This window comes from Vigna umbellata, chromosome 5 (genome assembly GCF_029865625.1).
Source record: "Vigna umbellata cultivar VRB3 chromosome 5, Vumbellata_1.0, whole genome shotgun sequence".
Taxonomy (NCBI): domain Eukaryota; kingdom Viridiplantae; phylum Streptophyta; class Magnoliopsida; order Fabales; family Fabaceae; genus Vigna; species Vigna umbellata.
The window spans coordinates 24,208,376-24,352,554 of record NC_142169.1 but is presented as its reverse complement, the minus strand read 5'-3'; the positions used below and the strand labels follow the sequence as shown (position 1 = coordinate 24,352,554).

The 144,179-nt window shown below is 32.6% G+C and overlaps 13 protein-coding genes and 1 pseudogene across 15 annotated transcripts in view; 7 read left to right on the top strand and 7 right to left on the bottom strand.

The window, feature by feature from the left end:
• Positions 1–379: 379 nt before the first annotated feature.
• LOC148197982 (small polypeptide DEVIL 14 pseudogene) lies at positions 380–936 on the bottom strand (annotated as a pseudogene).
• A 10,868-nt stretch (positions 937–11,804) lies between these two features.
• GPX5 (glutathione peroxidase 5) lies at positions 11,805–16,291 on the bottom strand. Its single transcript, XM_047300109.2, has 6 exons — positions 16,064–16,291; positions 15,878–15,954; positions 15,684–15,745; positions 15,405–15,523; positions 12,222–12,389; positions 11,805–12,074 (listed from the first exon to the last, which is right to left on the bottom strand). Exons 1-6 carry the CDS (start codon positions 16,115–16,117, stop codon positions 12,042–12,044), a joined length of 513 nt encoding a protein of 170 aa, XP_047156065.1. The 5' UTR covers positions 16,118–16,291; the 3' UTR covers positions 11,805–12,041.
• A 7,670-nt stretch (positions 16,292–23,961) lies between these two features.
• On the bottom strand, positions 23,962–36,625 carry LOC124827117 (protein HUA2-LIKE 3-like). Its single transcript, XM_047300108.2, has 11 exons — positions 36,154–36,625; positions 35,398–35,474; positions 29,728–31,704; positions 28,365–28,818; positions 26,500–26,608; positions 26,240–26,352; positions 25,937–26,121; positions 25,364–25,862; positions 24,815–25,250; positions 24,523–24,690; positions 23,962–24,392 (listed from the first exon to the last, which is right to left on the bottom strand). The coding sequence occupies exons 1-11, from the start codon at positions 36,274–36,276 to the stop codon at positions 24,367–24,369; spliced, it is 4,167 nt and encodes a 1,388-aa protein (XP_047156064.2). The 5' UTR covers positions 36,277–36,625; the 3' UTR covers positions 23,962–24,366.
• Positions 36,626–45,908: 9,283 nt separating this feature from the next.
• LOC124827109 (hyperosmolality-gated Ca2+ permeable channel 1.7-like) lies at positions 45,909–55,624 on the top strand. Its single transcript, XM_047300098.2, has 12 exons — positions 45,909–46,105; positions 46,599–46,930; positions 47,090–47,245; positions 47,551–47,686; positions 48,663–48,764; positions 49,705–49,824; positions 49,980–50,060; positions 51,559–51,899; positions 53,630–53,875; positions 53,946–54,270; positions 54,458–54,691; positions 55,105–55,624. The coding sequence occupies exons 2-12, from the start codon at positions 46,620–46,622 to the stop codon at positions 55,315–55,317; spliced, it is 2,265 nt and encodes a 754-aa protein (XP_047156054.1). The 5' UTR covers positions 45,909–46,105; positions 46,599–46,619; the 3' UTR covers positions 55,318–55,624.
• Positions 55,625–56,361: 737 nt separating this feature from the next.
• On the top strand, positions 56,362–59,298 carry DBE1 (debranching enzyme 1). Of its 2 annotated transcripts, XM_088115960.1 has the most exons (2): positions 56,362–56,821; positions 56,909–59,298. In XM_088115960.1, exons 1-2 carry the CDS (start codon positions 56,412–56,414, stop codon positions 59,097–59,099), a joined length of 2,601 nt encoding a protein of 866 aa, XP_087972086.1. In that variant the 5' UTR covers positions 56,362–56,411; the 3' UTR covers positions 59,100–59,298. The 2 variants fall into 2 exon arrangements, with proteins under 2 accessions (XP_087972086.1, XP_047156063.1); XM_047300107.2 differs by having other exon boundaries at positions 56,362–59,298.
• A 152-nt stretch (positions 59,299–59,450) lies between these two features.
• Positions 59,451–72,324, bottom strand: LOC124827115 (mediator of RNA polymerase II transcription subunit 33B-like). The gene is made up of 13 exons (XM_088115961.1): positions 71,935–72,324; positions 71,408–71,518; positions 69,940–70,287; positions 69,507–69,826; positions 68,513–68,628; positions 67,898–68,255; positions 67,276–67,486; positions 66,347–66,461; positions 66,067–66,228; positions 65,186–65,834; positions 63,319–63,519; positions 60,996–62,117; positions 59,451–60,609 (listed from the first exon to the last, which is right to left on the bottom strand). The coding sequence occupies exons 1-12, from the start codon at positions 72,216–72,218 to the stop codon at positions 61,000–61,002; spliced, it is 3,993 nt and encodes a 1,330-aa protein (XP_087972087.1). The 5' UTR covers positions 72,219–72,324; the 3' UTR covers positions 59,451–60,609; positions 60,996–60,999.
• A 4,956-nt stretch (positions 72,325–77,280) lies between these two features.
• LSM2 (Small nuclear ribonucleoprotein family protein) lies at positions 77,281–79,575 on the bottom strand. The gene is made up of 3 exons (XM_047300104.2): positions 79,441–79,575; positions 79,198–79,356; positions 77,281–77,598 (listed from the first exon to the last, which is right to left on the bottom strand). The coding sequence occupies exons 1-3, from the start codon at positions 79,441–79,443 to the stop codon at positions 77,479–77,481; spliced, it is 282 nt and encodes a 93-aa protein (XP_047156060.1). The 5' UTR covers positions 79,444–79,575; the 3' UTR covers positions 77,281–77,478.
• A 3,282-nt stretch (positions 79,576–82,857) lies between these two features.
• Positions 82,858–87,842, bottom strand: LOC124827113 (BTB/POZ and MATH domain-containing protein 2-like). The gene is made up of 4 exons (XM_047300103.2): positions 87,125–87,842; positions 85,396–85,744; positions 83,967–84,243; positions 82,858–83,359 (listed from the first exon to the last, which is right to left on the bottom strand). The coding sequence occupies exons 1-4, from the start codon at positions 87,553–87,555 to the stop codon at positions 83,181–83,183; spliced, it is 1,236 nt and encodes a 411-aa protein (XP_047156059.1). The 5' UTR covers positions 87,556–87,842; the 3' UTR covers positions 82,858–83,180.
• Positions 87,843–91,344: 3,502 nt separating this feature from the next.
• On the top strand, positions 91,345–97,239 carry LOC124827112 (uncharacterized). Of its 2 annotated transcripts, none has more exons than XM_088116741.1 (6): positions 91,345–91,455; positions 91,581–91,782; positions 92,348–92,528; positions 93,233–93,647; positions 95,079–95,156; positions 96,467–97,239. In XM_088116741.1, the coding sequence occupies exons 2-6, from the start codon at positions 91,690–91,692 to the stop codon at positions 96,957–96,959; spliced, it is 1,260 nt and encodes a 419-aa protein (XP_087972867.1). In that variant the 5' UTR covers positions 91,345–91,455; positions 91,581–91,689; the 3' UTR covers positions 96,960–97,239. The 2 variants fall into 2 exon arrangements, with proteins under 2 accessions (XP_087972867.1, XP_047156058.1); XM_047300102.2 differs by having other exon boundaries at positions 91,349–91,455; positions 91,562–91,782.
• Positions 97,240–98,698: 1,459 nt separating this feature from the next.
• LOC124827111 (elongation factor Tu, mitochondrial) lies at positions 98,699–103,171 on the bottom strand. The gene is made up of 12 exons (XM_047300100.2): positions 102,847–103,171; positions 102,658–102,733; positions 102,489–102,581; positions 102,329–102,403; positions 101,786–101,890; positions 101,592–101,682; positions 101,267–101,472; positions 100,105–100,188; positions 99,810–99,875; positions 99,658–99,720; positions 99,253–99,493; positions 98,699–99,113 (listed from the first exon to the last, which is right to left on the bottom strand). The coding sequence occupies exons 1-12, from the start codon at positions 103,026–103,028 to the stop codon at positions 99,043–99,045; spliced, it is 1,353 nt and encodes a 450-aa protein (XP_047156056.1). The 5' UTR covers positions 103,029–103,171; the 3' UTR covers positions 98,699–99,042.
• Positions 103,172–116,308: 13,137 nt separating this feature from the next.
• LOC124832624 (uncharacterized) lies at positions 116,309–119,263 on the top strand. Its single transcript, XM_047306877.2, has 7 exons — positions 116,309–116,653; positions 116,992–117,088; positions 117,163–117,278; positions 117,746–117,787; positions 118,142–118,167; positions 118,353–118,488; positions 118,841–119,263. Exons 1-7 carry the CDS (start codon positions 116,338–116,340, stop codon positions 118,960–118,962), a joined length of 855 nt encoding a protein of 284 aa, XP_047162833.2. The 5' UTR covers positions 116,309–116,337; the 3' UTR covers positions 118,963–119,263.
• A 5,783-nt stretch (positions 119,264–125,046) lies between these two features.
• LOC148197981 (uncharacterized) lies at positions 125,047–125,922 on the top strand. Its single transcript, XM_088114806.1, has one exon. The coding sequence runs from the start codon at positions 125,266–125,268 to the stop codon at positions 125,692–125,694; it is 429 nt and encodes a 142-aa protein (XP_087970932.1). The 5' UTR covers positions 125,047–125,265; the 3' UTR covers positions 125,695–125,922.
• Positions 125,923–128,867: 2,945 nt separating this feature from the next.
• On the top strand, positions 128,868–129,966 carry LOC124832621 (uncharacterized). Its single transcript, XM_047306873.2, has one exon. It carries the CDS (start codon positions 129,174–129,176, stop codon positions 129,783–129,785), a length of 612 nt encoding a protein of 203 aa, XP_047162829.1. The 5' UTR covers positions 128,868–129,173; the 3' UTR covers positions 129,786–129,966.
• A 12,258-nt stretch (positions 129,967–142,224) lies between these two features.
• LOC124832623 (RNA demethylase ALKBH10B-like) overlaps positions 142,225–144,179 on the top strand; it is a 6,404-nt gene continuing 4,449 nt past the window's right edge. Inside the window, exon 1 of the mRNA XM_047306876.2 lies at positions 142,225–142,821. Within this exon, the coding sequence (XP_047162832.1) occupies positions 142,371–142,821 (451 nt within the window). The 5' untranslated portion in view covers positions 142,225–142,370. The remainder of the gene's footprint in view (positions 142,822–144,179) is intronic.

The following is a 144,179-nucleotide window of genomic DNA, read 5'->3' as shown; positions in this document are numbered from 1 at the left end:
TCGTTGCATTATAGCTTCTCGAAGTATAACCACATTAAATAAAATAAAATAAAAATCTTAACACGATGAGAGAAAAATTTAAAACGATTAAAATATAGAATAAATTTTGAAATAATAAAGTAACTAGTAAACAATGCTTATTAATCCTACTACCCTTTGTATTCTAAAATCTGAAACTGCCCAAAAGAAGCTAGATGATTCCCTTGTATACAATAAATTATTCAGATAGATAACTTTATATAAAGGAAGCCATGTCCAACACTCTGTTTTCCAGAAGCATTCCAGAAACATCAGTGGATCATAAATTCATAACGTTATAGCGTCGAAATTGAACCCCTGACCTTAATAAAACCAAAATGCTACTACAGACAAGTTAAAATGCGAGTGTCATGTCAAAACTATAATCAATGAAACTGGGGCCAGAGGCCGATTTTACAATCACTTCACCTTAGAATCATTGACTCCTTTTTCTTCGTACATATTCTAATTTACACATTAATCACTAGGTACCCTGCTTCATTCATCTACTTTCACCACACACAAACCAAAAACACGGTGAATTGATCAGCAAAATTTGGAACCCCAAACCGAAGCATGCAGTGGCACCAAGCAGCGACATCATAGTCTGTAACAAAACGAAATTACTCATGCCAGCACAAGAGTAACACAGTGCATCTCCAAATGATGTAAAGCCTGGTCCTCTGTTGCCGAATGTACTTAGAACACCGCCCCCAAGGTCGAAGCTTTGAAGCCCTCAGCGATGAGAACATGGCAGAAGTTGCTGTCATTGAAACTTGGCAAGGTGGGTGTCGAAGTTGAAGATGAGGTTGTGGTCCCAATGGCGAGAATTTAAGCATGTATATATATATATATATAGGGAAAGAGGTTGAAAGGTGGAAGATATGAGTGAAGGAAACTTGTGGTGGATTGAATATTGTGGCCCGTGGGTGTGGAAATAGGACATGTCCCACTGTCCACCTAAGATATCTAAGTGACACCTATGACCTTGTCTCCTTATCGCCAAACCCATTTGAGAAGGACTTCTCATCCACTTCTGCTAAGTAAGACTCTTCCTTGTCCCCCTCCATAATCGCTTTCCCTTAACTTTTCTACCGTGCTTCTATTCACCCACTGTACTCTTCCTACCACACTGTTTCTATATTTATCTTCTTCCTTCTTTTCTTATTTTTCCTTCCATTAATTCAGATGTCCTCACACACTTATCATTTCTCTTTTTTCTGTGTTACAACTGTTCATCAACTTTCTTATTCATAATTCCAGCTTCTCATCATTGATGGAATATCTCTTTCTCAATATGTTTTCCATTTGTGGTATCAAAATCTAAGACCGTATTCGAAAAATCTTGCTCTAGTTTAACTGAAAAACAACCAGAAATTGGTTAGGCCATACAGTTGTCAACAGGTAATCAACATATATATATATATATATTTATTCTTGCTGAGTGTAAAGGATTCAGATATGTTAAGTTTGTGATATCTTGGTTCAATCATGCATGCAGATGAAAATTACGTATATTATTGAGAGGGTTTGATGAGATTAATTAATAGCAGAGTGAGTTTTGAGAAACTGTTTGTTCGTCTGTCACATGATTCAATGTGTGGAGAGGGGACAGAGGGGATAAAGATTATCTAAAGACTTCAATTATGGTGTGAGAGAAATAAGCATTCAAACTTTATGTAAGAAGAATATGATTTTTTTATGTTTTGGAATGAAAGTCTGAAAAATATAGAGCTGGTATAGATGGGTTAATATCTCTTGATCCAAGTTTTTTCAGTTTATATATTTTTATTACAAATAATCTCTTAAAGAAGCTTTCACTTTCTCATTTTTCATGTGTTTTTCTAAGCCAATTCTACAAACCATTTGGTTCTTTAAAGCAAACTATTTATCACGTTAAATGTCATTAAAAACTTGAAATATGTTTTTGAGAAAATATTATATGGAGGAATAGTTAGATGGTAGTTTAAAAATTGAGTACAAAATTAAGATTGTTTTCTTGAAAGGATCAAATATAAGTTTTTGGGATGGTTGCAATTAGCAGGAAATTTGATGTTTAAGAGTTATTGGTAGGTTAAAAAAATGGTTATATAAATCATTCTTCATATATATATATATATATATATATATATATATATATATATATATATATATATATATATATATATATATATGTGTGTGTGTGTGTGTGGGTGTAAAGATTATATTGTAACTTATTATGATTCATTTACTCACATTAAAAACATTGTACATATCCTCTATTAAAAAAAATATTTTATATTACTTTCATAAAATACTAAATATTTTATAATTTAATTTAAAAATAAAACATTTTTTATAATAATTTAAAGATTAAAAATATATTTAACTCATTAAAAATACATATAAACAACAATTACCGGAAGATAATATCTTCTAATTTGTATATCTCAGTTTTAGCTTATTTAAAAATAAAATAGTGAAGTAGCTTAGAAATATATGGTGGCCATGAGTCGTGAGCTAAAGAGATCTTTAGGTAAATAATTAAGAGTCTTTTGTAATGTTACGAAAAAAAAAACAAAAAATGTTTAGCAATTATATAATATTATGAAACGACAATAGAACTTTTTTTTAGTATTCAAGATATTTACACCGGCAATTGTTGCATGTACATCAGTACCTTTAAATTTCAACTTTTTAATATTTCAAAAACAACAAAAGATTATTGCAAAACTTTATCTTATAATTATTGTTGAAAAGAAAAATTGAAAAGAATGGAGGAGCTTCATCAATTATTCGAAAGCATAAACTACTAAAGAAAACTATAAGTATGTATAAAACAGATAAAATTGATTAAGTTAAAAGATCTCCGTGATATTTAATTTTTCTTCCTGTATTCTTTTATTTATGGTATTTATCTCTCACTTTACATTTTTGTAACCTTTTAAATTTTGCTTTATTTTACCTTTAATCGCTTTTATCATATGGTATTTAGATGTAGATTTATATTTATGTTCGTTTGCTTTTGAGACAATTTTTACTGCTTTGAAATTACTCTGATGCTAGTTATAATTTCGCAAATTACTTCATGAAATTCGTTACATTACGATTACATATATTTCCTTACAATTATTGTTCTTCAAACCAAGTTATTTCAATTAGTATTTATCATTTTGTACTTTTTTTTCAATTAATTTTTTTCTTTAATTCCTGAAAGATTTTTGTAAAAAAAATTATAAATCGACAAATATAGTTAATTTTTATTTATACCTTTTTAATCAAGATGATGAAATTCTAATTATAAGTTCTAATTCTTATAAAATTAATTGAATACTAAAGTGTTGATTATGTTATTTTTAATCTATAAAAGTGGGACTTACAAAAATCGTTTTGGTGAGTAGTTATTTTCACCCAAAACAAATTAATAAGTTTTCTGGGACTGTTATAACACATGGTAAAGAAAAAGGTAATTTTAACTTAAAAAATTATATTTAGTATGATTATTTTGGAGAGGTTATAAAAACTCTCCACAAATTAATATGATTCAAGATGATATCATGGATTGTCTAAAATAATATTAATATTGAGATTTTTAATTTTTTTTGAAAAAGTTTATAACCTACCTAAATTATAATACATTTATCTTTATTTTTTTTCTTTGTTTCACATGTTCCTTAAACCTTCACCATTTCTCCCTTTTCGATGGAACTCTCTTGAAGAATTTTGATAAGGAGTTCTAGAGTAGCTCTACGAAAGACATAAATTGATGAAGGAAGTACTTGATGAAGAGTGACTTGTGATAGTTTCTTGAAGAAAGTTCGGTCAATCTTACAAGAGAGCTAGATTTTAGAGAAAGTGAGACATCAATTTAGTAAAGTTTCACTATATTCAATTCCAAGATGAATTTATAATGGAAGGAGTTCTCCTTTTATAGGAGAAGGGGAACTCTCTAGAAAAGAAAAGAGTTCATGTATCTATAAAGATGCTTTGAACTTTAAAAAAAGTTCTAGAAACTTCCTTTGTCCAAGGGGAGTGAATGAGAGCATTTCTCTTCACCAACCATCCAAGGGGATGCATGAGAGTCCTTCCCTTAAATGATCGGTCAAGGAGGGTGTTCCTCCACTCTTCCAAGTCCAAATGATTCTTCAAGGCCTAAGACAAGCCCAAATGAGGCGTTAATCAAATTCCAAGACCTAAATGTGGTGTTAATCCCTCTGACTTGAGATAATATACTCAATCAACACTAAACAAGGTTCTTGGCCCAAATACAAGGCATAAAAGAAAGATATGTACAAGTTTTGCAAACGATGTTACGAGAAATGAAGAGATTAATAAATAATCCACCACAGAAGTAGAGTTCTTTGAGGTCCATCTTCCTCTTTCATTCTCTTTGCCATTGATTTAGCATATGTTCAATGTGTCCTCTAGATGGTCCTCCATCATCTTTTGTGTTTCTCTCACATATTTGTTTAATATATTTTTGTCCTAACTCGCAAAATCATCGGTTGTAGCTCGTCAACTATGGGAGAAGACTAAGTAGGTACGTTTCATTTTTAATCTTGCCTTTTCAAATGGTCTACCGACGTAATGTGATTCTAACTATTCACTTTTTTATTTTTTTTCATTTTTTAATGGAGCGATTATGGGTTTTCACTATCTATCTTCTTTTTCAATTTTAATTTTGCAAAGTTTTTGTTGGTGATTTTTCACATATCGAATAAATTTCAGAAGGAGAAACTTAAGGCCAACTATAGTAAATAATCCAAATCCATCTTGTTGCCTACCATGACAGGTATATGTCATTTATTTGTTCTTAGGTTGTTTGATTCTATGTTTCTCAATTAATGGGGAAGGATTTTAAAATTGGGTGAGTGTCATATTTTTTTATCTAAAACTTCAACAATTAGATATCTAGATGAAATAGAAGTTTTCAAGATAATTTAAATTCATTTGGAAACAAGTATTCTATTTTTTTAATTCAATTGTTGTTTTTTATATATATTCCACGATTTTTTTTTTGTTTTTGATGACTTCTTAGTATTGAGTTGGCATGGCTAATTTGAGTATTGTAGCTATAATTTATTATTAGTATAGTTTTGGTTGAAACCATCACATGATCTTCATATTTGTATGTATAAGAATCTTAATTCAGTCCTCTAGTTTTAAGTTGTCTCAATTGGGTCCTTAGTTTTGAAAATATGTAACAAATAAGTATTTTCTATTAAGTGGTAAGAAACAACATTAAGACGTGTTGAGCTGTAATATTTAGTGAAGGACGTGTCATTGTTGATTAATTTCATAGACTAATGTGTTTTTTCATCCCCTTTTACACATGCAGTGTTTGCCTTAACATTATTATGCTTGTCCTAACATTTAAAGAGGTTGTTTTAGCTGGAATGTCTTGTTCTTATTTGTCTTGTGAAAGAAGTGGTTGTCGAAGGTGGAACTCGAATATTGTTTAGCTGAGGAATGTCTTGTTCTTCTTCGTATTGCACATGAAATGGTTGGCGGATACAACATAATAGTAGCGCCGCAAGGAGGTTGGGTGTAAAACCCATTTGCCCATTTGCCAGAACCAAAATGTAAAACCCATTTCCTATCCCCAAAATCAAAACGCAACACACAACCAACCACTAATTCAAACTTACCTCAATTGTCGTCAAACTTCGTTCCCTAGCTGTTTTGAAATTCCTAGTTGATTGTCTTTATCTTTTATCCTATTTATCTTTAAATTTCTTCCACATTGTGTTTGTCTTCTATTTGCAAATCCCTCTTTCGAAATCCCTAAATCCCTTTTCGATATCCCTCTTTCAAAATCCCTAAATTCCTTTTCGATATCCCTCTTTCAAAATCCCTAAATCCTTTTTCAATATTCCTCTTTCGAAATTCCAAATCTGTAGTTTCAAAATTCGTAATATGTATTGCACCAAATCCCTAACTTTTTTTCCTAACCACATTCACCAATTAAATAATTTAACATCAAAAATTAAACCTCAATTTCACATCATAATTTAAACCCTTATCCCACGTAATAAAATCATTCACATCAACGTGTCTATTGTGCACCACATTAGCAAGTCTTGACGTCGTTTCTTACAACTTAACGGAAAAGACTTATTTGTTACACATTTTCCAAATTGAGGACCCAATTGAGACAACTTAAAATGAGAATATTGAATTGAGATTCTTGTACAAATATGAAGATCATCAAAGGGTTTTAACCTATAATATTTCTTTTCATGTATTAGTGTATTTTATAAAATATCATTGTTATTTTATTTAAGTATCTTTTTGAATGGATAAATATTGGATTGCTAAGCCTCAAAATACAGTTGAATTCTTAATTGATTTTTAAAAAAATCTTAGATTTTTCTTTTGAGAATGAGTTAATGGGGATACAATTTGATGTCCATGTCCCAAATGTGGGTTTATGAAATGGAAAACTAGAGGCATTGTTCAGGAGCACTTGATTTTAACATTATTTCCTAAAAGTTATGTTATATGGAATCTTCATGGTGAGAAACAATTGTGAATATTTCTGAAAGTGAAGATGATATACAGGAGACATTTCATTTTGAAAATCCAATGGAAACAATGATAAATTAAGCATTTAGGGATTGTAGGCAAGAACGTATTAATATAGGTAGATCACAACCTTAAGTATAGATGTTGTTTCGAATGAAAGGCTATCATAATGACTTTAATAAATTTCTCAACGATGGAAATCAAACATTGTGTGATGGAAGCAAGTACATAAAATTAGAGTTTATCTACTTATAATTTTGATGCAGAACCTTGTTTCCTTCCTCAGTAAGAAGTGGTGTTTTATGAGACATCAACATTTTTTAAATAAAAACCATAAATTTAAATATATTTATGTTCATTTTAATGGACCACTTAATAACATAATCTGTCACTAAAATTTATCAGGATTAAAGTGTAAGAGGGGTTAAATAACATGTCATTAATTATATAAATTAGATTTCAACCATCTATAAATAAATAATAGTATATGTTAGAATTAGTATTTTTTAGAAAACATATTACAGAAGCATGTATAATTCTAAAGGCATACTATAATTACTAATGAAAAAACACTTGATGTCTTTTTTTTATTTACCTATTTATCTCTCACTATACATTAGTTTCTCGATCATTTAAAATTATTCACTTTATTTCATTTTATACCTATTATTCCATCACATTTATTTATATTTGGTTATTCAAAAGTACATGTTATGCATCAATGTATTCTTTATATTTTTATTCATTTGTTTTCAAACTATTTTAATGTTTTCAATCTACTCTATCCAAGATCTTTCGTTTGTTATATTACTTTAAATTTACATTTATTTCATTATAATCAGTATCATCAAGTCATTTCAATTAATCTTTATCATTTTGTATTATTGTTTTATTTTTTCAATTAAATTTTCTTTAATTTTTTAAACTATCATAAAAACAACAACAAAAATTAAATTTTATTTTTATCTTGTTAATAAAGACGATAGAATTCTTATAATCATACATATAAATTTTAAGTCTGATGATGGTAATAAATTAAGTACACAAATTAATTATTCTGAAGATGCCAATTCTGTAGGAAAAATTATCAAATTAATTATTCTGAAGATGCCTTCTGTAGGAAAAATTATCATGTAAGTTAAAAAATTATAGATAGTTAATTAACCGATAATAAAAACTTTATAACCATATTTAATTCACATTACCGAAAACACTTCTATAATATACAAGATTTACCGCATTTAGTAAACTATCTAATATGAAAGCACAAAGAGTCATTAGAAAGAAGGATCCTACTATACTTTAAAGTAGACTTTAATAGAATGCCTTGTTTGTATATATCAGTGGCATGGTACTAGTTATTTATAAAGTCATATGTGAAAATGATATATAATAATCAGATTTATAGCTTACATACTTCTTCTTTCAACACAAGAATATGACTTGATATTGTTAATAATTAAGAAATTTATAATTTTTTAGTAATGTTCACATGTAAAGTAAAAATGGTACAATAAACATGCAAAAAGAAAGAGAAACTCAACTAAGTTATCTTAAAATGTGTACAAAACAAACTCTAATAATTTTATACAGAAATTATATATTAAAATATTTTTTTAAAATTATTGATTAAGATCCACTAATATTTATGCTAATATGTAATCTAATGCACTATTATGAAAAAAGAAAGTTAATACCTAGTATGTATGCTTCAAAATGAAAATTTGTTCCTTTTGTAAAATTAGGTAGCACTAGGTTACCTTCCTTAAAAAAAATTGTGTAATGTTATTGTTCTAAAGTTTGGACATTTTATTTAGGATATTTATTGAAAAACTCTATTAAATAAGATTGATGACACTTGTTAAAATTAAATGTCAGAAAGTTCTTTTTTATAGATTATGTGTACAAACTAAAGATCTTAGGAGATTTATGCAATTTCCTTGGCTTATAAACATGCATTTTGAATGGAATAAACCATAAATAAGATCCTACACTCTTCTAAAATTATTAAAAGATAAATATTATAAATAAATAAATTAAATTATTATACACTCTCTTCTTTTGTCAAATACTTTAAAAACCGTTGACTTTGTTTATAATTTTTTAACAAAGGGTTTTGATATGATAGTATGAAGCATTTGATTACCGTAATGCAATAGCTTAAACGAATATATAATATAAAAATAAAACCGAAGCATTTATCCGACAAACCAACAATTATTGTGTTTGAAGAATTCTTTTTGTCCCCTTCAATATTCTAGAACCTCTGCCTTTAGACTTACATCAAAACATATCATAATTTGTTTGTAAGAATTTTTCAAATATTTTTACTTTACATTTGTTGATTTCAATTTCTAAAATGTTTTATTCAATTTTCTTTTCTTATTTCTCAATGCCCTAAAAACCTTACATTGTATAGAAAATCTTTCTAAACATAATCGCCTTATACTATATCCCTACTTTTGTACTAAGATATAGTATACTTAAGAGATTGAAAACTTTGACAAGTTCCAATTTCATTACCATTTTACTAAAATTCTTTTTTTTTCTTTACTTCTTTTTAATAAACATTATTACTTCTCATTTACCTTGCCTCGCTTGTTTTTATCTAATTTCAACAATTATGTTTATCACTTATTTATTCTTCATGTCATTCAACCATAGTGTCTTGATTATGTCGGAGGATTAATAGAGAATATATAAATAAATTCAAAAAGAAAAACAAGTAAATATTTGTAATTGCTACATTACATCAATAGGTAAGAAAAACAAGGACTTTTTTAAAAGTTTCATAACATGATTGATTGGACAAGATAAGAATAAAATTAAACAAGAAACTAATACAAGTAAACCCCACAAATTTTCAAAACCATTCTTTTCTGTTTTCTCTTCACATATTACACATCATATTAATCTATATTAATTTATTAATTTATTTTCCTCGTCGTTCGAGTCAAACAAAGGAAGCCACAAATAAAATTTGATTAATTCTTTTTGTTGAATTTTTATGATTTTTTTTTGTTAAATATAATTTTAATTTTAAAATTTTAATTCAAAATTCAAATTCTTTTATATTTTAATTTTTATATTTTAATTTTTAATTTTTAATATAATTTAAACATCAAATTTTAAAAATAAATAAGTATAATCCTTTTAATTTAAAAATACTAAATTTTTTTTATCACAATATTTTAGAACTGTATTTAAGTTTAATCAAACAGGATAAAGAGTTCTAGTATTAGTCTAAAACATTATTTGATATATCAAATTAACACAATTAAACAGAATAATTTTATTTATTTATTTTTAAAGCTTGAAAATAAAATTATATCAAAAATTTGAAACAGAAGTTAATTTTAATTTCACATCAAAATTAAAAACTACAAATATATTTAATTTTTCTTTTAACTTACATCCCAAATATAAAATATACATAAATGGAGACAGTGTAAGTTAAAGACAGTAGATGTGAGTTTTTTGAGAAATAAAGATGAACATAGTAGAAAGTTGAAAGGAAGAAACTTATAGACTTAAGTAGTGGTAAGTGAGAAAATAAAATCTTGAGAAGACATGAATGTGTGGAGGGAAGAAGAGAATCTTGGACAGAGAGAAACCAATGATAATGCAACAAATATCGACCGATCGCATGATGCTCATGTTATTGTTGAATGTGACTGTGAGAAGACACATGCATTCTGATTTCCACACGAGGCCAGAATATAAGTAAGAATCATCATTCTAAGTCATTCATGAAATCTACTTATGCATATGCATGCCCACAGTCACGTGTACTGTGTCGCTGCATGTCACAGCCAAAACCTTGTCACTGTCAAAACAGCTTGCTGGCAGCCATGACATCACCACCAAGCTTTCATTTCAACCCTTCTTTTCATCTCTCCAGTTCAAGCTTCAAATTGTAAACTGGGTTCTCACCTCTGTTTTATTGCAGGTCCCACATCGATTTGTGCCACACTAGTATGGTATACGCTTTTACTCCCTGCACCCCCATAATTTCTTTCTGCATCCTTCAAACTTTTGAAATAATCATTTTGTTATCTGAAAAAGCTATTTTTAGATTACATATTTTGAAAGCTTTTTGAAACAAAATTACCAAAACAGAATTCCTGAAACAAAATTCTCATAACATAATTTTCAGAGCGTATGAATTATATTCCGGAATATATTTTTCAGAACTGGAATGTTGAAAAAAATAATTCCGGAACTCATTAAATACCTTTCAAAATGATTTTTTCAGAATACCCATACATGAAATGTGGTTGAAAAGTATTTTTGAAACACATGAAATACGTTCTGGAAAAACTTTTTAAAATGAATTTTTTTCTGCTTTTCCTATTTTCTTCTTTATGCTGTTCTTCCTCTCTTCTTTTTCTGTAGCAGCGGTGCGATGGTGGCGGTGGTAGAAGCAGTGACAGTGGTGAAGTTAGTAATTGTTGTGGTGCTGGAAACAATAACCTATGATTTATAGGGTTCAGTCCAGTACAATGTAAGGTGGGCTTTTTTCGTGGGGCGGCCGAGCCCATGTTCTGACTATGCCTTTCTTCATCTCATACTTCATAGGTGCACTTATTATTATAATTCAAGAAAGCAAATGATGATATCCTTACACTTTCTGGAAAATATGTATTTTCGATGATATCCGAAATATGATTTCTAAGAATATCTCCAGAAACATGTGTTTCAGAAATTTTTTTAATATATCCTAAAAAGTGTAAATGTTTGAAATTATATTGTAAAATTGACTACAAAACCTTGCTAGAGTAAGTTAAAGAAATAGTTATTTTGATGAATATAGCCGAAACTGTTAAAATAGAATATATAGATATAATATCTTGATTCTCATTAACAAGGTATGAAATGATTGAGTGATTGTCATAATGGTCACATGGTTCAGGTGTAGTCATTGTAATATATATCTTAATCAATGAGATGGTTCACTCACTATCATAATTGCTTTATTCTTTTTAACTTAGCTTAACCTTTTGGAAATTATTTAGGGAGGTTTATCTGAATGGGATTTTATCATAGAAGATAAGATGCTAGGGTCCCATTTTTCATTTCATATTTACTTCTCTTTTTACTATCCAATGAAATCCATGTAAGATTCATTCATTATTAGTGTTCAATATATGGCTCAGATGAAATGCACCAAATAATAGTGTTCATTATTAACATCTCTCTTTCAATACTTACCTTCCCATAATGGAGTCAACACCAGAAAGAAAATTATAATGGATGGAAATTTCTGTCAAATAACACCAGAGTCCAAGTCAAAGAGAGATCATTTTTAGGTCACAATCATCAAAACAAACAACTCAAACTAATGTTCATTAATCAGTTTAAGTAACGATTTACATCATAAAACCAAAACAGAATTCTAAAGCCCTAGACATGAAATATATAAGAAATCAACACTAGAAGAAACATCTACAAATATACATTCCTTGTGTTTCAATCATCTTCAACAAGAGAGCACCAATTTGAAGTGATTGTAGAGTCTTTCAAGCCTCCCCCAATGCCCTCTTGATGTCCTTCTGTAAAGACAAACGAGAATAATTTCAAGTTTCAAGAGCCACACATATCAACATTTTTCACACAAAATATCATTGTATATTCTTAGAGTGCCCTGTGAGATTGCATAATCTTATATAAGAGAGAGAGAGAGAGAGAGAGAGTAATACTTCAATGGACAGCGGTGAGGTGGTTGGACCATAACGCTTTAGGACTTTCCCTTCCTTGTCAACCAGAAACTTGGTGAAATTCCACTTTATCCTAGAACCCAAAAATCCTGATTTATTTGCTTTAAGGAATTTGTAGACAGGTGCTGTGTTAGGTCCATTGACACGTACCTGCAAATAAAAAGGAATTTAATATATGTAGTTAACAACATGATGCTAAATAATGGAATTTACAGCCATATGTAGTAATTAATATAGCAATAGCAAATATGCATAACTCACCAAGAAACAAGTCAACAATAATTAGCTAAATCTAGACTGTAAGAGTATTACTAAATTGTCATTTGTAAACATAACCACACTGCCAACATGCTTTTCATTTGGCATCTATCATTGCTTTCAAAAACTAAATGCCAAGTCTCAACACAAGAACAGATTTTCCTATCTCTTTTCCTTCACCAATACATTTTATGAGGCTCATTTGACAGTACTTAGTATTAACCTTTTTCTAATATAAACAAAGAGTTTAAGAGAAAGACACAAAATTGGAGGATAAGAAATCCTCAGGGGAAAAATTGATAACTGAGAAGGGTCAAAGGAGAAAAAGGAGAAAAAGGCCAAAAATGAAAATATCACAAACCATGCAACAAAACATGTTAATCTCTCAAGATCCAAGGTAGACAATCCCCTGAAAAGATCTTTAGCAGAACACCACAAGGAAGCTAAACAATATACTCTCAATCCCTAATAAGCTCAAAAAACCCTCCACTGAAAATTCTAGCATCTATTTCCAACCATGTACACCAATGGACTGCAAACAGTGCAGTGCCAAAGCTTTTTGGCGCAGCCTTGCCTTTATTTAATAGAAGAAACTGTACTCTAGACCTGTCCCTCATGGTTCTAGACCAACGCTTTAATGTTAAATGACATGATTTCCAAATAACAGTACAATTCAAATAAGTAAAAAACATAGCACATTGTATCGATGCTCATTTGGATTTTATTTCAAGACAAGTCTTACCTAACATAAGGTATATGGCACTTACAACATCCCTATTTTAAGGAGACAGCCCTTTTTTTTTCTCGAGTTTAATCTCCAAAAAAACAGGGTATTTCTGGCACAAATAACACCTTGATAACAGCAAACCCAAAACTCTACCAAGTCAATTTGCTGCACTTATTCCTTTGATACAACGATGATGTGAGATTTTTAACCTATGACCTCTTGCAAAGTATTAGTTGGAAGTCTCATATTGATTAGAAATAAGACCAATTTATAGTACATAAGTGGGTGCAAACCTCAAGCTAATTTTGTAAGGTTGAGTTAAACTTAAAGATCTACTTCTTAACATGTTATCAGTATCATACTTAACACACATTAAACGAGGCTCTATATTTTACAGTAAAAATAGACTAATGCCTAGTCATCTAAACCAGTTACAAGTTCAACAAAGGCACACTCACAATATTGAGCGACAGGAAAACAATAATTGGGGCTTGACTTTCCGAGACCCTGTCAAATCCTACCTATTATTAGAAGCGCAGTGTATTTCTACTTTGGCACAACCTGACTCCACAAACATGATTAATATCCCATCAAAGTAGCATTGCCCAAACCATTAGATATATGATGTTTACCTAGCCAACATTTAGATCCTGCTCTACCTAAATTTTGTTGGTTTATTCCAACATTTCCCACTTGTCCATCTGTTGCCGAACAGTTTTTGGATATCAAATGAACCTTCCCAGAGGCTAATTTTAATGTGACTGATTTCCCCTCTTTTATTATTAGTTTTGCTACAACACCAGTTGCTCTAGCTAATTGTCCACCCTTTTCAAGCATATTATTGATACTTTTATTTTTAACTTCTTTGGTTCTTTATCATTTTCTTTACATCTTCCTAGTGTTCGTGTGAATTAATGCAGACCATGTCTAAGACAAACATATAACAGGCATGGCGACTAATTAGTAATTCTAAGTCCAGGAAGATTGCAAATTGTAGATTTATTTCTAATCCAGATACCTTTTTATTATTTTCCTTTTAATCCTTAATCCTGGTCATATATTTAGCTTCAGAGTAGTAACCCTTCAAACTTCCATCGGAAAGCATACCAAGGAAATCCTGTCATCGCTTCAATCTGCACTACTCATGGCACTGCATTAAGCAAAGTATTGCAACAATACCTCCCACTGCCAAAAGTGCCAAAAGTTTACTAATGTAGTCCGTGTTGCCAACTTGTCATAGTAGCATTTGCATGCTCAAATCCCAATCATGTCTCTCAGCCTACAGCGAAATATTTATCTCATTGTTTTGTTACTTAGCTAATACCATTAAGCAATCCTTTACATGAAACTCCACAGCAGCAGCTCACGTCTCAAGAACTCAGAATTATTTAGAGTTGCCTACCTCTATCACACACCTTTTCACTCCATTAACCAAATTATTCGTCTGTTCTCCAGGCCTAATAAATAATAAAAATAACACAGAACTAGATGTCTAGATCACAGTTTTAACTTTTAAAGGATCTTGTAAGAAAAATAGTGCTGAGTCGGCTACTAATGCAAATGCTGAAAGGGATGCCCACATGGAAGGTCTAGTGCACAATGAGACAAATTCAAAGTTAGTTACATGGAGGGGACGGGTGGCAACCAATCCTGGAATCATGGAACCAAGAAAAAGCAGCAGGAGGAGAGTCTCAAATACTCGCTATGTCACTTTGTCTGGAAGAAAAATTGTGTTGTCAAGCAAATGGAGTGCAACGGTGGCTGCAACCTCGTTATTGTCACAGCTTAATTCTTATTTTAGAAAAGTATAATTGTTTGGTGAAGCCATTTACGTTCTGCTACTTTTCCCGGTTTACTGTTACAATTGTTTTGAACCTTATTTCACTATCAATACCATCAACGGGTGCAGACCGTTCTCTAGTATTAGGAATTAACAACTAACAGATCCTAAGTTGTATTTAGTGGACTCAAGCAATAGGGCTTGTTATTCCTTCCCATTTGAAAAATACTAATGACTACCAACTTAAAGCTACTGCACCAATCGGCATTTGATTACAAAATAAAATTAGAACAGCAAACCAAAAAATCAATGTATCGTTTTTCTATTCAAACATCTAGGGCACAAAATCAAGCATTAGAGCAGCCAAATGCCTTACACAGACAACCAGTATCATACATACCTTTCCAAAAATGGGATACTCGGCCTTGTACCTTGTACAGGCAAATTGCTCTGCCTCCAGGCTATTCCCCGGCTGTTGCTTCAAAAACTGATTGCATGGAAATGCCAGTATCTCAAGACCTGAGATCAACCAACAAAACACTCTCAAGTATGATCAGTTAAAGAGATTCCTTTTCAAGCCCTTCAATCTAACCAAGTTCAAAAGTAATTGGTCACTGAAAATACACAAATTTAGGATCCACGAACATGCAAGCCCAACAACTAAACCAAAAAACAGTACCTTTGGCTTTGTATCTGCCGTAAAGCTCAGTTAACTGGGTGTAATTAGAATTCGTAAATCCACTGCAATTCACACCCACAGAGTTAATCAGTTAACCCAGGAGCAATAAAAGGAAAAGGAGAAAGAAAGGTTGAATTTTTATACCAAACACAAAGAAAATCGAGTTAGAATAAAGAGGGTGCGTAAAAAAATACCATTTTGAAGCAACGTTAACTACAAGCAGAACCTTCCCCTTGTAGGTGGTGAGGTTCACGTCTCTTCCCTTGGGATCCTGTGCCAACCATGAACCATATGGTAAGAGATTTCTATAATTGTTTCCAAAATCAAATAATAAAAAAATAAGGGTTTTCTGATGTTGAGATTCTGAGTATCTCCTCTACCTTGACCGAGAATTCATGGATGGAATTTTCCGAGACTGATTCCGCAGCACCCATTTCTGAAAAGTTCACAACTTTCTCTATCTCTTTGCTTTCTTAATTTAGACGGTGTACACTCTGTATATGCTAATATTTGGGTTTACCAATTTGTACTCTCTTTAACTCTTTCACTTTAGATTTCATTCATTAGGTTAACTGTCCTCCAACCATGGCAGGTGGACCACTTTTGCGTTTTTCCCATGATTAAAGTTCACTTGACAACCTTTTCCCATATTCAACGGTTTCTAATTGATTGGTAACTCCACAGTTATCAATATTTTCCTTTTTTCTTTTTCTTTTTTTCTAACTGTCATCTTCTTACTTTAGAAACTATAAAAATCATAATAATGAAATAGTTATATTTTATTAAATTTTATAATGTGTAATTCTTCCTAATAAAATTAATTACTTTTATAAAAATAAACATAGTAAAAGTAGTTGTGTTGACAGAAAGAGAAAAAGAAATGTATATAGCAAAGATCAGTTATATGTATTGTAGTGTGTACAATTAATTTTAATATTTGAATATTTTTAATTCTAAAATATAATTAAAAGTAATATAGAAATATAATTTGTATAAACTAAATGAGAGAATCTTCTTTATATATCTTTATAGATTACACTTTCCTTTATTTTTCTTTTACACAAATTTGTAATGTATATTTTCTTACAATATTTTTCTTTCATATTATAAATTAAAATGTAAAATATAAAAAAGTAATAATCCAGGTACTTTATTTAAATAAATTTATTAAATCTACCGCAAATGAGAATTAAAAATGGTGATGAAAATTTCAGCCTCTTTAGTTTTATGTTTCATTAAATAATATATAAGTTAATTAAAAATGGATAAAAAGAAAAGGAGTACAATTATTATTACTTGAAATTAATATTTAAAATTTTTCAATTTCTCTTTATCATCTCAGATTATACAATATTCATTTAAGGTTTAAACTCTCATTTCGTCCTCGGATTTGTGTGCAAATCTCAAGTGGGTCGTCGTTCTTTTTTTGGTCTCAATCGAGTCCATAAACTTGTTAAAATGAGTCAATTAAGCTCTCTCCATTAATTTATCGTTTGCCTATGTTGAGTTGTAATTTGTTTTAGTTGACGAGGCATTGTTTATTAAATTTGATTGGTGTTGTGTGAATAGATTGTCATGTGTAATGTTGTTAGCCCTAAAACTTAATATTTAAAGCAACCCTAATTTCCAAAGTGTTTAACATCTCTGTTTTCATTAGGAAGAGTTCTGGAAGCACTATTGAAGTGACGAAATATCTGGTTCTTCTTCTTCTTGCAAATGCACGAGTTGGGGCTTTTAACATAGTTCTGCCAATGGGAGCAGGTTGGGTGTAAAACCCAGTTGCTTTTGTGGTCGGCATGCAGTCTTCCGCGTTGCCAGAACCCCTAAAAACAAGGGTAAAAGATTTTGGGGTTGCCCTAACTAGTAAACAGCATATGCAATGGGCAGAATTTGTTCATTTCGGCCATCTCTTCAGATTGTTGTTAGTAACTCCCCTCCATACTTGCCTTTCAAAAAACAGTCATCCAATCCAATGATGGGTCTACAACTAATGAAGTTATCTTTGCATGCTTTCAAGCATACATAAATTCTATTGAATATACACTCATCATTACTATTTTCAACCTTTATTTTGACTGTTGAACCTGGATTTGCTCTGAGAAGTTCATCACCATAATCATAGATTCTTCTATATTGTTCCTTGAATGACCCCTCAAAATCTTTTGCCCTTATTTTTAGGGGTTCTGACCACAAAAGCAACTGGGTTTTACACCCAACCTGCTCCCACTAGCAGAACTATGTTGAAAGCCCCAACCCGTCCATTTGCAAGAAGAAGAAGAACCAGACATTTCGTCACTTCAACAGTGCTTCCAGAACTCTTCCTAACAAAAACGGAGATGTTAAACACTTTTGAAATCAGGGTTACTCTAAATATTAAGTTTTAGGGCTAACAACATCACACGTGGCAATCTATTCACACAACACAACACCAATCAAACTTAATAAACAATGTCTCGTCAACTAAAACAAATTACAACTCAGCACATGCAAACGACGTTACTGATAAATTAACGGAGAAGACTTAATTGGCTCATTTTAACAAATTTAAGGATCTGATTGAGACCGAAAAAAAAACAATGATCCACTTGAGATTAACACACAAATACAAAGACCAAATCAAGGTTTAAACCTTCCTTTAAAAAGAGAACTTACTTAAAAACCGTTCATTTATAGAAGTAAAGTAACATACCACTTTATTCATCATTGTCACTTTTCACAAAATAAACCTCAAACTCAAACCTGTAAAGTGATCTTACATATTGAATTATAACACGACCTTCTAATTCTAGGTGAAGAAGAGGATGAGAGAAATGGAAGGAATAATTTCCATACTCACTTTTATCTGGTAAATGGTTAGTCATAATTACTCTTCTTTAAAGTGTTGTTCAATTCTTAATTTTGAGATGACGTTTAGAAGATAAAGAAACAAAAAAACAAATTTGGATCGTTTGCACTAACAAAGAAAGTACAGACAAATTCTACTGAAAAAGTTACATCCAAGCTCTTTTACTACAGTTAAATCATTCCAATGAATTTTAAAATATGATTTTAATAATCTAATCATTAAAATTAATATCTAAGCGTTTATATGGTTGAAAAGACAAATATATATAAAAAGAAAATGTTTTGTTTGTCACTATCGTAAAAAATATGGTCATGTCTGATTGTTTTCTCTTTGTTCGTTTCTCGTACATAACTTGTACTATTATCATATTCTCTTTTTGGATAAAACTTCTTCGTAAGAGATTGTAATAAGCTTTCTTTTTTTTTACAATACAAGGCTTCCATGGCTTAAATGTTCGCTTTTAGTTCTATCTCAAATATCCGACATATTATTATCTTAAATCTTAAATGGTTCACGAGTCAGAAACTTTTTTATATACAAAATCTTCTACAAAGACGAGTGTAGAGCAAACTTGTATTTATGTAGAGAAGAGATAATATAAGTTATATATCTCCAACTTTTACAGAAAAGAGAAAATTTAGAAAAAGGATATAGAAAATATATAACAATCAAACTTTTATTCAAGAATCGATGATGATACAAATGGAAAATGTTCCCTTTTATAAAAGAACCCCTACATGTGGACTTCAAACTTCAGACTTAATTATGAACTTTAAACTCCATTAACCCAGACACCAAAACACATTTTATACAATTTGGAATTCAAATAAAATAAAAAGAACACCATCATGCCAAAATAAAAAACAAACATGACTAAAAGAAAAACAAAATATGTGAAAGTGATATATTTTAGTAAGACAGTGAGTCTACCAGTAATTAGATTCTTTCACTTATTCAAACATTATTTTAGTCAGAGCGAGTGGAGACTGAACATTGCGCTCCCCTGCGAGTCATAATCCCAACTAGTGGGTTATATATCTGCTTGTGAATCATTACTTTCATCCATTAGTTCTTCATTGCAATTATCAATCAAGCCTTCAATCTTTTGGAAGGTTTATGTGACAGACTTGAAATCCCTTATCTGCTAAGTGTTATCTTTTTTTGGGACAATTATATCTAGGGGATAAAAGTTGAGTGGTCTTTGAGAGGAACTGACAAGATTTGGATCAAGGGTTTAGGGTGATAATTATTTACTTAACATAAATGTTGGGCTAGTTGAATCTTGTAACTCTCATTTAATGGATAAGTTTCAAAAGATCCACACATGTATGCTTCATTTTTAGACCATAACAACCCAGCTGGATCCTTGAAATATGGACTGTGGATGATGAATACAGAAACTAAAGAATTAAGAGAAACTTGGGACAATCTTCTCAGTACTTCAAATTCTGTAGTTATTTTTAATTATTTTCGCCACCATGATAAAGAAGAAAATCATTCTAACAAGGTCCAGAAATAATAATCATCTTTGTCAGGATCAGTGAAAATGTTGTAAGCCATTTTGGTCTAGAGATAGAATGAGGATAGAATATTGGATGATATTGCATCAAATTAACCAAAGAGTTGGTTCACAAATATCCCATCCGGTGCCATAGAATAATTCAAAGATTCGTCTAAATCATGTTTCTGGAATAAAAATGTTTGTAGGAGAATCTTTGTATTTCATGGTTTCATGGAGGAAAGAAAAAATCATTGTTTTGGCATATTTAAGGATTTCAGCAGGGGAAATTGGTGATAACCTCGGAGGATAGACCATTCCATTTTTGGCTTTTGAAGGTAAATGTTTTACCATGAATATGAGAGGGAAAACACGAGAGACTTAAATATATTGGATAGATTTCCTTGGTCTGGAGAGGAAATCAAGGATTAGGTTGCAGTTTCCCTTAATATGTTTGACTGAGAAATCATATCACAAAAACCAATCCTTTAATATGTATTTGAGGATCTGAAGGCATTTTGTTTTTGAACTCGGGAACCTTGGAAATGAGTTGTCCATTTGAACTTCAAAGTGATGCCCTCTCAAATGAAAATCAAACTTCTTTATGCCATTTTTTACTGCCAATGCTTCTTTGAAGATGGTGTGATAATGTGTTTCTACTTCTTTGAATTGACCACTAGCATGCCCACAATAGTATTTCTTATTTTTCTCTTCTTCAATGAATATTGTTCCCCAATAATGGTCACTAGAATCTGTTTGAAGAATACTTTTCCCATTTCCATCAATTTTTAAGGCTGGTGGAGCTTGGGCAATCTTTTTCAGTTCTTGAATGACTTGGGTTTGAGCAAGTTCCCAAGGAAGAGGATCCTTTTTTTTTAACATTACAAGAGACTCGTGTATCTTGCAGCACGAGGGATAAAGCCTTTGATAGATAAAACCTCCTTGTAGGAGATCAAGGTAAGCTTTTTCGTTTGTCACCAGCCATGACTTTACACTGTTAATATCTCTATAAAGCATATATAATGTTACTTTCTATTTAAGCCTACAAAAGTCCCCACTTACTGAGCAACTGGCATAAGTGACAGCCAGTCACCTCTTCGTAGGTAACGGATCTCATCTTGTGCAATTCTTAATCTCATCATTCATGCAACATCTCAAATATCAAAATTTAAAGGAATGACAGAGATATAATGCGAGCTTTTTTTAAAACTGCAGAGGATCTTTATTTACTCAATTTTAAAAGCAAATACATATTTCTTCACTTCTAAGAAAGCATTTCCAATGTTTAAGAGGGTAAAAGAGCCCTCCATGAGACGGTACACTTGCGTTTTTGCGTAGTTGAAAATAGGCTTAACAGCTTATTTTTTTCCCAGTGAGTTGTGTCAATTAATTTCCTTTTTTTAAAAAAGTGTCAATTGTATCTCCATTTGATAAAATTTGTCTCATTCAAGTCCCTTCTGTTAAATACTTACAAACTGTGTTAAATTTTTTTTCTCTATCTTCTGCTTTTCTGTGCAAAGCTGTTTGTCAGTATTTTTTCCTCTACACATCTGAATAAAGTGATACAAAATATCATATATTATATATAGGTTGGTGAATTATTTCATTACTTCACCCTTTGGAAAGTATCAATTCATTTATGTAAAAAAGTTACTTTTTCTTCATCATTTAGATCTGAATATTGAAAAAAAAAATAATCATTAGTAAATGATTGCTCTATAGCCAAGGTCTTTGGTGCTTTTTTTTAATTATATTTTTTTATCTATTTCACTCTATTATATTACTTATTTGGGTTAAATATGTTTTTAGTTCCTAAACTATTGACCGTTTCTGGTTTTCGTCCCTCTTCCAAAGTAAGGTACAATTTAGTCCTCAATCTTTAAAAAACGTTCGTTTTAGTCGAAAAAACGAACGTTTTGAGGACTAAAACGAGGACTAAAAACAAAATTTTGAGGACTAAAACGAACGTTTTTCTAAAGAATGAGGACCAAATTGAACCTTACTTTGGAAGAGGGACGAAAACCAGAAACAGCCAATAGTTTAGGGACTAAAAACATATTTAACCCTACTTATTTTATTGTATATTTTTTATTTTTATCTTTCTTGTATATGAAAGAAAGTGTTTAATTGATTTTTAATCTCAGAAATTTCGAATGAATTTGATTTTGATTCTCTACTTAAAAAATATTTTAGTTTCTTTAACGCTAATATTTTTAATCCGTATGCATTAAATTTTGTAAATAAAATGTTTTTAAACCCATTTTATTATGTTATTTTGAAAACATAAGACGTTCTTCGCAAATCCATCCCCTCCCACCCCTTCCTCTGCTTCCACACCTTTCAATTTCCCTCCCAAGAAGTCGGTCTCCCCGACGACATCGAAAATATCTCCTACGTCACTGACGCTGACCAACTCGTTAAGGTCTTGAACGCCACCATCATGCTCCATCCTTGATAACTACCGAGAGACGGAGCTCGGAAGCTACGACCTAATCGTGAACAACGTCGCGGAGCTCGACGAAGAAGAATACATCCGCTACTACGAGAAAACGACCGGGCACAAGGCTTAGCATCTGGGGTGCCTCTCTCATATGCTTTGGGAGCCTTTGTCATTTCCCGGATAAACAGCTTTACGAGATTGCATGCGGGATGGAAGCGTCGGGTCATGGGTTCATATGGGTGGTGCCGGAAAAGAAAGGGAAGGTGGAGAGTGAGGAAGAGAAAGAGAAGTGGATGTCCGAGGGGTTTGAAGAGAGGAATGCAGAGAAGTGGATGGTTATCAGGAGGCAAGAATATTACGTGAATTTGGAGCATGCTTTTCGAGCTCTTTGGGAGTAGACCAGTTCTTTATGATCTCGGTAACTTTAATTATAAGTCCCTTAATTTTTAAGTAGTTGTTGTTTTATCTGCTTTCTTTGTTTATTGGCAGATAATGATATCTTGTTGCTCAAGTTCTCTTCAAAAAGTTTTGCAGATAATGAATGATAGGGTAAACTTTTGAATTTCTCCCAATTGGCCATACAGTGTTGAAATCTACTGGTATGGACCAATAAGTGTAACGAACAAAAAAAAAGGTTTGATAGAGTTTAAAAAATTTTCACCCTAGGGTTTAAAATGTGAAAGATAAAATGTGATTCTCCATGAAAAGAAAAGGAAAAGGGAGTCCAAAGAAAAAAAAACAAGATTAGATTTTTAAATTTAAAATATGTTTAAAAAATAGAAAAAGTTATAGTGTTTAGAAAAATTCAGAAGAGCATAGAAGAGAAAAAGAAAAACTAACGCAGTTTGTGTGATTTAACGAAAAAAACAATATTGACACAATTTATTTAGTAAGGATCAATTCCACACTCTTTTAAAACAAAGGACTTAATTGACATTATTCAACAAAATTGAAGACAAAATAGATTATTAAACCTTGAAAATAAAACTTATTTTATTATTCTCAAAAAATGAAAAATACATTCTCGTATCCTTTATTTGTAATAATTTAATTCTCCTAAAAAAAGAAATAAAAAAACTAAAAAAATAAAATAAAATAAAAGATTATATATCTATATCTTCTAATTAGAAAGATTCTAAAGATATTTTCTTTAATTACAACACATGCCCTCCATGAGACGGTACACTTGCGTAGTTGCACATACCAACATCCTTAATTAATTCTAACAAGGTGTGAAGAGGGTAGAAATGGCCCCACACATTTGAATGTAAGGCCAAGGTTTTATCATTAGACATCAAATTACAGGCTGCAGAGTATTCACTGAGGGCATGACAAAAAGAAATTTCTGAGAAATAAATAAATAAAGCCAATACTCAAGTAGAATACAGCTAACTCATCTTAGTTACCGAAGGGGAGTTTTTTCTATATTATGAAAATAATTTCAGGAAACAGCCCTTAAACAAATTTTGTATTTTTGATCACCAACATTAAGAGCTTCCTTGAAATAAATTATATAATCTGCAACAAAAAGAATTTGATAAATTGACAGCCTAGAGATAAGCTACAGTTCTCCAACGACTGTACAGAGACTCTTCTTCCTGCTCTGCATTCTGCAGAAGAGGCTGCAATATATATGTTTATATACAAATCTAGCAAATTGTGACCATATTCTGTGCAGTTTCTGCGGAACTCTATAAAGATTTTTTCTTCCATGTACAGAAAGATGGAATAAAGACCACCTCTTCTAAACAAAGGCAGGACCCACGCCAAAATGTGGGTAGTATCTGAACATTCAATGAGTGAATTATAGGTAACAATGGTTACTAATTAGTGAAGGATAACCAAACAAGCCTGCGAATAGACAGAAGCATGCCGACCTCCATTTATTGGTAATTTCTCTTCACCTGGGCTGCCAAATGCTTGGGCCTGAAACATAATTATCTTAAACCTCAATTCAATATTTTCACATAATATTTAAGAATTCCAATAACATATGTACATCAGATAATAAAGATGTTTTAGAGATGGATGAAAATCTGTCAGATGGGGTATATACCTCGGTTTGCTACTGGAATTGCATCTTCATAGTGAGGTCTAAAAGGCAAGGAGTCCCTGTAATTCAGTGCTGGGGGAGGAAATCTCCATCCATGACCTGGAAAACTGGCTGGTTCATTTGGATGACAACCATAAGGGGCAGTCACACCTCTATCATGATACCACGGACCTGAAAGCAGAAATCCCAAGAAAGATAATTACTAATACATACACAACCAAATAAAACCACGGCATGCCTGCCACCTTCACCTCAAAATTGACAATCCAAAAGCATCATCAGTGATCAGTCTTACCATAAGAAGGAGGAACATTCCATATCTCTTGGTAATCACATGAAGGAGGTTTTAATCTCTCATGATTTTCGTAACCAAATTCTCTCTTCATACTCGGCACAAAGTGGTAATCATTGGAATAGGGAAGGGGTGGCAGAACCTCCCTTTGAGACTTCATACGATGTTCCCCATGAACAAAAGAAAACTGATTAGATAGCACATGGTGAGGTGGTGGTATCGAGTAACATTTATTATGCATAGTACCACCATCAGCGTTCCTGGAAATGTCGGTTGATTGTATAGGGAGAGTGTTGAAAGAGCAAGTAGATGCCTGCATCTGCATTTGCTTGTCTCTACATTCATGGACAGTGTACTGCATTGCCTCATTGGCAGGTTGACCGTTTCTTGGTTCAGCAAAGGACTGAGCCATAGGATGCAGTGCATTGGCTTTCACGGTCTGCAAAAAGAACCGAAGTCCATGTATAAAGGAAACGGTTATGACATCAGTTGTCACATGCTGCAACTTGTTACACTGAGTTTAGAAAAAACAAGTAAAAGTGTAAACCATACCAGTGAATCTTCAAAACCTTTTGAATCAACTGCAACATGAAATTGATCAGAGGTAGCTGATGTGAGCTGTGCAGTAGATGGGGTTGCAGGTAGAGGAACAGGAGGAGGAGGAGGAGGAGGAGGAGAAGGAGGTGGTGGTGGTGGTGGTGGTGGTGGAGATGAAGGTGGTGGTGGGGAAGACGGTGGAACGTCTTGTGGCAAAGGAGGAGCAAATGACATAAGATTCTTCTCAAACTCTGGGACATTTACTCTATCAACATTACAAATTGAATTTAATTCAATATCAACAGAGGGAGCCACATCTTCCATTTCAAGCTCACCATCAACATCTTCCAACACATGCCTGCGTTTTTCAATTGCATGAGCCATTTCTTGCACTTCATGTGTTTCAGAATCATGCTCAGGAGTAACAGCCTCAAACTCCCCTCCATCAGAATCACTTCCTCCATCTTCAAGCATTCGGGGCATGCAAAATCCAGGTAGCTGAAAACTTGAGTTGCTGCAAGACCAAATGCAACTTGAGTTAACACGCTTAAGAAGTAGGAGAAAAGCAGAGTCAATAATGCATCACACCTTCCATATTCATCAAGCATGCCCTCCATGTCTCTGACAGGGTCATCAAAAGGCCTGTCTCTTCTTGATGAACGGCGTGAGAAGACACCTGCATACGCTGAAGTGCTGTATGAGTCTATTTCCCGCATATGATGCCGAATAATGGATTCAGGAAGGATTTTTCTCTCCAACCACAGCCTTAATACCTACATAATTGAGAGGAAAAATTAACAAGGATAATGACCCAAAAAAAATATTTCAAAGGGAAGACTTGAGAATATCTCTGATTAACTTCAGTAAACAGGAAAAAACTCATTAACTTGCCTTAAGACACTGACGACGATTTTCTTTTGCAGCATTTCCAGGAGGTGCAACTGCAGACAATAGACGTGGCAGCACTGCTTTCATGACGGATGGATACACTCCACCAATGTCTCCTGGAAAATAAATATATTTTCAACATTCACAGATACTAAAACCATAAGTTCTGTTATGATTAGAACATCAACAGATACATGTGCACATATTCTATTGGTCGTGCTTGCAAGATTCAAGAAGAAACAACAATTGAAAAAGAAAAATACCTTTCAACCCTCGAGAACATTGAGCAATAGAATCAACAAGAAAAAACAGATCCACCCTCCGATGCAGGCTCGTCTCATTTTCCAGATTACGAACAAGAATTTCAACCACCTAGAATACATCCCCAAAGCCCAGTCCCCCAAAAAATGCATATATCATTAAGACAAGGTTTTAATTCCCATCATGGTAAGATTTAAATCCAAACATATTGGTTCAAGAGATTAATGATGCCCAAGAGAAAAAAATGATCAAATAGTTTAGAAGACTGTCCAAAAGAAGAGAGCATTAATCTAAAACCATCAAGCAATTTATTCTTCAATAATTTAGGCAAAGAAACAGGTTTTACAGGCACAAGACCATATTCAAGATCCAAGCATGCCCAATGAAACTGACTCCAATTTTTTGGTTATCACAAAACCAAATGTTTCCTCCTAAAGAAATCCAAATTCCACCAGGAGATTTGTATCCAAAATGTCATAATTATAATCCACGAACAAGAATAAGTTCAATTCAGCCTTCTATTCATCCCTGCTCATAATCACAGCTGAGCAGAATAGGTAGACTTGCCATGGGGAATTGTAAAATTGGAGGAATCAGAGAGCTTTCCAAGCTTGCATGGATCACGTTTCATGTGCCAACTTTCACTGGTGAGTCAACTTCTTTTTTTTTCATTTTGGGCTTTTTGTAATCCCAACCCATAAAACCTAATCCCCAAAACAACTTTTCTGTAACCCCAACACTAACAACATAGGGAAACACCAATTTATAGGAACCCAGAATTGAAAAGAGACAAAAGAGTAATATTCTTTATTGTATAGACTGTATAGAACACAAAGAATAGGAGAGCACTCTCTCCTCCAAGGGTTTCCCCTTCACAAAGAGCCAAAGCTCAATCTACAAGATTATCAAAAAGTGCCTTGACACAAGAGCTCCCTGCCTTCTTATAAAGGCCCTCCAACCAACTAACCAAAACTCACAACTAATTCCTAAACTGTTTCCTTTTATTCTGCACACATTGCCCATTATAACCTATTACATTATATCCTATCACCTTCACTGACCTGCAATCCCTGCATCTTGTTCAACCCCTAGCACAAAATCTGGTTCCCTCTCACCCAAGCCCCAAAATTGTTGCATGCACCCCTGCAACCAGAGCTCTTCTCTGGCATCCTTGAGGTTGTCCAAAGAAATAAAGATCTCTTGAGTGATTATGATTGGATGATCTTTTTTAGAGGTCTATTCTAGGTTTTCTAGTGTAGCGTTTTGCACTAGTAGTCACTTGGTTGGTACTACAACAGTATTTTAAGCAGCTCTGTTTGACGTTTATGACTTGTGAGTTTTGTATGCTGTTTAGTCATTGACTTTCATATGCTTATTAATCTGGGATAATAAATTTAAGTTTAATTAAATATTTGATACATGAATTTTTTTCTTTTATTGTTATGTCATATGCATATATATGAAGATTATACATTGCAGAATATTACACTTCATGCTACAACTCATCGATTTGTGTTTTTGTATCCCCTTTTCCAGTCTATATTGAGTTTAACCACCGTGTTTTTATACATCCTGAACCTCTAAAAAAACATAAACAGAGCAAAGAAAACCAAACTCACATTAGAGAACAAGAAAGCAAAGGCCTTGAAAGGCACACAGACTATGAATAGTTTTCTTTTGTGTATACAACGGCAGCACCACGGCATCAAGATTTAAACCTATGCCCCTATACAAACTATCCCAACCCTCAACTATTAAGCCCAACTCATTGGGTTCCTTTGACTCAAGTAAAACTAATATAATTAAAAAAGCATATCTCCTATTGACATGGAAGAAAATAAAAATCTACAAAGCACCATCACATTACCTTAGTTGCAATGCCAAACTTTGCACAGTCAATAGCAATGCGTGTTGCTCGACCAATACTTTCCTTTGTCCTTGTCAATGTCCCAAGCATTGCTTCAAAGTACAACAAAGCAGCACCTCCTGCTTCAGTTGACTTGCCCACAGATCTTGATCGTTCATTTGCCACAATCCCATCTTTCCATCCATCAGTAGGACCCGATAAAGTGTTTTTTTGGTGTACATCAGGGCTACAACTTCCATTTTGAAGGATATTACTACTGTCTGATGTAGAAATATTGCAGACTGGTGTTGTGTTTGGAGGTGAACCTGGTGGAAGGCAGACTCTGCCATCAGTCAAAGATGGGCTTGACACAATCCCTAAATTACCCTTTTCACCTGAATAATCATTTGATATTGAAACAGAATTCATATCCTCTTCTTGTCCTTTAAATTTCACTTCTTTAACAATCTCATGCCTGAAAAGAAATAATAGCACAAGATTTATTGAATTGGAAGAAATGCACCATACAAAACTTTCATCACACAATTGTTCTCTTTTCATTTACTGGCATCACCTTTAACAGATTGATTAAAATATGTTTATCATATGACCCCCCAGTGATTGAATTTCATTGACCCCAATCAAAAGGATGTACAACAGAAGGGTGACAAATTTACCCAATAGCGCTGTTTGTGAAAATGGATAGAAGAACAAGGTGGGGAAGGTGGCAACGAACTAATGGAAAGGGTAAGGTGGAAGATTCACTACACAACACGTGGAAAGTGATGAGGAAAGGGCAAGCATATAGGGAGACATTATGCATGAAAATCAAATGGATTATACTAGATACATGAGAGCTTAAAATTCTTTCATTGAGAGCGGTATTCTCTTTTCTGTTTTTCCTGAGTAAGGAAAATAATTCAACTCATGTTCTTAGTTTCAGTGCTTTGCTATAGGTAGGCGCTTACTTTCTCTTCTTAATCAGAAGTTGTACCAACTAAAAATTTAGGCTGGAGAACAACTATTTGCACAAGTATGATCAAAACAAGGAATGCAAAGTTTCATCCTGTCAAATTTCATAATGATCAATAATAGCATAACAGAGAAAGGAAAGCATGAAGTTTGTGAATGTTATAACTTCTTCAACATTTGGTTGAGCAATATTTGAAATTCAATGCTTCAGTGTAGGCTGAAAACAGCTTGTTTAGAGCTTTACTCAGGCTAAAATTCTAGCCTCTCCAAAAAACCATTTTTCTTTAAAGAAATAAAAAAGCAAATCTGCATAAATAATTAAAGTAAAATGTTTTTAACATAATATTTTCTTTTTTTCTCCCCAAGGATGTGTGATCAGAATCTAGTAATTGTACAAGCTAAAATAACTTACGTGTCATTAATTTTTTTGCTGTCACCAACTACTTGCTTCACATCCTCACAAACAACCACCACATTTTGGGGCACGTTAATTCTGTTTTGAGGTAATAATTTATCACTTTCACTGTCCCCGAACACAGGATCAAGACTTATTCCGCCATGCTCTAATGTATCCGATGCATCTGAATGGTTCAAAGGCCTGATGTTGCCATCACAATTTGGTAACAAGGATGGACCTGGTGAATCTTGATTGCTTCCAACTTGACAACATTTCATATCAGGATTACGAGAAATTTTGCCATGTAAGTGAATTTGAGAAACTATTTTGGAAGGAAAACAAACAACAGAATCACTAAGATCTTCACCAACTTGCTGTCTATCACCAGGGATGGCATCCTTCCCAATTTCATTTTCGTGCTTGGCCAACTGCTCATCCACTTCTATAGATGACTCATTCTCTATGGAAATAATTGTATTTGAACGAGCTGAGAAACTACATACACTAACATGAGAAGAATCAATGCCACAAGAATCCAACCTTTGAAGTTCTAAATCGTTACCTCCTTCATTATTATCAGGCATACAAGGACATTTCTTGATAGTAGATATACAGCACCTACCAGTTGATGCCACTATAGAGGATGATGATTCCATGCAAGCTTGACCATCTTCAGCAGCATTGGCAGACATTGCTTCCAAAGCACGATGGATCCGTTTAGATGGAGGCAGAGCAGCTTCATCATTCACAGAAAAGCCAATCATTTGGTCTTTCTTAATTTTACAAATATGAGAACCATTTTCTGAACATGGAGCTTTTAAGTTAGAAGGAGAAACATTAACCAAAGCTTCTTTCAAGACTAACGAGCCTACTTCAGTACGGCTACCATTTTCACAATTTGAGGATGTGGTTAGTTGATGTGGTGAGTCAGTAATATCTTCGTCACCACTCTTCACCTGGACTTCTATAGTGCTATTGAGTTCTGCCTCTGCTGATGATTTATTCATTCTAACTCTGGCTCGTTTCACCAAGGGCAAGTGTTCATCTCCATCTTGGTCAGGGCATCTCTCTTTTGAATTTTCACTCATATTCAGCAAAATTTGACTGGCATTCAGAGCACCAGCATCATTAGTTTCTTTCTTCCTATTTGGTCTTCTTTTCTTCTTGCTGATTATAGTCTTTATTTCTAGATCAAGACCTCTGTTAAAATCATCTTCACCTTCAAGCCACTCAAAAGGCTCAGACTGTTCAAGTTTTAAATTACAATCTATTGTACTTCCGTCATGTAAAGTAAAGGCATCAGAATTTACAGTAATAATTTCAGAACCATTATCCTCCATGCTAAGATTTGAGGCAAATGCAAGTGAATCAGTATCATCGCAACCTAAGATATTAGGAGATTTCCTGGTATGTTTACACCTTCGTATACCCATACTCTGAATTGCATCAGCTAATACATAGTCATCACTATTACAATCACCGATATTTTCACCATCACTACAAGGTACAACAAAGGCTTGGACCTGTAATGTGCTTCTAATCCTTCGAGCTGGTTCATTTCTCAGGGTAATTGGAAAAGGTGATTTTACAGTTGCAGTCACAGTAGCATTATCAATAGGTTCATCCAATGATGCCTCTACATTATACGACTCATTCCTCAATGCAACATCATCCTCAGCTGCACAAACTACCTCAGGTCTGCCAATCACACAATTTGAAGATTCCTTTTGTGAATTAATTTCCAAAGAAGCCTCGATCTCATCCTTTGACCATAGGTTTGCAGATGGATCAAGTGGATTTGATAAATTTGCAATGGCAACTTCCCCATCAGAACTAGTGTCATCATCTAGATTATCACTCTTCAATTTTTCATAACTTTCAATAATCTCCTTTACCGCACGTGCGAAATCAGCACCCCTTCCTGGACGTTTGGCAAGAGATTGTTTCTTATCTTCAGTAAATGCTTCTACATCGGTAGGATTACAGAATGCTCTGAAAAACCAATTCACATTCCAAACTAAGACAACTTTCAAGCTGTATAAATATAAGCCTTGTGCAAGGGGAAATAATTAAAGGTTGAGAGAGATTCCACAAAACAACACAGTTATGAAGTCTTACAGTTAGCTTAAAAATAAATTATATTCAAAACAATCCACATTCAGTCAATGGAATCATCAACTAAGAAATAGAAATTAAAATTTCAACACCTAATTTATTATTCTTCCCTTTCAAGTTGGTGTGGATGTAGAATGATTTAATCAATATTAACTCACATCATACCTTATTTAATCATAAGGAATCTAGTTCGTATATTTCCTCAGATCTAATCACTACATAGAAACTTGTCATCTATCAACAAGTATGCAGAAATTCAAACCTTATTTCTAGTTATCAATTATCTTTAAGTATAGGAGAGTGCCTATACTCGAATATGGAAAAATTATTACAGCACATTTTATCAGAGCTTTTACAGGGACTCAAGGCACTCAGGTGCAACCGTCCTTCCTTTTTTTCCTTAGCCCAATGCCCCCCATCAGTGCAACAGCCTATTCTCTAGAACCCTTTAAAACAAATAGTCCAATTACAGCCTCGTAAATTTGAGGACAGCTGGACAACTGGATGGCAAAAATTATATAACATTGGACAAGATTGGTGCTAACTTTAAATGGGAAGCAGAGGCTTTGCATCTCTGTGACAATCCACCTTAGAGTAACAATGAGAACGTAGAGGATACATTCATCACAACCAGTAGCTGCATTCAGTGCAGATTGGGTTATCTCGGAATTTTATGCAACTTGAGACATCAAAATATGAGACATGTCTAAAAACTTATTTGAAAGCTCAGAATGTGGCTATAATCTGAGTTAAGGCAAGACTTGTTCATACCAAACTAAGTAACCTTTCTGCCACATCCAATTTCATGTAAGAATGGTTTGTGGCAGGAGACAAAGCTGGAATCAGACTTTTAAGTGGGAAGAAGAGCTTGAGTTTTGAATTCATATCACTGGTCTAAGCATACAAATATACTGGATCGAATACCTCTGCCTCTCAATCCAACACTGATTCAGCTCCCACTAATGCAGAGAGAAAACAATAAACATGGTATAGACCAAAACCAAGCAAAATCCCTGAACCAAGACAATTTATGGTATAGTTATACCAACAGAACATCAGGGAAATTAAACTGGTTAAAACAGAGACAGAGTAAAGCTAACTCGACAGCAGTCAAGAAAAGGAAGTAACACCTTCAACTTCCTACTTTCAACAGAAAGAAAAGCTACAAAACTGTCTTTAAATTTTAACAGCCGCTTAAGCTCTGTTGTTCATTCTGTTAAGTGTATAATTCAAATAATTTACTAGGTTCTCTCAACAAACCTTCTCACATACTGAATTCTCTGCCTCACATGCCACGACCCACAATCACTCTAAAGAAAGTATTGTGCTAATAAAGCAAAAGTGACTAGTCATGTAACTTAATACATTTCCAGTAACTATTTAAAGATTAATAATCCAATTCCAATGACATAACACATATATTCAGCTGTAAATAGCGATGGGAATCGACTCACTCCTCACAAATTTTCAAAATCTACAAGCCCAGTTTTAATAATTACTCCATCTTTGCTGCTGACAAAAAGTCCAATACGGTTAAGGGGGAGATAATAATGAACTCTTGTCAACACTTACATTGAAAAATGTCATTCTGATCCAAAAACTATGATTCTAGTGAATTTCAGGAAACATCACCAGATAGGGACAACGACTGGATACATTAATCAACTACATTATCTTGAGAGGGCAAGTCTTTACCGTCACATAGATTGTGTCGAGAGTTCTCAGTTATCCATTATTTTTCCTGTCTATAAAATCTCATATATTAGTGTCAATGAAGTGTGGGTAAAGCATTTTTAGTTCAGTCCAGTTTGAAGAAATCTATGCTTCCTGCTTTGCCTGAGAGTTTGGACTTTTAACACATTGCATTGCGAATCTTGCAAGTATGGAAAAGCATCAGAGTGCATTTTTCCTGTTTTCAAAAAAATTTCAAGAACCCTCTTTTCTCTTTTATGCATACAAATGTGTGAAACAATCCTTTTTTGTCTTGGTTTTTTGGTTTCTACTAGAGCTATGGTACACTCATTTTTTGGGTTCCAACAATTACTTCAAAAAAACTTAATGGTAAAAATTATTTATCTTAATGTGCTTGTATTGAACTTTGATTTCTTCGCTAAGGTTTTGATGATCAACAGGAAAAAAGACAGCAGTGAAATATCATCAAGTGTTGAACAGTGGAAGAAGTTTGACTAGCAATTTTGTGCTTTGTTGTAGCAATCTATTGAACCTAATATATTATGGACCCTCAAAACATGTAAATCCTTTTGGAAGAAGGCTTAGAACATCTTCTCAAATGACATTCAGAGACTTCATGATTTTGTACATAAACTGCCATCTCTCAAACAGACAAATCATAAGATGGCATCTTTCATTGTTGAATGTCAATCTACTTTGAGGAGTTAAAGATGTTCTTAAACAGAAGTTGGACAAGTTACATATGGCCATGATTCTCCGTGCCGTGAATCCAAATTTTGATCGTATTCAAGATCAAATCTTAACCGGTCAAGAAGTCCCACCAGTGGAAAAACTAACAACACAACCATGTTGTTTTCCAACTCTTAAAGGTAGAAATCTTAATGATCCTACTGACGTTTTTGCCATGGAATCTACTCAAGGAAGGGGGGAACATGGCAATAGAGGAGGTCAAGCATGTCCTCAATGATTTAATTGTAAGAGAATGGGTCATACTTAAGAAAATTGTTACTCTTTCCATGGCTTTCCTAACAAGACAAAAACTATCTTCACATCCAAAACAATTGAACCAAAGTTTCCTAATGAAGAATAGCAAGAATATTTGACGTTAAAATCCAGCAGTCAAGCACAATCTTCCAGACATCCCAATTTCTCAAAAATCTCTATCTCACAATCCATAGAAAGTCAAAATCTAAGGATAATTGACTCACACACTTTTGATCATATTTATGCTAATACCTCCTTGTTGTCTTCTAATTCTTCTCCTAAATGTATTCATCTCATAACCTTAGCCAACAAATCCAAAGTTTTTTCTCAAGAAGTTGGTCAAGTTTCCTTTTCTCATTTAAATAATAATTTGTTCTATTTATTCTTGCATCCCCTTTAGCCTTATCCCTTTAAGTCAATTAACTAAGTCATAATTTGTTGTCACATTTGAAATCAATTCATTTGCTTAAACAGGAGCATGTATGGATTGACTGATTGGAAAAGGACATGTGTGTAGAGGATTGTCCTATTTTGGGTCCAGATCAATTGTGTCTTGTGTTGCCTGACCTTCTCCTAAATTTTTGCATGCTTGTTTAGGTCATCCACACTTCTCAAAATTAAAACGAAATGGCTTCTAAACATAGTAAACTTAAAGTCTTAAATCAACACAGAAAACATGTCAGATCTTTTTTCCCAAGCAATAAATCAATATGTAAATATGTTTTTCTCTAGTCCTTCACTCTGACATTAGTGACCAATATTGTGTTATCTTATACCATTGAAAACAACTTGGTTTGAAATTTCATCATTTATATTCATTCCCTTATCAAACATGAACACCATATGCATACCAATAGCAATTCAATCATGTGAGACATGGATTTGAATACACACATTTGTTGGGTTCCAAAGAAGTAAACAAATACTTTCTTCCGATCAGCAGAGTAACCCCACTTCTGCGGCTCATCCACCTGCCCCAAAAATAAAAGACAACTTAATCAGCAAATAAAATTCTCATAAAATACAAACCAAACTAGGAGGAAAAGTGCCCAACTGTCCATAACAAACGTATAAGCTATACACGAGAACAGAAAATGCAAAAGCAAAGCTCTGAATTGTTTAACAACGGCCCCTGGTCTCTTACCCTCTTCATATTTGTTCCTAACCAAATTCCGGGAGCCTCTACGCCCAACTAAGTCATTCATTAAATATTTCCATAAGATAATTATTTGATTAAGCCAGTATCCATGTACTATCAAAATTAGACAAAACAACTAGAAACTTAAGCTAAAGGCATACTACATACATGGGCAGACCCAAAAACTTTTAATAAAATACATAATATACATAAATAAAAACATCCGAATTAATTGAAACAAAAACAGGCAACCACTTACACAAAACTTAAGCTAAGGCAAACTAGATAATCAAGGTCAGACCCCAAAAACTTCAATAAAATTCAATATACACGTTAAAACAAAACACCACCCAAATTAATCGATTCGCACACTTTCCACTGCACCATAGTTCACCAAAGGAGAACCAACAAAATACGCAATCCAAGGGGGAGTGCTGTGTTATTCTGGACAGAAAAGCACAATCAATCCAAAAACTCAAGCATTTACTTAACAATTAGCAGGAAGCACTCACCGTCGCAGGCCAAACAGGGAATCCCTTAACCTTAGCAAGCACGAGATCGCCGACCTTAAACTGACTGCAAGCGGCGGCAGCCGCCGCCGCCTTTTTTCCGCTCTTTCTCCGACTAGGCGGCATGGCAAGAAGCAGCTCCCGATTTGCTCAGAATCGGAGCGTAAAAGAAAACGGCGAAGGAACTTAGGTGAAGGATCGAAGGAGCTGGCAGAGTTGGGAATTGACAGAGAGAATTAGCAGGCATTGGGAATGGAGAAAACCCTAATCAGGAAGAGATTTTGAAAGAGAGTGAAAACATGAAATAAGAAAAGAGAAAAGTGTTTGCTTTGGTAAGACTCGGCGAAGAATAGAAGAAGGTGCTGCTTGTACTGGTGCGGTGGTGGCTTGGTTTAGGGTGCGCAAGGTTCTGGGTATATGCATTCACACACTCCGTGAAGTGCGCTAATGTGCACCCGGTGCGCTCACTGTAAAATGAAGTAAATAAACCCTCTTTTCTTTCCTCTGCCACGTCACCGCTCCCTCAAATAAACCTTAATTTAATCTCAGTACTAAAAAAATCCTAATCTCCTTTTTTGTGAAATCAGCGCGACTAATGTAGTATAGACAACTAATCTTGAGTCTAGCACTGTATACTATCGTTAATAAAATTACCTATTTTTTAATTTGTTTAAAAAAATCACTTTTATTTTCAAAACTGTATTACTGCTATGAGAAATAAAAGCATTGTTTGTAATAATTTATTACTTAGTATGATAAAAAAAAGCTTAGGATACCGTAGCTACTATTCAAATACACATTGCTAATGAATCAACTTTGCTAGTCTTTTTTTAATACATCACGTTTATTTTTAAATTTTGTTCCACTCAAATAGAATTATTACGAAATTTTTTTTTTCCTGCAAAAGAAGTTGTTATTATTTAATATAATAAAAAAAATTATGATGTATATAAGAAATTATTTAAAAAAAATTCCTTAATTTATGATTCTATTGATCATTAAGAATTTATTTGAAAATTTTATTTGTTAAAGTGATTTCGACAAACTTTTTTAAAACATATTACGTGAAGTTGATTTTTTAATATTTTTTCTAAAATAAAAAAGAATCACATAAGTGAAAATATACTTCAAATTCAACCTTTATTTTTTACCATATTTTAGTTTAAACAAAATATTCTTCATTCATTAAAAAATAAAATTGTATCTGTGACGTCCCAAAATATATACAAAAGCATATATAATAAAGACGTCATCATGCATAATATAGGGAAGCAATCAAGAGTAATTAAGGATTACAGTCATCCTCAAAAGTAACTTTAGAAATTAAACTTCAACTCCAAAAAGATCTAAACTGTAAACTTAAAGGGAAACAGTATTTCAAACTACAGACAATAATTCGATAACATTGTCCTCAACTTCCAAAGTTGTCTCCAAAGGAACCTCCTCGCCATCTGCTCCCATCCAAATGGATGATCATCGCAAGAAGAAACATACACAAGCAATACAAACAAGCAACGGTGAGCTAGATATAAAAATCATGTTATTCAATCACACACGACATGCAAAAGTCACTCAAACATAGTACATTGACATCACAAGACTCGTTGCTTTATAGACCGACTCGTCCGGACCAGAATGATTATCGAGCTATGGCGGGTTATGCACTCGTGGTGGCCTCTACTACTTTTCAAAGTCGTTGCCAATGGGTTCCACCTTACCATACTCACGAGGTTAGTCCGTTCCGCGCCCTGGAGCATACTGGAAGCCTCCAAGACTAGGACCTCCTGCTACTTCTCACCACATGGATCAATCCTCTCTACTTGAGAACGAAAGACCATTGGAGCGTCAGGAAAACCCCCAAGACTAAGCTACCATGCAATCATTCTACACACTAAGGATCTCACCAAGAGATCCTACACAGATGGAACTTGATTTACAACTTGGATCATACTTTCATCACTTTGTAATCATATACTTTCTGCCACAATCAACATATACACAAACCAAACAACTCCAACTAACCCATAACAGCTCATAAAATGCATCAATTTATACATACCTACAAGTAATATGATTATTGATTAACACTCACGTTTCAATATAAGAAACAACTATCCTTACTTTATTATATATATATATATATATATATATATATATATATATATATATATATATATATATATATATATATATATGATACGTACAATATCTTGTAAATATACATATTTATTAGAAGCATATCAAACTCTCTTTTCAGGCACATGTTTTGCTGCAATCAAGGCTACTCTGGATTCTAAAGGCTACTCTGGATTCTAAATTAATCATAACTAATTGTCCACCCTGTAAATCATAAATTGCAAAATGGATATTGGAGTTATTATTTGAAAATACCAACGAACCATTAAACTAATATATATATATATATATATATATATATATATATATATATATATATATATATATTTATATATTTATATATGGATCCTTACTTTAAATTTCAAACACAGAGTGATTGATTTCCTAAAATTATAATTGACTAGAAATTAACACATGATAACTTTATGCATCTACAATCAACTTATTTTATTTTATTTTCATCCTAGTAGAGATCTTTTTTTACCCCAATTGGTCACCGGAGAGGACCCACTCACCTTCGACGCCAGCACATATGACTAGTCACAACTGACTGGACCAGGGCAGGGCTGCTCTATGATCAGGGATGTGCCAACTCAAGTTTTTAAGATTCCTCTATCCTACCAACAAAGAAAGGCTCTCAACAATTAACAATTAATTTATTTTAATTATATACCCTGTTCTCTTATGCTATAAATCTGAAATGCCTAATTTTAATATTTTCACTTCCTCTCACAACAACTTCAAAGAGTACATGTACATCTATTTAATACCCATATACATGCTATTACAGAACCCTTACTCCAGACCTTCCAACAAGATTAATTTCAGCCAACAAACTCATTCAAAACAAATTAAACTCATTACATCACAACATGCACAATTTCACACTTTCAGTTATAACACCCAATACAATAAAAGTCATAAAACAGTTTCACAAGAGCACACCAGTTCAACATTCATATGCATATATTTTTATAAAATAAATTCATACAAAAATAATTAGCTCCCCTTACCTGGAAAGCTTAACAGTACCACTCCTAGGAACGCTCTAGCAGTACCTCCTTACAGAGGCGAGTTTGACAGTACCTATAAGCCACCAAAAATTGGTGCAGAACACATTTCTTAGAGTTGGAAGGGACAGAGAAACTAAAGGAAAAGCTACCAATAATAGGCAACCAGCAAGTTGCATGGCTTAGGTTCAAGAACGGTTGAAGAAAAGCGAAAAAACACTTACCGATCGATCGGAATGGAAAAACGTTCGGTTCAAACTGAAGCCCTTGGTGCAGCGAGCGCGGAAACACCTTCAAATCAAAATTTGATCGGTTCAGTGAAGAGAAAATCTAGAGAGAAGGCAGAGAGAATTTTAGGGCAAGGATTTTAGAGAGAGAAAGAAAGCTGGCAAAATGAAGGAATTCTGATTTTTAGAAAACCCCTTCCTAAGGTCATGGGTCCTTAGCTTATGGGCTGACTGCCTCAACATAAGGCCCAATAGCCTTATTATTTTCAGGCTTTTACAGTATCTCAATTATTGTTTTCGGCTAAATTTTCGCTAAAACAAATAAGATTTTACTTAATGGACTAAAAAATATATTTTTTAACTCTTTAATAGATTGATTGTGAATATGCATGTAAGTATAATATTAATTTCTATATTTAACTCAAACTGTTTTGTTTAAATAAATTATGTTATATGAAAAAGGATATTGAAAATATAAAGTTAGGATCATAAATTTGAAATAATATGTAAATCATTATTTGAGTTGTGTATTAAGTAATGATATGTGTTATAATGGTATCTCTTCCGTAAAACACATAGATTAATATATTGGGTGGTGAGAAACTAATGTTGTGTTCGTTTGTGGATGTGATATTGTTCACAGCGAATGACAAATAAAGATTTACGAGTGAGAGTGACGTGTTAAGTCAGATGTGGGAGTAAAACTTGTAAAACATAATGCATGAAATGAAAGATATGCAAAGACCTGTTCAACGAAATGAAGAAAAATTATCCAATTTGACTCTAGATATAAACTCACATACGACATAAGTGAATTTCAATGTCAACTTAATTCTTTATAAATTAGAAAATTAACCGGACTCTACTTGAACAATTGTATCATCATACTCTTTGCTTCATTTTAGTAACTTTAATTCTATTTTATTAAATATTACTTCTTAATGCTTTCTTAATGTGGATTCTAGAATAAATGATCACTAGATAAAGCAATTGTTTAAAGAAAACGAATGTATGCTATTGTTGACCGACAACTTATAGCTATTAACATCAAAATGCTACTACTTTCTCTTCACATTCATCCCATACAAGACTTATAATGGGATGTCGACACAATATTATTGGAATAGATTACTTACTTTAGTTAATGAAGATGGTTCATTTTGATTTATCATAAATCATATTGTAACTTCTCATCAATGTACTTGTAATATCTTATGTCATATTTCAAGTTGACTTTTATTAATTATGTGATCATGAAAATATAATATAAATGAACCAATCAATAATCATTAGTAATCTTCTATAACAATAATAATAATAAATGAAATTCAAAACTACCATAAAAACAAAAACTAATATTCTGTGTGATTAAATTATGCAATAAAAAACTTATTATCTAAACATATAATTTTTAGTGTTACCAAAATGTTATATTATTTATTTATTATAACCTTTTTAATTTTATTATTTCAAATCAATTTTACAAAATAATTGTAACTCATAAATATTATTTTATATCACTTTAAGACAATTTGATAATCTTGATTTTTTATATATTAAAATATTTTTTTAATTTATCATGTCAATCAAATTATTCACAAATTCTATTTCTAAATTCACTCACTCTTCTCAAATCTATTTTCAAAGGTGAACACATCCATAAAATAAGTTTTTTATACCATAACATGTATATAATGACATGTGTATACGTGCAATCTCAATTTTGTAATGAGTTAACAATGATTCATTACTATTAAATTTGCTTATTGATATAAGTTTTGATTTTGGTCAAATGTTAATTTTTATACGACATACTTAAAGTATTAGGAAAGGCTTAAATTAATATTTTATTTTTTAATATGCTTTTTTATATAAATGTGTGATTTATATGATTTTTATGTGCTGTGTAATTGAATTGTTTGACTATTGTTAATTAAAATGTTTTTATGTTATTCTTTTTCATTAACTTATCCTTATATGTATAAAATAAAATCAAAATTTATTTTAGACCATCTTTCTTATAAAAGTTTATATTTATATATATTTTTTATATATTTAAATTGCATTTTGAAATATTAAATGGCTTGTACAAGTCCTTTATTAAATATATATTACAGTAAAGATGATAATTTTGTGAAAGTGTTGTAAAAGCAATAACATGTGAAATTAAGAAGTGCATCAAAAAATTTATTTTAAAAAACTTGAAAACAAAATTACGAAGATATATGAGAGTCCATATTGTAATTCAAAATTTAAAAGAAAACAAAGTGATATATAAATAAGTACACAAGAAAATACTAGGGATGAATAGTATTTTTAAAATATTTTCATAATGCAACGTTTAATGACTTGTGATTAAAGTAAAATGTGATGTAATGTGTATAGATGTTGAGTTAGTAAATAAACATTCTTTTAGATGATGACATACAGGACAACTAACTATTATTTTAAGGGTTAAATATGTTTTTAGTCCCTAAACTATTGGCCGTTTTTGGTTTTCGTCCCTCTTTCAAAGTAAGGTACAATTTGGTCCTCATTCTTTAGAAAAACGTTCGTTTTAGTCTTCAAAATTTTGTTTTTAGTCCTCGTTTTAGTCCTCAAAACGTTCGTTTTTTCGACTAAAACGAACGTTTTTTAAAGATTGAGGACTAAATTGTACCTTACTTTGGAAGAGGGACGAAAACCAGAAACGGTCAATAGTTTAGGGACTAAAAACATATTTAACCCTTATTTTAAAAGAAAGAAACAATAAGACACGATGTTTATACTGATTTACTCAAACTTGAGCTATTTCCAATTATTTCTTAAGATCTCTTAATAGGTTCTATTAATTTTATAAAAATTAAATGAATTTAATTCATTATTAATTAAATGTTCTTACATTGCTCATGGTCTCCTAATCAACATAATCAGTACAAACATATTGCTCGTGTGATTATTAATTATATTATAAAAACTGTATATTATATATAGAAAACTTACATGACATCTACTTTTTTTTTATGCTCGAGATGAATTAAAAGATGTTTTAAAATATTGTGTTATATAGAAATTTAACTCAAGTTCTGAGTGATATAATATAGATACTTTTTTCAGGGAAAACAAACGAGATAAGAAATTTGTGTTGATCAGAATCTGGCATTGCAGTTGTTATTGATGTGATTTGCTTTAATTTAAAAAAAACATCAAAATAAAATATAAAAAGTGTATGCACTGCGGTTTGAATGCAAACTAATATTCTAACTAAACCTAATCAATTATTTTCCTGATTTAAATAATTTTTGGTGGTTTATAATTTTTGTAATTTTTCATTGAAAATTCCTTTGGTATTTTCAAAAAAATTATTATAAAAACATTACATAAATAACAATATTCGATTTGTTGCTTTGGTCTTCTAATATTATAAATTTACTTGTTGATATAATAAACAAGTACGCAACATAAGTGCACAAAGATAAAAAAAATATCAAAATTTGCATCAAATAATGCATTTTTTTATGTATTTTTTTTACTTTTTAAAAAGGAATACATTTGGTTTTGACTTCAAACCAAAACCTCAATACATAAAGTTTTCAAAACAATATAACATTCAACTATTTCAATAAAAAAACAGTATAATTTAACTATAAACAATATAATAACTTAAAGTACTTTATATATGATAGATGAGGAATGTTTTCATTATTTTCTTAGTTTAATGATGTCATGTTGTGATATTGAAGTTTGATCATCGAAGACACTTTAAACATTTAATTTGAAAATATAAGATTGACTTTTAAAGAAAATGTGAGACAGGTTGTAAGTTGAATTCTTCCACCAACACTTTAGAGATATAAGGTTGATTTGATGTCTTTAGAAGGGAAGGTGAGAGAAATAATTGATTTAACTTTCTCCAGTATCAAATACTAACAATTAACACTACCCATAGAAAAAACTTTAAACATTTTATTTATACAAGTATATGTGAAATATATTATTAAATGAATTGAGCCAAAGTTTTATGTATTAGAGATATTCATTATCTTGAATTAAAGTGTTTTACAATAATTATTAAAGATAAAAACGAGTGTTTTATACGATTAAAAATCAAATAGCTGAGTTGAATAAGGTTTTATGAATTTAAACAAGTGTTTTAAACCCCTTCACGTGGTGGAATAGAAGAACAGAAGAATTCGCTAGGATAGGCTTTAACCATGACTCTGATACCGTATTGAAAGTGAGTTTAAGTCTAACTCAACCCCACAAAATCGGCTTGTAAGGTGAGGTTTGTACCTCACTTATATATTATAATTTGACCTTATCTCTAGTCGATGTGGAACTTCCAACACACCCCCTTCAAGCCGAGGTATAAACATCTCGTGATATGGTATCAGAGTCATAGTTGGAGTCTATCCTAGCGAGTTCTAAGTGGGCATTCTATTCTTCTATTCCACTCGCTATCGGGCCGTTATCGGACCATCCAATTTATACTATCACGCACGAGATGTCTATACCTTGGCGTGAAGGGGGTGTGTTGGCAGTTCCACATCGACTAGAGATAAGGCCAAATTATAATATATAATTGACGTGCCAACCTCACCTTACAAGCCGGTTTTGTGGGGTTGAGTTAGGCTTAAACCCACTTTCTAATATGATATCACAACCATGGTTAGAGCCTATCATAGCGAGTTCTAAGTGGACATTCTATTCTTCTATTCCACCCGCTATCGGACCGTTATCGGACCATCCAATTTCTACTATCACGCACGAGATGTCTATACCTTGGCGTTGAGTTAGACTTAAACCCACTTTCAATATATAAAGTGAGACATAAAAAAAAGATAATTGTTTCATTATAACTTGTTCCTAATCCCAAAATGGAGAAAATAAAAGTTGTCTACAATCTACAACTATATATCACAATCCACCTATTGGTACAATCAAAACTCACGTTTTTGTCACCATTTTATTTTTAAAAAATATATCAAAAAATTGAAGGAAAAACAAATTTTTAAAATATTTTTAATTTCGATTCAGAAATAATATGAGATAATATGTACATCAAAACATTTTTCAATAATAAAATATTGATGAAATATTACAAATATTAAAAATAAAAATATTTTATAATATAAATGAATTTATCCTAAATAAAATTATGACGTCAAAATAGTATGTTGGACTTAACTAGTTTTTAGATGATATGAGTTAATGAAATAAAAACCAGCCGATTGAAAACAAAGTTAAAAAATAAGATATAAAAAAGATGATGACGTGAATGAAGAAAAAATTAAAAGATAGAAGAAGAAAAAACAATAAGCCTTAATATAGAGTATCATACGTATTATTTATATATGATCTATATTTTATTTTCTTCCACTTTACAGTCTCTACCCTCGTTTTTACTAAATTGCTTCTCTATTATAAATATATATCTTAAACTTCAATTTTATTATAATCATCCTTAAACTTTATTTCACTGTATAATGCCAATACTCATAGTTGTTTTCTTATTATTTTGTTACAGTTAAATTTTCACATATTAATAATATGAACATAAATATAAAATAGAAAGTGATTTTTTTAATGTTTGCAAAATTATTTTGAATAAAAACTAATAAGTTTTTGAGATTTAAAATAATTGTTGAGATATCCTGAGTTTAACCCAAATTATCGTGCGGCTATACACAAAATGTAATTTTTAAAAATTGATTGAAATAAAGTTGAAATTAAGATATTTATGTAACAACAAGTTTAAGTATCAAAAGGTAAAACTTTAAATTTTAGGATATTTCTTTGTAAATATAGCAAAATTTAAAGATCAACGCTAATAATTTTATATGTATCTATTTACAGAACAGGGTAAAATTTAAGGGATTTATTTAATAGAGTTTAAGGTTAAATGCTCATTTCTCCAAAAAATTAACGAAAATTCTTATCTTATCATCCAATAGTTTTGTATATTATATATCAGGCTTCTCCTTTTTTTTTTTCAAATTTGATAAAGAAACCACTCATAATATTTTCAAACTTAAAATTTCAAGAAAGTAAGTGAGATATTTTTTAGATAATTAAAATTTATAAATTAAAAAAATTCCTTAACTATCACCAATTTCAATTACGAATTCATAAAATATTTTAAAAAGTCTGCAATTAGAAAGGCATGGATAATACTTTTAAATGATTAAAATAAATAAATAAACTAATCTTAAATATATTTTTTTCTAATTTTTCTACGTGGATGGTAAGTAGCGGCAGTAGTAAGCGGTGAGTCCAGATGATAAAGAAAACGGTAAAAAAGGACGGTAACTATTTGACATGCCTCCGAACGTTTTGGCGCCAACACAATCCCTTTCTCTCTCTGCCCGCGAAGAGCGTAATTCATTCTCTGCAAACCAAAATTCACTTCGCATTTTTCTCTCCGCTGTTTGGACACCGCCAACAAGACAAATTCTGCTCTCTCTCTCTCTCTCTCTCTCTCTCTCTCGTTTTAAAAATCAGGGATACCACCGCGTCGCCACCGCTTTTATTTCCTATCAACCAAACATGCATTCGCATTCAGGATTCTTCGCCGGATAGAGGCTTTCATTGTTAAATTGTCCAGTAAATTTCCGTTCCAATTCTCAATGTTCTTGTGTCAGGTTTTGACGATTGCTTGTTTTGAAACGTTCTGGAAATTGCAATGGCGCTAATCCTTGCTCTTGCGTGCATGCTAGCTTAGACAATAGTATAAGCAAATGAAATTGATGGTTATCTTTGTTTCTCTGGTTCTCTTATCTGATTATTTTGCTGCTTCACGGAGAACAGTTGAATGCCTGAATACATAGCTATGGCTCGACTTAAGATTGATGCGTGTAACTTGTTGATCGTTGTGCCGCGGAAAGTGGAAGCTAGTTAGAGAATAATAGTTTTTAAATAATAGTTTTAGAATGCAGGATAAAATGCAGTTAATGACCATTTATGTGGTTGAGATTGAGATAATATTTATAATAAATTATGAAGTTATTGATTCAAATGTGGATAAATACATAAGTTATAGTATTTCTTCATAGTTGGAAAATGGAAAGCCAATATGCGATGTTTGTATATGATACAGGAAAAACCTTGAGAAAAGATAATGGCGAGTATTGCGGATATTAGTCTTTCGGCAGCCATCAATCTGTTGTCTGCATTGGCATTCCTGTTAGCCTTTGCAGTATTGCGACTTCAGCCCTTTAATGACCGGGTCTACTTCCCAAAATGGTATCTGAAGGGGATAAGAGGCAGCCCAACAGGTTCCTCAGCGGTAAAGAAATTTGTTAACTTGGACTTTAAGACCTACATCAGGTTTCTGAACTGGATGCCTGCAGCGTTGCATATGCCAGAACCTGAACTCATTGATCATGCAGGCCTTGACTCAGCAGTGTTTATTCGGATATATCTTCTTGGGTGAGTTGTGCACCAAGTATCTCATTGGAATTTACATACGTACACATGGACTGAGTTTAAGAGAGATAGCAATATCTGATATACTTTCTTGTATTTAAATGTTTGACCCTTTTTCTTTTGTGATATATTCTTTTATCTGATTGGAATACTTGTGTACAGGTTAAAAATATTTGCCCCAATTACCCTGCTTGCTTTTATCGTTTTGGTTCCTGTTAACTGGACAGGGAACACATTAGAAAAACAGGAAGCTAAGAATTTGACATATAGCGATATTGACAAGATTTCAATATCAAACATCCCATTTGGATCAGATAGGTGAGATTTACGACTGTTGTCCCTGCTCTGAGTTTCTTTCTCTTGCTCTCATAATGTGGATTTTTAACAAATGGAAGAAGTGGTTGTGTTGGGAACGTGATTGCAACCTTGATCTTTGCCTTTTTATTAAGAAAATCAGAATAACTCTAAAATTTTCACTATTAAATGACTTAACTTCCTCTTCCTCTTCCTCTTCGTTTATTATAATAGGTTACAGACTCTAATTTCGCGTCTTGAATCAAACGTTACGTAAATCTGCTTGCTTTGCACTTGATGTTTCGAGATTTCACTTCGTTTTCTTCCAGGTTTTGGGCGCATATTGCAATGTCATATGTCTTCTCATCTTGGACATGCTATAGTCTATACAAGGAGTACAAGAATGTCGCAGCAATGAGATTGCGATTTTTGGCAGCTGAAAGTCGTCGTCCGGACCAATTTACTGTAAGTTGGTCTCATTTTCATTAAGCTTCCTTTGCTGCTTCACTGCCCTTCATAACAAATAAACACCATGGAAAATCGGTACCCGTATTTCTGCACTTACGGTGTTCTAGCTCCTAAAAATCCATTTTCTATACGATGAAAGTGACTACTCATATTTACGGAAGTTGATCTTATCTTAACATCATGTAATTCTGTGTTATTTTGTGGCCGAGTTACCATTGTATTTGTTTGACATGTTATATTCTCGATCAAATGATCCTGGATCAGCGGATCCAACATTTGACTTTAATATTTTTTATAGTAATTCAAAGGGAGGAATTTTGTTAAAACATCAGGTTCTTTTTGCATCCCTGTAAAATTATTAAAAAAACTCGGAACCTAGTGTTAATATTTTATTTCAATGACTGAGTGTGCTCGCATGCCGGCGTATACTGGCGGCCCTGTGCATGCATGGGGATTTATACTCTCCCTATTTTCATGCCCTGCATTTTGCAATTAAACATGATAGTTGTCTTTAAGCTTGAATTTGTTTTATAGGACATTAATGATCAGAATGTTAGTATCCGTATTTTACTAATTTTAGCAGACTTGCTAGCAAACTATCTTTTCAGATGCTGGCTCGTTATCTTCTATGTTGAATATTTAATGCAATGAATAGTCTTCTAGCTTGTAATTTGACTGGACATTGATGATCTGAAAGTTAGTATCCGCATTTAGTATTTTTAGGAGACTTCCTAGCAAACTATCCTTTTCAGATGCTTGTCTGTTGTATTCTACGTTGAGTACCATATGTTTATTCTTGGGTCACTTTCCGAAAGAGTTCTAAGTTGCGGCGTTCGTTTATCATTTATATATATGCATGTTTTGCTTTTGTTTCCCATTATTGGAAGGATTGAACTAATAATTGCAGCCCATTTCCACCTGTCCTTTAGCAAGCTGAATATTGTTTTTGTAATAACCACTCTTTTTTTTACAGGTCCTGGTGAGGAATGTTCCCCCAGATACCGATGAATCAGTCACTGAGCACATCGAGCATTTTTTTTGCGTCAACCATCCTGATCACTATCTAATGCATCAGGTATGTTGCTTAACTGCAAATAGAAATTATCTGTAAAAAATGTAATTTTTTTAGTTGTTTTTGTTTGGGAATTACCACTTCCTCTTTGTGAGCTTACATAAACCCTCACAGAAAGGGTGACCCGAACCTAGGATAAAAAGATGTATATATGCAAAAACGCATCATAAACACATAGTAATATAAAAAATACCGCAAACACATCAAGCTTAAACTTTAAAGTGATTCAACATGTCCATATCCTTGAATAACTACTCACCCACCACTATTACAACTTTTTATAAGTTGCAAATCCTCATGCACATTGCTATTACAATTATATCGACAAAGCTATAGACCTTATGTCCATGCAAACTTCTACGGACGAGGTTGCAAACCTTCCTCCAACATTACTCACAATATGCTCTCTCTTGTTCTCACAATCCTACCAATCAATACTAGTATATATTTTACAGTTGTTGAGAATCCAAAGAAGCGAAACATGGAGAGATTTTCTTCAATGAGCTACGAGTCTAATCAGATGAATTTAATACTACACTCAATTCAAAACTAAAAAACATTAAATTTGTAGTTTTTTTTTACTTATGTGTTACTCAACAAATCTTTGTTATAAAAGTACATGATTGCACTTAAACACTTGCACTCTCACGGTAACTTACAATAATTTATTTGATAGATAAACAAAAAGTCTGTATCATGATGCGAACTGTATATCTCACTTATCTTGATATATAGTTACAGTTAAGTGGGAAAAATGACCTAAGAATTTGGGCCAAACCTAACATTTTAATACACTGACCTTCCTCTTAGGAATTATGATTTGTAATTTACTGAAATTTACTTCAACTTAATTAGGATCTTCTATTATGAATCTTAAATTTGTATTACTTGTGCGATTTTCTCTCGTGTAACAAAAAAATATTTTATTATGAATTATTGATAGGTTGTTTATAATGCGAACAAGCTTGCAGCAATAGTTGCACAGAAGAAGGCATTACAGAACTGGTATATTTATTACCAAAACAAATATGAAAGAAATCCTTCCTGCAGGCCAACTACTCGGGTAGCTTTCTTTTCACGATTTACTATTAAATTACTTTTTCTAATTTCAGCAGAAGAGACCTCCTTTTTTGCATTTCCTTTTTCAAGAGAATAGTCATAATTAAAGTGGCATCCACTAATAACCTCTTGTTTCACGATTTGATTTCTTATCTATAGACAGGTTTCATGGGTCTCTTGGGGACTAAAGTCGATGCTATTGATCATTATACTGAATCAATTGAAACACTGAGCAAAGAAGTAAGTACTGATCAAATTATACAATGGATACGTCCATGTCATCCTTCTTATCCCTTTTTGCAATTATAGTTTTTTTTTCACAGATATTTTTATCAGGTCATCTTGCCAACTCTTTTCACTTTTATAATAATTTGAAGAAAATTATGGTAATTGGATCATGCTATAATCAGTGGAGATGATGAGCTACTGTGCTTTTAGAAAATGGATATTGTTCTAGCCAACAACAAAGTAGATCTATTGACCAAAACACGATTGATATTGTTCGTCCCTTTTCCCTTCTCTAGTTCTCCCTTTATATTCTTTACTCAGACCTCTTTGTCTTCTCCTTTTCCCAAGGTTCTTTCTCCTTTAAATCCTGGTTAAAGTTATTTAACTCTCTTTTCATAATATTGCTCTTTTGTCTTCCTCACCTTTTACTAGACCCTTAACATGACTTATTTAACTATCAGAGAACTTCCTATCATACTCCGAGGTATTAGGCCTAAGCCAAAATTAATTGTACTAATCGATAATGAACCTATCACCACATAGTCACTTAACTTCTAGTACCTTGTACTAAAAAGTTACAAACCAATCATAATCATCGGTAATGGACCTATCACCAAATAGTCCCTTTGCTTTTAGTATCTTGTACTAAAAAGCTACAAACCAATCATACTCATCCTTGGGCCTATTACCACATAACTCCTTAGTTTTTAGTATCTTGTATTAGAAAGTTATAAACCAATCACAACCATCGGTAATGAACCTATCACCACATGGTTCCCTTGACTTTTAAAAGTTACAAACTAATCATAACCATCGGTAATGAGTCTTTAACACAAGATATGATTGTTATATTCAAGGAATTGAAAACATCCTGGACATTTCATTTCATTCCCTGCTCTTGTTTCACTTGCTAATTTGGTTGTTCTCGCTTTTGATTATTATCCTCATGTTTATGTCGGCAAATTTCAAGTGGTACATGCACAGGTTGTAAATGGCATGCATGATTTCAGTTTTTCCTTGCAGTTACTCATACACTAAAATATGGCTTGTCCATAATTAGATTATTTTAAAATTAAATTTCAGGAATGACTGCTACTTGAACTTGTAGTTTCCATGCATGATGTAAATTTAATTGAAAAGATTCATCTTGCGCCCGAATGTGTAAGGGGAGGGGAAAAAAGGGAATAAGAAAAAAATGGAAATTTAGTCATTAGACACGTTTGGAAGATTTTTATTACAAATATTTTTAGAAAGGACAATGAAATTAATATTTTTATTAATCAGTTTATGCATAAGCTAAAAGTAAAAATTTAAGGAAATTAAATAACAAATTTTATCACATGAGCTAATTCTAACTTACTAATAAATTAATTTATTTTTCTTATAAATATTTACGGTTAAATTAGTCAAAGGTGAATGTCAAGTGATACCAGGCTAGATGCAACTTTTACTGCTAACTCACTCAGTTGACATGGGTATTAATTTCTTGGTGTTATATAATTTCAAACAGGAAGCGGAAGAAAGAGAAACCGTTATAAACAATCCGGATGCTATTATGCCTGCAGCTTTTGTTTCATTCAAAACACGATGGGGAGCTGTTGTGTGCGCTCAAACTCAGCAAACCAGTGATCCAACTATTTGGCTCACAGATTGGGCTCCAGAGCCACGGGATGTCTTTTGGGAAAATCTAGCAATTCCATATTTTGAGCTGAACATGAGGAGATTGGTCATGACCGTCGCTTTATTTTTCCTCACATTTTGCTTTATGATTCCAATAGCATTTGTCCAATCGTTGGCCAACATTGAGTCAATTATGAAGGTCTTACCTTTCTTGAAGCCAATAATCCAAGAGTAAGTCTTCTCAATCTCATACCAGTTACTAATTTTATTATGCTAAATTGCTAATAAATTCCTACTTGATTTTTCTTTTTCTTTTCACAAAAATGAAGTTTAAACATAAGATCGTGTAAACTACTCACATCCCATGTAACCAGGGAACATATACATCTTTTAAAATTCTCAACACATTAAATGTTTTTATTATTCTGTAATCATTTAAGGCTTTTGTTATTGCATTACACTTTTAAATATATTTTCACTTGTAATTAAACTTTTGGTTGGAATTTTCGATCATTTCTCCCGAGTTTGTTAAATTTAAAAGTAACGTGTTTTTGAAAAATAAAATTAAAGGAAAAGGGATTGTTACAAAAGCAATACAAATGTTTTATTACAGTTATACACACACACACACACATATATATATATATATATATATATATATATATATATATATATATATATAAATTTTTCTATTAAATGTTGCCCTATTTGCTTTTGAAAGCCTAGTTTATTTTGATTTTGATAAACCATTCTAAATAAGTTGTTTTTAATTTATTCTTGGCTTATGTATTTTTAAATATTAAACAAAAAATTTAAAAATGTCATAAATATTTTTTGTTAAAAAATATTTTTCTTTAAAAAAAAAACTCAAACAAAGTCACCTTAAATCTTTTCCTATGTAATCAACTACAATAAATTTAAAGATATAATTGGAGAAAATTACGTTTCTTTTACTAATCATTATAAATTAATAGTTGACTACATAGTTATAAAGGATAAAGGTTTATTTTATATACTTAATTTTTTAATAAATAAATAATTTTAAATTTATAAAGTATATTATTATTTAAACTTAAAACAAACAAATATTTTCAAATATGTGAACAATATTTTGAATTTATATATATAAGTTGGGGCCTACCTATTTTTAAATTGAAACTAGTTTGCAATTCTAAAAATTAAGTACATGTATAAAGATTCAAAGAATCATAGTTAGAAATAGTTGAAAGATATTTTTTTATTAATTAAATTATAATATGTGAAATACACTAATTCTGAAAATTAAGTACATGTATAAAGATTCAAAGAATCATAGTTAGAAATAGTTGAAAGATGTTTTCTAAATACACACCAAATTATTTTCTAAAATTAAGAATAAAAATCAGTTCAGTTTACAGATTACAAAATCATCATTTTAATTTTGAAATAATAAAATGCCTGCCACTTTGGTATTTACTTTAAACACTAAATAAAATGTTATTTCTTATGTGATTCAAATATTAAATTAATCAATTATTGTCAGTAAATTTAATACTAATTTAGTGTAAAATTTTTATAAGCATATCTATGCGCACAAAAAGTTTTTTTTTTACACACCATTCTGTTATAGGAAATGTATTATAAATTCGATAACTATTTTAAAAGTAACACTAACATTAATTTATTTTTAAATTGTGTTTTTTTATACTGTAGCACATAGAATTATTATTTTTATACATTTAGAGGTATTAAATATATGCTTACCATTTTTTTTGAGATAAGTATTAAATGCCGTTCCGCAAAGGTTTTTTTAGTATGGTTTCCTCATATGAGTTTTGCCTTCAATTAAGTCGATGTTGAAAGCTTTTTCGAGTGAATTACTAAAATATTGAAGTGGCTTACTATGGAAATTTTATTATCTGCAAAAGCGCCATTCCTTTCAGTAATGGGTGTGGCTTCATGCACTGAGTTGCTCGTTGCAGGCCATCTATCAAGTCTCTCATTCAAGGATTTCTTCCAGGGATAGCATTAAAGATATTTCTTGCAGTGCTTCCGAAAATTCTGATGACGATGTCGAAAGTGGAAGGTTTTACTTCCCTTTCAAGTTTGGATCGGAGATCAGCTTCCAAATATTACTTGTTTATTCTCATCAACGTATTCCTTGGGAGTGTAATAACAGGAACAGCATTTCAGCAACTTCAGCAGTTTCTTAATCAGACCTCTACAGAGTAGGTTCTTTAGATATCTTTTATTTGGACACCGAGATTGGCAGCATCTGACATGTATATTAATTTGCAGGTTCACAAAAACAGTTGGCAGTACAATCCCCATGAAAGCCACATTTTTTATCACATACATAATGGTCGATGGTTGGGCTGGAATAGCTGCAGAGGTTCTCAGGTTAGTTCCGTTAATTACTTTCCACCTGAAAAACGCATTCTTGGTGAAGACGGAGCAAGACAGAGAGAGTGCAATGGATCCTGGAAGCTTGGATTTTGCCACATCTGAACCTCGCATCCAGTTATATTTCATGCTGGGGCATGTGTACGCTCCAGTCACACCTTTTCTTCTCCCCTTCATTGTAATCTTCTTTGGTTTTGCCTACTTGATCTTTCGGCACCAGGTGAGTCTGCATAGAGTTTGCAGCAATATTTTATTGTTGCAGTTCATGCATATCTAAACAAAATTGTTTTGATTGCTGCTTCAACTACTAACCCTACATTACACCAATTTTCTTCCATTAAATGTTTGCGTAAAATGATCATGTTCATAGTAATGCTTAATCAGCACTTTTTTTTTCTTGTCCAAAGATTATCAATGTGTATAACCAGCAATACGAGAGTGGAGGAGCGTTTTGGCCAGATGTCCATGGCCGAGTAGTTATGGGCTTGATTATATCTCAAATTCTTCTGATGGGATTGTTAAGTACAAGAGGTACAGAGACGTCGACGCTAGTGCTTATTGCACAACCTATCTTGACATTCTGGTTTCACAGATATTGCAAAGGCCTCTTCGAATCTGCATTTGTAAAATTTCCACTACAGGTTGGTTAAAGCAATTATAAGTATGCCTACGTGTTAAAGTATTATTTTGTATGTTCCAGAGTACAACCATATGTAGAAGGAAACAAGTTGTGCTATGTGGTTTGGAAGATATATCTGCTGCTAACCAAACGATCAATTTGTTTGGAAATGGTTCTTCACAAGTCCATATAGAAGAATAAATACACTTAAAACATTTTTCATAAATTAAAACTATCTTCCTATTCACTGAATTTTTATAAAAACAAAGATACATAAACAAATTTTATTTTAAAGAAAAGTTCAATGCATTTTACTTGATTGTTCTTTAAGTGTCTGTACAGAAGTTTATCCTAACAGAGTCTGAGTAGATATATTTTTGAGAGGGAGATATCAATGATGGTCCTGTATTAGCTGACATATTTGAGATTTGGCAGGAAGCAATGGTGAAGGATACACTTGAACGGGCCGTTGAGCCAAACTTAAACCTGAGAGTTTACCTTCAGAATGCTTACGTACACCCAGTTTTTAAGGACAATGATTTTGAAAAACCAGCAGCCGTTGATGATGAAGAGGAGAATCCACTAATTAAGACAACGAGACATACTCGTAGGGGTAGCAAATCTGAAAGTGAAACCGGCGGTTGCTAAGGTACAGCTGCCATTTGAGATTCCAAGAAAAGTTTATGGATTCAAGTGATTAAGTGAATGAGAATCAGCTATTTTTAGTTAAAGTTTGAGATGCATCAAGCAGGATTCCCAGAACCACTTGCATCGTAACATCCTGTTGCTATCCATTGCCTTCCAAAAATGTTATTTGTTGTGTAAATATCAGTATGTTCTATGCTGTTGTAATTAATGTAGAAAAGACTATGTTCAATATGTACAATAACAGAAACAAACATCTGGGATGAAAATAACTGTTTCTTTTGTGATACATTTTTTTAAAGGAGTTTGATCATTATTTACGCATCAAAAAGAAATTTATCTTTACAGAAGATTTTTACACTACGTTTTTTCTCAAAATTTTCACCACTTCTTATATACATTTATTGCATAGTGATTGGTTCATTCGACGGTGTGTATACAGTCTTGCAGATGGAGAAGCCCAAGAACGACAAAACTTTTCAATGGAAAGAATGAATGATGCACTGAAAAATAATTAAGAGAGGTTTGTTTGTAATGATAGTTACAAAGGAAAAAGTAATTTTTGATAAGGAAGGCAACGGTGAGGAGTGAGTGAGAAAGTTGAGAGAAGACAGGAAATAGTTGTCCTTTCTTTCTTCAAAAACGCAAACAGCAGGCGCAATGCGGTCCCTTGAAGGATTATTTGACACAACACACATTCTCTGATTCTCTTATCTCATTCATTATCGATTAACAATAGTTTACCTGTAAAAATAAGTACCTATTTTTAATGGTTTATTTGGTTGGAGAAATAAAAAGTGAATGAAAGGAGGTGAAAAATAAAATAAAAGTTACAGGTATTTGATTGAAAACAATAATATAAAAATAAAGAAATAAATAAAAAAAATTTGGTGAATCCCATTGCTTTTCAAACATGTCTACTATAAGATTTTATATCGATTATTTCTACATATTGTAATTTTTTTCTATTCATGTTCCTCACGATGTAAACAATGGTTAAATAAAAGAAAAAATAAAGTTAAAAGGAAAACTCCACGAAATTTAGGGAGTCATATATTCTACGAAAATGGGGGAGCGTAAAATATATCTTCACTCACATGCATAACAACCTTACTGTAATCTCTATCAGTCCAACCTCATGCAATGCTCAATTAACAACAACTGAATTTCCTTCCGCAGATTCAACTATGGCAAGTTTTATGTCACTCTTCTCCTTGTCACTGTTTCCTTTCAATCAACACAAATTCCAAGCCAAAAGTTTTTGTTTTCACAAGCCCTTGATCCAAAGGAAGCACCACCAACTTGGATCGCAAAACCTCTTTTTCCCCTTTTTCCGAAACCCATCTTCGAAATTGTGTGCCACTTCACGATTGTCCATTGAGGAGACGGAGCAACAAGTCGGAACCTCGACCCGACCGGAAGACCTGAAAGGGGCGTTGGCTTATCTGTTTAGGACGGAAACTGGTGGAGGTTTGGTGAAAGTTTATGTCACAAAGAAAAAAGATAGGTATTTTGTTTACGTTGAGATTTCTTCGTTGGATGTGAATCATTGTGGTGAAAGTGAAACATTGGTGTTGTGTTGGGGTGTGTATAGGGGTGATGCATCTTGTTTTGTGGATATGGATTCGACGGGGTTGAGTGGGATTGCGGCAAAGCGGATGAATGTTAGTCCTTTGGTGCAAACTTCTGTTGGCAAGTTTGGAGTTGAGTTGGAATTTGATGCCAAATATGTTCCTTTGTACTTGTCATTTTTCTTGATGTCATCTTTGAATGCAGGGTTGGAGATTAGAAGCCATAGGAGAACGAATTTCTGCGTGCCGGTTGGGTTGCTTTCGGGTTACCCGAGTCCTTTGGGGCTCTCTTATTCTCCTGATGGCTCTGTGAATTTTTCTATTTTCTCGAGACATGCTGAGAGTGTGGTTTTGTGCTTGTATGATGAGAAGGGTGTGGAGAAGCCTGCTTTGGAGGTTGATTTGGATCCCTATGTGAATAGGTCAGGTGACATGTGGCATGTCTCGCTTGAGAATGTCAAGAGTTTCGTGAGCTATGGTTTTCGCTGCAGAGGAGGTGTTCATAAGCAGAACAGAGGTGATAGTTCTGCTGAGCATGTTGTTTTGGACCCGTATGCTAAGATTGTCGCTAATTCTTGTCCTGGTGGTCTTGGACTAGTGCAGAATCTTGGATGGTTGAGAAAGGAACCTGCTTTTGACTGGGGTGATGATTTTCACCCAGATTTGTCCATGGAGGAACTGGTGGTTTACAGGTTGAATGTCAAGCGCTTCACACAGCATGAGTCAAGCCAACTTCCAAGTGGTTCAGCTGGAACCTTTACTGGTTTGGCTGAGAAGGTTCAGCATTTTAAAGATATAGGTGTGAATGCTGTTCTGCTGGAGCCGGTTTTCACATTTGATGAAAAAAAAGGACCATATTTTCCTTGCAATTTTTTCTCCCTGATGCACATTTATGGACCATCTGGTGGTCCTGAATCTACTATGGCCTCTATGAAAGAGATGGTTAAAATTATGCATGCCAATGGGATAGAAGTTCTTATGGAAGTAGTTTTCTCAAATACTGCTCAGATTGGTGCTCTACAGGGAATTGATGACTCATCCTACTATTTAGCAAATGGAGTTGGTGATTTGAAGATACGGAGTGCTTTGAACTGTAACTATCCTATAGTGCACAATTTGGTTCTGGACAGTCTGCGGCATTGGGTGACTGAGTTTCACATTGATGGCTTCTCTTTCATAAATGCTTCACACCTGCTGAGGGGATTTCATGGGGAGTACTTGTCTAGACCTCCATTAGTTGAAGCAATTGCTTTTGACCCAGTGCTCTCCAAGACTAAAATCATTGCAGATTGCTGGGATCCTCATGACATGGTAGCGAAGGAAATTCACTTTCCTCATTGGATGAGATGGGCTGAAATGAATGCAAAATTTTGTAATGATGTGAGGAACTTTTTAAGGGGTGAAAGTCTTCTTAGCGACCTTGCAACAAGACTCTGTGGGAGTGGAGACATGTTTTCTGACGGACGAGGCCCAACATTCTCTTTTAATTACATTGCCAAGAATTTAGGATTTTCTCTTGTAGACTTGGTTAGCTTCAACAGTGATGATGAATTGAGTTGGAATTGTGGAGAAGAAGGAGCCACTAACAACACCACTGTCCTTGAAACGCGACTCAAACAAATCCGTAATTTCCTCTTTGTCTTGTTTGTGTCATTAGGAGTACCTGTTCTGAACATGGGAGATGAATGTGCCCACTCCTCTGGTGGTTCTCTTGCACACGATGACATAAAGCCCATCACTTGGAATACTTTGACAACAGGCTTTGGTAAACAAATCTCACAATTCATTTTCTTTATGAGTTCACTGAGAAAGAGGAGGAGTGATCTTCTTCAGAGAAGGAGCTTCTTAAAAGAAGAAAACATAGAATGGTATGGAAGTGATGGGGCTCCACCAAGATGGGAAGATCCATCATGCAAGTTCCTGGCCATGACTTTGAAGGCTGAAGTAGCAAAGTTCCCAGAGAGCTCTGTGTCTTCTGATATATCTGGGGATCTATTTATTGCTTTTAATGCAGCTGATCACCCAGAAACTACAGTTTTACCCTTGCCTCCAGAAGGGATGTCATGGTACCGCTTAGTTGACACAGCTCTTCCATTTCCCAGCTTTTTCTCAACCAGTGGTGAAATAGTCCCTGAGATGAGGGCAGGTCTGTTTACTTATAAAATGAAGTCTCACAGCTGCGTTTTGTTTGAGGCGTGTAATTATACCATTTAAAAGGGCTACATTCCCTCAAATTTTGCAAATTTTGTCATTCAGTTATGGGTTTGTAGATTAATTACTAGGAGGTAATAATAAGTTGGTGAGAAGGCATACCGAGCAATGTATGCTTGAATACCGTGTAAAATGTAGTTTCATGGTATTGATTTCACATTGTCTTTATTTTTTGATAAATAAAGGAGTATTTACTTTATAATTGTTACTGTCAATATCCAAACCGGTTGGTTAAGGCTTTAATCTGAAACAGTATCTTTCTATATGCAAGAAAAATGCTACATACATATAGTATGGTGGTACCTTAAATTTAGGAATCGGACATGTTTTGCTGGCTTCTATCCCCACTGGAGAATTCTAGGTATTTCATTTTTCACTTCAGTTTGGTCTTCAAAGTGTTACAGCCACACTGCTTGTAAATTATATAAGGGTAGTTATTTAAAGAAGATTGTAACTTTTATTCAAAATCATTTCTTGTTTAAGTAAGTCAAGGTCATCATATTTCTCTGTACAACTCTTACAAAAATACAATGCTAATGAAGTGAGAACTTAGGGTGAAGAAGCTGAGAGAAATCTCTGTTCTTAGTTTTTAGATCAGTTTCAGAATAAACCTAACTAATTTGTAAAAATCCTGACAAATCTTTATGTTGCCAAAGCATTATAGATGTGTGCTCAATACATTGAACAAGTTTATAGTGTAGTCAAGTTGAAACTGATGGCACCTTTAGTCCTCTTGTTCAGCGATAATGGTGATCCCAAAAGAGAAAAGAGCAAAAAAAAACAATGTATAATAGATGTCACAGAACCAATAAATTATGTTAACATTGTTTTTGAGTAGTTGATGTTATAACAACTAATGATTATTGGTGGATCCTTCATTTTCGTGTTTCCTCTCCTGCTGTTTCAATTTTGCAGGCACTTCCAATTTACCTTGAATTTTTTTTTCATCCGTTTGTAGCAGTACTGTTATCTGTCACTTTTGTTCTTGCTTTTGGGAAGATACAATATTTTTTCAATTCAGTTTTCTGGCATCATGCACAAGGATTTAAGCAGAGCATTACACTGACTGTTGTTACAATGCCACTTTGGCATAGGTTATCCCACAAGCTAGGCCTATGCTTGTCTAAATTCTAATTTTAATTGCAGAAATTATATGCTAATCATATCATTCTCCAAGTCCCAATATACTGTAAAGGTGATACACAACTCCACCCACCCAATACTTTGTGGTTTCTATCTCTCTAATTTTTTTGGTTGGAATAGAAAGATGACAATTTTGGACTATTTCTACTAAGTTTGGTAGAACTTTGAAAGAATTAATATTTTTTTAAATAACGTAAAAAATGGCTTTGCATTTGGAAATGGTATTTTAAAAGTATTTTGTTCTACGTTTTAACGGTACACACGTCACTGCATCTCCTTAGAATCATAGTCTAAAAATTTATATTCTTTATTTCTTTTTTATTGCAAGTTCAGCATTTGATTGCCTTTTGCCACTGTTGAATGTCCTCCTCTGCTAAAATAAAAAAATGGATTAATCTTAATTATATATTTTTAACAGCTGAAATCTTATTCGAGTCAAACTATAAAATCTTAAGAGAATAATTACCTGAAAATTATTTGCGAAACGTCTCTTAAATAATTAAAATTTTTTCAAAGTTCTAACAATATAATAATAATCTTGAAATCTTCTCCGTTTGTAGATTAATTACTATGAGGTAATAATAAATTGGTGAGAAGGCATAATGGCTAATGTATGCTCGAATACTGTGTAAAAAGTAGTTTCATGGAAGTAACTTCTGCACAATTTCAATGTGAAGAATAGCATACCAATACCCTTTATACTGAAGAAAAAGCCCTTATCTAAGGAATCAAAGAATAAATGAGTATAGTATTTACCCGTTCAGATACGTTTAAATTCAATTATCATTTCAGCTGCAGCGCCCATCACACGTATCCCTCCAATTTCCAACAGGCGAAGAGCCAACTCGTTTTCATCCATACATCTTAGTCCCCTGCTCAGTCTCTTGAGCAAATCCTCGTCAGCTTCCTGAATCCACGACGGAGCTCGGCTCACCATCAAGCTGACAAACCATGAAACATAGGCCTCCCAAGTAGCACTATGACAACGCATTGATGTAGTCCTGTTCAGGGCACTCTCAAGAAATTCCATATGCAACCCAATAACCTTCGCCAGTCGTTTAGGTGGATGCGAGTTGTCAATACCCCAGGAAAATGCTATGCTAAGGAAGACAAAAAATGCCAGTGCATAACCTTTGAGCATGGCAACCATAACTCCAGATTCTCCACCACCTTCCTCCAACATGGAAGCTGATAAAAACCAGGAAGGCAGAGTTTCACTTATTAAATATTGAACGAACTTTGGTCCACCTGATATCCAAACCAATGAAGCGCCGAGTAGAGCCGCATGCTCCACACGTGCCATGGATCTGGCCAGAGAAACTTGGCCATATTTGATCCCAAACTTGGTTTTCTTTGGTTTCCTTATAACCCCCTTGGTCAAATCACTCGCTATGTCTCTAACCGAAAGCATTAGAATAGGCACAATTTCTTCAATCAATAACGCGATATCTCCAATAGACCGATACACTCTTAGGTAAAGAATTCCTGGAGCAACTGGAGAGATCCCATCGGATATTTGGGGAACTAAGCCGTGACCAAGAAGGGCACCGACACCGCCATTATCATAAATGCAGGCAGAGCCAAGGCCAAGGGTGGATGTGAAGCAACTTTTTAGTAGTTGAACTACAGAATCCCTGTTGTGGTGGAAAACAGTGCTGGAAGCAGAGAGCACAAAGTAGTTACTCCAACGCTTCACCTTCTGGATCCACAAAGACGTCACAATGGGCAAGGAGGGCCAGGGGCAAGCAGAAGCAAGGGCAGTCACGGCAGGGGCAATCAGGGCAAGGAATCGTTCAGTGGCCTTGTCAAGTTTATATGTAATCGTAAGGCTTACAAAAGCTGCCAAAGGCAAAGGAAGTGTGGGTGGAGACTTTCCATCTACAAAATTTTTTGAAAAAAACACTGTCAACATAATGAACGTTTTCTTTTTCCACATAGAATGATAATGCAGGTAAAGGTAACAGGTGGATATTCATTGGTCAACCATTCAGTCAGTTGTAGATATAATTCCTCCTGCGCTCTTGAAAGAATATGCATCTTTGTTATAATGTCAATTAAGGATTTCCTGCTGCAAATAAGTAATATGATAAATGTTTTTCTTTTACACTAGTTACTTTTTACTTTTGTTCCTTAAGACCACTTATTCGAATTCTTCTCCTTTATGTTTTAAAGAAAACACAATAAAAATATAGAGTGTAGATTAACATTGTGTTTGGATCTATTCAAATACTATTTATACTTGAAAAGAGATGAAAGTGAGAAATTTTGGATCTATTCAAATACTATTTACACAGATTGAAAAGAGATGAAAGTGTGAAAATCAATGTATAAAGAAAGTGTAAAAAAACGAGGTAAATTTATAATTTTAACTTTCGACCCTATTCAGAGTCTATTTGCAAAGAAAATATATACGTATATGATTACCTAGAAATCATGTGTATAAATGTTTTATTATCATTTAACTTTAACCTATTATTATTGTTTTAATAATCAAATTATTAATACTTATTTGTATAAGTTTTTACATTATAATAAAAAATAATTTAAATGATTAATTAAAATAATAATATTTATGAATAAATGTTCTTACATTATAAAAATACAAAATTAAAAAAAAAATTAAAGCAATAAATCAAAATTAAATAATTTAATATTTTACTAAATTTATATGTTTTCATATTGTAATAAAATAATAATTGAAATAAAAATATTAAAATAATGATCAAAACGAAATTAATCAATTTAAAATTTTATACTCTATAATATAATTTATTTAAGTTTTACAATTATTTTAAACATATCTCTTTTATTTACTTAGATTTGATAATATTTTTTAATTTAAATTTTATTTTAAATTTAACTTATATTTTAAAAATTCTTTTATATCAAATCACTTTTAAAAAATACTTTTTAAATATATAAAAAAAAGTATTCTATCACATCAATCATATCTAATACAAATTTTTTCATACAATTTTTATTTTCTTCCTACCAATCTAAAAAAATCTCAATTTTCAATTTTTTTTTTTTAACTTTTCCACTTGCAAATCGATCTAAGCAAAGCATAAGAGAACTTCACCTATATCAAGGCTTGGGACATTGAAATCTACTAAGATGTTCTTTATTTCTTGTTGAACAAGGGATAAATTTGAGGCAGGGCTGGGCCAGTCAGTTCCATTCATTAAAGCTGGCTTCCATACGCCTCTCGTAACTTCAGCAGAAAAATAGCTTGCAATGGTAACCAAAGAAGCCGGAAGGAAATCGGCTAGATCTTTGAGACCTGAGAAAAAGCATGTGAAAATCAAATTACATAGCAAACGAAATAAAAGTTTCAAAAATCAGCATTGCAATACAATCCGGTGCAAATTTCTCAAATATAGGATTCACGTTCGATATCAAGATTTTTTCCGCCGCATCCGCTACTTAAGAGAATGCAAAATCCTTAAAAGTGATCTTTCTTCATCCACCTCCATGTTTTCTCCATGCCATGGATGTTAGGACAGCATTTACTCAGATTTTCTAACTAATGATCCGAAATAATTATCACGATGCTGTAATTTAAAAATATATATTATAATAATACCTCTTATTATACAATTTAAAATATACTTTTCATTAAAAAAATATAAGTATTTCAGATTAATAAAGATATATTTTCATTATTCAATAAAAAAAATTCCAAATTTAAAAATATATCTTAAATTATATATTTTTAATATAATTTAAAATATATTTTAAATTCTGAATTATATACCACAGTTCTAAATTACATAATTTACCATGTATTTCTGAATTTTGAATTAAACATAACAACATGCATTTCATAATTATCAAATCTAAAATATTTATCATTCATGAATAATTAAATTTTTTTTCTATATCTACGAACATTCAGGAAGAAATTATAATATTTTTAATTTATGAATAATGTAGAATTTTTTTATTTCCATACACATCGATGTTACAATCTTGACTCGTGTGCTACACCATCACCGTTGCAAGCGTCATTTTTATTGTTTGTGACTATCATAACACGACCAGTTTTGTTACCTTCATTCCTACTCTCACCTCCTCCACTTGTACCACTGTCTCTAATATATATTACCACAACACCATCTTTATTATTATTATTATAATATCATCCTTATTACCATCATAAGATATATTAAACAATATTAGCACAATAGTCACGTAATTTTCATATTGCCAATGCCTAATTCAGCATTTTCAAGTAGTGGCTGCACTTGGAAGAGCTAGGTGGTGTCATCATGTATAGATTTTTAAAATGATTTTCTTAAGGTAAAGCTACTTATTTATTTAATCAATTTTAAAAATTAATCTACCTTATATTTGCATTCAACAAGCTTGGATATTTGTTCCAAGTTTCTAATGCAAGATACATTTTCTATGTGTATAAAAGAAAGAAATTAGGTGAGGTTTTGATACAAGAAATGCTTTAACATTTCTCATATTCAGTGGAAGAAAAATAAAAAATTCCTTAGAATAAAGATATAATTTATGAACAAGTTTATTATTAGAACAAGCATTAAATGGTTGGCTTTAGGATTGGGTTCGGTTATTTTTTTATTTACTTTGCTTATTTAAGTTATTTTAGGACTCATTAAGTTTAGACATAATCTCCAGGCTATGACATTATTACATTATGTAGTCTCAGTCCTCGTTGTAATCTTGTCCAGACTCAATATGATTCGTGCTAAGTTGAAGTTAAAAATTAAGATAATGATATTTTGACAATATTTTTTGATAACATTTTAACACTGTTTACGTGTCATTCGGTCTATATTGATGTTTATGATTAATATTATTGATTGTAGAATAATTTTGGACCAATTACAGAATCACACATAAATATAGACAGTGTTAATATGTTGTCAAAAAAATGTTTTCAAAGTATTATTACGAGACAAACAGAGAACAAGGCATACCTGTAGCTAGGTCACGGGTAGAGAGTTTCCCATAAGCGCAGGATGTCAGCGAAGCATCCAGGACAAAGGGAATAGCTTCGAGGATATCCCAGGCAGGCACTTTTAAAGCATCATCCAATGCAAGCCCAGATGAACTGTTGTTTCCTGAAGTCGAAGGTTCGGCTCCATTACTTACCTTCGAAAACATCATGCTTAGTAGGGCATCGACGATCCGATTAACAGGCCCTCCAGGCACAAGACCCGAGCGGGTAGAAGCAATGCTTTCTTGATGTTTTCGGTACCAATAGTTTAATTTTGGGAAGAAATCCATAAATACAGGGTCTGCAGGAAAGCTTAAAATGTTTGACCATCTTTTGAGCATTTTCTGATCCTTTGCCGTTCTTCCAAGCGACGCCAATTTACTGTTTCGAACTAATAAAAGGCATTCAGGACTAAGTAGTGATCCAAATGGTGGCGCTGTTGCATCGCTTCTCACTTGTTCAACAGGTAGACGATCAAACCGCCAAAATCTCAGCAAAAGAGTAAATGCATTAGAGAATACCTCCCAATGAGTGAGTTTTTCTCCGGCTGCAACAGTCCCCGAGGCATCTGGAACACGTGATCCAAAAACCTCACTTATTAGCATTAGTCCTGCCGCAAGTAATGGAACCTGCAGTAAATGGCATAAATACAACATATGAACGAAGAATGTACATGCAACATATACTAGTTCTCTATAACATTCCATCCTCCTTTAGCTTTAATGAAAACTGAGAACATAATTTATGATAGAGCCTTCCTATACTACAAAAAGACTTAATAAAAACTTCCCTTAAAAAGAAAAAGGGTAGTTCGCAATTTAACATGTCTGTTAAACTACAAGGATAAAAAACAGAGCTTACCAAACCATGTAGGGAGAATATATGAACACAGTCTACAGATGAGATTCCCAAAAGTAGAACGTTTAAAAAGGCAGCTTGGCTGATCAAATGGCTCTCAGCCCCAGAGTAATTGGGAGGATCTATAGGCGAAAGCAATTTTGTGATAAAAAGAAGGGTAAGCTCCTGCAAACAAAGATAATGAACAAATAACTGACAAAATTAAAGGGACAGAAGACACATTGAACAAGCTAAAAACTAAGAATAGAAGCCTCTGGTAAAATTGGAATGCTAAAAACAGTACCTGTATATTCCACCCACGTCCCAGAGATGCCCCACACATAATGGTAGCAGCAGATATCTTGTCTTCATCTGAACCATTGATTGCAATTTCATATATTTTCTCAATCTCTGCTAAGCTTACATCAAAATCCAAGAAATTCAGTTGCTTTTAAATTTTCAAAAGAGGGCATCTAATATTGGCTTCATGAAAAGAAGGATGCACGGCATGCTGTACTGTAGAGGAGCTATTATGCAATACTATCCTTGATCAGATAGCCACCACTTTCACTTACACACGAAGACTCCGTAAATGTGTATTGCGTATTTAGTGTCTTTGAAATATAAATCTATATTTGATCTAAAAGACAAGAATCTCAATGTATTTTCCAGATCAATAAGTCCCTTTATCGAGGAACTATGGGAGCAATAAAGCCTATACTAAAGAAAAGTATTTTATAGCAACCCTTAATACTGTATAGTATATATATGTTGTTTCCGTTATTTCATATCTATCTGTTGTATATTATGTGATTTGCATACCACGTCAATATTTGTATAGAATAAAGTTTTGAAGATTCTTTTACACATTACAATAATATCCACATATTTAAATTACATTAAAGCACAAAATGCAACCACTACTGAAGTATGAACAGTATTCTACGTCAGTAGCATGAATGATGAGAGCCAAGACTTTTCATGAATTTTCTGATCAAATGAATGAACACAACGTCAAAAATTCAAAGTACAAACTGTGTTCTACCCCTAAACCACCACCAAGAGACAAAAATAAGTAGCAAAAGCATCATTTTGGAAAGATTAAAATTCTTGAAAAACCCCATCTAATTTACATAAGTCAACCACTTCCTCGAATTTTTCCGTTCTGAAACCAAATTTAAGAGGGGATTGAAAGGGTCACAAAACATATGAACTATGAATGATGCAGCTTACCTGCAAGCTGGAGTTGCAACTAAGACATTAACCAATTCAGGAGTTAGCTGTGACCCCTCCATCAAAGAAGACCAGCCAGGGACATGATTAGAAATGCTACAAGGAATTTGATTGCTGCATTCACTCACATAGCCAGGCCATAGATAAGCTGATGCGTCAAGTAGGTTTCTGGCAATACATGCCTCAACAATTAGATGGCGTAAGTTGCCAGCTGCATGGAAAAACATACAAGAAAAACAGCGTCACTATACCCCAAAGGCATAAAAGGTAAGGGATCCAGAAAAAAATATGAACAGACTTTTATGAAACGAAAAAGAAAATTACAGAGGCAAAAAGAGCATTGCCAGATGACCAGATTACAAAAATGTGATTGAATATCACAGGTCAAGGTGCCAGCGCCATCAATAAAACTATGGACAACTATAATTGTTATATGTGTGAGATAGAGTGAGACAGAAAAAAATTAAATTGATAAGCAATGTTTACTGTATGTTCACAGGGAGACCCATTTGGGGAAGCAACAGAATCATAGAAGGATACATATCAGTTTGAAGTACAAAGTCTACCGCCAAAAACAAATCTTTACAGATTCCTCATTACCACAATAAAAGAAATTACTCACAATATTTTATCGGCAAGCCATTCGTATATTCCATGTATCCACTACCAACAGGGTTTCCTGATAAGAACAAAATAGCTTTGGCAGCAGCCTGATTGGCTTCCACAAGAACGGGCTGAGGTGGAGTGAGTAAGGACTCATAATCACCCAATAGCTGTAAACTGGTAATCAATTCCCCACGACACTTCCCCAGAGCTGGTTTTTCTGTCCCTTTGCTTGTTGTAGGGCTATGCTCAGCTTCTTCAATCAGTTGACCTTCTTCTTCTTCAATAATACAAGTAACCACGAGGGTTGTAATGCTCAGTAGCATACACATGCAGGTATCAAGACGAGGTATAGGACCTTCTTTTGAATCTCTCTCCTAAAATAACAGGGTGAATAATATAATACTAGATTTGTTGTTGTGATTATTAAGTAAAGTACAATTGCATGCAAATTTCCAGTATCTCTAGATCTTTTATGAAGGACCAATGAATCAGATTAAACACAAAGGAGTCATGCGCCAACACAGAAAAAGTAAAATGTAAATGACATGCAGCACAGTCTTTCGCTTTTAATGATCATACACATGAAGAAATTTATCAAGCAATATTTCCGGGAGTATCATCGGCACCATACCCTTTTTGTTGGAACAGTTCCAACCCTTTGAACCAAACGCAGTGCTGCAACCCATAGCCCCAAAAATGTGCTGTGCCACATAGTGCCATTAACAACGTGTAAAGTCTTCACCAAACCTGCAATTACAAGTTCAAATCAATGACATGACACATATTTGGAAATAAAAATACGAGAAAGTTTGTCATTTAAATCAAGTATTCAGTTCAACTCCCACCCAAAAGATTCCATTTGGATTGTTTTTCCATGTCACAATCCTCTCATGGAAAAACTTGAGATCAGTATTCACATTTAACAACTTTTTTTTATAGAAATAGCAGCAGTTCTATTTGTTACAAGGCAGATTTTATTCTGTGATATCCACTTTCTCACTCAGCATTTTGCAATTTCTATAGATCCTTTTCTGGCTGCTTTCTAATCCTTTCTGTCTGCCAAAAAGAGAGGCTGTCACTTGTGTATTTTGGCATGATTCTGGCATGTCTTAGAATTTGGGCTTAGAGCCTAACCCAAACCAATAAAAGTAGCTTGTAATTTGAGGATTGCCAAAGTTTTATAAGTTCTACATAAGTCATATTTCTAGGTAGTTTGAGGCTAAAAACACTCCTCGAGGTTTCAATTAAGGCCCAGAAGAGGACACAATTAAGACAACTTTCCAAGAAGATGAAGCTAGAAGGGTCAATGTTTCATAGGCTGGGGTATAACATTTTCTAGTTTCTCCTCTCTCTTTGACTTGAATCAGAAGGTTTAGTAAGATTTGTTTTAATTTTGTTGGGTAAAACCATAATGTGGTCCTTGAAATTATATGAACCACATTAACTTCTGAAGGAAGCCAAAAAAACGAACCTGGAAAGACTCAAAATATCTGCACGTATGGAAAGAAGAAAAGGAACCATAATAACGATGAACCCAAAGCAGTTAATGTCTAGACTCCTTCATCGAGTTCCTTTTCTTCCTTGTATAATTATTTTCCCAACATTTTCACTTAAAAAAACATTACCTGTAATAATCTCAATAGCACTAAAAGCTGCCACTTGCTCTCCATCCAAAGCATCTTCAAGAATAAGATCAATAGGAAGCCAGAGTGCAGACCAACTATCCCCAGAAGACTGTGCAGCAAAAGACATGGGCGAACCACCACATATGACTTCTTCAGTCCTCACCTTAGATTTTATTTTGAACTCATGAGAAACAACCGCATGGATATTTTGCGTCAAACTCATAAGACTGTCTGCGGTATTATTTCTCAAATTCCTTAAAATTGGAGAGTTTGACACAAGCAGCTGTGTTTGGTGAACGAAAGATTTCCAATATGATGGCCTACAGAGATAACTTCCCTTCAATAAAAGGTTCTAAAGCCTTAATTGAGATTCACTCAAATGAGTATTTAGCTGGTTTACCTAATGTAATGCATATCATAATTAAGTTCTTACATGTTCCAATGAACTAAGGAAAGGATCCTTGAAGTCATTTTGTGTTGCAAAAATTCTGCAATAATCTCTATAGCCATTGCTGTATTTTTCTTCTGAAACCCCTCAACATCCTTAGTTTTCTTTTCGCCTACACTGTCATGTCCATCAATATCCATGTCATGTGACCTGCATAGCCATATAGGCTTATTCTCTGTAGTGTGATCTAGTAAGCCTTCGTCATGTAATGATGCTTCAAGTAACTGCCATACGACTGAAAAGACAAATTCAACTAGAACAATTCCAGGCTCCCACAACTTTTGACCGTATACTTGAGAAAGCTGAAGAACGTCATCAATTGATTTCATAATCCTAAAGAATCATTGGTTTGAAATGTCATTATTAGTATTCAGAAATAAACAACGAACCTTCCCATACCCTGAAAAGAGAAAGAGAAAAACACACAAAAAACTACTTGAGCAGACTTATGTTTCCTTTTTATCAACAAGATAATATAAATATCTACTTGCATATGATGAAATGTAGCCTTAGGAGATAACATTGAAATTTGAGGTCAAATCTACTTTTGCGAGCAATGCACTATATGCAACTTTCCTTTCTTTAACATGCATATCCTTCAAATATAGCTCTAAAATCTCATCCCAATTTGTGTGGTCAATGGTTTGAGCCTTTGAGGGACAGATATGTTAAAAACAGCGGCATCAACAAGTAACTTCCGGTTGACAGCATAAAGCCTAATAGTAAGACTTTCAAGTACCACAAAAACCTAACAAAGAAGAATTTTACTATTGTGGATTGAAAAAATGGTCAGAACCTAACCATAGTCATTAAGTGTAAATAATATGTTAAAACTTCAAATAGCAAATTGGATAGCAGATGCTTTTGCCCAGTTATCTCAATACTTTTTAAACATGATTCGTCATTATCAAGGGAAATTGTCAATCATACATTCTAATTCTGTTGCATTAAATTTTAAATATTTTTAGCACATTAGCATGCTATTCAAAAACCTTCAAACAATATTATAACTACAAATTGTTAACATTACATTTTAGTTATTGTAGTGGTCTTTCGTAAGTTAGGCTACTAAGGTGAGTCTTTAGCCAATAAGATCGACATTAGGCATTAACATATACACATCAACCTCGTAACAAAGCAAATTTCTACAATAATAGATTTACCATGATATGAGCAGTGTGTTTGCATTGACGCCTGCATGGCACGTATTCCCAAATTTTCACATCAAATCAAAGAAAAACACAAAAAACAAGTACAAACGAAGACCAAATAACACTGGCTAGATTTCGCTTTAGTTGTATCAGACAGGATTTATTCAGTTTGAATTGAACAGGAGCAATGATAAGTTCACATTCAAACCGACGTAGTAATAGAATATCCAAAATGCTAAACATATTCAGAAGCTAACACAAACAATTCTTGTCCAGCAAGTTCAATTGGAGTTGGACCTCACTTTTCATAGTTTGGAGAACTGACATCATGTTCAAGCATATCTCGAAGTTGCTTAAGGAGTTCCATATAAAGTCTGTAAGCAGTGGGGTAGAGTTTTCTGCGTGGTACAACCCTGCAGTAGCATACACATAGAAGAAAACAAGTAAATCAGTGTAGCGGTTGCAGTTCCATGCAATGTTCCAATAAAAATAAATAAATAAATAATAGAAAAAGAAATCAGAGGTTAGTATCGTCAAACTCTCATTTTCTAGTAAACCAAAAATAGTTCCCCTTTCTCTCTATCTTAACCATCAACCACGATGAAACAATTCCGATAACGAACGGAGCAAAACCAACGTTACAGTACGAATTCCTTCATCTAGTGATTCTACATCTTCAGATACATATTATATAAATGAAACATTAAGCAGGCCCATGAAAATGCACTTTCCAGAAACAAAATCAGTAGTTAAATTAATTAGAACGTAAATGTATCAGAGGAAGTGAAAAAGAGAAAACGGAAAAGGGAAAGGAGAGAGGTGAGTTTACGCGGCAGATAGAAGTGCGACGAGGAGGGAGGGAGGGATGATGTCGAGGGATAGGGAGGTGTGTAGAAGCTTCCATGCGGCGGCGGAGTAGTTGTCCCAAAAGAAGTGAGAGACCAAGCGATGAGCGAGTTCGGTGGAAGGGATGGCAATGGCGGAGGAGTGAAGCGTCGACCTGATGTCGAAGGCCCACGCGTAAGGATCGGTGTTGCTCTCAACGGCCAACTTCGTTTGGCGTAGGACCGCGTCCCACGCATCAGCCTCGCTGGTTTGCGCGGGAACTGCCATAGTTAGGGAATTGAGAGAAATAGAATTTGAAAGAGGGAAGAGAGAAGAGAATGCGAATGTGAGAAGAGATGCGACAAGAGTTATTATGCATGGAAAACAAACCCCATTCCAGTTTCACTCCAAGAACTGTAACATTCCTTCCCATCTCCTTATTTTCGTAAATTTAACTAAGATTCTAATATAATTTTTAACATAAATATGAAGAAATAAATTTTATTATGCACTGTACCAAAGAATTGCATAACTGGATTGTAAGAAAAAATAGTTCCTTTTAGTATAAGTCTAATACAATCTTCCTTAGTAATAGATATAATTATTCAGCTTTTTAAAATATATTATCATGTTATGCTTATTACCAACGAAATTTTATATTTTTTTCATTATTGATTAATAAAATACATTCATATTCATAATATTTAATTCAATTAAACGAAAGAAATAAAATTAGGAAACTTTACATCCATCTTTTTCTGTTTTTTTAACAATCAGTTCACAATCTCTTTTAATAATAGAATATTATATCTAAATTGATAATATATATATATATATATATATATATATATATAAATTTTCAAACCATACTGATAAAAGAAGATTTTATTTGTTTATTTGTTAGAAATTAAAAGTGAGTTGTCTTAAAATAATTTATATATAAGTAAAAGAACTTATAAATTAATTGTCTTAATTTTTTATATTTATAGTTTATAATTAATTAGTATCAGATATTTCACTATCTAAATAGAAGGATTCTTAAATTTATTGTCTTAACGTTTTTATTATAAATGATGTCGATCCCTTCATAGACTAATCATTATTTTATTCTGAATTATTTATAAAAATTTTACTTTTTTTCCTTAATTTATTTATAACATATTTAAAGAAAATTTTGATTATAAGTATACAAAAGTTTGATATTAATGTGATTTCATAAAATTTTAAATTAATATGCATAATTAATATAATTTTTTTATTAAAGAGCCACCATACAAATACAATTACAACGTCTTATGTGAATTCAATATAAATAAATTAGAGATACTGAATTTAATGATTTGAAAATTATTTCTTTAATATAAATAAATTATAGATACTGAATTTAATGATTTGAAAATTATCTCTACATGTTGCTTTTACACTCATGTTACCTTCAGAGTTAAACTTTATTGAATTTTTTCTTGTAGTACATTTTATACTCCAATTTTGTGTAAACATATCCTTCTATTATAGTTTGTCTTCAATGATTAGGTGGATGCAATAAAACCTTTAAAGTGAAACATATAAAATAATTTTTTAGTATCTGTCACACCCATGGAGTCCTATTTACACCTTTGTGTTAATCCTAGGTACAATTTTCTCTTATAGGACTTCTTCTAGACTCATGTGAATGCAACCACAACTTTGTGAATGAAGGTATAATTTAGTTTGTGCAATATATTGCTTCCAACATCAATTGGGTGCCATAGAAAAACACAAAAAGGAAAAGGTTAAATTTTATTTTAAACTATTGAGAATTATTTGCAAATATCACTTAAATATGTGTAGTCGGACAATGAGTTTTAATAGTCAGATGAGATGTTTACGACTTTTACAATTTGAGTTATAAAAATTCTCCTTAAGTTAGTGTAATAATTATAATATGTAATATAGCTAGATAAAAAGGAAAGAAATTAGTCAAGATGTTTTTATACTAGTTCATCTAATAACATATACTACGTATATTTCTAAATCAACTTATTAAGTTTCACTATATAAATTATCAATCTAAAATACAAATGAATATTCTTCTACTTGTAGTCACTCCTATCTAATATAAATATTGTTCAACAACAAGTCACTATTGACTAACACAAATATTCATACAACAATAAGTCATTATTGGCTTCTTTGAATATTCCTTCGATAACAAGTCACTTATGGCTTAAAACAAAATTAAATTTTGGATTGTGATCAAAATACCACAAGGGTTGTTCTAAGGGTTGTATCTTTCAATGCTTACAAGGTTAAACATTCTCTTATAGTTTTTTAAAAGAATATAATAGTGTTTTTTTCTCACAACTATAAGGCTTTAAAGCTTTAGATTTTGCACATATTCTTGTGTTAAGACTTTTGTTTGTTTTTTCATAACTACTTATTTCCTGAGAGTTTTTATAGAAAAAAGTTGAAAAAAAAAAGTCATTGTACATTTTTTTATAGTCATTGCAAGGATAAACTTCTATTATTGCTTCTTCTTGTGTTTGGTCAAATGCAACCATTGAATGTGTGTAGCTTCTTTGGTAACACCTTTGCAACAAAACGAAGTTTAATAAGCATGGATAGGTGACTTTTTTTTTTCATTTTTGAACAAAGTGTAGACCTAATTCAACTACTCAATGTTGACTTCTTATCTATTCTAGAGAGGCAATTACATGAAACAACTTTCAACACATATTTTCAGAGTGATATTTGATGTTGATAAAGTGTTGAGATATTTTCTTTAAAGATTGAAGAAGCTCGTCATTCTTACAAGCATAAACCAAACATTCTTAAGTGTTTAATATGATTTATGAAAAGTTTAAGCCTTGCATTTATTATACGAAGTATACTTAGTGTCTTCTTTGAATAAAAACCTATTTGAGTATGTATACTTGTTTATGTTTGTATAAGTAACAACTTATCAAACTACACATATCAAACATAGCTTATGTACAATTTGTGTTTAATAGGTAGATTAGAATCTTTATTATCCAAACCAGGATATTGCTATAGTGACACATTTTATTTATTTTATAACATTCACAAATTATTCAATTAAAATTTTACCAAATTAAAATATATTAATTTTCTTAAAATGTCATTTTCATTCAACTAACTTAACAATATTAACAATATGAATGATTATATCATAATTATATATTTCATACTAAATTACCAAAGAAAGTAATATCATAATTTACTAAGTTTCCTTACTTTAAAAGTAGTTTTTCTTAAAACTATTATGTTTCGAATTTCATAATAAAAATGAATTTATCAACTTAATAACCACGTAATGTAAAGTTCGTCTCCCATATCCATGTTCGTCTCAGAACCACATTTTTGTAGGCTACCCTATAATGAAATTTCCTCTTCTAGCATGTCTCTCGCATTGATGTGATCAAATCTTCAATTTGATTAAATATTTTTTGTTTACATTACACATTTTATTTTATTTTCCTAATTTTGTGCTTTTTTATTTTAAAAGATGTAAATTCCGGGTAACACTCTTTGAGATCAACTTATGTCTAAAAAATTACTAATTTGTCTATCATTGGATTTTTTTACCTTTATGATATGACCCTTACACATTTTGTGGCTTAAATTCACCCCTTAAAAGAGTATTTAATGTAACTCGGCAATACCTTAAATATTTTTAAATCAAATTTGTTTTTACATATTTAATTTATCTCACACCTTGTGCATATTTATCTCATCTCCACAACTCGACTTTAGACTTTGAGTTACTTAACTTCTTGTCGTAAGCATATTTTTTAATGACTTAAAAATCAATATTTATATTAATTTTTAATTTTATATGTTTATTTTAAAAATTATGTATTGTTTTTTATATATTTAATGTGTACTCTATAATTTAAATGAAAAGTATGTAAGAGAAATAATATAATTACATAATTTCAAGAAAAGGAAGGAAAACAAAAAACTATATTGTGAATTAATAATGTATACATATTTTGAGTGGATGAATAGTTTTAGTCTCTTCTGTTTTTCTTTTATTTATCCTTGTTGTATATTTAACATAATCATAAATTCAAGATTTAAAATTTTAAAACATAATTAAAAACAAAATAAAAAACTTAAAACGGGTAAACAAAATGACATTCATTATGTAATGTTATTGATGTAGCCCAAACACTAGTTTAAATAATATATTGACTATATAGTAAATGGAAAACTTGTATTAGCTTACAAAAAAATTGTTTGGTCAAAGACACTCTAATTACATGAATAACCCTTGATAAGTCAACTAACATTTTATAAAAAAATGTTAAATAAAAATTTATGCATTAGAATTTTGGAAGCACGACATTTATTTATTTCTCAATTACAAAATAAATCGATAAATAATAAACAATAAAAAATCGTTTTTTTATTTTTCCATAAATTCAAAGTAGATCCAATTTTGGTTTTAATAATTTTTGTAAAACATTTGTCCCATAATTTTTTTAAAAAAGTGTAATAATTAGTTAAAACACTAGATTTGGAAAACAGAAATAATTGTTTACCTTTAATTTCTAAATAGTAAATCTGCTATATTTTTTTAAAAATTTTGGAAAACAAAAAAATCTTGCAATTTTGGAGATCAATACTAGCAAAAACACATCTATATGTATTCACATTTTTATTACATTAAAACATATATAATTTTATATTAACATTTTGTACAATTTCAATAATTTTATGTGTTTGTGTATGAATGATTTTATAAAAATAATATTAAAGAAATCATGTTAAAAAGGTAAAAGATTATTTAGTTATTTAAAAATAATAAGAAAGTATTCAATTATTTCTCTTTTTAAATAAATAAATAAAATATTTTTTACTTTATTAAAAGATAAAATTGTCCAACTAACATATGACACTAAAAATGTTATCAAATAATATATATATATACACATACACACACACACACACTTAACACAGCATAAGAATAAAACTACAACAACCGTATATTAACGCGCGTTTATTTAAATTTAAAATAAACATTTTTATGCAAATAACATTTTAAAAAACCATTTATTCAAGAAGCACATAAAACTTTTTGTATTAAGAAAAGTAACAAACTACTTTCTTTATAAACATGCAAATTAAATAAACATAAAAAATTTTAAAAAATATTTACATTATTAAGACATTTTTAACGAGAACAAACACAAACAAAAAAGAGCCACCAATTCAGCATGCAAACACAGCATTAAACTCATTTTTAAAGCCATAGTCTGAGTCACCAATTGAGATATCTGACGCAGTGAGCCGTGTGTGTGTATAGATTATAGATGGCGAGATTTCTCGGAACTGAGAACACCTTGGGGAAGGAAAAAAGCAATGCAGTTACACTAGTTTCATTTTGTCACATTAAAACTGGACAAAGCTTCCAAAAGAAATAAAAGGAAAAGGCAATACAGTTACGTAGCATTAACATCTTAAAGGAGTTTCCTTCTGTGGTAGGATTAAAAATATAGAAGCCTACGAAATTTTCATTCAAGAGATACATCACAAGGTGACGACGCTAACCGCTCCTAGCCTCTCTCCTAGTGGCATCGTGCAACAATTCAATGTCCACCCCTTCTGGAGGTAATTGCACGTATCTCACTACCGAACCTCTGATGAAGCAGTTTCTTACTGAAAGCTGACATCAAACACCCACACGTTATCAACTAGAATACCAAAAGAATAAAAAATCTAATCATCGTTATAGGTATTCAAGTCGGATACACCAAATTAAGGGAGCTAAATAAAATAATTAACCGGAGAAAAAACTTGGCGACATATATTTCTTTTTTCTTTTTAATTCAATAGGAGATTTGACCACTTGGTATAAATCTTCCTTGATTCTAAGGTTTCCTCGTATGCACATCAGTATTCAGCACTCTGTTTAGCAATGATATCCTAAAAGTGAGTATCTTATTCTATTTTGGCACCATACTTTCCTATATCTTCTACCATCAAACTCACTATACTCATTTTCTTAATGGCATACCAACATAACTTTAATTCAATCGAGCATCCACTTTAAAAACAGCAAGTACCAAACATATATAAGTTCCAAAATCTCAATTCACATACCTTCGAATTTCCAATAATCTACGAGATACAATTTATAACAACTTCAATCTCTCCATATTCATAAAACATAAGAGAAAATTTGAAGTAGGAAAGCTGACCATTAACAGCCTCATTCGGATCCTTAAACTTTTTTCCCACTATTGCTAGAAGAATACCAATTAATTGATTGTCCTACTCTTAGAAAATGTAGATGAAGTAAAAGGTCACCTATAATAAATCCGTTATGCCTTGACATTTAGATTTGATGTGCCAAAAGCAACTTATCAGATGCAAACATAGGCAAACACTTTCAATAAAAGACCATTTCGTAGAAACACATGAACAGGCATATAGAAGAGTGTAAAGTATCAAGGGCATACATTTTTCTCTTTATCTTTTTATTTTAAATCCTTGCAGAGTGTAGGCACCACTCCTCCAGTCACTAATAACTTTATTATTTTAGATAATAGTAGATACAAACAACACTTATAAGGATTCCTATCGAAACCAAGAAATATAGGCCTGCCTGCCTTCCACACCAGACCAGATGAAGTTTTCCGAAAAAAAAAACTACTGGAGGAGGGAGACCACTTATTGATTTAAGAAGAAACTTGAAACCACTCTCAATCGCATATAAACATAAAACTAATGGAGAACGTACGCTAAATGCTAAATATAAAAGACAGGTTCCCTTTTACTTGCTTTCAAATGAAGTTTTCTACCAGAACTACCAATTCACATATACTGATGTACAATTAAAAATCATAATCAACAACAACGATTCAAAATTAACCAATAAAAAAGGCACATCAATACTCAATTCAAATCCCAGATACAGAAAATCCCATTATTTAACATGGGTCCAATGCTTATTAAACATACTTAATTGAAACAAACTTTAAATTAAAGAGTACTAAACTGGAGTTGTTATGATCTAGATAAGAGGAAGGGGGAAAGGTCAGGTGTGAGTTCAAAGTTCAAAAACCCAATATCTACATCAGACACCGAGAGCCTAAGAGAATGTTACGACTCAAAAATCCGATTTTATTCCAAAGGACAGAAAGAAACCCTACGAACAAAGGTTATCAGTGGCTCCTCGACAACAGGGAAATTCATTTAATCGTAAACTCTACATCCAAGTAAACTCAATTAAACCCTAGAACGAGAGAGAGAAATGGAATACCATGTGGGGGTACTTGTCTTGATCAACGACGCGAGTGTTTTCGAGCTTGATGTTGAGGTACTGATCAACGGAATGCAATGTCCCTCTGATGGCCAAATCGTTCTTCAGCTCTACGGTTACTTCTCTTCCCACCAAATCCTTGAAGTACGAGAAGAACAACTACAACACAACCCAATTCATCACTGTTAAAAAAACCAGAACGAAGAAAACAGAAAACAGAAAAGAAAAGAAAGAAATCTGTACCATGTTTGCACGGAGGGAGAGAAAACGAGGCTGCGGTGGAGGAAAACCAAAAGCTGCTACTGCGATTATGTAACCTTGTTCTCGCTCTATTCTATATATTCAGTAGTAATTAAAACCTCGATTATAAGATTTCATTTTTCAATAAAATAAAATGTTAGATGCAAGGCAAAATAATATTAAAAATACTTGAAATTTAATACAAATATTAAAATAAAAGCATATAATGCTAAAAAGATGGAGATTAGTAAAAATTATTACACAAATTAAGAGAAAATAAACATAAAATATACATTATTTAATTTCATTATATGGATAATAAAAGAAGTCATTTTATTCATAATATGGTTCTTTCGTAATATAGAAGATGATCTTAATAATAAAAATTAAATTTTAGTTAATATCAATTATTTTTAAATATAATCGTGTTATCATAGTCATCCTAGTAAATAACTTATATTATGGTGCGTAAGCAAAAACAGAAGAAAATATAGTTAATTAGAATTAAAATAGAAACCTAACTAACTAATATAATATAAATAGATTGTTTTTTTTCTACTATATTATCTATTTATCTAGACATTCTATATAAAATGTAAAAAGACTTTAAGGAAATCATCTAATAAATTTCACTTTGACCTACATTTTCTGTCAATATTAACCTTTAAACAAATGTGTCACTTTTTTTAATGGTTCATGGACTAATTCTAACTTATCCTTCATTATGTTCCTTTTTAAGGAATTCCAAATGAGGGAGTCAAAAACAAGTTTCAACCTCGAAGCTTTAATGTGAATTTCACTCCACTAAAATACTTTCACTATTAACTCTTAACAGTAATACTTTAAGTATAAGTCAAAGATAAAGTTGAGTCGTCTTAGGCCTGCTCAGACCAAAATTTGAGATGAATCGACCCCCAGCCAAAAGACGAGACAGGTTGACCCAAAGGCCAAAACAGGGCAACCTAGGTTGAAGGACAACAAGGGTTGAGTTGGGTGAAGGTCGAGACAGGTCGACCTAGGATGTACGTCAAGACAAGTCGACATTGATAGATGACAATGATAGGATGGCTCACGCCAACGATCGAGACGGGTCAATATAGGTTGAAGGTTAAGATAGGCAGGTCTAGGCTAAAGGTTGAGACACATCAACCCTATATGACGTCCGTGACGTAACTATACGGGTCCATGACTAAGAAGGAGATTGTTAGTGGTTGAAATCGAGGATCATAATTTCTTGAGGGAAAACTCAATCACTGGGAGTGGAAGGACTATTCAGTCTAAGAAAATCTCTCATAAGAAAGATAGCTATAGTGGTTGTTTTACCTCCTTAATTGTCAAGGTTATAACATGTGTTTCACGTCTCCCAATTACGAAAATTTGTATTAAATCCTACACATGTTTTGGAAGTAGATAAAGTCCAAGTTAAGGAGAATTTATTAGTTGATACTCATCTGGTAAGAATATAGGAACATCGAATCAGACAACTAAAAAGAAAGGAGGTTAATCTAGTTAAAGTATTATGAAATATTAAGTCAGATAATGTCACGTGGGACTTAGAAAGAAATGAGAAATTCATATCCTCATCCTAAGTTAATATTTTAGGACGAAAGTTTTTGTTTAGTTAGGGACTATATGAGAACCTTAAAACTTAAAACAAAAAATGCACACAATCGAAAACACTTCTCCTTTTCTCTCACAAACCCTTCCTCTAAGATGTTTGCTTATTCTCTACAAAATTTGACTTTTCTTCTCTTTTAACTCAAGAATCAAGATACCAATATCATATTCACATCAAAAACAACATATTTCACATATTAGTTTCTTTATAGGGTGAGTCTCGATTTTTTTTTGTCCTAAGTGTTTTTGGGAATGGTTAGATGTAACATGCAAGTAAATTTCTAGTTGCATGTGGTTATGAGTTTGATTTCTATTTTCCTTAATTTGTTGGAATTTTAGGAGTATGCTTAGATAATCAATCTAAGCTCCTTTCGTGTTTAGGCGTTTTTCTTTGGGAGGTTTTGGGTACAAGGACAGTTGAACAGAACACACATCTAAAGGTAAGGGAAGATGACTATGATTTTTTTTATATTTAAATAATGATTGAAAATATGTTAAATGGTTTAATTGAAGTATATATGTTTGACTTGGGATAAAATTGATATGAAAGTGTGAAAATTTTAGTGGGTAACCTTTTGTTTGGTTAAGTTTGGATGAATTAAATTGTTATTGTTTGTTTGTAAAATCTGAAATGTGTAACTTATTGGTTTGAATTTTGCATCTCGTAGTCAAATTCGCAGTTTATGGAAGAATCCACGTATTACTGTTGTGAAGTCTACATCCTGCAGCCAAATACACAAGTTGTGGGAAATTCCACAGGTTGTTTGTGGAACATTATGTTTGCTTTCTTCGCTTTTGACATTAACTCGAGCCATTTCTTTGTTATGTGTTGCATTGTGTTCTTTGTGTTTCATGAATTTTGACGGGTTGTTCTTGAACTTTGGTATGTTAAAATGCTTATACATATAATTGTGATGCTCAAGATAGTGTTTCTAAAGTGGAATGCTATTGTATCTTGTTATTTGTAAGATGTATTTGTGATAAGTACAGAGGTGAGATTGTTCTAACTCTTTTAGTAATTTGAGTCACTAGACAAACTTTTTTAGTAGTGAGAGTCAAAATTTACCCTGTATTGCTCAATAGATTGGAAAAAGTTGTCTATATACAACATAGTTATAACTGTTTAACACAAGAAAAATTGAACAAACACAAGTGCAAAATTTTATAGCATTAACCAATACACCGGTCCTCCAAAGGTGGAGTCTATTGAGTGATGATGTATGATTGTTTAAAGTAGAACTTATCGACATAAAGAATATCTTACAATCTAGACTATATTATTATAAATCAATGTTTATGATACTTTTCTCTTATTTAAAACTTATAAATTTTAAATTATATCTAGCTTACCATGTTTGTGTTTTGTATTGTTCTTTTGCTATGACTGGTTTTTCTACGAGAGTAGAGGAGAATGTAGAATTTGGAAAAGAACAATGTTGAAAGTTTAGTAGGGATGATGAAGTACAAAAGTAGTTTGTTCTTTTGAACATCCATGAGCTATGATGTTATGTATCAATTACTCCATATTATCTATGATGTTTTGGAATACTTTAGTCGTCTATAATGAAGCACATTATAGTTTGTGCACGAAATGGAATATTCTATAAATGTGAAAGCAAATTTTTAGGAAGTATCAGAATTGAAAGATGTTGACGCCATAATGAATAATGAATGGCATGGTCCAGAAGGTACGGTTCTGAGGAGCAAACCCAGAAATAATGCGAATGCTACGGTGGCTTAACTAGTTTGTGCATTAGCATAATCGGTAGAGAAACAAAGAGATGCTAGATGAAGACTGTGAAATGTTAAAGAGTACTAACACGCTGCTAAATTGAATAAAAATACAAAAACAAACGGGGAAGTAGCGATCAAATCAACAATTTCCAGACATGTTTTCCAGTAAAAAGGAATCCTTAAGATATTACAGAAGAAACCTACGTCAAACAGAACGGTAACAGCAACAACACAAATTACATTTACATCTCTTACACAAGAATAAGCTAAGAAATTTAAAATTTGCCTCTGATCCTATAAAAGATTATATATATTTTCCCATCAACTACACACTCGATCTTTTAAAACGGAGAGTAGAAGAGGGTTGTACAGAAAGCTGTTCAGTGTTGAAACTAGAGCCTTTGCTTCACCCGCCTCCCATTTATGTCACTGCCATCAAGTAGTGCTTCATTCCTATGCTTGCACATGAAGTCCGAATGCTCAGTAAATCTGGCCACGTACTCCAATAGCTCAGTCAGAACAGATGGGCAACTTTCCTTCAAGTACTCAAATCCGTCAGTTTGCATCACAGCTGAAGAATCAAAAGATGAAATACAATGGTTAATAATAAGAACTTTATGGATGCGGGATTAAGAAAGTTATCAACAATTTCATTCCAGATGGCCAGTGTTAACAATAGTAAACTCTTGTAATAACCATCTATAATAAACGTGTTTTACATGAGTACCAAGTATTTCAACCATTAAACCAAAATCCTGGAAGAAGTTAACTGATTGTTCCATGATCTAGGCACCTTTTTGTCTTCTATTTCAATGAAAAATTACATGAGAAAATGAAGCAGAAAGCAAACTTAAACATTTACAAAGAGAAAAACTATTCATAAAGGTTCTGGTATAAATTAATGGTGACACAAGTCTTTGAGGTCAACTTGGGACAACCAGAAGCTTTAGCATGGGTTAATAATTAGTTACATAGAAAACATCACTTTAAAGTAAAACCATATGATCCCTTTAAAGCTTAACAGTTTTTTCATGCAAATACAAACAGGAAGACAATGACGACAATTGACAGCATCACTACTGATATTCAGTAACAACTCTAACTTGCAGACAACTGTCACAGACCCCCTCAAATACTGCACACTTCTTCTGGTAATTATTCAGATGGGAAAAACAAACCTCTAAGATTTTCAGAAGTAGCAATAAACTTGAGACAAACAGCTTTCAGTTGGAAACAATGGTGCTGCTCTGCCAAGGCTAAAGTTGTAGCCACAGTATTAATTGCTACATCTTCACAAAGACTTGCTTCACACGTCAGCCTAAGCCTCTCTAGGCCGTACCGATCAGCTGCTGCTAGAAGATGCTGAGCCATCAAGGTTGATGCCCACTTTGAGTTCAACCCAGTAAGCTCATGCATATCTGGTAGTGAGTCCCAGTATATAAAATGAAGCAATGCCTGAAAAATAAAGACACGACACAACTGACAAAACATTCTACATGCATATTGCTCACTGCAATTTATCAAGTTAAACAAAGACAGACACATTCACATTAGAGTTAGACCCAAGCCTTGCATAGTTGCAACTTGAAGATGTACGGAACCAGAGTCACCATGTACACCCATAATGCAATTACAAAACTAAAAGCTTGGAATTTTCTCTGCAAAATAAAAATATTAAAGAAACTATTTGTTATATTGTGCCAACAGCCAATTACATTCATGCACTTTGTTTGGATGGAGCGATGGAAAGTGAGAAAGTGGAAAATCCGAAAGAGAAAGAGGAAAAATGAGTAGAAATGCAAGTGACTTGAAAATGGATTAGTGTGTCTTATTCAGTAAGAGTGATTTTACAACTATCACTATTATATGGTCATAAGCAGCCAGTACAAGTTCAGAAACGAGAACCTAGACACTAAGGAGATGCTTAGTTTTGTTTGAGAAAACATTTCCCGCCTCCACTTTAATTTAGGAGTTTGTAAGGGAAACATGAAAAAGAAAATAACAAAAGGTTTTTCCCCTTTTTCTATATAAACTTTTGAAAACAAGAAACAAAATAAAAACAAGATGGCATTTTTCAAAGTTAAAAATGGAAACAGCAAAAACATTTTCTCAAGCCAAACAAACTCTGAGGATCTACAAGCTCATAATGGTTAATTTAAATGAGAAAGGTCCGCGTGTTCTCTGTGAGCTACCAGCAACTGAGTCATCCAACAGCAAATGATACTACCATCTGGGCATACCACAAAATTTTCAACTTATCTGATAGCCATGCATATAAAGAAAAAAGTAATACAATGAAATGTGTGCATTTTCAAAAGTGGAGAAGCACGAAAAGAGAACAGATTGAAACCACATTAAAATGAGTTTTTGCAAACCTATTGGAATACCGTAAGACTAATTAACACAGGTACCAGAGCTGAGCGGGTATAAAGAGATACAAATTCCTAATAATGGAACTATGAAAGAAAGGTCAAGGGAAAAATGTACACAATCATGAAGTACTCGCGGTTAGGATGATAGCAAAATAGAAACCAAAACCACACTAGGTGACCACATTACAAACAAAAACAAATAAAATATGGGAAGCACAAAGAGCATTTAACAAACCTTGAAAACTGGAGCCTCCATGTCCTCAACTTTAATACACTGGGTATTCTGATCTTTCATAGGACCAAAAAGCTGTGCTCTAAAAACAGGTGACCGAGCTGCTAATACCAATTTATGAGCAGAAAAAATTTCTCCGTTCACTTCAAAATTCACATCACTTCCTTTACGACTTTCAAGTAGATGCCCAAACTGATGGCCAATGCTAGAAGGTGGTATTGCAATCGTATAGATTTTAGGACCTTCCGTACGTGACCTCACAACACCAACACTACAATTCACAGAGAGACAATCATCTTTAAGGTAGTCCGATGTTTCTAGAGCTGTTCTCTTAAAAAATCTTTTGTAACCCCTGAAACACCCAAAACATCAAATAATCAGTAAATACAAAATACAACAAAAAATCAGTAAAAGGATATGAAGCCACGTACAAAGTTCAAGGATAAGAAGGGGGCAGGGGGGGTAATGATAACTTGAGAAATGAAAAAGATCTACATGGATCATAAATTCCTTCCTAAAATGCAAAACTACATTTATACATACATGCATTTACATAAAAAAAATAGCATAGATAAGAAAAATAAACAATAAATCATAAATAACTAAGAACAGAAAATAAGAGGTCCAAACATAACAACACTCAACAGACCCAAACACACTAAATAGGCCAAACTGAACAGAACCAAAATAGGCCAACACATACCAATCAGCTGTCACGCAACCCTACAACACCTACATACAACAAACAAAGGATGCTTCCAACCAGTACACCTATGCCAACATCTGGAAATGGTAATACCCGACAATGATGGTGTCAAAGACCAATAGTGAACTGCAGATTGGAAAAGAGCATCTTTGTTCTAAGAGAAGAGGATAGAGGCATATCAACAATGAAACTCGCAATCCGCATAGCTAGTGTGACCTCTGTACGAGTTAGGAAGTGGACCCTAATCGTCCAAAAGAAAACTCATAGTATCAGGAGATAGCAACTTTACTTGTGATTTTTTACAAGACATTTCTCCCATTTTATTTCTCCAGATTGATAATTCTCTATCACCTTTCCACAGCATTTGTGGGCGGAGCAACTCCCAAGGGATGAAAGATCTCACCACTTAAAACACTAACTAAAATCCACTTCATTAGACAAGTAGGACAAACAAATTGAAAAGAAAATCCCTACGAGACTTACCTCAGAAAAGAAAATGAACACACAATTTGGTATACAACAGCTCAAGTACTTGACATGAAAATGCAAACAGTAGAACCTTAAACCATTAAATAATTTTGGAGGGGGGTACTCGTTAAGGAAAACCTAACCCGACCAATTAAAAAAAATCAATTACTTTAAAAAACACATGTAAATGTTTCCCTTCTCAATAAATACTTTCCATTTTTGTTTTCTTAACTGCTTACTCGAAAGCACATGTTAGCATACGTTATGTAAACCTGTCACCTTCCAACAGTATTATAAGTTAAGAAACATACTAGTTTTTTTTTTTGGTAAAAGACCCGAGGTATCCTTCTCAGACACGATCTTGCTCGACTCAGTAAGACAAATATGAGCGACAACATTTAAGGACTCAAAAGAGACACTACTAGTTAAACTGGAATTCAGGTTCTCGGAGACAACTTAACAAATATGTCTTTTAGACAACACAAATTAAAGTGCAAGGCAGGGACGAAAATGAAAAACAAGATCAATATCAAAATTGATTTTTAAATCTCAACCCACCACATACTACCGCGGTATTTTAACGTGTAAGGCCCGCTTTCGAGTGTCCTCTCGAAATGGCTATGCACCTTGTGCCTCTCCTTGCCACTCTGATCCAAAAGGGTTAACTCGAAAAGCGCCCTAACGTCGGTGCCGTCGCTGGCCAGAGCGATGAAGAGCGACACGTAGGTCGCATTGTCCTCCACGCTCTTCCCATCGGGGTAGAAATAAATCGCCCAATCGTACCCTCCAACGGAAAACACGTCGGAGGCCATGTACTTTCCAATCCCGATCCCCTTCGAGAGCGAGTAGCCCGTGATCTTGAACTGGTGCGAGCCTCTCACCGTCTCCGTCACCGACGTGGAAGACGTGGTGGCGGGCGCCGCAGAAGAGGGGGACGCCGATGAAGAATTCGCCGACGGCTTGGCGGTTTCTCGGAGAATCTTACCCATGCGCTAGCCACCGTAGCGGAATCGGCGATTCTAAGATTGTGGCGTTGGAAGGTGCGAATTGGGGGAATTGGGGCAGTGAGGTCGATGCGGGGAATTGGGATGGGGATTTGAGTATCGGATTTGGATAAGTGAGGTTTGATGAGAGAATATAGGTTCCGTCAGGTAGAGGTGTCAGATTGTGGAAGACGATGGATTTCTAGGGTTTCGATTCAGAGAGAGAGAGAGAGAGAGAAGACGAGAAGCGAGGAAAAGAAAAGATTGCGAAACGAAATGACAGATAAAGGCTCGCAAAATAGAATGGCTATGGCTTTAAATAATTATAATTTTTTGGAGAACGAAAATTGGAATATTTATTATTTGATGAGTCGCGCAACTACCTGTCTCGATCCGCTCGCGTTCCTTCCCAAACACGTGTGCCTAATACTGTAACATAAAAGTTACCACACACACTCAGCCAGTTACTGCTCAGTGTGTTGTTACGTGGGATCATCACGTTAGCTTTTGGTAAAAGTATTTAAGTATTTTAATTTTATTTTACTTTTATATTTATCGTTGATTTATTTGAGTATAAATTTTGTTAATTATTGATGATTTAATCTTTTATGTGAAATTATTACTAACATTGTTTTTAAAATAGGCCACGTTTTATTTGGGTAGATATTTGTGCAGGACTGAGAGACTAATTTTTTTCCTTGTTTACGAACGTTTGGATCGGCTGAACTGCTCGTTTTCAGTTTGGACCGCTCGTTGTCAACTACTCCATTCGATCGTTGTTTACTCCTCTCAGTTATACTCTTGACCGAACGGCGAGCTACCTCCAAAAGGCACTCCGACGCTCAAGTTAAGAGCGGTGTAATGAACTGTTTAATACAGTTGAGTATTTGAATCTCGTAGAGTGTGAGTTGGACATATTTGGCTTTTGGCCCTGCCATTGTATTTATAAGTGTTTCATAGATCAAATAAAAATAAACTTACCTTGAGATTCGGTTAGATACTCCTAAACGGCTTATCAATAGTTCAAATCATATATCTTTGGTTATTTTACCATGTTGGACTTTTGTCCCAATAATGATTTAAACAATAATAACTTAAATAATGACCCAATTATGATCCAACATTGATATAACGGATGTACCGAACGGTCTTGAGTGTTTAACCGTTCGGTAACATTGATGTAGCGGATGGATCGAACGGTGGATTTGAGTGTTTAATCATTTGGTTCATACTATATATCGTATACGTTTCAATTAAAAGTAATTTTTATATTTTTTTTTATAAAGGTCTTTATACAACATGCTCTTATTAATTAATTGAAGAGCTTATGTCCTGAATTGAGTACAAAATTAATGTAAGTATCAAAATCAATAAAAAAAGATATCAAAATATTCATTAAGTCTTTTATAAATAGTTATTTTATAGTTTCTTTTGTGTGTTTTGAAAATGTGGTGAATTGTGTGTTTGTTTAAGTCAAAATATATATTATACTTTAGAAATATAACAATTCAGAGTTCTTTTGAAATATAAAGACTGATGAAATATATTGAATTATGCTAGATAGCTTCCAATGTTCTTATACATAAGTTGGTGTAGAAATATGGTAAAGTTATATTTAAGGAAAAAATACAGGAGAAATGTATTAATGAATAATTTATTCATCGATGAATGATTTTTTTTTTGTAGAGTTTGAAGAAATAAATATATTTTTTTTGAAACTGTAATCGTATGTCACTTTTTAGTTATCTCAGTATCGGATAAGGTATTTTCTAGAAAACTCTTATGAGAATTTTTATTTATATTTTACGGAATAATTGTTTTTTTCTTTGAAAACTTTATGAATGAATTAGATTGATTGATGTAATTTGTGGTGATTTCACATTCAACTTTGATATAAATGTTGATACAGTGAATGAAAACCAAATGTATATAATCAAATTTAAAGATGTAAATAATCATTTTGTAAAATGTACATATCTAATCAAGTTTACAAGTTAACATTATGACAATAAACTCGTTTGTGAGCTATAACCAACTTTAATCATTCTTCTTAAGTTATAAAATTTGTTGTTTTATAGAATTGTCTAATATTTTTGCAATGTCTCATTATTCACTAAATTAAACTTCAACAACTATATTTGATTAAAATATTTTTCATACAAAATATTATATATAAAACAAAATTAAGGGGTTTAGAGAAACATTGACTTTAATGTAAAAAAATGATTTCTTAGAAAAAAAAAATAATATAACATCTTAATTGAGGTAGATTTTCTCTGGTTTTAAGAATTCAAGGATAAATGAGTTTGTGAAAAGAAGAGTAAGTCCACTGACTATTTTTGGCAGATAAAATTTAGTAAATAGAAAAAATCATGTGCATATATCATGATTATTTTTTATGATATTTTTTTTCTGAATAAGTTTTTTTAAAGGAAAAAGTCAATAAGACAAGATCTAAACAATACTATTTAAAACGTGATCAAGTTGTTACATATTTTCCTTGGTAAGAGTCAAACTCTAATATTAAAATAATTATATTAATCCATGATACTAATCAATCAAAACTCTCTTAATGCTCATCACTTATTTTTACTTAAAGAAGAAAAATTTATTATTAGTGTTTAGTAACTTGATAATATTTTTTTGCTAATTAATAAATAGATTAGTTTCTTTTTTATTCAAACAAAAGATACAAGCAATGCTTGGTAGGTGAAAATAAAGGCACAAGGAATAAATGGAAAAAGGTTATTAAAGTTTTAAAGGAGAAGAAATAAGGTCAAAATAATTTTTAAAACGGTGCAATTCACTTATATATTTATCACATATTTCATTAATGTCTTTCTCTCTTTTGGCATTGAATTTTATTTTTCTTTGTCAAAATGCCTTTAATTGCTATTTTATTTGTCGACTGTGTTTTACTTTTTCTTACTTTCATTACGGTAGTAAAGACTAACTTTTCTAACATGTTCAACATTTTGAAATGATTTAAACATGGTTGTAATGCAAAAGAATACATGTTTATGTTATCTTTAATGTAAAATTTTAGGAAAGTATTTCAATAATGTAGATTAAGACAATTATAAAGTCACAATAATGATGATACAGCATTGGTAGGGAACACATAAATATGCGTTAACATATAAGAAAATTTTCTATTTTTATTCATTCTTTAGTTTAATTTAATGCTGTGAGTTGCTCAAAAAATCAAATTCTTCTTTTTTTTTTACTTTTTTTTTTATGATGGAAGAATAATTATTTTTTAGAAAAATATTTAACGAACTCTTACATTTAATTTTAATATAGAAAAACTATGTTGCTTTAGGACTATTTATGAGCTGAAAAACTTAAATATTAGCCTTCATTTGTAGTATACCATAAAAAATATCATTGTCATACGAAACATTCTGAATTTTGATATTGAATTCATTTTAATGTACTAAAATATTTTACAGTATTATTAAAAAGTAAAAATATTTTATACATAACTTTACAAGTAATATTATAAAAAAAATTAATATTCTGACTTTTGAATTAGTCATAATTAGATTCAAAATGCTATTGCTAGTACATTCTAATTAAGCTATACTATTTTCTTATACTCTTAAAATCTGATATATTTGTTATAATTTTTAACCACAGAATCTGTCAAAAGTTAATGTATTTATTTATGTTTTGACATTGATATTGATATCTTCTCAGCCAAGTGTTGTGTCCACTTCAACACACAAAATGTGAGTATTTTATTTATAAAATAAAGTATTTATTTAATAATATTTTTCTGGTCCCAGCAAATGCTATGCTACAAGCCATTTTTCACTAATAAAGTAATAAACGTAGTATCGATGTAAGTATGAAGCCGACCACAAACCGTCTTTCATGGAAATTCAAACGTTGACTATCAAGCCGGTGCGTACCATTAGTTTTTCCGTTTTGGAAGTTTCTGGATCCGGCAAGTTTGGCTTTTTTTTTGTTGAGCTGATGGATCACAATAAAAACCTAATTATTTTTTTAGGTTTGTGGAAAATATTCAGGATTTAAGGTGCGGGAAGAGATTAGGGCGTGAGCGCATGACTGAGTGCACGAAAGGAGGGAGCTTTTGGCTACAGAAAATCGTTTATTAAGACCGGGTTTCTTTCAAAAATGGTGCAGAGTCTCTGTTTGATGGCATCTCATGGTTACCCAACTGGCCTTGTCGTACACCCACAACTGGGTTTGGCGGGCACCAACATGAAGGTAACATCAAAAAGTTGTGGTTTTTATGTTTTTTCGCAGTATTAACGAGTGTAATGGTGTTTTACTGTAAATTGGGTATGTTGATTAAAGTTTTCAATGAGGGATTGTGCCTATCTGACCTTGGTATGATCACGCAAGGCCATGTTTGGCAATGGGGATAAATTTTTCGTTTTAGGTAATTTATAAATGTTATAGATTATTCTGTAATTTTCATGATGAAAGGAATAGAATAAGAGATTATCTTACCTTTTAATCATTCGTATTCGTAATTCATTAGGCCTATCTGTGGAGGAGGGAGGGTGCGTTTTTCATTTATAAATTTAAGTATAAGCTATTTTAGTAAATGAATTATGATGATTTGAAGGTTACACGATAATCTCGCATTTCATTTGTCTGATTTTGTAAATTTCTTAAACTGTGAATTGTTCCCCTATGATAACAAAGTTTCCCCATAACCAAAACTCATAATATCATCTTCCATGGGTTCTAATACTGAAATTATTTTGACAGTGTTGTGCATGCTTAATTTAGTTTCTTATATTTTTTAGTTTGTTTTTCAAGACAGGGCTACCAAATATCCTTTCCTTCTCCAGTAGCGAAAGTCGACCTAATTAGATACGAGTCTCCTTATCTCAAGCAAAGCCCATGTGGAGAGTCAAGGAAATTCCAAAATGAATGGGTTGATTACAATGAGGTTATTAATGTTGACTTCTCAGTTCAACGTCCCGTGCTTACTGATGAAAAAGGTCCTTTTTGTGGTTAACTTTATTTATGACGTTAGATTACTGTTTGATCGTTCCCATGCATGTTGGTAGTAGTGTTTAATGTTTGAAAACTTCAAGTAACAGTACACCCACCGACCTTGTACTGCATGTTCATCAGTGATTCTATCTCCCCTCATAAACTAATCATGTGGAAATATAACATTTAGCTAGCTACTCTACTTAAATTCTAGTTGATGTAAATACCTTTTGAATTTCAATGTTCTCTGATTGCTTTATGTGTCTTCATGCAAAATTCCATCGAGTCTCATTGTAGTAAGGAGGATGGCACCTTTTTTGTCTTTGTTTATTGATTATGCATCTTTCTTTCCCATGTTAATTTAGTGGTGATTAGAACCTTGGAAGAACCACACCAAAAGATGCCAGCTATGGTTGTTGTAGAGCCGAAAGCCCTATTATCCCCCACTAGAATCCCATACTTCTAATGAGGGACTCAAGTCCCTTATTGGATCCTAAAAGGTGGCAAGATATTAAATCTGATGACCAACGATTTAGAGTAACCATTGAAGGTTGGCTTGTTCTCTAAGATGTATGTAGTACAAACTTGCCTAAGATATGTGGTTGCATCTTTTCTTATTTTTGAGATGAATGCCTGAGATGATTTATGGTAGTAAATCTTTTTGTGCTTATTCTGACTTCTGAATATCGTTATCTGTCTTTGGTTGCAGCAAACTGCTCAAGTGCAGTCCTTTTTGGCTTTGGAATTGTTGCACAATGCACTAAGCGTGATAACATTATAAATTTGCTAATGTCTGAGACTGCTGAAGCAGGGAAAGATGGAGCAAATTTATCTTTGTTATCGAAGTTGATGAAATTGCAGTTGTCAGGCAATGGTGAATCTCGGCAACCATTGTCATCCCTTATCTATCCAAGTAATCAATTAATCATTCAGAAGCCTTTACTGCATTTTGTTCAAGCTTCAGCCCTTTCTTCAAAGATCACGGTTAATCCAGATGGTCAAATCACATTTATGGGTACTGCAATTGAGTTGAAAGATCTTGTCTCTGTAGTTGCTGAGTCATACTTATCAAAAAGCTCACAAAAGGGTGAAAAGCAATTTATGCTTGTTCCACATTTCAATTGGTATAAATATTTTGACCATACTGACTTGTTTAAACAGATTCTGATTGTCCAGTCATCTGAACGACTATTTTATTTGCTTAAGAATTCACTTTTCTAAAAGTAATAATATAACTTTCTTTGTAAATTATGTTGATCTTTGGATTAGCATCAACCACTCTGCATTAGTTAGATATTCAACATCTAAATAACAGTTTTACCAAAGCAAAGCATGTTTTCAAATAATGTGTCTCTTTTCTATCCGTTTAGGTTTTATGTACCCACCAGACCGGAGTCTTTGCACATCTTATCAACGTGTCTCCTTTGTATTATTATTATGTTTATCACAAGAAGTTAAAAGTTGAGTTCATGATTGAGCAAATTTTACATGTAAAATTGCCCATAATCACTACTATCTAGATTAAATTTAAGTGTACACTTGTCTCGTCATACATGTGTTATTCTTTTCAATTTGACCCCTCTACGTGAGTTTTCAATTTAGTTCCTATGTGTGCAAAATTTTTTTATTTGTTCTTTGCGGGCTATTGCTATTATAATGCTGTTAGTTGAAGTAATAACATTTTGAAGTATAGGTGTCAAATTATAAGTGTTGTATGTAGGAACCAAAAATATTCTATCACTGGTTCCTATATGTGACAATCATTTCTAATTTGATTCTTGCAGTCTATTGCTATTATAATACTGTTGATCAAAGTTTCATTACGTAGTGGAGTATGGTCATCAAATTAAAAATGTGTCATAAGGGACTGGGAATATTATATCTTTGACCCTGATTAACAACCATTTTGAATTTGGTCTCTCTATACAGTGATGCTCATGGCAATATCACACTGTTACAAATAACAGACAACAGGAACGATATTGAAAATAATTGTCCATATAGATATTAAATTGAGAACCTTTTTGTATGGGGACCAAGTTGACAAGAAGTCTTGTATAACTAACATATACCTTTACCCTTTTTTTGTGATATCTAGAAAGTTGATTATTGTGTCAATGAACCTCCATTTATCACTCCAAATATGTTGACTTTATTTCTTTATATGTGTGTGTATGTATGTATTATCATTGCAATAAATTTATGAAGTGTCATACAAATGCATGTAATAGGGTCAAAGTTCAAATCTTGAAGAAGGCATTTGTTTGTAGGCCATCCCAGCGTGTACTTTAATTTGTTGAGTTGTGCCCACTGTCAATTCCTAGCACTTTACCTCACAGCAATGGCTGGAGGGAATTCACTGTCTTTGGTCCCGGAAAATATGAATACTTGTATGGGAGTTAACTTGATTTAGTTTAAGTCAATTGTTTAACTTGTGTTTCCTTGCTTCAATTGATTTTTCAATTATGGTGTTATCAGTTCTTCTGTAATAGAAAGAACCTATATATTTCAAGACACAATTTAACGGTATATTTGGTGATATTCCATATGGACAGGGTGAGTATCAATGAATTAGAGAGAAGTCATCCCTCTACATTGAAGAAACAATCCACCTTGACTGCTCCTTTAAAGAGGTATGCAGAATATACTTTTCTTGATCTTGTTGACATGTTTTCCTGCTGGGATATTGATAGGATATAATGTGTATGATAGGAGGAAACAGATTAAAGAGTAGTTGTTAGTTAGGTTGTTAGGGTGAGTGAGGTTTCCTTTATATAGTTGGGGGTCCTGGTATACTAGGCACTTTTGGATAATTTTGTAGATTGAGCTTTAGCTCTTTGTGAAGGGGAAACCCTTGGAGGAGAGAGTGTTCTATTTTTGTGTTCTTTTTATACAATAAAGAATATTACACTTCTTTCTCTTTTCAATTCTGGGTTTGTATAAGATATGCTCTAACGTTTAATTGTAAAAATAGCCTGTATTCATCTTCCAACACCCTTGTTTAGCTTTTAAATAGCTGAGCATTGGACTATTTCTATATTGTGAATTATGTAAACTTGAGATTCAAACAGAGAGAATATATGTTTAGAGGGCTTAAAGGATCTTTCTCATGTTCTTCTATTTATATTAATGAAGAGTTGATACAATAGGACGATGAAAGATCAAGGGACTGTCCTAGACTGCAAGGCACAAAACTAGGTAAAGTAGAGATAACCCCAACACACTACTCCCTACTTTAGTCTACTGATTTCACTAACATAAGTAGATTAAATAATTATTTCAACACTCCCCCTTAAGCTGGAGCATACAAATTGTATGTACCAAGCTTGAAATAGAGAAACTCAATCTGAGGTTTCCTTAAGGACTTGGTCAACACATCTACAAGTTGGTTATTTGATCTAACAAACTCAACACTTATTTTTTTGTCAACAACTTTTCACGGACAAAATAACAATCAATTTTTATATGTTTAGTTTTCTAGTGAAACATTGTATTTAATGCAATGTGGAGAGTAGTTTGATTATCACATTTCTGGATGTCAGAAGTTAAGCTCTTGAAGAAACTGCTTAACCCATAAAGCCATAAAGTTCACACGTTAGTGATATCATTTTCCTATATTCAACTTCAGTTGTTGATCACTGTTTCTTACTTTTTGTAATGGCTTTTCGTCCAACGAGGGACTAAACATATGCATCACTGCTTTCTCTATTTATTTTTCAACTTTTAAGAATATCAGAACAATCCATCTGATCGATTTTTTTTAATAACTGCCTGATGAGAAAAAGTTATCATCTATAGTTTCTTTTGATATTGACTTTATACATGGTTGTGGATAAATTTGATCATGTTCAATTGTTGGACTGCATACTAAATAATACAATACCTCTATTGTAGTTTCTTGCTCAAGAAGTATTTAACATTAATGCTTTTCTCTTATCTACAGCCCTGAGAAAGTGAAACCCAAGCCATCTCCAAGAAAGAGCAAGAAAGTAGGCATGGACAGGGATCGCTACAATAACTATTCACATGCATGTGAGACCCTTCTGACCCTGATTGTGGACAAGAAGCAGCGTGGCAGCACAGCAATTCTCTCCCTGAAGAAATTTAGCTCTGAGCTTTTTGATCTTCTGATACAGTTTACTGCCAGTATTGGTGGAACCGGCGTTACTTTTCTGCTATTTGTAGTGCGTAACCTAGCTGGTGGAAAGGCTACCTTCTGTGCTTCTAACTTTTTCAACACTGGGTTTGGATTGGGGTTGCTTTGTCTTTCTGGGGCAGTAAATAAGCTCAGGGTCACAATTTCGAGCATCGTCGAGAGCTCAGGAAAGTTTGGTTTGAAAGAAGAGAAAATGATGCAGAAGCTGGATGAGAGCATAAGAGATATTTACTATACTGCTGCAGCATTGCTAGCAATGGTGATGCTGAGATTTGCTTGAGTGGCATCTCCGAAGACTAGTTTGATGAAGTGAATAATGCTCAGTTATTTCTGGTTGGTTGGATGTCTACAGTGATGGCATTGGTGAAGCAAAGCAGACTGTTAAAGAACAAATGTTCCAATTAGTTTTACAATGAGATCTTCAAGGTACAATGCTGATCAACAAACCGCTGTTATTTTCCTACTTGCAATTAACCCGAGAAGTATTCCTTTGTATTGTAGCTTGTATAGAAATTTGCAATGGAATCAATAAAATGACTGCTCTATTTTCATCGTTAAAATTAGTATAATGTTCAACTGAATACTTTGGTTAAAAATAAAATTTAATAATTGTTCTTATACCCCCACTGAAAGGTCTTCACCACCATCTACATTCATAAAAATGGGGTGCTGCGACTAGTACCTATGCACTCTGTAAATGAATAAACAGAGTCTATAAGGAAAAAGGTGGTCAGACCATTTGATACTTATGTATCAGTCATGTAAATTTTTGTATTTGTAAAAGAAAAAGAAAAAAGTAAAAAATAATGAAAGATACTATTAAATGGCAGTAAAAATATCGAGTGTCAAAATATCACTGTTGGTTTTAGGTCAGTAAGAGTTGTTAGCAGGCATGAAGAGTGGAAGAGAAAAATTAACTCTCTTTTTTTCTGCATGGAGATTGTTATTTACAAACAAGTCGACATATTTTTATTGAGTTATTTTTCTCTTATTTTAGTTATCATGAGAAGAGAAAAAGGAGCAGTCAAAGTAAAAAAAAATAGAAATGAGAATTTGTTATGGGTCATAATCTTCAGTTTTTGTCACCATCCAACATATTTTAACAGTTTTAGCATGCAAAGGATAAGGTTGAAGAGCTTTAAGCGGAAAAAAGATATATATTAGGAAAACAGTTGAATTATGTTTTCATCTTTGCGTATTGTCAAGCTACCCAAACAATTTTTTATACGAAAAAGTCTTTTTTTATAAAAAATAAATATAAATCTAATTGTAATTTTGTAAATAAAATTGTAGACAATTTTTTTTTCATTTTCAATTAAAAACTCGTTTCAAATACATCAAGACACTCATATAGGTAGAAATAGATTTAGTTTAGCTATGCTTTGCCAGAGTCCGAGTTAACATGTCTAATAATCTCATTACTCAAGTTTGACTTATTAATAGTATGTCATAGTTTCTTTGTTAGACAGTCTGTGTTATTCTATAACCAGCAGGGTAACAAGCTTTCGAGTTAGTAGATCCTTTCACAGAAAAGACTAAAAATCAGACTAAACAGCATTAAAACCATTAAAAAATATCACGTTTTAACACATTAAACTAGCTAAAGTAAAAAGCAGTCTTTAATTGTGAAAATGTCTGACCTTAAATAAAAGTTTACGGTCTGACTTTAAATAAAAAGCTTATTATAGTTTAAGTCTCGTCTAGCCTCAAACAAGTAAAATCAAACTCTACGAATTTATATTATAAACTATGTGTACGCCAAACGAAGGTGGTTTTAGATAGAATAATTTGACCTTAATCATTAAAAATTAATGTAATATAATATTACCATTGTTTAAACTGCTAGTATTTATTATTCAATTATTACGTTTCAGCCACTCAGTTACTTTTATAACAAGTGGAAATAGACAAATAACATAGATGATAAACATATACCTAATTCCCAAAATGTATCATTACAGCTAACAAATCAAATTGCAACCTATTCATTTTTCTCAAATCAATGTATGCCATCAACGATAGAGGTTCAAACAATATGAAAATCGTTATTAAAAACAAAAGATTTGTAAAATCCAATATCAATGGCTCGGACTGTTGCAACACAAGATACACATTATTTTTCATAAAGCAGAAAAAGTCTGCGGTGATCAAAGGCATGTTGAAAATTATGCACTACAAAAATGAACATTGAAGATTAATTTTTCTAAATTTTACTCAATTTACCGAACTTCATCCAACACAACCGCTAAATGATAATTACTTGTCACATGGTTTGTATTTTTCAGGATAAATAGTCAGGTCTCAGGGCTTCCAATCCCTTTTAGCAAATGTGTAGACTAAAACTTGAGTCACAGAGAACGGTACTAGCTCAGTACTTTTGACACCACACCTGCACCAACTGTTCTGCCGCCTTCTCTCAAGGCAAATCTTTGTCCTGTAAAATCAATTGCAAACAGTAAAGCAAAGTTTCCAGTTTCCAGCATGAAGTGTACAAGAATATTCAACATACGGATAAATACATTTAGGTATATACACTGAAATAATATTTAGTTCACTAATGTAGTACTACTGACCCGCTTCAAGTGGAACTGCTGAAATCAATTCAAACACAGCTGTAACGTTGTCTCCGGGCATAACCATCTTAACATTTTCAGGCAACTCTACTTTTCCAGTGATATCAGCTGTCCTCAAGTAAAACTGAGGTCTATAGTTAGAGAAGAATGCGGTGTGTCGGCCACCCTCATCCTTTGTGAGTACATATATCTCTGCCTCAAACCTCTTGTATGTTTTTATAGAACCTGGCTTTGCAATCACCTTCCAATAGAAGGCAGCACAAGGAAAGCGGTAGCAAAAATTTAGAAATTTGAATTCAAAACTCAACAATTTTACTAAAACAGACACAGATGATATATGTTGTTCTCTTGCATGCAACTACAATTTCTAACAAAAAAAGGAAAAACTTGATCTCTGCAACTAACCTGACCACGTTGAATATCTTCACGCTTCAGACCACGGAGAAGAAGACCAACATTGTCACCCGCCTAATAATACATAAACAATCCATTTTAGTTTAACATATGCTCCACGTCAATACCCATAGCCCTTTTGCATGAAGATAACAGTCACTTACTTGTCCTTGATCCAAAATCTTCTTGAACATCTCAACTCCAGTTACTGTTGTTTTCAGAGGACCCCCCTACCAAGGAAAACTCGGTTTTAGGACTACCATTATAAAGGAATTAACCAAAGCTCTGATAGAGAAATGAACTAATGCTCATCAAGAACAAACCACTAATCATCAGTCATTAGTGGCAAATGAAAATTATATAGCAGCAAAAGAAAGCAACAAGTGGACATTAATAGAAAGTAACGATGAGGATCAGAGGGCAGTTATATACAGGAAATGACTAAATGAACATACATACCTGCATTAGACCCAACACCTCCACTTCTTCACCTACTTTAATGACGCCTTGTTCAACACGGCCAGTGGCAACTGTTCCTCGCCCCTTCATCACAAGTGAAAAATATAAAGCAGCTGATATGATGGAAACCATTGCCCGCATACATATTTCCATCCAATCCAATATATGCAATGAAACAAATGCAGATAGAGAGAACTAAGCAGTGTTGAAAATAAAAATTTTGATATTCTTACAAGGGAAAACAAAACACTTAAATGAGACAACAGTGTTTAAAGCAGCATGTTAAGATTTAAATTACACCACTGCGTCATATTATTACAAATAGCAAGGCCGTAACAAATACTACCTCCTTTCCTTTTTTATTCTTGAAAAACCTATACAAAATTATTAAGAATTTGAAATTTTATCCTTCACCTAACTGGATTTAGAAGAGCAAGAAAGAAATTGTTCAAGTGACCACAGTTACACGGATGACCCAGTATTATAAACCACTATTCCACATATGCTCCAGTGTTCATAATCCCATCTGCTTATGATGTTAAGTACATCAATAATTGCTGTAGTTTGAGTAAACTGAAGGAGAATATTAAGAATTTAAAACAATTTTAATATAAAAAATAGTAATAAATAGTGTTTGGATAAACTTAAATTTTAGGAGTTTATTGGTAATTTTGTTTGAGTCTTATTTTATTAGTTTGAATCTAGTAATATTTATTTTGATTTTGATAGAGATAAAATAAGATAAGTAGTTTTGATTTTCTATTTATTTAAGTATAGTATTATTTTGTTTTGTTTATATAAGATAGAGAATAAATTAAGTAGTTATTTTTATTTTGAGTGAGTTATTTTTAGTTTTTATTTGGCCCAAGACCCTATTTGCACCTATTTAAAGCATGCCAAGATTTAATGAAAATAACCACAGTGAATTAAAGATTCCAATTATTTTTGTGTGTCACATTTTATTTTAACAAATAATACTTCTTAAACAGTATAGTAACCTAAGCGGTGTTTATACTGGAACAGATGGAAGGTGATAGAACGTGATAAAAACATAAGACTTACATTACATACTGTAAGAATTTTATAACTGAGACGATCTTTACTTCAATGAATCTGATTTCTCCAAAAATTAACCCAGAAAATAAAGTTCAAGTCCTTTTACCTGAATTGAGAACACATCTTCAATTGGCATTAAGAAAGGCTTGTCAAGTTGGCGAACAGGGTCAGGAATGTATTCGTCTACAGCATCCATTAATTTTAGAATCGCTTGTCTTCCAATCTCGTCATTTGTACCTTGTAAAGCAGACAAGGCTGAACCTCTGATGATCGGGATTTCATCCCCAGGGAACTTGTAGAAGCTCAGAAGCTCTGCCAAACACATTAACATAAAAACACATTTTAGCAAACACGGACAACAGAAACTTAAGCAGGCTTATTCATTTTCTGAGCATGAAAAAGAAAAGGGAAGCCTTGGAGAAACAACCTACCACGTAGCTCCATCTCTACAAGCTCTAACAACTCTGGATCATCAACAGCGTCAACTTTATTTAGAAAGCAAACAAGAGATGGCACACCAACCTGCATAATACATTTAAAGATAAAATGTCAATCTAGAAGTAAGGAGGAAGGTCTAGACATTCTAGGTATATATATATACAAACCACATCAGTAGAATACCTACTTGGCGAGCAAGAAGAATGTGCTCCTTTGTTTGAGGCATTGGTCCATCAGGTGCAGATACAACAAGTATACCACCATCCATTTGGGCAGCTCCCGTAATCATATTCTGAAAAGCAGACAATTATAAAGCATATAGGCAACAAGAATTATTTTGTTATTCAAACTAAATAAAACCATTAGATAAAACATCTAGTAAGTACATAAAGGCAAGCTGGAATGCTAAACCCACCAGCATTCATGGAAAATATAAATCTGACAGATGCAACTGTTGCCAATAATCAGTGTAATAAATAACTATAAAATGAATTTTGTTACAAACTAATCTACTTCCAAATTCCTAGCATACATTTTGCATCTCGTTTTGAAAAGAAGATCAGGCTACACCAGCACCAAAATATGCTAAATTCCACAATTAACTATTATACATGGTAAAAATTCTTAAATTTGTCCGCCACAGCTTAGCCACCCAGCTTCTGTTAGGCAATTGATAACTCCAATCAACCAAACCATTCTTGGAGAAATTAAACCAAATTAGAAAGCTTACTTTAACATAATCCGCGTGTCCAGGGCAGTCCACATGCGCATAATGTCGTTTGGCAGTCTCATACTCCACATGAGCCTGAAAACCGAAATATTGAGCAAGTATACATCTCAGCAGAAAACAACACAGTTGATTGCAAGAACAAAAAGGTACGATTCCAAACCGTCGCAATGGTGATTCCTCTCTTCTTCTCTTCAGGAGCCTTGTCAATTTCATCAAAGGCCACAGCCTTGGCCTTCCCTTCATCCGCAAGCACCTGATCAAACCTAATTGAGTAATAAACACCAAAACATCCACTTCAACACACATTTAAAGAAAGAGTGAATCAAGACCTTGGTGATTGCCGCCGTTAGCGTGGTCTTCCCGTGATCCACGTGTCCAATAGTTCCGACATTAACGTGAGGCTTCCTGCAACATCAAACAATAAGATGAACAAAATAAGTAAAACACGTATTAATAACGATTACTGTTACTTACATACTGTAAATTTTGTGACAAAAAAGAGAAAGAGAGAGCGTTACGTTCTGGTGAAAGTTGCCATGGATCTCCACCATGGATGGGAATTGAAAGAATAGGAGGAGGAGGTGGTGGAGTCATTGGGAGTAGAGAGAGGAGAACGAGATACGGAAGAGTGGATTTGAGAGGCTAAGGGGAAGAGGCGGCGAGAAGTGGAAGAGGAGTGTCTGAGAAGAAGAGTGGCCATTGAAGAAGTGATGAGAAGAAAGAAAAGCCCTAACTATGGAATGCAGAGGCGAGGGTTTTAGGAGAGAGGGAAGACAAAAGCCAAGCGCAGTGAGTGCGAAGAACGAGGGTTTTAGAATGGGCGCCCGACACCGACCCGTCATATTCGTGCGGCCCAATTCGAGCACTCTCATAATGTTTCGGAACACAACGCCGAAACAAGTATCTGAACTAACCACGTCTTTTTTCTCTTACAAATGTTTTTTTCCTTCTTGCTTCTAATCACGTCAACCAAAAGTATTATAACTAAGAAAAACTTTCTTGCTCCGACAGAAATTATTTGAAGTGATTTTTATCTTTTAAAGATTATAATTGAATTAATTTAAATTTTTAGATAAATGACTCAATTCGTGATTGGTTTAACTTATTTAGTTAAATGGTATTTTTGTTGTTGTAAATTTTAAGTATACTTTATGAGAAATAATTCTGTTGGAGGTAGAAAAAAATATTATATATTAGGATAGGTTATTCTAGGAAAGATATTTTTTCATTACGTAGAAGTTAAATTGAAGACCTTATGTTGAAAAATTAATTCATATTCCTTGGACTAATTATACGTGTTATTCATTTACTAACTTTTTAAAAGTGATTTTCGAAAACTGACAAATCTTTCTTTATTCTTTTTAAAATGAATAGATACATTAAAAGATAATTTGTGTAATTAAGAACTATTATTTATATTCAATGTAATACAGGTTTTAGTATAGATGCTTTATGTACTATAGGATACCTAATCCACCAACGGTCGACCAATAACCCGGGCGATTCATAACGACATTCGACCACGTGTTGTCGACCACTCGGTGCCCGACTCGTAACGACATCTGACCATATGGTGTTGTCGACCACTTGGTGCTCGACAACCATATAAGTGATGTCGCGACATGAGGCATTCGCGCGACAAGTCGTCCACTTATGTTGGCACGCAGGATGATTGATATACAGAACGCGATACCGCGGTCTAGCGGTTACAGATAAACAGTTACGCATATTGGCTAACAAGCGCCGTGAATCACGGAAGTACTTGACTAAATATCTAGCAGTTATAACTTATAGATAGCCAACTCCAGTAACCACCCGAGATCTCAGGTAAACGGTTTATTTTACTACTTTAAATACACACAGCATACCAGAAAAAAGGTACGTTTTTCCCTAAGAGAGAAAAAGAAAAGATTTTCTTATTCTAACAACACCCCTGTTGACTTGAGCGTCGGAGTGCCTTTGCAGGTACCCAGCCCACCGTATTCCAAGGATAGAGCGTAGAAAGAGAGAGGAAGCATCATCAGCGAGATCACAAGGAGGAGCATTCTGGTCTTATTTGGTTTGTATTTCGGTCTCCACATCTGTACTGAAACATTTTGGCGCCCACCGTGGGGCCAAGCAGAAGCATACTGAACAACTGCTGAAGGAGGGCGAGATATCGTTGAATAAGGCTCGAGAAGCTGGTGTGGCCCTTCAACAAGAACGTGATCAGATGGGCAGGGATTTGGATCAAGCGAAGAACTCAATGTTGCTAGTGGCCCGAGAGAGAAACGCACTGAAGGTAGAAATCTTTGAAAAAAATGAGTTGATCGAGGAGTTGAAGGATGCAATCATGGACGAACATAAGAAAGGATTCAGGAAGGCCTTGAGGCAAGTCGAGCACTTGCTTCAAGTATCAACCAAGGGAACCGAATTTGACGTCCGCAAAGATGTATATGAGGGTCAGCTGAAACCCTTGAAGGAAATCCCCGAAGACGCTATCTTGGAGGGTGAAGAGGATGAAGAGGGGGTTGTGGCTGAGGAACCCGTGGAAACAGCTGCTGTGGATGAGGCAGCTGCCGAGACGGTTCAGGATGTTGCGGGCGTTGTAACACCCTACTATTTTAAGGGGTATTACTGATAGTAGAGACTAAATTAATTTGATATCTCTTATAAACAATCAAACTTTATTTCATTTAATCCAAAGTACAATGCCAAACTTACAAACTTTAAACAATATAGTCTTCACCATTGAAATTTCAACTTATAAGTTTTACACAACATAATCTTCCCAATACAAATTTATTCTTTTTACAAAAATCCCTGAAAGTTTTTCCCCGCATCTCTCTCATCTCTAAGCTTGTTCAACCGCATCTGCAGCATTATCTAATCACATATAACATGAGTTATATGATCATAGTACAAACAAATAAGGGTAAGCCAACCTTATCATAAAATCATTAAACTTGTAATAAAAATATTTTAATCACGTATTTCTGCAATTGATAAAATATCATTATTCTGATGTCATTAATTCGTCATTATCAAAGTCATCTTTCCCATTTCCATAAATCTTACAAGTGTACCATGCTTACTCATGAAGCCTTATGGTCAGACCGCTCTCTGCCTGCTTCCTTAAGCCTCACTTATATACTATGTCTTACTTTCTGAAGCCTTATGGTCAGACCCCTCTCTGCCTGCTTCTATATAACTTACGAATCATATGTTTATGTCAAAGCCTTATGGTCAGACTACTTTCTGCCTGCTTTCATAAACCTCAGGTGTTACTTTGCTCATACCAAACTCTCATGGTATAACTCGAACATACTACTCCCGGTAGTAAACATCATTTCATAAGTAATGATTTCTCATATCCACTCCAACATTTCATAAAACCAACAATTCATACCCTCTTATCCACCTAACTCAATCATGTTCATTCTTTAATCAAGAATTCATAATAACCCGTTTTGGTATCAATAAATTAAACATATTACCATATATTATGCTTCATATTATAAACTCATTTTGCCCATAACGAGTATGACTCAACATATTTTCGCCAAACAAAGATCATGGATCAACCAAAATATATCAACATATCGTAGGAACTACATATTAAAGTTTGGGCTCAATGTAATAATAAATAAAATATATATGAAATTTTTACCATGATAATATTATGCATCTACAATCAACTTGTTTTATTTTATTTTCATCCTAGTAGAAATTTTTCTTTACTCCAATTGGTCACCGGAGAGGACACAGATGTCTGAACGCATCAAACTCACCTTCGACGCCAGCACATATGACTAGTCACAACTGACTGGACCAGGCCAGGGCTGCTCTATGATCAGGGATGTGCCAACTCAGGTTTTTAAGGTTCCTCTATCCTACCAACAAACGGAGGCCCTCAATAATTAATCAATTTATTTATTTAATTTATCTACCTTGTTGTCTTATGCTCTAAATCTAAAATGCCTAATTTTAATATTTTTACTTCCTCTCACAACAACCTCAAACAGTATCTGTATATCTATTTAATACTCATATATAAGCAATTACAGAACCCTTACTCCAGACCTTCCAACAAGATCAATTTCAGCCAACAAACTCATTCAATAAATTCATCACATCTCAACATGTACAATTTAACAGTTTCAGTTATAACACCCAATATAATAAAAGTCATAAAACAGTTTCGCAAGAGAACACCAGTTCAACATTCGTATATTTATAAATTCATACAAAAATAATTAGTTGCCCTTACCATCAAAATAATATTAATATAAAAATTCAGGGGAAACAAGAAGTTGAATCTGGCAGAGCCGGTTAGACAACTTCTCATCCTTCCACAAAGATGCAAAAAAAAAAAATAGATAAGACAATAAAATTTCTGGGGAAACAAGAAGTTGAATCTGGCAGAGCCGGTTAGACAACTTCTAATCCATCCAAAAATACAATATAATTAAATAACACTAACATTAACATGTCTGGGGAAACAAGAAGTTGAATCTGGCAGAGCCGGTTAGACAACTTCTAATCCATCCAAAAATACAATATAATTAGATAACACGAACATTAACATGTCTGGGGAAACAAGAAGTTGAATCTGGCAGAGCCGGTTAGACAACTTCTAATCCATCCAAAAATACAATATAATTAAATAACACGAACATTAACATGTTTGGGGAAACAAGAAATTGAATCTGGCAGAGCCGGTTAGACAATTTCTAATCCTTCCAAAATACAAAAATAAACAACTAATAACATACAAAGGGCATAACATAATCAACATCACATTTTACAACTATCACACTTGGATATCAACACAAAAGCATACTCTCATTTAAATTCAAGATCATACAGAAACAAAATACTCCATATTCAAGATTTAAGATCAGACAAAAGCAAAATATAGCATATTCAAGACTCAAGATAATACAAAGGGAAATACTCAAAGTTAGCTCCCCTTACCTCTATTCCAGACTTAGTTTCCTCTTCTCAAACCGTTCTCCAGAAACTTCTAGAATTTCCCCTCTTCAACTAGAATTTACTCCAACTCTCTTCTCTCACAATTTCTCTAGAATTTTGGTGTAAATTTCCAGCCTCCTCCCCTTGGCTATTTATAGTAAAAAAATTTACTATTCATTTTTACTATTCATTTTTACTATTCATTTTTTTTATTCATTTTACTATTGCAAAAATAATTTTTTATTTGCAAATTGGTGAATTCTGATCTCAAAGCTACGTGTAACACTTATCCTTTCCAAAAATAATTTTTTTTTTTTTTTTACTATTCACTTTTTACTATTCACTTTTTACTATTCACTAATTTTTTTTTTTTTTTTTTTTTTTAGTAACTAACAAATATTTTCAAGGATTTTACAGGCGTCCCCACCAACATTGTAATAGATTAGGTGTTTATGAATATTGAAATGTATATATAAATACCTACGTATGTTTGGGTGTGAATTTGGAAATGTAGAACTCTTTGAAATGTAGGACTCTTGGAATATGTTGAATGTCTGTGAATATTGAGCGTTTATCTTTGCTGATTTTGCGCTTTGTTAGCCACAAAGGCCGTTAAATATCTATCGATGTCGAATGTGTTGTTCACGCTGTGTATGGCCGTCGAGAGCGAGTGTCGCGTAGGGGATTACTGGGTATCCCAAGTGGACTGGGTGTTCAAGGGTGAACATCTACCAGAGGGAGTGTATCCCAAGTGGACTGGGTGTTCAAGGGTGAACATCTACCAGAGGGAGTGTATCCCAAGTTGACTGGGTGTTCATGGGTGAACATCTACCAGTGATGTATTTGTGTGTGGAAGTGTCTGAGACGATGACCCTGGGACTGGACATTGGAGATTTGACAAATGACACTAAGTAGCATCATAATGAAATGTACTTGTTATTCGAAATAAAATTTAATAATGTTTCAAAAGAACCCACAAAAAATGAATGTTAACTGAAGTAATATTTGAGGTGAGTGGCATTCCAGGTATTGGGTACCGGTTGTCCATCGAGGTGCTGGAGGCGATATGCACCGTTCGACAGGTCTTCTATGATTCGGAATGGTCCTTCCCAGTTGGCTGCGAGCTTGCCGTGTGCTCGGTCCTTTCTGGCCTCTCCTCGCTTTCGCCATACCAGATCGCCAGTTTTGAAGGCTCTGGGTTTGACTTTGGTGTTGTAACGGCGAGATAGCATTCGCTTCTGTGCCTCTGCACGTATGGTGGCGATCTCTCGACGTTCCGGAAGGATATCAAGATTCAGCCGCAACTGTTCCTCATTCAGTGACATATCAGTGATGTCGCGTCTTAAGGAAGGCTCGCCAACTTCGACGGGTAGCATGGCATCGGTGCCGTAAGTCAGGTTGAATGGCGTGTCACCAGTAGATCCGTGAGGAGTGCATCTATACGCCCACAGAACTTCTGGCAGTTCCTCCACCCATAACCCTTTGGCGTCCCCGAGTCGTTTCTTTAGTTCTGTCAGTACGGCTTTGTTGGCGGCCTCCGCTTGGCCGTTTGTTTGGGGATGCTCGACGGATGAGGTGACATGTTTGATGCCCAAATTGCTAAGGAAATCTTCTAAATTGCGCTCGATGAATTGGCGACCGTTGTCAGTAATGATCTTTTGAGGGAGACCGAATCGACAGATGAGATGCCAAATAAATTTCTGCACTCGTTGGGCACTGATAGTAGACAACGGCTCGGCCTCTATCCATTTCGTGAAGTAATCGACTGCCACGAGTAGAAACTTGTTTTGGGCCTTAGCGATCGGTAGTGGTCCAAGTATGTCGAGACCCCACTGCGCGAATGGCCAAGGAGAGACAATGTTGTGCAAATCTTCGGGAGGCGCGCGGATGTCGTGACCATGGGCCTGACAGGAGATACATTTCTTGACAAATGTTTCGCAATCGCGGTCTAGTGTAGGCCAGTAATATCCGGCGCGGAGTACACGCGCTCTCAGTGCTCTCTTGCCAGAGTGAAATCCGCATATCCCGGTGTGCAACTCGCGCAGTACATAGTCTGCTTCGTCCTCTGATAAGCATTTCAACAGAGGAGTGCTATGGCCGCGACGGTATAGGTCGTCACCTATACATACAAAACGTGCAATACGTTTGGAATCTGCTACCGTAATGCTATCTCCTTTATCCTGCCTCTCCATGAGAGCTTTGACGTTCTGTCGCCAGTCTGCCGCGGGTGTCGACACATTGGTGACGAAAGCTTCCACCACAGGACGGTCGACCGTCATTCTAATGATGAAAGACAACTGTGCTCGCTCTTTAGAGTGAGTTAACTTAGACAGAAGATCTGCTCTTGCATTTTGCTCTCTGGGTACATGAGTGACGCTAACCTTGACGAATTGTTGAAGTAAGGTTTGGACTTTGTGGAAATAGCGCAGAAGTTGATTATCCTTGACTTGATAGGTTCCGTCCACGTGGCTGACCACTAACTTTGAATCCATCCGACACTCTAAATGATCAATTGAGAATTCTCTGGCCAAGGATAGGCCGGCAATCAAGGCTTCATACTCGGCCTGGTTATTGCTAGTTGGAAATTTGAATATGATGGCTTGCTCTATGACCAAACCATCCGGGCCTTCTAGTACGATCCCGGCTCCTCCTCCCCTTTTGTCGGAGGAACCATCTACACTGAGTAGCCACGTGGTAGGTGAGTCCTCAGATGTATGTATTAACTCAGCTGTGAAGTCAGCCAAATGTTGACCCTTGACGGATCCTCGGGGCTCGTAACGGAGTCCGAACTCGGACAGTTCCACGGACCAGGCGACCATCCGCCCTGCCAAGTCTGGTTTACGGAGGATCTTGGCTACGGGGTGATCTGTGCGGACTACTACTTGATGGCTCTGGAAATATGGTCGAAGTCGACGAGAAGCTGTGATGAGGGCTAAGGCAAGTTTCTCAATTCGGGAATATCGCTCCTCAGCCCCTTGTAATGTACGACTGATGAAATATATCAATTTAAGGGAGGGCGCTTCCTGTATTAAGGCGGCACTAACAGCATGCTGTGAAGCTGCAATATACAGCTGCAAGTTGGACCCATCGTCTGGTCGGGCCATAATGGGAGGACTCGTTAGGATGTGTTTGACAGTGTTGAATGCTGTGTCACAGGCGTCGTCCCAGTGTTGAGTGGTACCCTTTTTCAAATTCCGCAGGATGGGCTTGATGTGCTCAGCTAGCTTTGGAATGAATCGAGATAGGGCGGTGAGTCGACCTACCAGACGTTGTACCTCCCTTAAGGTTTTTGGAGCAGGCATGTTGAGGACTGCTTTGCACTTGTCCGGATTAGCTTCAATACCTCGACGTGTAAGCATGAAGCCTAAGAACTTTCCTGCGGGGACGCCAAAAGTACACTTGGAAGGATTGAGGCGCATGCTGTACCGTCGGAGTTGGCCAAAAACTTCTTTCAAATCTTGCAGGTGTTGCTCCATGGAATTGCTCCGAATAACCATGTCATCGACATATACGTCCATGCATCGTCCTATCTGATGATGGAAGACTTTGTCCATGAGGCGTTGGTAAGTGGCTCCGGCATTCTTCAACCCAAACGGCATTACTTCATAGCAGTAATTAGCGCGTTCGGTGATGAAGGCTGTCTTGTCTTGATCGGGCTTGTACATTGGGATCTGGTTGTATCCTGAGTAAGCGTCGAGAAAACTCAATACGACATGACCCGAGGCTCCGTCGACCAGGCGATCGATGCTGGGCAGGGGATACGAGTCTTTGGGACAAGCTTTGTTGAGATCAGTGAAGTCGACACACATTCTCCACTGACCGTTGGATTTTTTGACCATAACTACGTTCGACAACCACGTAGTGTACGTTAGTTCTCTGATGAACTGGGCGTTCATCAACTTCTCGACCTCAACCTGCACAGCCCGGCGTTTTTCTTCTCCGAACCTTCGTTTCTTCTGGGCGACCGGTCGAGCCTCCCGGAAGATCGACAATTTGTGCGCCATAACCCCTGGATGGATTCCTGGCATGTCGGCGGCCGTCCATGCAAATAAATCTGCATTATGTCGTAGTATATTGCTTAAATCGTGTTCTTCGCTTGAGGTGAGGTCGCCACCAATGTTGGTGGATTTAGACGCGTCAGTGGTAAGGGATAAGAGTTTGACTTCGCCTTGTGGATGAAGACGCTCGTCTGCATTGGTCCGGGGGTCTAAGTCGATTGCCGCTGTCTCGGCTCCTTTCGCCCTTCTAGGTGGAACGAAGGCAATGTGGTAATTTCAAGACTTTCCGCCGTAGATGACGGCCCCGGCGTCCCGCCCCCAATGTTCTGCCCCTTTCCTTCCATGGTCAACACTAAACAAACTAAGATGAAGGAGATTTTAGGGTTACCTGGTAACGTCTCGTAACAGGGTAAGCAGTGAGGATAGAAGAGAAACAATCTCGCTCAGGATGCACACTGTCAAACTCTGTTCCTCCGCAAAAGTGAATAACCTCCTTCTGAATCGTGTTGAAGAAGCCAAAAAGTTCAACCATCAGGCACCGTAGGATTCTTTTTTATCTAACGGCTACTAATCCGCGTCCCCTCATTTCCCTAAAGGCGCGGGAAAACCCTAAAATTCGTAACGCCACGCACAGCGGTCAACCACGTCTTCTCGTCTCCCCCACGTCTTCTCGTTTCCTCCACGCCTCCTCGTTTTACCCAACAATACTCAACAGTCCTTCGTAATTCTGTCGTCCATTTACTCGGACTTGGGGGGCATGTACTATAGGATACCTAATCCACCAACGGTCGACCAATAACCCGGGCGATTCATAACGACATTCGACCACGTGTTGTCGACCACTCGGTGCCCGACTCGTAACGACATCTGACCATATGGTGTTGTCGACCACTTGGTGCTCGACAACCATATAAGTGATGTCGCGACATGAGGCATTCGCGCGACAAGTCGTCCACTTATGTTGGCACGCAGGATGATTGATATACAGAACGCGATACCGCGGTCTAGCGGTTACAGATAAACAGTTACGCATATTGGCTAACAAGCGCCGTGAATCACGGAAGTACTTGACTAAATATCTAGCAGTTATAACTTATAGATAGCCAACTCCAGTAACCACCCGAGATCTCAGGTAAACGGTTTATTTTACTACTTTAAATACACACAGCATACCAGAAAAAAGGTACGTTTTTCCCTAAGAGAGAAAAAGAAAAGATTTTCTTATTCTAACAACACCCCTGTTGACTTGAGCGTCGGAGTGCCTTTGCAGGTACCCAGCCCACCGTATTCCAAGGATAGAGCGTAGAAAGAGAGAGGAAGCATCATCAGCGAGATCACAAGGAGGAGCATTCTGGTCTTATTTGGTTTGTATTTCGGTCTCCACATCTGTACTGAAACACTTTATATTCAACTTGAGTCAATTTCTATTTTTCTTTTTGGAATTTTCACACGAATGTGTATATATTAGGAGTTTTATCATTTTAGTCACTATTTTTATTAAAAAAAAATACGGATAAAATTTTATTTTTTTCTTTAATTTTTTTTCAATATTTTTGTGTTATTTTTTTAATTTTTTGAAGTGTTATTTTTCAAAGTTGTTTTTTTTTGGTAATGAAGTCACTATCTTATCAGTAGTAATGAATCCATTGTTTATTTTATTTTTCAAGTTGAAATTATCTTATACTTTATCATTGTCTCAAATCTCTAAATCATTGAATGTCTTTCACCTAATTGTTCAATTAATGTTGACATGGTCATCTTCTTTAATGTTGTATAAGTTTATCCTCACCATTAACCACTAGATTCACATCATTTCTGACAAGTTTATTGTTGTGTCTTATACATGTTGAGGACATGCTCCAACACAAGTAGATTATGTCTAAAAGATGAGTTTTACATACTAATCAAATTCAATAACAAATCATCAGCCTTACTTACCATAATGGTGAGTTTGACAAAGAACATGTTATTTGAGTCAAAGGACAAAAAGAAAGACAAAATGAAAAATGAAGAAGATGAGAAGCAAAATTCATTGACCATCATTAATCATTATAATTGCTATGTTTGAAGTCCAAAAAAACATGGTGTGACATCTTTTCTAACATTGACACTAACAAACTTATCTAATCCTCAATAACCAAATGAACAACATTGAATGACACCTTTCGAGACATTATCATTGACGTTCTATTATGTCTTGGCCCACAACGAAATGTCTTGTATATAATTTTTTTTACAAAACTTTAGACAAAGTTCTATGTTTATCAACTTTTTCTCTTTCTTTCATCAAGAAATTTCTTACAAGATATTTATTGGAGGTATGCATGTTATTTTTTATTTTGGAAAATTTGTTTGTTTGCTTTAAGTGATTTTCTTTTGTTGATGAAATCATATATAATAGTTAGATATTGTTGCTTTTTTATATCCTTATGTAAATGAAAGCTTCCTGACAATGTAAGCAATAAAATATTTTTAATTATATTTGTTTTTTTTAAATACTTTAAAATGATAATGTTCTCTTTGCATCTTTTACTCCATATCAATCTTTATTAGTATACTTTAACTTCAATGGAAGGTAACTCAAGAGTTGATTGGATGAGTCAATTTCTATTTTAAACTCTCCATTGGTTGATGGAAATATCACGGTGAAAGAAAAAAAAATATTCTAATGATGTGAAGTTGTTTGATTATGTGAAAAAAAAAACCCAAGTACTTTTAAGATTTAAACATGTTCCTTATAAAACTTAAGTGCGCATATTTTTGTATTGTTCTTTATGTAGACTCCATGGTTAATAACTTAAGATATTGTTGTTGATGTTGATTTTTATTGCATATTTCATTATCATGCATATAAGGTTACATGAATGTTATTGTTCATATAATAATTTTCCACTATATATTTCATGTTTAAGGATCATAAAAAAGTTTGTACTCACAAATATTTATGGATAAAATTTTAGGATAGAAAGAGATACTTATGATGACTACCCATAAGTAACAAGTACAGTCAAATTTATCACTTGTTCAATAATAAGGTACGAAATGTATCATGTTATTTGATTCATGGGCACATTACGAGTTAAAAGAAGATTACATTATATACAACACATTCTCTGTCGAGCTTTGAGTCCTATCATATTATTAATTTATTTACCTTTTTCCTTTTAGTGTGAAAAGTGATTTGTAGTGATAATACTGCTATACTGTTAGAAGTCAAGCTATGTAACCTAATATGCATGATTTTGTGGTAATAATACTACTACATTAACATTTATTATTAAAAGTCAAGCTATGTAAGTTTGAGAGAAAATTACATGGTTCCCAACAAGAGATACATTGTTGTTTTGGGTATAAGGTCAATGTCAATGGTCTGGGTTATGTTGTATCGATTGAAGTCGAAATGTTGTCCAAAAGTCTAAGAGCTAGGTTGAATCGTTCTTCCAAACCATTCGGAGGATAGGAACAAAAGGCAAAGTTAGTTCAATGTTTGACATTTAGCAATTAATGCAGTATTAAATACACATAACCTACTTTATTACTACAAACCTCTATTTATAAGTTTTATGGTGAGCTTTTGATTAACATTGACCTAATTATGGCCTAATTGCGGGTAATCATACTTTATAAGTTGATCAACATTGAGATTATTGTGTTATAATATGACCGATCGATTTGCTTGGTAGTAGATCATGTGACTCGTTATATAATTTGAGTTATGATGTAACTGACTGGACAATCATACAATACAACTACTAAAAGTAGAGGCTCAAGAATGGATGAAAAAGAATAATTTATCATGGTGAAAGGTTGACCGAACAATCACTACCAAATCCAAATTCATAAAAAATTAATGTAGAATTGAAAGCTAAACAAACTCCTTGTAAGTTACAAAGTGGAAAAATGACTTATCTACAACAACAATTGTTGGCTTAAGAACCTCTAGCTAAAGCATTAGAGATTGAGAATATCACCTAAGCAACAAACAACAAAGAATTGGAAAACAAATACTATTAAAATAAAGTTTATGAAGAATTAGAATGACATCGATCAAAATATAATATTGTACAATCTATGAGTAATAGATCACTTTAATATAGTTTTTTATTATCACTAAATAAGTTAGAGTCATAAGTAAGTTTTGACTTAATTTAATAATTTTAGACTGTCTACTCTTCTTATAAGAGCATTTCTATTGAAAGATAGAGTTGCTTAAAAGAACTTTACCCTTAAAAAGGGTTGACATAACGATAAAATTTGTAAAAAAATTAGAGTTGTCTATTTCAGATAATTCTTATTCACAAATAAAAATTATTATCTTCACGCTTTTTATTATATATCATAACTAAGTTTAAATAAAAAAGAAAACATGTTATATAACGAGATGTTTATAATTTCTTCTATTAAAATAGAATTGAATGAATTGCTTGATTATGATATTGTATTTTAAGTCCTAAATTGCTTTAATGGAATAATACTCTATCTAATTATCATTGTATTTTGAGTTATCCCCTTCTTGTTTTCAAAGACAAACATTCTTCCTAGTTCATGAACTTGATACATGATAAGTTTACCATTATTCTAGATTTTTAGTTTTGACTTATCAATGCTTCCTTATTTAATTGTTGTTTTTCCTAAACTGTTTTTAAAATTTTAAAATTAAAAAATATTTAATACATTGAAATGATACTTTTCTTTCAAAATAAAAGACCCTAAATTAAACAAGTTAAACATAAAATAAGTTATTTACAAAATTTGATTAAAAGAAAAATGAAAAATATTTTATTAAAACTAGTTTGATTTGGTTTGGAGTGATTTCTCTTGTTAAATTCTTGAAACTTGTGTAAGGTTATGACAACTTTGATAAAAAAGTATAATATATGTCACTTAGGACATGTTAACTTTGTAGTTAAATAATCCAAATCTAATGTAATTTTTTTTTATGTAATTAACAATTTTGAATTGAATTGAAAGGATAAAAAAAATGTAAATAACAAATGTGAACATACTACGCATGCACCAAAAGAAAAGGGAAACGGAAACCGTCACAATAATACAAATATGAAACCAGCGTTTCGAAATGTGGCTCTGTACTGCCACGTTTTTTCTCGTTCCTTAAACCCTAACCCTCTCCTTCTCGTATCCCTGTTTCGGAGACCCGAAACGTTTCACCTTTCGGCCCCCGTTTCGTGCTTCTCCTCCTCAATGGCGGAGCCTCAGTCGTCGCTAGAGAAGCAGTTCGACGCGTTCAGGGTTCATCTGGAGCAATCTGGAACGCTCCGCGACCGAATTCGAAGCGTCGTTTCGGAGATTGAGTCCTCCACTAGGCTCATATATGCCACTCTTCTTCTCGTTCATCAGTCTCGCCCCACTCCCGGTACCACCGAACACTTATGTTTTTCTTCTTTCCTTAACCATAACTACATTAGTATCCCCATCTCTCTTTTTGCCTTTAGGGGTTTATCTTTCATGGACTTGCAAATGTGTTTGTTTTTTATGGCTCGAGTGTTAAATAGAAAGCGTCAAGACTTAAACATTTATTCCGCATTTTCTGGTTTGATATAACCAGACTTTTTTGTTATCCATTGCAAGTTTGAGATGAATTTTGAGGGTTGAAGTGTGTTAAGTTTATTTTGTTTATGGTTTAGTTTATTGTAGCAAGGCAATGCATTCTGTCATTATCTCATGGATATTTGATTTTTTGGGTTCGAACAGGGCTTTTAGAGAAGGCCAAGTCTCAGGTCAATGTGTTAAAGGAGCAGTATAAGGAACTTGCTGAAATTCTTGGAGGAAGCTCTGGGCAATACTATAGGTGATTAAATTCGGAGGAACTTTTCATCTTTTATTTATGTTTTAATTTTTTGTGTGTTTTATTGTGTACTGTAGGTATCATGGTGATTGGAAGTCTGAAACACAGACTGTAGTTTCGATGCTTACGTTCATGCACTGGCTAGAAACAGGAAGCCTTCTCGAGCACAAAGAGGTTGAGGAAAAACTTGGGTGTATGTCTTAATACTCTTTAAAATTTGAAGTATGCCCTACATATGTTAGAAGCACTAAATGCTTGCATTCAATCAAATGTTTTATAGTCTCAAATACCATTAAGTTCTTTGTTTTATATCCAAGTGTCTTGCCTTGTGCATCAGCACAGGGTTTTAACATCTAAATCAGAGAGCTAAGCATCTTTTGGACAGCTAAATTTCTGAACCTTTTGCAACGCTGTTTTAAATTCTAAGAGGCATTTAACTTATAGGATTGTGCTAATCTTGTGAGGTTGATAGTTTATGGCAATTTATCTACTTATCTGCTATATGCACCATACCGCAACCGTCTTTTGTCACTCAGAATAAGTGGATGCAAATTGTGTTTTGTTTTCCTCCCTGTTTTTTTTGCCATGATGTTAACTACTTACCACTCATACCTAGTCACTGAGATTTACAAATTCTGTATGCTAATTGTTGTTTTGCAGTGGGTTCAGACTTTGGTCTAGACGTTGAAGACTACTTAATAGGTGAGTCTTTTAAAATATGTGCTTAGCTATCATTAATTGTGTAATAATCGTTTCTGGGGATAAATATGATCCTATTGCGCATTTTCTTGGGCTAGCTTCCTTCAGGGAGCGTGGTCAATTTAAATATGGTTATATTTTCAAAAACATGGGTATGACGGTTAGAATAAGTGGGATTTCCGGGACAAGTGAGCTTAATAACCAAATGTGTATTAGTGTTATATTTAGTCGTTGCTCTAAATTAGTCAACCAAAATCTTCCAACTCCATCTTTAGATTTGAGCCATAGCTGTAGATTTTGCCAATTATAATTTCATAGTTTTGTTGTATGTGTATTGATTCATTTTTTACCATGCAGGTGTCTGTTTTATGTCTAATGAATTGGTAAGAACTCATTTCCTCTGAACTGCGACGTATCATCTTACACAAAATAGTGGAGATATTCACTATACACTATGTTTTTAACCGTATGCACCTACACATACACAATAGATTATCAAACTTCTGTATGTTTAAGGAAAAAATATCATGACTACTGCAACCTAATTTACAATTCATTTGCGTTGCAGCCAAGGTATGTGGTGAATCAAGTGACAGCTGGGAACTACGATTGTCCAAAGAAGGTCTTAAAGTTCTTGACAGACCTCCATGCTGCATTTCGTATGCTTAATCTTCGCAATGACTTTTTGCGAAAGAAATTTGATGGTATGTTATTACTTGTACCTTGTCCATGCATTCTTTCTTTTCTTTTCTATTGCCATCACACTACCTAATGATAGTACTGTCATTGCATTCTCAATGTTGACACAAATATGTATCATCTTAAAGCAAGATTAGTCTACTAACTTCAATGAGAACGGCATTACCATAACGAATTTACCTAGAAACTGGCAATAATTAAAAGAACATACATATACCAGCTATGGCTCACTCTCCCTCTTCAAATGTCGTGCACCAAAGATACTTGCACTGTTAGCATATATAACTTTTTCATAGAGGAGTTGTGTTAACTCATACCGTCCGTTTGGATGATATCTTTCAACCTTTGACATGGTAGGCATGAAGTATGACCTTAGAAAAGTAGAAGAAGTTTATTATGACGTTAAAATTCGGGGTTTGACACCGAATGGTGAGCCAATTGGAGACCTGGAGATCAAGAAACCAAAGGACAATCTTTAGTTGTTATAGCTGTTGAGCCAAAGCGAGAGAACTTTACTACATGGAGCTTTACTGACTGCTCATCAATTATGTACCTTAAATACTTAGGCTGCTGGCCTTTTTATTAGCTGTAACTGTAATTCTATTTGTCATGGTTGATGAAGGCAAGTTAAAATTCATTAGCAAGAACACAGTTGTCTGTATGTGGTGCTGACTCTCAAACCCATTGCGAGGACTAGCAATTCTGTTTTCACAATGTCCTAAATGGGAACCCTGTTTTGACAATGTTCTAAATGGAAAATATGGTACGTTGAAGAATTAATACCTGTGTTCCGTAGAACAGGGGTCTTCAGTTCATTTCACCGATGATTCAAGTTTCTTTTAATCTATCACCTTGGTCATCAATGAATTAAATGAAGTAATTTCGTGCTATAAATTGATATTAATTAAGGAATGGTATTATCGTATTTGTAAATGTTTGTTTAAATATTAATTAATAATTGTTAATAAGCTATTACTTAGAAAAGTATGGATTAAATATGTTTTTAATTATTGAATTTTTATAAAAATTGAAATTCATTAATATTTAAAATTGACATGTTTTAATCTTTAAACTTTAAAAATAAATGAATATAATTTTTTTAATTCAATTATGATAATTTTTGTGTCAAAAGTATATTTTAACAAACATTAAAATGAGATGTGTTAAATTGTGGAAACAATTAAATATGTCATCACAATGTATTTTTTAACAAACATTAAAATGAGGATGCATTAAATTGTGTAAACAATTAAATATGTTAACACGAAGATGTGTTAATTGTATAAATAAATAATTGTTGTGGTTACTATAAAATCAAATAAAGTTACTAGTCAACTTGGAAGGAAGACGGTGTTGGTAGGATGTAAAAAAGGTGAAAAGTATAGAAAATACGAACTTGGTGTGCAACCTAATACATACGACACCTGAAAATTTAAGTGTCTTTTTCAGTTAAGGGGTAAGTCATCTTCTAATAGCGATGAGTGGGTATTGCAGGTCATATGTGGATACCATAACCACGATTTGGCATAAATTTCAATGGATCATATTTTTCTGGTAAGTTAAATCCTACTGAACAACAATACTTGTTGATATGACTAAAACCCAACTAACACCTGTAAATATTTTGTCGACTCGTAAAGAAAATAATGATCGTAATTAATGTCACTACAATAAAATAAGTTTACAATGCAAGATATACATATAAACGAATTGAGAGGGTCGAGAACTGCAACAATTGATGATAACGTTGGATCGTGACAACTACATTCATTTGAGTATATGTGTGGAGGAATCTGAGATTGTCAGTGACCTCTTATGGACACATCCTAATACAATCAAATTATTGAACACATTTAATATTGTTTTGTTGATGGATTCAACTTACAAAACAAATAAATATATGGACTGTCGTTGTTAGAGATTGTTGGTGTGATATCTGCCGGGTTAACCTACTCAGCGACATTTGCATTCTTATAAAGTGAACGATAAAATAATTTCACTTGGGTGACTGAGACGTTTATTTCTGACATTTGAGGACAATCTACAAATCATAGTTAGCGACAAAGACTTGTCTTTGATGAATTTTATGTGTTTCCTGAGCCATATTAGTTGTTATGTCACTTCTATATTGTCAAAAATATCAAAGTGAAGTACAAAATGTTAATTGATTCTGTCAAAGCATGAGATGTAGTACTAGTTTTTGACACGTTAAATGGATATTATTAACTTTATTGTTGTAAAGAAGGTATTACTATTAATGATGACAAATTTAAAAACAATGATACGATGATACACATTTATATTTATTTGACAGACATTATAAAAATAAAATGATTAAAAAAAATTATATTTCTTTTAATAAAAGAATAAAAAGTAAAAAATAATTATATCAAATTAATATAAAAAATTTGTGTGTTTCATAAGATTTTTCAAATTCAAAACCATGTTACCATTCTGTAAAAAGCACATATAGGTTCTTACATGTGATTGATAGGTCTAAAGTAGTTTCGAACCTCACTGTAGTCAAAATTCTCTCTTATAACACCCATCCCACCGTAAAAAATCACTTACGGGAATCATAAAAGTTGGTCCAGGATTTTGAATTTGCGTCCAAATAACTGGTTCTAGAATTGTCAAGGTTGGTACATAATAGTTTGTTTCTAAAAGATGGTGGCAGTGACAAAAATCAGCGGTGGAAGGGAAGAGTAAATGGTATTAGAAGAAATCTTCGGCGTGAGTTGAAACCCAATTTACGTAATAAAATCATAATACACAGCAAATTCTAGACGAGAATCATTGTTTTTATTCTCGTGTTGCACTTATAATTTTCTTGCCATATTCAAGAGAAAAAACAAAATCTATAAACTGAAGTAGTTTTCATATACATATTTATCAAATGTATTACGTTAAACTAACTATTTTCATTTAACCAGCAACGTTAGATTGAGATAAATTTAACTACTGTTGATACACTACCATGAATGCAAAAATAAAATTCCAGAAACATATTCGTTTTAATGTTTGGTATGGTAGGAGCCACTATTACATTCTTGCTCTCTGATTGTAATTTAAAATTCAACAAGTGCGATGAGTTGTTTAATTTCCACATAAAGACACACGAATAATAATTACCCATAACCACATAAGCATCTTATATGTATGGGAATGACGTGATTCTTGCAAACTGCAACAGAACTTTAGTTTATTTCGTCAATTCTGAAGAAAGGGTCCTCTTGGAATCTGATACCATCTAGAAATCTTTCACGTCGCCATGTTTTCAGTCTGATTTGTGAGGGTGGGAGAGGAAGATACTGATTTGTGATGAAAGAGAACAATTAAGGAACACTTATATATATAATGTATTAGGAATGCACATTTTTCTTTTTTGCTTTTTATTATGATAATAACAGATAATTAAAACAACATACTAACAATAAAATTATTAAGTACTTTTTCTCTTATTTCCTTGAGAAGATTACGACTAAGCCGTCAACTTTGGCCATGAATAAGCCATGATGTGATGATAATAATATATAGTAGTAAATCAGTACTTGGTTGTTTTCGAGTTTGACACCATTATATTCCGTGGAAAATTAGAAAAAGCTCTTCTTAATCGCTGTTCGGAATCTTAACTGGATAGCTCCTACAAACACAATTACTCCTCATACATATACCTATTCAAACGTGTCAATATTTCTTTCTTATTTTAGTTTATAATCTTTTCATTTACACCCCGATAACACACTATAAAACAAGCCTCTTCTTGCAAATTACACTCAAATCAACTTATAATCATTTGAGCTTAACCAAGATTGTTGAGAAACCATATACCCTGCATCACACACTTTTCAAACCAACCTGCATCATGGGGAATAGGAACTCGTCAAGTTCAAAGGTCCATGGAAAGGCAACAAGAGTTGCTTCAACTGAAGCTGGATATGATCCAAGGATGAGGTGGCGTGTTGCTAATCCAGAAGTAGAGACCACACGCGCTTGGAAGGGACAACATGGTAGTGCGGCGTACTCAGATAACACCCCACTGGATAACGATGAAACTTTCAACAGTTTCATTCGACGTGGCAAGGGTAAAATTAGAACCGTGTCCCACATCGGTCGGGAGCGGAGCAACGTTGCACCTGCACCACTACCAAATCATGACGAGGCTAATGCTAGGGACAACCTAAACGACCAGTTTTCAAATTTTATAAAGAGTTCGAAGAAGAAGTTGAGAAGTACATCAAGCATGAGAAAGCATGGTTCCTTCAACAGGAAGTGACCATTGATAAACCAGGGAACCTCAAAGAGAGTGGCTTTATGATGATTTGACATGTGGGTCCGTCCAATATTCTGTTATATACTGCATGAAATAAGGCCCTAAGCCATGCAAGCATTATACTGTTATATTTTTCTATTTCGAGCATAATAAATGTGAAATGTTTATTTGGGGAGAATAATTTGTATTGGTTGATTGTTTATTTGTAAGATATATGCATTGATGTTGGTCTTTAATGAAAGGTTTCTAATTAATCTGCAGTGTTTTTATTGAAAGAATAATATCAGTTAAAATTTAGAACATCACAACAAAACAAGGTTGTCCTAAACTAATTCGGTATATATACATGTACGTACACTCAACATTAAACTTTTCCTTAAACGATTTCATTTGTGGAATTACCTAATTTGAGATGTTCGTAGCCCTTAGATTGGATTGTTAAATTAATATATATTCAGTGTCACACAATCTCATTACAATCGAAAGTTTACTCTGAGGCCAAGTGTTGCCCTCAAATTTAGCCCACGTACGTTTTGTTCTCTTTGTGGGCGACATATAGAACAGGTAGAACATTACATCATTAAGCATTAAGCAGACATGGAATCTTGAATCTTACCTTAACCCAGCTCTTTCAATGATGATGTATGATTTTAGTGATTATACCGAACTCCCTCGTTTGTTTGTTTTCATTGGCTTGCCCTTACGTGCATTTCTTTAAAAGAAACATGATTTGTCTGCCTATTGATGCATTTGGCATCTCAAGTAGTAATTAATATACAAAGGTTTCATTTTCCAAAAGCAAGTTGTTTTAAATTTTTACATCGATAAGTCGCTGTCCAGATTATAATATTGAATCCATGCAGTTTTCTGTGAAACTATGGTAAAAGCACTCAATTTTCATGTGCTACAATGGATTGAATTGAAATCACTACGTAGGGTACGTATGTTTCTCAGAGAAAAATATAGTTTGAAGGGTTCATCCAGCTTGAATTGTCTTCTATAATTAAATTTGTACTAAATTTTCAGTTAGTTTCTTTTTAAAATAAACATTTTCTAAACAAAAATTAACACCGACAAGCATTATTTCAGTATATTGAAAATAATTTTAATTTAAGAAGAATAAGCAAACTCTACATGTTATAGGTTTGATATATATGAGCTTCACTACAGGTGCTGTGGTATGATATCCTTGGAATAACAAGGCCAGGTTGGGATGCAGTCTTCCTTACAGTGTGATTTGTGAGAGCTTTTGGACTAGCAATTTGCAGAATAATTAATGAAGTGTTAGGTCTAACCAATTTCCTTGGTTGACAGATTGGTTAGACCTAACAAAAACCATGGATGAGTTCTGTGTGATTCTTAATGATGTCTGTAACTCCAAATTTTGTCCAATCTTAAGACGGTGTTTAGATCTTCAGACTAAGAAGTTGTCTTATGCTTATTCTAGATGCCACAATTTGTTTCATTAGTCTGATTCCTATAGTTTACAAACAGGAATTCTCATGATTTGTGGAAGTAAGCCAGTAGTTTACAAAAGTTCATTTGAAAAATGTAATCAATCAAACCATTAATATGCAAGTAAAACTCAACCACTAGCATTCATTGAAACAAAATTAACAAGAGTTTATTTGCATTATTAGATTAAGGACATGGTTGATATGAGAAATCATTGACAATCACTAGAGACAAATCCGCGTCCTTTTTAACACAGATTAATTAAGAATCAGGATTCGGGTTGAGATTTTGCAGTGCAGTATTCGACGGTCAAAAATAAAACTCTAGAAATATTACAAAGCTGATTCTTTTTTCCTGGATCTGATCTTATTGTAATTTGTAGTTCAATAAGTGCGATGAGTTGTTTATTGCACTAGAAAGACACGAATATTAACTCCATTAGGGTAATGGAACCACATACGCATCCTACATGGAACACTCGCATGATGTGATTCTTGCAAGCTACAACCGCACTTTGTTTATTTCGCCAATTCTGAACTATTGCTTTAGGAATCTGATACCATCTACCAGCTCCTTCGGAAACTCCCATGCCCCTTCGTTTTTTTCCTTAAGAAAATAACTTACTCAAGCGTAACATAAATCATACGGAGAGAGTTTTTATGTATCGTCATTTCGTTAAGAAAACAAGCTATTCACATCCAATGTATGCATATGTTACAAGCCATGATGCTATAGTATTAGTACTTTGTTTACTTTTGAGTTTAGCACCATTATATTCCGTGGAAAATTAGAAAAAGCTGTTCCTAATTGCTGTTGGGAATCTTAAATTGGCAGCTTCTGACAATTGGTTCCCACAAAGAGTTACAGTTAAAAACGTGTTTCTATATTTCTTTCCTTCTTTCTAGTTTCCTGATTTACACAGTAAAACAATCTTATATATATGGCCAGGCCCTTCTTTCAAGTTACACTCAACTCAAATCTTCTGAGCTTAACCAAGTTTGAGAACCATATACTGCATCAAACACTATCCCAAAACTAAACCTGCACCGTATCCATGGGGAATAAGACCTCATCAAATTCAAAGGTTCATGGCCAGCTGAAAAGGGTTGTTTCTACCGAATCTGGCTATGGGATGGGAAGGTCTACTCCTAAATTCAGAGATGAATACATAGCCAAAACCAAGTCAGAGACCCTAGGCACATGGAAGGGACAATATGGTAGTAGGGTGTACTCAGATGACACCTCACTCGATAACGATGAAGCTTTCAACACTTTCATTCGACAAGCGAAGTATAAACTGAGGAGCTTGTCCCACATCGGTCGGGAGCAGAGCAACGTTGCACCTGAACCACCATCAGATGATGACGAAGGCAATGGTAGGGATAACCAAAACAACGAGTTTTCAGATTTCATTCAGAGTGCAAAGATGAAGTTGAGAAACACATCAAGCAAGAGAAGGAATGGTTCCTTCAAGATAGGCTAACTTAGCTTCTGGTGCCTCAACATTTGTTATTGAGTATAAAGTGAAATAAGGCCACTAGCCATGCATTCAAAGCAGGTACATGATTTTTTTAGGGGTGAGGGAATAATTTTAATGGATGATTGCAGATTTGAAAGAACAAATATTGATGTTTTAATATTGATTTATATTTCCACTTTTACCAGCTACATCTGTATGTTAATCAGCAGTATAGTAAATTCCTTTATTGAACATTAAAGCATATGATATCTGTTCTACCTCGTCATTCGATATCACTTGCTTTGTCTACAGTTCTTAAGGAAGGTTTTAAAACATGCTTTAAAAAAGGACACAGTAAGAATTACCTTCTTTTAATTTATCAGGAAAAAATTTTGTTAAAAAGGAAAAGATCCTTCTGATGATGAAAGGAAAAGGATACTGGTCGCTGGATACCAGATTCTTTTTCCTTCGTACCTCTTTCTAATTGACATTTTCAAAATTGTTGGCGTTTTTGCTAATTTGACTATAAGAGAGGAAAAAGATAAAAATTATGAAAAGCTAATTCAACTGAATGAAGGAAAAGTCAAGAACATAAGATCACAACTCCTTTTTTTTTAGTTCGTTTTTCAATATTTTGTTTGATCAAACTTTTTATGTGTAGGGAAGATGAAACCGATGGTGTAAGAAGAAATAAACGAAAACTATATTTTCACTCAATATTCATTAGTAACATCCACTGTATATATACAGCCACTTTATGTGTCAATCAATGTTGAGAAAATATTAATATGAACTACGTTAAAAATAATAATTGGTATATCTATTATTTTTCTAAATAAATGGTATAATTAATAAAAAGAAATTGATCTATAGTGTCAAAATTTGTTTAAATGTTAGTAAAGAGTAATAATTTTTTAAAATTGTTTATTTTATTTTATTTTTTATGCAATTGTGAATAGGTTATTGTGGATCTTTAAGTTTAAGTTATTTAAATGTATTGGTTTGAAACTCAAGTAAAGCAATCATATTAGATAGAAGATTCAACTGATAATTGGTAAGTTGTCACTAAAACCACCTTTAAATATTTGCTTGATGTATAGATGATGATTTAGAGAACAATGATATGGAAAACTACTTGGGAGATGAATTAAAAAGTCTATTTTTGTATCAATATGTGATTAATGAGATGATCGTGAGATGGTTTAGGAATGATGTACCTAGAACAACAATTGATGCAAGTATAATATGAATAATAATAATTGAGCATAATATTAATGTTTTTTTAATGTAGTTCTTGTGTGTTTTTCTATGCACAATTTATTGTGATGTTCTTTTATATTCGATATTCCTAGAAAAAATGTAGAATTACTTTTTATATTGACAAACTTTCCTTTTATGAGTGGTGTTATTACTATTTTCATCTATAATCAACCCTAAAATCTCCAAGGCAAGTACCTTTAAGACTAGTAATGAGAAAGAAAAATCATCCGCATCCCTATAAATTTTTCATTTCGTAATGTACAATAGTAGAAAGAAATTTTTATATTTTTAATACTAAATAAAAAAATACATTTTAGATTATATAATCTGAAATAAAAATGTATTTCAAATGACATAATACAGAATACAAATATATCCTGAATTGTCCCATTCAAAATACAATTTTTATATTCTAAATTCTACATTGCATAAAAATTGTGTTCTAAATTTTATATTCTGAAATATCGAATAAAAAATACATTTACAAAATTTGCATTTTGTACAATTCAGCATATATGAATATATGGATGCATAAACAAATTTATGGTGATGTGCTCCCTTATTTAATTATAGATCATATAAAAAAAACATATTTTATAGAACGGTTGATAATGAATTTAAATGTTGACATTTTTTTAATACTAATACAGCATAAAAAAAGTTATATTAGAATTAAAACAACATATTCCATCCAAAATCCAAGAAAACAAAATGTTTATATATTATTTTTCTTATTTATTTCTAGTTAATACGGGACTCTAACTCACATTTCAGCGATATGATCCTTACATTAACATTTCATTCGAATTTGTTTTCATTCTCTATGTATTATATACAAAATTGTTTATAATTATGACATTAGATGGAAAGAAACATTACTGTAGAATAGTATGATCGAGCTCTCGTATAAGAAAAAGGGTAACTTTTAAAATAAAATAAAAAGTAGTAGAAAAAAAAAAACCACGTTAAGTTTATGTTGGTCAATAATTTTTATTTTAAAATCTCATTAAGTTAACAAAATTAGTTGGAGAATATATAGTAAAAGGGTAATAAATTTAAATCATATTGATTAATGATGGTCCATTCTTTTTTAGGGTCATACACAAATGATTTTGCTCTTTAAGTTATACTACATTGATATTCGTTTTCTTTAAGTAATTCCATGACCCAGCCCAAAAGTATATTTATGATCATATTAAGAGCTACAGCATATTCCATTTGGTGGCACAAATCCTTTTTTGTTTCAATATCTATCATAAAGAATTTAAATATATCTTTTAATTTAAAACTTGAAATATTCTTATTAATATACATTTATTTAAAATTACATGCAATTTGAAAATATATCTTACTGTGTAATTAGGAATTGAGATTTATATATCATTAATTTTAATAAAATGCATGCATAACCACATAACTTATGTTTTGTCGAATCAATAAAAGATGCTCACTTCATAAAGTTGTTACTGTTGCCACCATTTCTTTTAGTAATGTCACACCAAACCATCGAAGGATATATAGCTTAAATAAATCACGCGTTTCATGAAGTTAATGTAAAGTAAAATTATGCATACAAACATGACTTGGGTTGTTCTTTTATGCACAAAAATTGAAGAGAAAAAGAAACATGAAGCAATATAATATCAAAGATTCTTTGTCCTGATATTTTGTTGTGCAGGACAGTATCATTCTCTGGGATTAGTTTCAACAAGTGTGAGTTGTTTTCCACGAGAAAGCCAATAATATTTCCTTTTCAAAAACAGTGCATATATCTGATTATTGCATTGCTATTGCTACCGTGCTTTTGTTTATTTTATCCAATTCTACAAGTCTCTCTTGAATCTGATACCAAGTGCCACTTTCTAAACCCTCGTGCTTCTTTTTCTCTTCTCTTCAATCAGTAAAATGTAGCAACAATTCCATAACGTGACTCTCTAGTTTTGAGTGTAGTAAGGGACTAGAAGGAATTGGTATCTCGTTGAAAACTCAATCAATCATAGCTGTCACGAATCTACTCAGGTGGCTTCTTCAAACTCAATTCGTTCCACCTCTACAAAACTCAAAATTCAAACGATCTTTTATTACTTTTTTGCTTATATCCAAATCATGTTCACACCACTGTCATACACACACATCTAAAGTAGTATATATAATAAGCCTTCAGCAGGTATTGCATGTTGCATTCTTAGTTTAGACTTTAAGCTACTTTGAACCTATACCATACCCTTCTCTTTGCACTTTCTATGGAAAACAACACCAACTCACGCTCCTCTATATGCTGGAAAATCCGTCGAGCACTTGCAACCAATCCTGCTTTCAGAGCCATTCATCGCATCAAACACTATTACCGAGAGCCTGGAACTGTCACCCCTCATGCAAGTTCTCCATCTTTACCACTATCCACTCATTTCCCTCAAAATATGAAGTCTAAGAAAACCCAAGGAGAAGGAACAATCCCGATCAAGTTTGATAACTCAATCCCCACATCTTCCCCTCAAGTTGGAATATCACAAGTGGCTGCCAAGGTTCAACCTGAACCAAGGTATGGTGTATCAAAAGGTGAAGGCAAAGATACCACAGGCCATTTGAAGGAACAGCAACAAGGTAAGAAAACCCTAGATATCAATGACACTTTCTCTGAGTATATTGAACGTGCTAAGTACAGAATCAGAAGCGCGTCAAACGTGGGTAGGGGGCAAAGTAAATCTGCACCGGTTGAGCATAGTGGGAATAGTAACAGGTTGGAAAGCCATAAAGAGCATCTTTCAGATTTTATTCAGCATGCTAAGAAGATGAGAACTACGTCGAGCGTTGGAAAGACTAGTTCGTTGAAAAGAGGGTATACTAAGAGTTGAGATGCTGAATCTGCGGGGAGATTGGCAAACAGTGTTCATCGATAAGAAATAATCTTTGTGACTTTATGTTGTTGAATGTGTTCGTTGGCAAAAACATATTTAATTTCTTATACTTTGTATATCTTATTGAAATTGGAGAGTACGATGGTACCTATCATAAGGAGAATAATTTTTTGTTTAATGCTTTCTATGATAATTTCTTATGCTGAGTTCCTGACATTTAGGATGGAAAACGAGGTAGCTTCATCATATTTGTGTTGTTCCTCCATAATATGTATTAAATATAAATATAATTTTTAAGTCTTTAATGAATTAGTATTTTTAATTAAATAAATTTTTTAAAATATTATTACTTTTATATTTTAAATGAATATATCAAACCTTAGGATAAAATCACTCGATTAAGAAAGTCACAGTGAACGATTTTCTTAAAACATTAGTTCGAGACAAGGGTCTAGGTTTTTTTTTTAACTTGTATTGAAAATTAATATAAGGTTTAATTACTTCAATAGTTTCTATTTTGGTGGACGCGTCAAGTTGGCCTGATTTTTTTTTTTTTTTAAATTTAATTATGTCTTAAATTTTTTAAAAAGTGTTTTAATTAAATCTTTTTGAAAAATATTATTATCAACAATTGTATGCCAATTGTTAATATAATTTTTTTTACAAAAAATTAATTTAAGAAACTTAAAAAAAATTAAAAAATAGAAAAGAAAATTAAAAAAAAGAACAAGATTGACATGTGACATACCGTTAACATCGTTAGTAAATTTTTTTCAAAAACAACTTAGTTGAGGCTCTTTTCAAAACCTATGATGCAATTTGCTTACATAATTATGATTATAATAAAGATTATAAAGTAATATATGGCAAATGCTCGTCGAAGTTGGATTTCATTACTTAGACTTTAAGTATTCATCCATGCAATATATCTCTTACATATTTCAAGCATTCACATCACAAGTATACAAGTCTTAATTTCTTATGTTTTGTTCACTTAATATGATTTGGGGGAGATGATTTGGAGGAGAATGATTGAATAGATTTGAGGAGAAATTTTTTGTTGTTTGTTTGAGTGGATTTGGAGGTAATTGAGAGTGGATTTGGAAGTAAAGTTTCTGAGAATTAGTGTAGGATTTGTTTGATGTGGCAGATTTAAAAAAATTGTTTAATTGGTATAAATTGAAGATTACCAAAATGCCCCTAGTTATTAAAATAATATAAAATGGTATTTGTTAATGTTATATTTAATTTAAAAATGTTTATAAAGAGTAAACAATTAAAAATAATTATTAAAATTAATTTTTAAAAGTAAAAAAATTATAATTTAGTAAAATGAAATTATTTTTAAATTTAATATTTTTTGTAATATAATTTACTATCCAGTATTTGATAATTGTATATTATATATAATTGTAAAAATTATTATAAGAAAAAAGAAAAATAAAAATTAATTTTTAAGATGAAAATAACTTGTATTATTATTATTATTATTATTATTATTATTATTATTATTATTATTATTATTATTATTATTATTATTATTATTATTATTATTATTGACGTGTGGGACCCACTTTGATGGAAAGAGAGAGAAAATTGAGGAGAGCTTTTGCATAGTTTATGTTTAAGAGAAAAAGAACCTATTTCTTTCATTTTTCAAGGAAATAGAATGGGCAGAGGAACGTGTTTCTTTCATTTTTCAAAGGGAAAACACTTCTTTTAGTAGTGCTTCCATTACAGCAAATGTGCAGGCTTCTAGCGGTGCTTCCATTACAATGCGCACCACCTCCATAACTCCTTCATGTTGAGATAAATGTCCACCACCTTGACAAAGTGTTCTCCATGTTCAAAGTTGCATCAGATCCACCACAAACAACTCGCTGAATAGACTCTCGCTGCCATTAACAATGTCTCTCATCTCTGCACAAGGTCATCATCAAGCTTTCAAAGCCCATGTAACTCAATCCAAACTTGAGGAATGGGTTAACTCGTTGCTGGAACCGAATACGGTCTTCTTGGAATCGAATACGTAACTCTGAAACTGAAGAGGATGCAGTCGAATACTCTCTCTAAAATCGAATACAAGTGCTTTGTTCTTTGTTAGAATCGAATACACTGTCTGTGGAATCGAATACAATTGCTTTGTATTATGTCACATGGCTTGGAATTGAATAAACTTTTATGGAATTGATTCCAGCTGCACTCGAGGTCTGTGCATGATAAGTAAATACTTCAACATTATTTGTCAAGTATAAATATCTTAATATAGCAGGGTGATTTCGTCATTTCATCGTAAATCAGCGCAAATTCGAGCATTTTGCGAAGATACAAAAACTTCACCCATTCCTCAAATCCACGCTCTAAAACTCGCCCTTAAATCAACGCAAACGAACATCTTAATCTTCACAAATCTATCTTCACATATCAGCGTGAATATGAGCATCCACGCAAACGAACACACGCTTAGAGACAAGTTCTAAACTTTTATGTGAAAATACTAATCTCTTAGATATTCAAACACAAGATTTGCATTAAAGAAAGATGTCTAAAATGACCAAAAGCCTTGGTCTATGTCTAAAGCCAAGCTTCTTGGCTGTTTTATCCATGTCTAGGTTTCAAAGCATTTTCCAATTATTAGATATTGCCAAATAGTAAAGATATTCCATCACGTAAGTAAATAAAAAGGATAGAACACAAGAAATATCAAAGATATTTTATTGTATAAAAATAACTATAAAGAGTTTAGATACATTATATCCAATCCCAATAACATCATCTCAAATTAACTCAAAAGAGTTTCGGTATAATTTTGATTCTTAATATTATATAATATTATTAGTTTATTGTGTTTGTATATGTTTAACATAGTTAATAGATGAACCTATACTTCACTTTACAATATTTACACTAAAATGTTGCTTTGAGACTATTAAGTTATTTATTTTTTATTTTATAATTTGAAATATCAAATATCAAAATATAGATTAATTTGAAATTGAACGTGAATAAAATGTGGACCAGTATTGGATTAAACACTTGAATAAAAATTAGAATATAACCTAATTAATTAAACTGAATTATTAACATTTTCATGAATTTTTTTTCATAATACGAATTCAATTAAACTTTGTCGAGAGATTTCTTTCACAATAAATGCGAAGGGTTACGGATGACCCCCGTGAAGGATTTGGAAAAAAGGGTTTCTTTCTTACATCAAAGTCTAGAAAGGAGACTCAACTACTTTACTTTTTACTAAATGATTTATAAACTTAATCTTTAATCAAATTTGAAGAACTATAATTACAAAGTAAATAATTAAAGGGCTATCCGAAAGATATTTTTTGGCAACAATTAGTATCTTAAGTAATTAGAACTTTGACCATCTAGGAAAATGGAAAGTAAAAGAAATGGTGAAATATTAGAAAGAGATAAAGAATGATTGGATTATGAAATTAGTTGTTACCTTTTGGTGCGTGTAAGCTTTTATGATTTCTTTTTCTCATGGCAACCATGTTGTTTGGCATGGATAAATGTTTTAGGAGTAAAAGTATGATTGAAAGTATAGGACTTTATGCATGAATGGTTGTGACTATCTACAAAAGCATCTTTTGTGACACTTGCAATGCTCATCCCAAAAAGACTTAATGCTACCTTCCTTTCCACCTAACTTGAATGGTCCATATGGGATTTTGATCAAACATCTTCTATTTGGTTTTTCAACTTGATTTTCTCATTCTCTAATGCCAACTTTCCAAATTACTTCCCACAAAACACATGCTTTCAACACTCTTATTACATTACTTTCTTCATAAACATATTTAAAGAAAATATAAAATCAAATTTAAAATTAAATATATTTTTCGTCTTCAAATTATATTAAAAATTACATATATTTTTTGTTTTGCAAATGTTTGTACAAATCTATCTATATGAGATAATCTTAAAAATTAAAGGTTATAAAATTGGTAAATGTTTTCTAGATTCCTTCTTTTGGTTTGATCTCGACAGAATAGAGGTTCTTTTTGACAATATTCTAATTGGAAAATGGAGCTCATGTTCATTTGGTATATGTTATGGAAAACTTTAAGTATACTTTTTTGTTTGGTAAATTTGTCATTGAAAAAAAGGGCAACTAATTATTTTGGGTGTTTCAAGGTATAATATCATTTTCTTTGGGTGTTTCATTTCTGTGATTGGAAATATTATTTTCGTCTAACGTATTCATTAGGTTATAGTAATTTCAGAAAAAAAAATAGTAAACTGAAATAATAAAATATAGAAAAATGGAAAACAATAAAGTGATAGTTAATCTAAACTCTCATTCTTTTCAATATACTCACGGATTTCAAAATTTTATGTAAAATAAAGGTTTTGTATTACCACTTACGTTGTTATACATGACAAGGTGATATTTCCAAACTCATTTTTATTGATATTTTGACGTGATAAGTTAATAAAAATACTTAAAGATATTTTTAGTGTCTAAATATATTTTTAATTTTTATATTTTAACTCGAACTTAAAATTTGTATGTATTTCAAAGTTTAATATAATTTAATTTATAATTTTGAATCATCTTAATCAATTGTATTAAAGTTTTTTAAGTTGGGAAGTAGTCAAATATATTTGTGAGTAACAGAGTCTCTTTTATTGAGTCAATATCAATTTAATTCAATTTTAGAGTTTAAAATAAAAAATGTATCAAATTTAGTAAAAAAATAAATTTTAATTAAGTCAAACACAACTTATAAATATATATTATTAATGATATGGTTAAAAGAAATTTTGGTATGCTTATTAAGAAAAAATTATACAGACCAAAAGTATAATTTTGGTCTCTCTCTCTCTCTCTCTCTCTCTCTCTCTCTCTTCTCTCTCTCTCTCTCTCTCTCTCTCTCTCTCTCTCTCTCTCTCTCTCTCTCTATATATATATATATATATATATATATATATATATATATATATAAACTTAATCTTACCGTTTCATCTTATAGAATTGAATTAATTAAAAGTACATTTTATAAAAAAAATCATTAAATTTTAATGAAATTTGATGTGACTTTCCTATTTTCTATTGTTAAATAAACGCGTTGTATTATTTTAATTGTTTGTTTTATCTTATCATTTTTAAATTATTTTTAATATATTTTTATTACGCTTTAAGTTAGTTCAATTTTTTTCAAAATAATTGTACCAATTTAGTCTATTATATTAAATTGAGGAAATTTTGTTAATATGTTTGACGAAGTTGAAAGTGTTTTGTTGGCTTGTGTAACGCAATGATACGTCACTTTCTCGGTAACATTTTCATTAATTTAATGAAAACTAGTAAATTAATGTTTTTGAGAAATAAGACCTAATTGAAATCTATTAAAATAATGCGATAGCATTAATATTTATTTGAAAGCGATTAAATAAATTATTAAGCTTTTTATTTTTAATAAACTAAAATTAAAAATGAATATTTGAATTAGAAAAAATTATGTAAACAAACATAATTGTAATGTGAGGGTGAGTGGGAGCTAAGTTATGAAGTTTAAAGAGCTACTCCTAATAAGTAAACTAAGGGTGTTGCTTTTCCCATCACCACCCTATACTTTCTCCACCTCCTCATATTATTTTAAATACAATTATATCCTTAAGTTAAAAAGATTTTTACTTTTATCCTATTTTTAATAATTTGAAACCCTAATTTTATTTTCCCAACACCCACCCACGGAACTCTCTTCTCCTTTCCCCATTTTCGTTTCACCTCCCCACCTCTCGCACTTCCATTCCTTTTTCTTTTCAGTTTTTTTTTGGTTTGAAAGTTTCCATTGCCCCCGTGGTGTGGAGGAACATCGAGGAGCGTCCAGAGCATCAACCAGCGTGAGTCTTCAACGGATGTCCCCTAATAAAACAAACTCTAACATAAAAAACGTAACCTTTAAATGAAGGTGACATCTTCAACGGATGTCAACATCCGTTTAAGGTAAAACGGATGTCGACATCCGTTTTTCCTTAAACAGATGTTGACATCCGTTGAAGGATGTCACCTCCGTTTACGTTTTTTATTTTAGGGTTTTATTTCAAGGTTTATTCCAATACGAGGAAGCACGACACGCACTGCACCACTCCACGCACTGCACCACGAGAGCGACACTACACCATGAAAGGGAGACTGCTTGATAATTCTTTCCACCATCACCAACCTTTACAACTTGTAGTATCTCACAACCACGAAAGAAAGAGATGAAGAAATATAATGTTAAAATGAAAAAAAAAATTTCAGTCATGTATGGGACTAAAATAAGTTATTAGTGAAATAGGTTGTGAATGGATAAAAGTAAAAAATAATAACCCTAAAGTAAAATTTTAGTAAGAGATAAAATAATAAAAGAGAGAGAAAGGTGTGATGGTGGAGGGAGCAACACCCGTGACCTAATCCTAAAATTTCAAACACCTCTCGTAATAAGTAAATGTCATTCAGCTTGCAAACTCAAATTTGGAAAAGGGAAAAAACAAGAATTGAAATTCCAACAACAAAGGATCATTCCAAATTAGGAAAGATCACTCTAAAATTATGATGTAATTTTCTTCATTATTTGTTTAATATCATTTTAGTGCTTTATAATTTTAAAAAAAAAATAGGACCTAAGACCAATTCAATATTTGTTCCAAAAATTAAGGTTGTTATATATTTGACTCAGTTAAAATAAAATCAGGTCAAATTGTATTATATGAAAAAAAAATTATATAAGTTAATTTTATAAAATCAAATTAAATTTAAAATCTTTTTAAAATAATAATAAAATCAATAATAATTTATCTTAATAATTATTCGAACTCATATTACTTGTCAAATTATCTCTTAGTGAGAAAATGTCTCATTCTTAACACAAAAAATATAATGAAGAATTCTAATAAATTATTTTCTAAGTTAACTTTATAAGATTACATTAAATTTATATTTCACAATCTTAAAAGAAAAATAATTCAAGAAAAAAAAATAGTTTTAATTATCATAAATAAAAAATTATTTTTCTCCATGTAATTTTTTCAATATAATTTTATATTTGGTTTACCATGTCAATTTGATTTTTCCATTTTTGTCCTACTAAAATTATTCTTTTGTTGATCTTTATTATTTAGTACCAGTTTTAAGTGATAAATTATATGGTAAGTGATTATGTTAATAATTTAATATTAACATACATATTTGTAATTATTTATTTTAAAAAATAATAATCAATAAAATGGAAACAACGTTATCAATCTTTAAGTACACCTTGTATCTATTATTTCTTTTATTTTTTTCATATGAGATGGCGAAACTCAAATATAATAGATATTAATAAGCATAGAGTTTTTCCTTGTTAGATTTCTCATCCTCTTATGTTCTATCATTAATTAGAGATGTAGACTCTAACTCAAGTGGAAAAGAAAGACTTTCCATCACATTAATTGTTTCCAATCTAAATAAAATAACTTTTAAGAAATTCATAGGTCATAGATACCATCATTTATAAACAATTCATCACTTTATAATCTCAATAATATATAGATTTTGTTTTTTGAAGTATCAAAATAATTAAAATATTAAATACAAAAGAAAAATCTACAATTTTATTGGACCAAAAAAATATATACGTGTAAGGGATACTTAAGTTCGTATTATTCAACCAATAATCCATCATGTTTAACCAATAATTCATCATTAAAAGAATGAGACTATAGGAATTAAAATAAAAAGAAAAATCAATATGAAGAAATAAAATAAAATATTAAAAATGAAAAACATTTGTAATTAAAATGTTATTTATGTCCAAATAATGTTACTAAATTTCAACACATACGTCAATAGCATCACGGATCCGTTAAAGTATATGCTTTACTTTGACGCAGACTTATGTCACGAATGTTTATTATGATGTGAACGTACACAAAGAGAAATTGCCCTTCGGTACGTACAAATTTTTATTTTTTACGTTATTTTTATATTATCACATTTTTATTTATTCTTATTTTTTATGCTGTTTTTCGTTGCCGTTATACGATGATACGTATTTCAGGTCTTAAATTTAGCTTCGTTTTATTCTGTAAAAATATTTCCTTATATTTTAAAAAAAATGGAAATTGTTACTCTCATTATTTAGTATTATAAAATTAATTATTATTTTTATCAGAGGAACAAAAGATTAAATAGTTATTTAAGATACATCATCTCAAATTCTCTTGAGATCCTTGAAATAAATATTATTAATCTATTTTAAAATGAATATTAAAAATTAAAATTAATTAATTAATTTTTTAGAAAGAAATTTTTTTATAGAGATTAAAAAAAAATTCACACATTTTACACAAAAGTAATTTTTTTAAAATCTAACAAAAAATAGTGATCAAAATTAAAATCTTTTAATTTTTTTGCAAGGATAAAAGATACAATTAAGTCTTAATTTTATTAGTTAAAGAATATTCCTTTTGTATAGGTTTTTTAAATTGTTTTAACTATTATTGAACTTGACATGAAATTATGTTTTAATAATAAGAATAAATATGTGTTTTAAAAAAATATTTTTTTTAACCTTTAACAGTATTATCGTGTGTCATCTTTAGCTTTTGGGCTAGTGGAAAATAGGATTGAAGCTCTACACATTGGTCCCACTTCTTAATTTTATGTCTTATTTAATCAGCTTAGCTTAGCTGCCATCTCAAAAACGCATTGTAGTGTTTTTTTTTATACATTTTTCTTAGTTGCTAAATGACTGTTTCATTCAAAATATTCTATTATATAATTATAAGAAATTAAGCTATAGTGCATGATTTCGTAATTTTAATTTTAAATATTCATTTTCTTACTAATTGTTATTCAAGAATCTAATAATTTCTCAAAAAAGAAAGAATCTCATAAAGTTCTACTTCAAATTGCCTATGGAAAGCAATATATTTCGGGTATTTTTCCCTGTAAGTATATTTAGCGTTTTTAAATATTTAAATCACAGTAGAAGTAATAGCTTGCTTTCAACGCAATTCAATTTCTTTTTTCTCTTTGACAATTACAATAGAAAGTGTAATCCATTTTATAATTAAAGAGTGTAGATATTTTCATCCAAATTTATGCTTGACTCTTTACATCTTTAAATTTTAATTTGTGTTCATATAAATTTTTTCTAAAGTTTAAAAATATAAACACTAATTAATAATGTTTTTAATTATAAAAGCTCTGACTTAAATATGAATTTATTTCCGCGATTTGAGAGAACTTTATTTTAATTCCTAAATGTCTGACTATTAATGTTATGAAACTTGACATATTTTTATTACAAATGTAAATAACATAAATTATGACGCTTCTAATTTAATTACAGTGGACATGAAACCATTAGTGGTGTGTAAAGTTTAGACTAAATATATATTTTTTAAAATAAACGTTAAATTTAAGAAACTAAAAATAAAGTTTGTTTAAATTTAATAAAAGTAAACTTAAATTATGTTATGACAGCGGAAAATTCGATAAGAAGAGAAACTATGCAAACAACTTTCTGTCGCGATCGCATAACATGAAGACGAAGGGGAATAACCTTTTCCCACATAAGCCGAGCGGAGCCGAGCCGATTGTAAAAGTACGGTGATTCAGAGCGACGTCGTTTTGTACGAGGAACAGAACAAAATTCAACTACTAGATTGCAGAGTGGGAGAGAAACGTTAGTAGTGGTTTGTTTGGGAGAGAGTCATTGGAACAATAATTGAAAGCGTTTCCTTGTGAGTTACGACCTTAAGGTTGTGGGGCCCAATTGAGGTCCGCGAAGTGCCAACCAACAATAGAGGCTCTGCGTGGGCCCCAGCAACAGTACCTACCATTGCTCCTTCCTCCTTCCTCGGTGGAGTTCAATGGACCCGATGCTCCTAATTCCTAAGGGAAGGGTCCCACAGCAATGCCTTTAACCCTTTTACTTATTCCACTCATTTATATAATTTATATAAATTCCTCAAAAACATTTATGCGACTATTCGAGCCATTAAATTATTCAAAATAAAATAATGAATAAACTTTGGCACACACATCTTAATCGAAATTAAAGCTCTATCTCTTTGCCTAAGTTTTGGGGACCAAAACTAGTAACAAACCACCGTGTTTGACGATGAAAAATCCAATTTAACGGTTCCAATTGCTTCTCACTCTCTCATCATACACAAACGTTTGGACCCCAACGATGTTCTGTTCATCACGGAGAATAAAGTGATAATAGAATCATCAACACTTTTATTCTAGAACAAAACACATTAAATAAATAAATAAATAAAAAGTGTAGTACCATTTTTCACATATCAGACATACATTATCACAAAACATTTTATATATTTCAATTTTATTAACTTTTATAATAGTCACATGACAAATCATACAATTCTTTTATCAGTTTTGTATGCCTGTTAAATTAATTGTTTAATTCTTACTATATTTATATTTTAAAATACAATTTTAATGCATTTTATAAATTGTAATCAACGAATTAGATATTTAAAACGAAAACGTAACTAACTAATATTTACTATTCGAGGAGAAAGAGTTTGAGTCAATATCTTATTTATTGCTCTCTTGTTTCTTTTCTTTCACTGAAAACTGAGAAAAACGTCACAGAATTCGGAATTCAAGGATTGGAGCGAAGGGTGACTCACATAAATTTACACTGAAAATTATGACGAATGAGAAACATTATCACTACTACAGTTACTTTGATATAATGTTTACTATATTATACATTTCTATAATTTTAAATAAGATTTTATTAAGAATATTAAAAAAATATTTCTATTGAATATTTAAAATATTTGTTATTTTCGTTTAATTATCTTGTTTTCAGTTATATTTTTCATTCTCCGTTCACTACGGTTTTTAATATCTTACAATTGTTCAGTCTATTTGTTCGTTTTCTTTCAAAGGGTGAATTGCGAGAAATTAAAGATAAAAAAGCGAGTTAATCCACAGAAATAAAAAAAAATGGAAATAACAACTATATATCATCTATAAAAGTAAATATTAAATACTTACATGAAAATAAAAAAAAACTTTAAATATTAAGAAAAACTAATTTTTAATAAAGATTCAATTAAAATATTAAATTTATTAGATAACTAAAACATAATTAATCTTTTATATATTTTTTAAAATATACATTTCAAAATCATTTCAATTTTTTTTTTGGATCATCACTCTCAATATAAAAATGTTACCCTATCGAAAATTAATAACTTTTAAAATCTAACAAAACGATTTTAAAAAATATTCATATTTTTTTAATTTACAAAATTAAAGTTCAAAGTAATTCTGCCACATTAAGATAACAGTAGAAAGTCTATAGTTAATTAAAAATGTACTCAATCAGGTCTCTCTAAATAATTAAATGAGAGATGGTTTTCAAAAACAAATTATTAAACTAATATATTTAATTAAATTATGTAATAAAAAGTAATAAAAACAGTATGGAACAATGAGTTGTTAATTTACTATAACTCCAATGTATTATACCTTTATTAATTATGTCACGTTATTGTGGATTTTATGCTTTTTTTTCAAGTTACGTTTAACATTTTTTTGTTAGTTACGTTTAATATAGTATTTTTTATCCTCTAATAAGTTTTTTTAATAGGTTTACTTTTTTTTCTAATATGATTATTTTTAAATTATTAATAGTATTACTTTTTTTTAAATATGAACATGATTATCTAATATTTTCCTTTAAATTCAGTTTAGTAGTATTCAAACCAAATAATGCATTGTTAATCTATTTATATATTATTTTTCAATATATATGATTAAATAACAATATATTAAGAATAGTACTTATTAAATATTATTACATGTACTAATGATATATCTTGACAATTATTACATTAAGTAAAAACAATTAAGGAATTAATTTATTATGCTATCTATTTAATTTCCATTAAACAATTCCTATTTTATCCTATTTTTACCTATTTCTTCTCTCTCTCTTTATATATATAATTAATATTTAATTAATTCATAGTCTTGAAAATTGATTTAAACTCAGGAGCGCAAGTTTTTAAGTTAACAATGACTTGGCATTAAGATCTAAAAATTAATATGTAATATGGAAATAAAACGGTTAAAAGTAGAAAAATAAGATTTAATAAAGTGAAAGTAAATAATTAATTAATTTTGAAGGCATTAAAAAGTGTATAGTATTTTGAAAAAGGAGAATGAGGGAAAATATAGAATTAAAAGTAAAGAGGGTTAAGTATAGCATAAAATGAATTTTTTGATAGATTTGAGGTTTACGTAAGATTTTTGGGCAGTCATGAAGAGTGGTGATGGTGCCACGTTACATAGAAGGGGGGTGTGAATTGTACGGAGCAGACACACATGAAAAAAAAAAAAAAAAGAATGAGAGGGACAATAAATCCGACTCCTCTTTATAGCTAAACCCCTTCTCCTCTCTTCCATTGCATCACATCTCATGTGACTCACTCCATTCGCTCTAACTAAAACCCTTTTCCATTATTCTTCCTTTCTCTCTCTGACTTCTCTTATTTGTCTCTGTTTTGTTTTATTTCACATTCAACCATATCCCTCTGCCTATGGCGGCTGTCCCAGTATCGCGGACCGATCCACCGGCAATGGTGCCGCCGTCGCTCATCGTTTCCGACTCCTTCGCCAAGGACGCCATTCTCGCCTGGTTTCGCGGGGAATTCGCTGCAGCCAACGCGATCATCGACGCGCTCTGCGGCCACCTAGCCAGCATCGCTACTGCCTCCTCCGACTACGAAGCCACCTTCACAGCCATCCACCACCGCCGAATCAACTGGATCCCTATCATCCAGATGCAGAAGTATCATTCCATTGCTGATGTCGCTCTCGAGCTCCGCAAAGTTGTGGACAGTAAAACTGAGGCTGAAGGCCTCAAAAAGAGCAACAGCAGCTTCGGCGAGGAACAGAAATTGAAGAAGGAAAAAGTGGAAACTGGTGGAAATGAAGGTGACGAAGCTGCGCCGGAATATGATTCGCCAGACAGTGAAATAACTGATTCAGGTAATAATAATCAATTTCACAGTGATCATATAATTTCTGTTTTAATTTTTCTCTGTAATATTTGAATGATTCACTATTCACCTTCAATCTTGATTTTTCATATTATGTGATATACTCTTTTAGATTCACGACCTTCCTCCTTTTGCCGGAGAATTGAGTAGTCGTTTTTCTGATTATTCAATAATTACTTTTATTTTTACTGGTGTTTTTATATATTGGAGATATTTTTTTGTGATTGACAAGGGTGAAAATTTTTAGTGTCTCTTCATACCAGTAAACTTTTGTGTTTCTGCTTTATTATTTTTTTCCATCACTTTTATACGGAAAATGTTATTTTCATTCCCTTCTGTGTGGCTAAGAAATAGAAGCACAGGAAAGTTAGTTTTTCACATTTTTATTGCTTTGAAGTCAAATTTCGGTTGCGCAACGGTAGACCGCAGACGTCGTTCAAAGTTTTGATCCATATTTTATAATTAATTATTTTTAGGGAAACATAATTATGACCAATAGGATTGTTGCTTTTTTTTCTCTTCTATTAAATTAATGGCACGCATGGAATATGTTTGATAATTTATTTTCATTAAATTATATTATGATTTTGAATTCTTATTATTTCATATTAGTCTTTATATGCTTTTCTCTTATAATTTAATTAAAATAGTTTGTCAATATACTTTTTTTTTGTCTTTTGAAACTGTTGTTGACTGCCTAAATATTAAAAAATTATAATACGTTTATATCTTAATTTACATTTAACATCAAACTGCTTTTTAATACTTTTCATCAAATAAATTTCCAATTACTCCATCTATAAAAAAAGTGATATATATGATTTTTCAAAAAAAAAAGAAAATAATGAATAATTTTACGGGTGAACAAATTTATTAAATGATCTTTATTATATATTTTAGGTTGAGTCTTCTACTTTAATTCTTTATTTTGAAAAAAGTTAAATAAATTATTTAATGCATTATTCAAATAAAAAATTCATCCAATATAAAAAATAATAATTAAAGTAACATTATATTTTTTTTTGTTAGATTTAGATTTTTATTATTATCTTTCTCTTATTTTGTTTGGCATGCTGACAAAAAAGAAATTTTCATTTTGGTTGCTATTTAACAATATTAATAGTTAAATAATAAATTTATTTTTGATTATATTCTTTATCATTTATTATAATGAGAGAAAATGGAGAAAATAATCAGAGGGAATTTAAATTGATATAAAAAATTGAAATCTGCATAATTTGTTTTATCATATTTCAAAACTTAATTACATTTTTTTTTAGTTTCTATATGCTTAGAATATTTTATGATAAAAACATTGTCCTTATTTCTGAATTTTGAATAGGTTTT

What these genes read in the sequence shown, in the direction of transcription:
- GPX5 (XM_047300109.2), bottom strand. Translation starts at nt 16,117, where the DNA reads ATGGGTGCTGCGGAATCAGTCTCGGAAAATTCCATCCATGAATTCTCG. An exon ending in TCCATGAATTCTCGGTCAAG is followed by an intron (nt 15,955 to 16,063) that starts GTAGAGGAGATA and finishes TGGTTGGCACAG; the next exon opens with GATCCCAAGGGAAGAGACGT. An exon ending in CCTCACCGCTGTCCATTGAA is followed by an intron (nt 12,075 to 12,221) that starts GTATTACTCTCT and finishes TTGTCTTTACAG; the next exon opens with AAGGACATCAAGAGGGCATT.
- LOC124827117 (XM_047300108.2), bottom strand. Translation starts at nt 36,276, where the DNA reads ATGCCGCCTAGTCGGAGAAAGAGCGGAAAAAAGGCGGCGGCGGCTGCC. An exon ending in ATGCTTGATGAATATGGAAG is followed by an intron (nt 25,863 to 25,936) that starts GTGTGATGCATT and finishes TTGGTCTTGCAG; the next exon opens with CAACTCAAGTTTTCAGCTAC. An exon ending in AATTCCAGTAGCAAACCGAG is followed by an intron (nt 24,393 to 24,522) that starts GTATATACCCCA and finishes ATTATGTTTCAG; the next exon opens with GCCCAAGCATTTGGCAGCCC.
- LOC124827109 (XM_047300098.2), top strand. Translation starts at nt 46,620, where the DNA reads ATGGCGAGTATTGCGGATATTAGTCTTTCGGCAGCCATCAATCTGTTG. An exon ending in CTTAATCAGACCTCTACAGA is followed by an intron (nt 53,876 to 53,945) that starts GTAGGTTCTTTA and finishes ATTAATTTGCAG; the next exon opens with GTTCACAAAAACAGTTGGCA. An exon ending in ACTTGATCTTTCGGCACCAG is followed by an intron (nt 54,271 to 54,457) that starts GTGAGTCTGCAT and finishes TCTTGTCCAAAG; the next exon opens with ATTATCAATGTGTATAACCA.
- DBE1 (XM_047300107.2), top strand. Translation starts at nt 56,412, where the DNA reads ATGCATAACAACCTTACTGTAATCTCTATCAGTCCAACCTCATGCAAT.
- LOC124827115 (XM_088115961.1), bottom strand. Translation starts at nt 72,218, where the DNA reads ATGGCAGTTCCCGCGCAAACCAGCGAGGCTGATGCGTGGGACGCGGTC. An exon ending in TACCCGTGACCTAGCTACAG is followed by an intron (nt 63,520 to 65,185) that starts GTATGCCTTGTT and finishes GCTTTTTCTCAG; the next exon opens with GTCTCAAAGATCTAGCCGAT. An exon ending in TGTCCCAAGCCTTGATATAG is followed by an intron (nt 62,118 to 63,318) that starts GTGAAGTTCTCT and finishes AAAATTTTGTAG; the next exon opens with ATGGAAAGTCTCCACCCACA.
- LSM2 (XM_047300104.2), bottom strand. An exon ending in AAGACAAGTACCCCCACATG is followed by an intron (nt 77,599 to 79,197) that starts GTATTCCATTTC and finishes GTTTGATGTCAG; the next exon opens with CTTTCAGTAAGAAACTGCTT.
- LOC124827113 (XM_047300103.2), bottom strand. Translation starts at nt 87,555, where the DNA reads ATGGGTAAGATTCTCCGAGAAACCGCCAAGCCGTCGGCGAATTCTTCA. An exon ending in AAATACCGCGGTAGTATGTG is followed by an intron (nt 85,745 to 87,124) that starts GTGGGTTGAGAT and finishes TGGGTGTTTCAG; the next exon opens with GGGTTACAAAAGATTTTTTA. An exon ending in TACTTCTGAAAATCTTAGAG is followed by an intron (nt 83,360 to 83,966) that starts GTTTGTTTTTCC and finishes TTGATTCTTCAG; the next exon opens with CTGTGATGCAAACTGACGGA.
- LOC124827112 (XM_088116741.1), top strand. Translation starts at nt 91,690, where the DNA reads ATGGTGCAGAGTCTCTGTTTGATGGCATCTCATGGTTACCCAACTGGC. An exon ending in TGGCGGGCACCAACATGAAG is followed by an intron (nt 91,783 to 92,347) that starts GTAACATCAAAA and finishes TTTTCAAGACAG; the next exon opens with GGCTACCAAATATCCTTTCC. An exon ending in TTGACTGCTCCTTTAAAGAG is followed by an intron (nt 95,157 to 96,466) that starts GTATGCAGAATA and finishes TCTTATCTACAG; the next exon opens with CCCTGAGAAAGTGAAACCCA.
- LOC124827111 (XM_047300100.2), bottom strand. Translation starts at nt 103,028, where the DNA reads ATGGCCACTCTTCTTCTCAGACACTCCTCTTCCACTTCTCGCCGCCTC. An exon ending in AAGATGTGTTCTCAATTCAG is followed by an intron (nt 100,189 to 101,266) that starts GTAAAAGGACTT and finishes CTTGTGATGAAG; the next exon opens with GGGCGAGGAACAGTTGCCAC. An exon ending in AGGTGTTGGGTCTAATGCAG is followed by an intron (nt 99,876 to 100,104) that starts GTATGTATGTTC and finishes TTTCCTTGGTAG; the next exon opens with GGGGGTCCTCTGAAAACAAC.
- LOC124832624 (XM_047306877.2), top strand. Translation starts at nt 116,338, where the DNA reads ATGAAACCAGCGTTTCGAAATGTGGCTCTGTACTGCCACGTTTTTTCT. An exon ending in CGTTGAAGACTACTTAATAG is followed by an intron (nt 117,788 to 118,141) that starts GTGAGTCTTTTA and finishes TTTACCATGCAG; the next exon opens with GTGTCTGTTTTATGTCTAAT. An exon ending in GTTTTATGTCTAATGAATTG is followed by an intron (nt 118,168 to 118,352) that starts GTAAGAACTCAT and finishes TTTGCGTTGCAG; the next exon opens with CCAAGGTATGTGGTGAATCA.
- LOC148197981 (XM_088114806.1), top strand. Translation starts at nt 125,266, where the DNA reads ATGGGGAATAAGACCTCATCAAATTCAAAGGTTCATGGCCAGCTGAAA.
- LOC124832621 (XM_047306873.2), top strand. Translation starts at nt 129,174, where the DNA reads ATGGAAAACAACACCAACTCACGCTCCTCTATATGCTGGAAAATCCGT.